The sequence below is a fragment of the Arachis hypogaea genome, chromosome 18 (genome assembly GCF_003086295.3).
Source record: "Arachis hypogaea cultivar Tifrunner chromosome 18, arahy.Tifrunner.gnm2.J5K5, whole genome shotgun sequence".
Classification (NCBI taxonomy): Eukaryota; Viridiplantae; Streptophyta; class Magnoliopsida; order Fabales; family Fabaceae; genus Arachis; species Arachis hypogaea.
This window is the reverse complement of record NC_092053.1, coordinates 115,911,623-116,055,801: the sequence shown is the minus strand read 5'-3', so window position 1 is coordinate 116,055,801 and position 144,179 is coordinate 115,911,623. Positions and strand designations below refer to the sequence as shown.

Sequence of the window (144,179 nt, the reverse complement as noted above, 5' to 3'; positions counted from 1 at the left end):
ATTGAAACAATTTTTATGGTATTGAAAAGAGGAACTAACACAAGAAAAAAAAGAGTAAAAAAAGGAACCAACACAAAAAAATACAAAAGTGAGAGAAAATATATATAAATGTATTTGTCTCACATTCTTAAAGAAAATTTATTTATGTGAGATAAAAAATATATTATTAAATATCAACATAATGATAAAAATATATTATATATAAATTTAATCTGTTGAGATTAAAAAAATCAAATATACTCAAATCAATAAACAAAAAAAAAATAAATAATAATAATCCAACTATCCAAAACAAAATTTTGTCTCTCAAATATAAATGATACTATTAGTATTTAATAGTTTTTTTATTGATATATATATATAATTTATTTATTTTAATTATTTTATGTAATTTAGTTTGTATTTAGTCTTATATATCTAATAATGAGTTCTGTAAAAAAAAATATTTTTCACAAATTATTATAGAATATCAATTGTACTATGCGATTAAATGGTGAAAATTTGTTGAATAATTACTCAATAAAAAGAAAAACATTATTTATACCTATATATAAAGAGAATTGGGATGGTTTTATTTGAAATTTTGTTGCTTTTTTCTCTCAATTTTTTGTCCCTCTCACACAATTATAGTAAAGAATTGAAGTTGATCTATCGGAACTATACTTGTTATCGATTCTTTAACGATTAAGCTATAATTTTTTTGTAATGAATAAAAAATAATAAATAAAGTGTGATTTGACAGATACAATATCTCAAAAAAGCCAATATTAAAAATAAATATATTAAACATTGCCAAAATATTAAAATAAGAAAAAATACTCTTAAGTTAATATATTTTTGATATGTTAATTAAATTATTAGAAACTTGATTAATATGTTTTAAATTTTAATATTATAATATTTTATATTATTTTCTTGTAAAATATTTTGTATATCAAAATTAAACACAAACTAAATATAAAAGAATACGTGTGAACATAGTTTATATTTAACAAAATAATATTCTAGTGGTATAGAAGGGCTTTTAGTAATTAACTTGGTGCAATGCACCTTTCTCTTGATACCATTTGCTTTAACCCTGAATTTCAATTTTTTTCTCCAGCTATCATGCCCAAATTTCGTGACTTTTATTATCCCAACCATGAAAATGGCATTGATGATGGTGGTGCTGTCAAGAGCTTTAACTTTACCATTTCACCTCTTTCTTCACCCAATTCTACTTGTGATAACACTCACAACTAGAAAATTGCTTAATACAGACAGATTTACAGACATATTTAGTTTTTATTACAGACAGATTTTTGGTTACCGACGAAAACACCAACGGATTTTGTCCCTCTGTAAAAGTCTCGTCGAAAATTATTTACCGACGAATTTTTTTCGGTCGGAAAATTACCGACGGATTTTTACCAGTTACCGACAGATTTTTCCTCGATAAATTCTCCCCTCCATTTCCCTGAAACGTCGAACTTTTCGACGGATTTTTCGTCGATAATTAGAGACATTTTTCGACAGATTTTCCATCTGTAATTAAAGACAGATTTTCCGTCGGTAATTAAAGACAGATTTTCCGATGGATTTTTTGTCGGTAATTAGAGACAGATTCTTCGACGGATTTTTTATCGGTAATTGGCAACAGATTTTCCGTCTGTAATTAGAACTTTGGAAAATCATCTCAAACTCTGAATACTGACAGAAAATCCGTCTGTAAATCCATTAGTATGGTAAAATAGAATTTTTTTTAGATTTTTCTATTGCAAAATAAACTTTTTTCATATAAAATAAATATAAATTTAATACAAATTTTTATCTAATTTGTATTCGAATATTTATAATATTTCAAAAGATAAAGAAATTTATCGTATTGTCAAACTAAAAGAAAAGTACTATAAACAAGCAAGTCAATATAATTCAAAACATAAACAAAGTGTATTGATCATCAACTATAATTCCTAGTATATTGTTCAACCATACTAAAACTATCAGCTATAGTTCATCATCAGAATATAGCTGATAGCTCATCAGGAAGTGCTGATAGTTCATCATCAGAATCTTCAACTTCAGCTAGGAGTTCCTGTTCTTCCAGCTTCTTTTCAAGAATTTTAGCTCTTTTAATTCCTCTTTGGCCTCTGCAAGCCTACCCTCACGCTTCAATGTAAGATCCTTTCTTTTCAAAGCAACAACCTCAGTCTTGTCAATTCTGCTGCCCTTTTCTTCACCAGTCTTCGGACGAACTTTTCCAATGATTGATGATAATTCACCCTCCAAACTCAAGCTTGCTGGCTTTCTATCTTCACAATGTAGATCCATATCAGACCAACCCAGCTCTCTAAGTTCAGACATAAGATCATCCTTTTCTTTACCCGGATGAGGAAGTGACTTTGTTTTACTGCCAACCTCTTTTGGACTACCTTTGTTATGCATGTCAGACAAGTTTCCAGAAGATAACATCTTCGTTATCTTCTTACGGTTCTTCCTTAAATGAATTTCCAAAGAATCAGCCTGCCCCTCAAGTTCCTTTCCTCTCGTAAAAGATCTCAAGGCCTCCTCAGATTTCCCATCTCCTTTCAGAATTTTGTACTTCCTTTTTTCCTCCAAAGCTTGCTGACGTAACTCATCAGGAGTGGTGGATCCAACATCAATGCCCAGAATATCAGGCTTATCATTTGAGACAAATTGTTGTATGTCGCTGTCATCAATGCCCAGTATATCAGGCTTATAACTTGAAGATGATGCAGTGCAAATTGATTTTTGACTGCTGGGAGCTTTTTCCTCTCTACCAGAACCAAGAATCTGGCTTAAAACTTCATCCTCATCTCTAGAAGTTGATTTCACGTTCCCTGGATGAATTGAAGTGAATATTTGAAAATATGGAGAGTACAACTCCAGTGTAAACTAGTACACATACAAAAGATTTTGTTTTTCAAAATAAAATTGTTGCATAGATCATACACGTGATGACAGAAAAGAAATTATGATCATATAAAGAAACACACACACACAAACATAAGCGAAATGCAACATACCGCAAGGGATTCTTGCAGGTAAAATTATTCACAACCAAGAAGAAGATTCAGTGACTCACTTTTCACTTCATAAAATCGCACATTATATCAACCCGAAACCCAAACTTATATTGCATGTACATTTCACGCACAGATTTTATTTAATTGTATTGAATGTATGTATTGAATTGAAATTGATAGGTATTAAAATCAGAAATTCATAGTAGCATTCATCAAGATTAATACTAGTAGTATAGTGGAGTACATTGTATTGCGTGCTACTCTTTTAAGTGATCATGTAGTTCAATCCGTAAGAGTAAAACTAAATGACAAATGAATTATTTTTTTTATTTGTGTAATTATAATTCTTTTATGAGTAATATTAAGTAATTATTTTTTTAAGATAATATCACTCAATTTTTTAAATTATTTTATTTATTTTAAATTTTAAATTCTAAATCATAAATATTTAATTTTAAATTCTAAAAACTTAAATATTAAAATTAACTAAAATTTAGTTCCTATAATTTTTTTCTCTTATTATAGGATATAATATAGAAATTGAGAAATATTAAATAAACAACCTATTTTTGTAATCAAGTCTAACAAAAAATCTTTATAAATGCATAGCTCCACTTATATAAATTTTTAGTATATAATCAATTTTCAGCACTCACACACCTAATGATTCAAACTCAGATACTGGTGGTTTCTATGCAGCTTTTCCCGCACAGTCTGCTCCTTTTGGAGTTACTTTCTTCTAAAAACCAGCTGCCGGGCTTCCGATGGCAGACTCATGATTGATTTTCTTGGTAATCTTTCATATTCTTTCTTCCTTAGATTATAGATTATAACATCTCATTTTGTTTCATTGGATTGATCTTACCACTAAACCAAAAGCTATATCTGTTAGTTAAGATGTAATTCTTGTTGCTTTAACTTATTTGGTCATTATTTATTTGGATCCTGCTAAAGCAGAATACTAGCCAATAGCCGACATTATCTCATCCTTATTGATTATTAGATTTGTATCTTTCTTTTTTCTTAAGCAGTTCTCACTATAAGACAAGATTTTTATAGCTGGAAATATTTGTATGTATAGTAATGGATAGATTCTCAATCTTTATCTTTACGCCCCACCAATAATTTCAAAATGACTTTCCTAAAGCTAACTCCAAATCAATGTGTAATAACTAATAAGCAGTATTTCTATAGGAACCACTCAATTATGATGAAGAAGAAATCTGGTTATTCATTGATACTAAATTACTAATATTAACAATTATATTTTACCTTTGATTTGGAAGCTCAAGCTCTTGGATTGCCATTTTTGAGTCCCTATCTGCAATCAATAGGATCAAACTTCAGACATGGGGCATAGTTCCACTTATAATTGTGCATAGTTCCACTTATAAAAATGTGCATAATCCATTTTCAGCACTCACACACCTAATGTTTAACTTTAATTGTGCATAGTTCCACTTATATAATTAATTGCCTCCTTTCCTCCAAGTCTAAGAAGAAAGAGAAAACTGCAAAGGAATAAACTGAAAAGGAAAAAGTGGAAATAATAATAATAATAATAATAATAATAATAATAATAATAATAATAATAATTAATCACCAGATAATTATAATTAATCCAAAAGGGAATGAAGGAATAGTGATTTATATATAGCTGATGATTAACACTCCATGTAGTCGTTCCTTTCATCGATTAACCAAAAAAGAAAACAGGAAAAATTTTAATGAAAACAGAGATACCAACAGTACTTATTTAAAGTTTTTCTGATCCAGACCTCTGAATTCAAAATATATAAACAACTCACTATAAATGATGCATAACTACCACCAGCGTAAATTAAAAAGAATAAACTATGACCATGGCAACACCCATAAGTTTCCACACCGGTAGTGAATAGAAAATTTTGATTAAAGATAAAATCTGACAAAAACTAAGTTTTATATATAAAGAATAGCTTTCCAATCTCTTAAGTCATAACATATCCAGGGAAAGTCCTATATACATATACACTAGATAATGTATTATTATTGTATTGGTAAGATGTTAGAGGATATTGGTACACAAAATTGGGTAAATACAGTCCTGGAGGAGGCAAAGACCATCACACAGTATATTTATAGACATGCATGGATTCTTAATATAATGAGAAAATTCACTGGTGGAAAAGAACTAATCAGACCAAAAATTACTAGATTTGTCACTAATTTCCTTTCCTTGAGGTCCTTAGTGATACAATAGGATAATTTGAAGCACATGTTCGCTCATTCAGATAGATTTTGGAAATATGAACATGAAGCTGTGAGCATGGTTGATGGGGACATGCCTGCTATGGATTCCATTTATGATTTTATTGACATGTTAAAACCATGATTGCAGCCCTTACCCAAAAGTGGACACGCACGATACCAACGGAAAATGTTGTGAATCAAATATGCTATTATTGAATAATTAGTTATATCCAAACATAATCCCCCAAAGAACATTATATTTTACGGGAGCAACTCCAAAAGAACTTGGAATGACCCATCTTGTTTCTGAGGCTTTTCATCAAACAGCTTATGTGCATCATTCCAAATGCTTTGATTAAATAAAAAATTCATCACAGCAACCAAAAAAATCACAAAAGCAAAGGCAAACGCTAGCTTAATCCCAAATCAGAAATGAAATCAAGCACCAATTAAACTAACACGACATGAAAATTACATTGTAATAATGGAATTCCATTGTATCAAAAACTGGAAGAAAATATAGTAGAACACAGATGATTCGGATGAAGAAAATTACTTTTGTGCAAGACGAGAGTGATGAAGTCCCAAAGGTGTTGACGATGGTAATTCAGATGAAGAATACGTGGATGAAGGCGCTGAGGAGAAAGGTTCCAGTGTGAATGGAGTGTGGAGCTCGTTTGCCTGTGAAGCTCGAGAGGAAAGGGGTAGAGTATTAGGTTTAACTCTATTTTGGACCCAAAATTTTAAATTATAAAAAGATTTTTTTGTCTATAATAATTTAATAAAATGCAGCGTTTTCGTCTATTTAATTATAGACGGATTTTTTGTTGATAACCATTTTTCACGGAAAGAAAATACTTTTTTCGGACAAAATTATTGACGAATTTTTTTTTTCGTATATAATTTATGCTAATTTATTTTTTTGGTTTCCGAAAAAATTTTTTTTCGCAAATTCTGTCTTTATTTTCATGGGATAAAATCTGTCGAAAATATCCGTCTTTAATAACTAATTTTCTAGTAGTGACCATCATTACAGTGATTCGTATCACCCGTTAGCAATCATTGGTAGTAATAAGAGTGAACCAATGAGTGGAATTAACCAACTTGACATGAATCAAAAGTTGAAAGAAAAGAGAACACGTGGATATAATAATGATGATGATGTGAATTCCAATTTCATTCATCATGCATCATCATCATCATCCAAAGGTAAAAGTATGAGTGATCATGCAGCAAAAGAGATGCTAAAAATTCATCAAGTTGAACATGCATGTCCAACGAAGGAGAGTCTAATTTGGACACAAAAAAATCTCAAAATGTATGATAATGATTTTCTCTTTAAAACAATTGATGAGTCTAGTGTTTATGAAAATTTTTTTGAGAAAGTAGTGTTGAAGCCATAAGGAGGAGTGAGAAGAGGAATAAGAATAATTAATCACAATGATAATAGTAACAAAGGACCAATTAGAAACAATATCAATCAGCAACACCATCACCACGATGATCCAGATAATAATAATCAAAAGAAAGTAATTGATGATGTTGTTGTTAACGATGGTGAGAATGGAAGAATCCAAAGCCTTCCTTACAAGAAAAATAGGCCGTACACATGTTCAAAGTGTATGGTAGTGTTTGAAACATCACAAAAATTTACGGCTCATATAAGTTCTCACTACAAGCTTAAGAGTAAGGTTGAGAGAATGAAGAGACAAATGGCCAAAATGATGCGTAGAAGCAAAAAAACAGCCATACTTGAACATCAGCAACAACATATCAAAAATTTTAGAGGAGGAGAAGGATCTGGTTTGTAGGTGAATGTGGAAGGTCAAGCCCTTCATAATAATAATTATGATGCTCCTCCTGATTTTGATGTTTGTTTTAGCATTGGCAAGATCAAGATGGAGCCTTTCCTATAGATGTTATTAGGTTATGTTCTTCAGTTCCTATTTGCTATTTGAATTCACAGGTTCATTAGTGTTTAGTTATGGGTTTTAATTGTCATGGTTATGGAGTTATTTATCTGTATTATTAATTATGTTATATTTTGTTGAATTGTGTAGTTTTAGTGATGTTATGTATGTATTTGGACATTGATCTTTTATATGAATTATTTTGTTGTGGGTGTGTGCTACTAAATTGTGGATTCGAGCTATGTTTATATGAATGATTAGAATAATAATAATGATAATGATTTTGTTCTTGGATAACTTTTTAATGGTAAAAATATTGATAGTAGTTTACAGGCTAATAAATGGTAATAAATATTTTAAGAAGACCGAGAATTTAATGAGATAACAATATTTATTATCATTTATTAGCCTGTAAACTACTATCAATATTTTTACCATTAAAGAGTTACAGAAGAACAAAATTAGTATCATCATTATCATTCTAATCATTCATATAAACATAGCTCGAATCCACGATAAAGTAGCACACACCCACAACAAAATAATTCATATAAAAGATCAATGTCCAAATACATGTATAATATCACTAAAACCACACAACTCAACAAAATAAAACATAATTAATAATACATATTTATAACTCCATAACCATGACAATTAGAACCCATAACTAAACACTAATGAACCTGTGAATTCAAATAGCAAACAGGAAATGAAGAACATAACATGATAATATCTATAGAAAAGGCTCCGTCTTGATCTTGTCAATGCGAAAACAAACATCAAAACCTAGAGGAGCATCATAATTATTATTATGATAGGCTTGATCTTCCATGTTCACCTGCAAAGCAGATCCTCCTCTTCCTCCAAAAATCTTGATATGTTATTACTGATGTTTAAGGACGGCCATTTTTTTGCTTCTACACATCATTTTGGCCATTTATCTCTTCATTCTCTCAGCCTTACTCTTATTCTTGTAGTGAGAACTTATACGAGTCGCAAACTTTTGTAGTGTTTCGAATACCGCCATACACTTTGAACACATGTACGGCCTATTTTTCTTGTAAGGAAGGCTCTGGATTCTTCCATACTCACCATCATTAACAACAACATCGTCAATTACCTTCTTTTGATTATTATTATCTAGATCATCGTGCTGATGGTGCTGCTGATTGATGTTGTTTCTAATCAGTTCATTGTTATTGTTATCATTGTGATTAACTATTCTTATTCCTCTTCCTATTCCTTCTTGTGGCTTCAACACTACTTTCTAAAAGAATTTTTCATAAACAGAAGACCTATCAATTGTTTTAAAGAGAAAATTATTATCATACCTTTTGAGATTTTGTTGTGTCCAAATCAGATTCTCCTTCGTTGGACATGCATGTTCAACTTGATGGGGTTTTAGCATCGCTTTTGTGCATGATCACTCATACTTGCACCTGTGGATGATGATGATGATGCATGATGAATGAAATTAGGATTCACATCATCATTATTATCATATCCACCTGTTCTCTTCTCTTTCAACTTTTGATTCAGGTCAAGTTGGTTAGTTTCACTCATTGATTCACTATTATTACTACCAATTATTGTTAATGGGTGATGCGAATTAGTGATGGTGGTGGTAGTGTCATCACAAGCAGAATTGAGTGAAGAAAGAGGTGAAAGGGTAACATTAAAGCTCTTGATAGCACAACCACATCACCAATGCCATTTTTATGGTTGGGGCTATAAAAATCACGAGATTTGGGCATGATAGCAGGAGTGAAAAAATGAAATTCAAGGTCATAGCAAATGGTATTAAGGGAAAGGTGCAAAACCATCACCAATGCCATTTTTATGTTTGGGGCTATAAAAATCACGAGATTTGGGCATGATAACAGGAGAAAAAAATTGAAATTCAAAGTCATAGCAAATGGTATCAAAGGAAAAGTACATTGCACCAAGTTAATTACTAAGAGCCCTTTTATACCACTAGAATATTATTTTATTAAATATAAACTATATTTACACATATTCTTTTATATTTATTTTGATTTTAATTTTGACACACAAAATATTTTACAAGAGAATAATAAAAAATATTAAAATATTAAAAATTTAAAATATATTAATCAAGTTTCTAATAATTTAATTAACATATCAAAAATATATTAACTTAAGAGTATTTTTTATTTTAATATTTTGACAATAGTTAATATATTATTTTTAATATTGGCTTTTTTTCAGGTCCTGTATTTGTCAAATCACATTTTATTTATTATTTTTATTTAATACAAAAAAATTTATAGCTTAATCGTTAAAGAATCGATAATGAGTATAGTTCTAATAGATCAACTTCAATTTTTACTATAATTGTGTGAGAGGGACAAAAAATTGAGGGAAAAAAAGCAACAAAATTTCAAATGAAACTATCCCAATTTTCTTTATATATAGGTATAAATAATATTTCTCTTTTTATTGAGTAATTATTCAACAAATTTTCACCATTTAATCGCATAGTACAATTGATACTCTATAATATTTTGTGAAAAATGTTTTTTTTATATAGAACTCATTATTAGATATACAAGACTAAATTCAAACTAAATTACATAAAATAATTAAAATAAATAAATGATATATATATATATATATATATAGTACTTGATGACAAGTCATCTTAGCCCATTTTAGCTAGTCTTTTTCTTTTGTTTTCATTAGAATTATGCACTTTCTTAAGCTACAAGCAAGCTAATTGAGTAGAATTTCATGTTTCCCTTGATTGAACCAACCATATGTGAATTCATGCCATTTCATGAGGTTTTAAGCTATAATTGTTGCATATTGGGGAAGATTGAATACCTCATGATTTTGAGCAAAACTTTGATTAGTTTGGTTGATCAATGATAGGTGAAGAAGGCTTGGAGAAAGGTTGAAGCAAAGAGGAATGGCTAGGAGTGAAGAGAGGACAATGGAATAAGTGAAAATTGAACCGGGTTGCATGAAGTTAGCCCCAAGGTTAGCCCCCTAACTTGGAGGCTAACGTTGGGCATGTGAATCACTCTTTGGAAGTAGCCAACGTTAGCTCCAACGTTAGCCCCCTAACTTGGAGGCTAACGTTGGGCATGTGAATCACTCTTTGGAAGTAGCCAACGTTAGCTCCAACGTTAGCCCCCTAACTTGGAGGCTAACGTTGGAACTTGAGAGTTTCTCCCTGGGCTACCAACGTTTGCGCCAACGTTAGCCCCCTAACTTGGAGGCTAACGTTGGCACTTAAATCACAATGGGGGAGTAGGCAACGTTTGCGCCAACGTTAGCCCCCTAACGTGGAGGCTAACGTTGGCGCCAATCACACCAAGCAAGGCCAACGTTAGGGTCAAAGTTAGACCCCTAACGTTGGCGCCAACGTCCATACCAGAAGGATGTGGTTTGCTGATATGAAAAGTTAGGGTCAAAGTTAGACCCCTAACTTTGACCCTAACGTTGAAGACCAACGTTGGCTAACTCCATTTCCGGTTCAATTGGTTCACTTCGGTTCTTCTTCAATCTTCAAAGAGCAATCAACCAAGGCCTCTTTCAACCCAATTCCACCAAGGACAAAGGCCCAACTCAAGGCTTGAAGATCATTTTGGAAAGTGTATAAATAGGATAGAATTCAATTTATTGGGAGAGCTTTTTCTTTTTGGAATTTTCATAATAGTTTTTAAGGAGCTTTCCTTTTGGAATTTTCATAATAGTTTTTGGGAAGCTTTTGTTACTGAGTGAACTTGAATTTCTTTTTTTCCTCTTACTTGCAATTTCATTTTACTTTTGTCTTGGATCTTGGATTGGAGAATTGAAGAAATTCTGTTTCAATCTCAATCTTAGATCTCTCTGTTTCTTTATTTTACTGTTAATTGAATTTCATTTCCGGTTCATTGTTCTTCATCTCTTTTCTTTGCAATTTACAATTTCCTTGCCATTGTTCTTATTGGATCTAGGAAGGCATTGAGATCTAGACTTGGTTTTCTAGTCTCTGGGTCCTGAGATCTGAAATTCTCATTTCAATTTCCTGCTTATTGCTTTTTCTGTTCATTTACTTTACTGCTTTGTTTCCGGTTCAATCCCAATTCCCTTTCCCTCTTCTGTTTGATGCAATTTAGTTTTTCTTTGTTTAAATTCTGCAAATCCACATCCCAATTCCCTTTCCATTTCAAGCAATTTATATTCCTTGCACTTTAAGATTCCGCAATTTACATTTCTTGCACTTTAAGTTTCTGCCATTTAATTTCTTGTTCTTTAAGTTTCAGCAATTTACTTTCCCGCTCTCTTTAATTTCATGCAATTTACATTCTGCAATTCACAAATCACCCAACCAAATCTTGATTCGCTTGACTAAATCAACCACTAAGCTAAAATTGCTCAATCCTTCAATCCCTGTGGGATCGACCTCACTCCCGTGAGTTTTTATTACTTGATACGACCCGGTACACTTGCCGGCTAGTTTTGGGTGTTTTGGGAGAGATTCGTTTCTCATCAAAATATCTCATCAAGTTTTTGGCGCCGTTGCCGGGGATTGATTAGATTGACAATGATTAAGTGAGGTGGTGATCTAGATCGAGCACTTTTTCTTTATCTTTCTTTAACCTTTGATTAACCCACTAACTGTTTGAATTTTTGCTTAAGCTAACTAAAACTTCATTCTAGCAGTAGATTGAAGTATCACTGGTTTGTGAGCTCTTATGTTCTGCTTGTATGTCAGGTACACAAAGAGCCATACCCAATTTTCATGAACAAGACGAAAGAACTCTCAGGAGGTTAAGAAGAGCCGAAAGAGGGAAAAGTATTGTTGGAGAAGAAGAATCTGAGGAAGAATACCACGAGATGGAAGGAGATACATCTAACCCAGGAGAAGGAGTTAATAATCCACCACAACAGAGGAGAGTATTGGCTTCCTATACTTTTGCAAATGCTAGACATTGTGGAAGCAGCATTCTCACCCCTAATGTCAATGCAAATAACTTTGAACTGAAGCCACAACTCATCACATTGGTCCAGAATAACTGCTCATTTGGAGGAGGACCATTGGAGGATCCAAATCAACATCTATCTACCTTCTTGAGGATCTGTGACACTGTCAAATCCAATGGTGTGAATCCTGAAACTTACAAGCTTCTGCTGTTCCCGTTCTCATTAAGGGATAAGGCTGCACAATGGCTTGAAACTTTTCCCCAAGCAAGTATCACTAGTTGGGATGACTTGGTGACTAAATTTCTAGCCAAATTCTATCCACCCCAGAGAGTCATCAGGCTGAAAACTGAGGTGCAGACATTCACACAATTAGATGCTGAATCCTTGTATGAAGCATGGGAGAGGTACAAAGCCTTAATCAGAAAGTGCCCTCCAGAGATGTTCAATGAATGGGATGTGCTGCAAAATTTCTATGAAGGCCTGACATTGAAATCTCAGGAGGCATTAGATCATTCTGCTGGAGGTTCACTACAACTAATGAAAACTGCTGAGGAAGCTCAGAATCTTGTGGACATGGTGGCCAACAATCAATATTTCTTTGCTCATCAAAGAAGCCGCCAACCATCACAAAGAAGAGGAGTAATGGAACTAGACGGAGTGGATTCAATCCTAGCTCAAAACAAGATGATGCAGCAGCAATTTCAACAACAATTTGAGCAAATGGCTAAGAGGATTGATAGTCTCCAAGTTGCAGCGGTCAACATTAGCCAGCCATCAACCACATGGGGACAGAGTGAAGAGACTCAAGAGGAGCAACAGCAAGAACAAGTCCAGTACATGCACAACCAAAATTCTGGGCCAAATGAAGTATATGGTGACACTTACAACCCTTCTTGGAAGAACCACCCAAACCTTAGGTGGGGAGACAATCACAACCAAAATCAACAACCATGGCAGAGAAACTCAAACCAAAACACTTTAAGAAACAACCAAAACCACAACCAGCAGCAAACTAACCAAAACCCCTACAGAAAACCTCAAAACAACTACTCCAACCCCAACCATTACCAATCTAATAACCAACCCACCAACCAAAATGCCTACCATCCACCATCCACATTTCACAACCCACCACAAGCATCACCTGAATCTCAAAGACTCACCAACTTGGAAACCTTGATAGACAAAATGTGGAAACACCAAGAAATGACAACCAAGAACCATGAAGCCTCCATGAAGAGCCTAAGAGGCAAATTGGGCAAATCTCCAAACAGATTTCTGTTGAGAAATCTTCAAGCTCACTGCCAAGTGACACAATCCCAAATCCTAAGGAAGAATGCAAGGCAATACAACTGAGGAGTGGAAGAGTCTTGGTGAAAAATGAAGAAGCAACCAAGAAGCCAAAGGAAAGTGACAAGAAACAAGCTGAAGAAGAGAAAGTCAATGACAAGAAGGAGGCAGCAAGCAAGCCAACTCAGAATCAAGTTCAAGAAAAAGAAGATCAGCCACAAAAATCAAGAAAGGGAAAGGAAGTAATTGAAGGGCCAACTAAGGACCAAATGCAGGGAAATAACTTCACTCCTCCCTTGCCATACCCTCAGAGGTTCAACAAAGAGATTAATGACAAGCATTTTCACAAATTCCTTGAGATTTTTAAGAAGCTGGAAATCAACATTCCCTTGGCCGAAGCACTTGAGCAAATGCCTCTGTATTCCAAGTTTCTGAAGGATCTTATCAACAAGAAAAGAAGTTGGCTTGAAAGGGAAACCATATTACTCACAGAGGAATGCAGTGCTGTGATCCAACGGGGTATTCCACCAAAACTTAAGGATCCGGGAAGCTTTGTAGTCTCATGCACTATTGGCAAGATAATTCTCAACAAGGCCCTCTGTGACCTGGGTGCCAGCATCAACTTAATGCCTCTCTCAATGATGAGAAAACTTGCCATAGAAGAACTTAAACCCACCAGGATGTCACTAGTCATGGCTGACAGATCAATCAAGACACCTAATGGAATTGTGGAGAATCTGTTAGTAAAGATTGGGGAGTTTATCTTCCCAGCAGATTTTGTAATTTTGGATACTGAAGAAGAAGGAAACGACTCAATCATTCTGGGAAGGCCATTTCTACACACAGCAAGGGCCATCATTGATGTTGAAAAAGGAGAAATGACCTTCAGGGTCCATAATGAACAAATGATTATAAATGTGTTCAAATCAATGCAAAACGCTCCTGAGCAAGAAGATTATGTGAGAGTGGAGATGATAGATAGTTTGGTGGAAGAAACTTTGGAAGAAAATTTTCAAGAGCAAGAAGGAAATCAAGAAACAACAGAGGAACAAGTGGCTGAGACCTTTGCTGAGCAATATGAAAGGCAAGATAAGAAAGAAGATGTACGAAGACAAGAATTGAAACCTTTACCCACCCATCTCAAATATGCATTCCTTGGCACATCGGAGAGCTTCCCAGTAATCATTAATTCATCCCTGTCAAAGAAGGAAGAAGGAGAACTTCTTGATGTACTCAAAGCTCACAAAGATGCTTTAGGATGGACCATTGATGATTTGAAGGGAATCAGCCCTGCAGTATGTATGCATAAGATCCTCTTGGAAGATAATTCCAAACCAGTGGTTCAACCACAAAGAAGGCTAAATCCTACAATGAAGGAAGTTGTCCAGAAGGAAGTAATGAAGTTGTGGAATGCAGGGATAATATTCCCAATATCTGACAGCCCATGGGTAAGCCCGGTTCAAGTTGTACCAAAGAAGGGAGGGATGACAGTCATCACTAATGAGAAGAATGAGTTGATCCCTACTAGAACAGTGACTGGGTGGAGAATGTGCATAGACTATAGAAGATTGAATGATGCCACCAGGAAGGATCATTTCCCTCTCCCATTCATTGATCAGATGCTGGAAAGGTTAGCCGGCCATGCCTATTACTGTTTCTTGGACGGATATTCTGGGTATAATCAAATCGTGGTAGACCCCAAGGACCAAGAGAAAACTGCCTTCACATGTCCATTTGGAGTTTTTGCGTATAGGCGGATGCCTTTTGGGCTATGCAACGCCCCTGCCACATTTCAAAGGTGTATGCTCTCCATTTTTTCTGATATGGTCGAAAAATTTTTAGAAGTCTTCATGGATGACTTCTCTGTTTTTGGTGATAATTTCAATGCTTGCCTAAACCATTTAACTCTTGTCTTGAAACGGTGCCAAGAAACTAATTTGGTTTTAAACTGGGAGAAGTGCCATTTTATGGTACCCGAAGGAATTGTTCTTGGCCATAAAGTCTCAAGAAAAGGGATAAAGGTTGATAAGGCAAAGGTTGAGATTATAGAAAAACTCCCTCCACCAATTAATGTGAAATCTGTTAGAAGTTTCTTGGGGCATGCTGGATTTTACAGAAGGTTTATCAAGGACTTTTCAAAAATAGCCAAACCTTTAAGTAATCTGTTAATACTTGATAACCCTTTTGTTTTTGATGAAAACTGTCAGCATGCATTTGAAACTTTAAAAAATAAACTCACAACAGCACCAATAATCACACCCCCAGATTGGGGATTACCTTTTGAACTCATGTGTGATGCAAGTGACATTGCAATTGGTGCTGTACTTGGGCAAAAGAAGGGGAATTTGCATCATGTCATATATTACGCAAGTAAAGTGTTGAATGAGGCCCAAAGAAATTACACTACAACAGAAAAAGAGTTGCTAGCTGTAGTCTATGCATTTGATAAGTTTAGATCATATCTGATAGGATCGAAGGTTGTAGTTTACACTGATCATGCTGCACTTAAATATTTGATGTCAAAACAGGATGCTAAACCAAGACTCATCAGGTGGATACTGCTCCTACAAGAATTTGACATTGAAATAAGAGATAGGAAGGGCACTGAAAATCAGGTCGCTGATCATCTGTCAAGACTACCACATGAAACAAATCAAAAAGCATCCCAGCCAATAAATGAAAGCTTCCCAGATGAGCACCTTCTGCAGATCCAGCAAGCACCTTGGTTTGCTGACATAGCAAATTACAAAGTGGGAAGGAAGATACCGCAAGAATTCTCTAAGCAACAAGTGAAGAAGTTGATTAAAGAAGCAAGGAAATTTTCATGGGATGAACCCTTCTTATTCAAGAGATGCTCTGATGGAGTGATCAGGAGGTGTATTCCTGAAAGTGAAGTGAGGGACATCTTGTGGCATTGTCATGGTTCAGCTTATGGTGGACACTTTGGCCCAGAAAAAACAGCCGCAAAAATACTACAGAGTGGCTTCTATTGGCCAACTATTTTCAAGGATGCCAGAGAATATGTACACCAATGTAATGAATGCCAGAAAGCAGGAGGATTAACAAGAAGGAATGAGATGCCTCAAAATTTTATCTTGGAATTAGAATTGTTCGATCTGTGGGGAATTGATTTCATGGGGCCTTTTCCTCCTTCCTATTCTTTTAGATACATCCTGGTAGCAGTGGAATATGTCTCAAAATGGGTAGAAGCTATAGCCACAACCACCTGTGATGCACAGATCGTCCTCCAATTCCTCAAAAAGCACATCTTCACTAGGTTTGGAGTGCCCAAAAGTCTTATTAGTGATGGTGGTAGTCACTTTTGCAACAAACAAATGGAGAAACTCCTTCACAAATATGGAGTAATTCACAAAGTAGCCACACCCTACCACCCTCAGACTAACGGCCAAGCTGAACTTGCAAATAGAGAATTAAAGAAGATCCTAGAGAAAACAGTGGGAATCACAAGAAAGGATTGGGCTAGAAAGCTAGAGGATGCACTGTGGGCATATAGGATAGCTTTTAAAACTCCTATTGGCAAGTCACCCTTTCAGCTATTGTATGGCAAATCCTGCCACCTCCCTGTAGAGCTTGAACACAGAGCTTTTTGGGCCACTAAACTCCTCAACCTTGATCCCCAAGCTGTAGGAGAAAAAAGGTTGTTACAACTAAATGAACTGGATGAATTCAGACTGGAAGCTTATGAAAATGCGAAGATATACAAGGAGAAAGCTAAGAAGTGGCATGACAAGAAGATCACAAAGAAGGAATTCAAGCCTAGACAACAAGTACTCCTGTATAATTCAAGGCTTAAAATCTTCCCTGGCAAACTGAAGTCTAAGTGGACTGGCCCATACTTGGTGACAAAGATTTTTCCCTACGGGAATATTGAACTACTAGACGAGGCAACAAAGAATCAATTCACTGTGAATGGTCACAGAGCAAAGTTGTACTTGGGAGGACAATGGGTTAAGGAAAAATAGGTTCAACACCTACAGCCCTCTTGAAAAGAATTGAAAGATGTCAAGCTAGTGACAATAAAAGAGCGCTTGTTGGGAGGCAACCCAACCGGAGGTACTTTTCTTTTCATAATTAGTTCAATAAAAAGGTTAAATGAGTGGTATGTATTGCAAGGAGCTAAGTTTGGTGTTTCACATCAAAACATATTAAGGGAGAATAAAGGATTCTAAGTTTGGTGTTCCACCAAAATCTTACTTAAAAGCACATTCTCACTTTCTATATAAAAAGTTACCAGCTCCAAGCAATCTGACAAATCATTTAAGCATTGTCTGTTTCTAGTTTTCAATTCTATTACCTTTAGCAAAGATTTAAGCTTTCAACATATGGTTATGGATAAGAAACATGGCAAGAGACTAAGTTTGGTGTTCACCCACCAAAGTAAGTTCAAACGCCTACAAGAAAGTCTTGCACACTAACAAATCACATAAGGGCTTGAGAAACAAGCAACTTCCATTAACACTGCAGAAAATCAATCACTCTTCTAGGAGGACTACTCACCATTAGCTGAGATGAAAGAAGAAGGAACCACCAAGAGGTTGTATTGTCATTTAACTCCATCAGTATTGAATTGCTCTAATTTGGAAGTATGAATATGCCCATTTTAACAGAAACTGTTAGTATAGTATGCATCAATTATGTTTTAGTAGGCTAGTTTATGTGTTGGCTTGTGTGTTCATTTTCACTTGACAAGAAGCATATGTTGTCCCCTGCATCTTTTAATTCAATAAAAGAACAATTTGAATGTGAAGAATAATAGTCTTTGTTAGTTAGAAGTGGAATAAAAGTAAGTGGTGGTGTGTGTGACTGTATAATAACTCACTTTAGTGAATAAAGAGCTAGGATATCTCCTTCTAAGTAGAGAGTGGCCTACTGTCTATGAATCTCAATTGAATTGAATTCCTTGGTTAGAAAGAAAAACAAAAAGAAAGAAAGAACAAAGAAAGCCAAAAAGTGGCAAAACAAAAGAAAAACAAAAAGAAATAAAGCTGGACACCAATAGCTTGAACTTTGAAATATATGCCTGTGATGTTTTTGTACTAGGATCTGCTTGGATTAGTAAGCTCTTAGGAGTGCCTCAACACTTGGTGACTTGGGTTAACTAACCCGGGATCATCAGCTGAAAATCCACTATCAAGAGCAACCTAACTACAAAGCATTTAGTAGCCCAAAGAGGTGCTGGGCATCAATGTTTTAAGAAGGAATGTGAGCCAAGTGTCTATGGTGAATAATGTGTCAAGTATAAAAAGAAAATGAACTTGCTACACATGACACTCAAATAAAGCTTTTGAATAAAGTAATAGCCAAGGATAAAGGAATAATGAGAGGTCATAGCAGTATGTCACTTGAAACTTGAAGGAGACTTTCTAGGCCTAGGAGTCAATAAGAAGTGAGCATTTGCATATCCACATAAAACCCCATGAACTATCAATAACACTTTGCTAGCATGAACTTCCTCTTCCATTTCATTCTTTCTTCTTAATAAATTCATTTCTTGCTTGGGGACAAGCAAGCTTTAAGTTTGGTGTTGTGATGACAAGTCATCTTAGCCCATTTTAGCTAGTCTTTTTCTTTTGTTTTCATTAGAATTATGCACTTTCTTAAGCTACAAGCAAGCTAATTGAGTAGAATTTCATGTTTCCCTTGATTGAACCAACCATATGTGAATTCATGCCATTTCATGAGGTTTTAAGCTATAATTGTTGCATATTGGGGAAGATTGAATACCTCATGATTTTGAGCAAAACTTTGATTAGTTTGGTTGATCAATGATAGGTGAAGAAGGCTTGGAGAAAGGTTGAAGCAAAGAGGAATGGCTAGGAGTGAAGAGAGGACAATGGAATAAGTGAAAATTGAACCGGGTTGCATGAAGTTAGCCCCAAGGTTAGCCCCCTAACTTGGAGGCTAACGTTGGGCATGTGAATCACTCTTTGGAAGTAGCCAACGTTAGCTCCAACGTTAGCCCCCTAACTTGGAGGCTAACGTTGGGCATGTGAATCACTCTTTGGAAGTAGCCAACGTTAGCTCCAACGTTAGCCCCCTAACTTGGAGGCTAACGTTGGAACTTGAGAGTTTCTCCCTGGGCTACCAACGTTTGCGCCAACGTTAGCCCCCTAACTTGGAGGCTAACGTTGGCACTTAAATCACAATGGGGGAGTAGGCAACGTTTGCGCCAACGTTAGCCCCCTAACGTGGAGGCTAACGTTGGCGCCAATCACACCAAGCAAGGCCAACGTTAGGGTCAAAGTTAGACCCCTAACGTTGGCGCCAACGTCCATACCAGAAGGATGTGGTTTGCTGATATGAAAAGTTAGGGTCAAAGTTAGACCCCTAACTTTGACCCTAACGTTGAAGACCAACGTTGGCTAACTCCATTTCCGGTTCAATTGGTTCACTTCGGTTCTTCTTCAATCTTCAAAGAGCAATCAACCAAGGCCTCTTTCAACCCAATTCCACCAAGGACAAAGGCCCAACTCAAGGCTTGAAGATCATTTTGGAAAGTGTATAAATAGGATAGAATTCAATTTATTGGGAGAGCTTTTTCTTTTTGGAATTTTCATAATAGTTTTTAAGGAGCTTTCCTTTTGGAATTTTCATAATAGTTTTTGGGAAGCTTTTGTTACTGAGTGAACTTGAATTTCTTTTTTTCCTCTTACTTGCAATTTCATTTTACTTTTGTCTTGGATCTTGGATTGGAGAATTGAAGAAATTCTGTTTCAATCTCAATCTTAGATCTCTCTGTTTCTTTATTTTACTGTTAATTGAATTTCATTTCCGGTTCATTGTTCTTCATCTCTTTTCTTTGCAATTTACAATTTCCTTGCCATTGTTCTTATTGGATCTAGGAAGGCATTGAGATCTAGACTTGGTTTTCTAGTCTCTGGGTCCTGAGATCTGAAATTCTCATTTCAATTTCCTGCTTATTGCTTTTTCTGTTCATTTACTTTACTGCTTTGTTTCCGGTTCAATCCCAATTCCCTTTCCCTCTTCTGTTTGATGCAATTTAGTTTTTCTTTGTTTAAATTCTGCAAATCCACATCCCAATTCCCTTTCCATTTCAAGCAATTTATATTCCTTGCACTTTAAGATTCCGCAATTTACATTTCTTGCACTTTAAGTTTCTGCCATTTAATTTCTTGTTCTTTAAGTTTCAGCAATTTACTTTCCCGCTCTCTTTAATTTCATGCAATTTACATTCTGCAATTCACAAATCACCCAACCAAATCTTGATTCGCTTGACTAAATCAACCACTAAGCTAAAATTGCTCAATCCTTCAATCCCTGTGGGATCGACCTCACTCCCGTGAGTTTTTATTACTTGATACGACCCGGTACACTTGCCGGCTAGTTTTGGGTGTTTTGGGAGAGATTCGTTTCTCATCAAAATATCTCATCAGTACTCCAGTAAACTTGCATGCTAAAGAGGGCACGACAAACTTCGCCTTGAAGCTAAGGCACCTTAGGAAGAAATGGAAAAGCCCAAAATGGCACCCCCGCCTTTCTCCGATTTGAGAAAGGGTATGGGGAACGAACGTTATAAAAAGAGGAAGGCAGGCTTAGTTCGACGTGGTCACCCAGCCGAAACATTCCATTTTCAGTAATCTCATCAAACTTTCGATAGTAGGGGCTCTAGACTTTTGCTTTGGGGAGTCCATTGCATCAAGAGTATAGAGATTGATTGGGCCTCGGGATAAGAATAACACTCTAATCTTTCCTACCGGGGATCCATGCTTGCGATCTCGGTTGTGAAATTTTCATTTTCTTTTGGCTGTGAGTGGGGATTCTCCTGCAGAAAGCCGGATGAGGGGAGCAACGACAGGCGAACGGGCATTTTCGGGGACTCTCTTATCATAGATCGGACTCTTCCTCAAATAAGAGCTAGCACTTGCTATAAGGGCTTCTGACTCGCCGTGTGAAGCTTAGCTTTAGCAGCCACGTGATGAAGCAATGAGTCTCTGAAGCGGAATAGCAACTTCTTACTTTTCACTGAATAGACTGCTACCAGCGTTAGGAGGGTCTTTCTCCATTCCTATAGGGACTAGCAAACTTGTCTTGACCCCTATCCTAAAAAGCAAAGCGCCGTGAACCTGAACTCATTCTTTTCGATCTTTTAGACAAGCTAGCCGTAGGCTATTAACCAGAACTTAAATCCATTTTACATATCCACTTGTACCATGCGGGGGGACCACTCAATCTTTTTGAAACTGGGTCCGCTGGCAATGGGATGTGTCTATTTATCTATCTCCCTGATTCAAGTAGTCACTTATTTAGGACATATGATAATATTATAGATATAGTGTATCAAAAAAATTAGTTTGTAAATATAGTTGCTTAGAGTATAATATTTTATTACAATAATATATCTTTTTATTTTTATTTCTTATATAGCAATAATATTATATATATTTATATATCTACTTTTTTTTGGCTTTTTCCTAAAGTATTGGCATATAATTAATGTAAATAATATATATACTGAGCAAGTATCTCCATTTAATTAATCATAAAAGTTAATAAAATATAATGGCATAATTTTCACTTAATTATAACAAGTATCTTTATTGAAATTAAATGCTCATTGTAGTGTTTGATTTTGTTTGTATTTATTTAATTAATAAAAATATTTAAGTAATTTTATTTTTTTTTATTTTTTTATTTATCTTAAACATAACGAAACATAATTCAATTTTATACACTTTACACTAAATACAATATAAAATTTTAATTTAATCTCTATTTCTTAATTTTTATCTTTTCTCCTTTCAAACACAATCTAAATAATGCATAAAAATATAGCCTTTTTTTTAGGCCGAAAAAATTTGATATGAAAATATTGTTGGAGATGTACTTTAAGATGGATTTGGATGGTCTAATGGGTCATTTGCTTCTCGATCACATGGTTCGAGATGATTTAGTAAATTTTTTAAAAATATTTTGCATTTATATCTTGCAGAATGCAAAAAAATATTTGAAAAATATTTTTAATAATGCATCTCGTTTGGTGCGAGGAAGTTTTTATTTTTTTAAATAAAAATTAAACCATTAACTGTGAGAAGTATTTTTAAAATAAAATAAATTAAAAAAACAAGAAGAATAAATTAAATGGAGTTAGCTATAGTAGTCAATGTCAATGGTAAAAATTTGAACTCCAACCCTGAAAAATAATGTCATCCAAAGAAAAAATTTTTGGAGGAAATTATTATTTTTTTTTTAAAAATGTTTAAATGATATTTTGATTATTTTCTCTTAGTCTCTTACAATATTAAAATAAATTATATAATTATCCTTTAATAATTATATATATATATATATGCAAATCAATTAGTGATAGTATTTTGTTGAAACAACTAACCATATTAATGCAATAAATAATTATATTTATTTTTAATATTTTATTCTTAATCACGCATGCACTTCGCGCGCCATTGGTGCTTTGCTCTCCTCTTATTCTTCATTGGACGGTTCGGATGGACTTCGCCGTTCTTTCCCAACTAAAATGGAAAAAGCTGTATCACATCGAGATGTCGATTCGACACCGAAGTATGCGCCAACCGAAACCAGGCGTTGAGCTCATCCTCGATGCAGTGAAAAGCTGACACCTTCCTCAGCCGCTTTTGATCGGCTGCAGAAAGCTTTCTCCTCACCTTAACCTTCACCCGAGCTGACTATGATGCTCTGTGAGGCCAGTTCCCTGCGGTGAAGTTTATTCCTTTCCATAAGGGAAAGGCAGGCTTATGTCACTCTCAAATGGAGCGATATATATATATATATATATATATATATATATATATATATATATATATATATATATATAAAATTATTGTCGAAAGACATTTATTAAATTATTTAACAAAGTCTTAAAATTTAAAATTTAACTATATATATATATATATAAAGTTGTAATTCACTAGTTATTCCAGGTGCTCGCCAAATCTGGAAAAAACCGGAGGTTATTTGTATTCCTCGGAAACCCCCGCCAACATCACCATTTAATATTTCTTGGCCCACTATTAGCCAAAACCACTTGGGCACTAGGTCCAATGTGAGTTGGATCACTTAGCCATGCTTCATAATTGGAAAAACGAGCACCATGGAAATACATGCCACTAAGCCAAAGAAAGATGATGGAGAGTTGGCCGAAATGGGCACTAAATACTTTTCGGAAAATCTCCTCTAAATCACTAGTATGGCTATCGAAATCATGAGCATCAGCATGTAGGTTCCAAATCCAAGTAGACCTTCGCAGTTGCTTCATCGATATTACCCACCAAATAAAAGGCTTGCTCGGGAAGACCATCTAATTCTCCAGAAAGAATCAATTTAAACCCTCTAATTGTTTCTGCTAGACCTACATATTTTCCTGGCGAACCGGTAAATACTTCTGCTACGAAAAAAGGCTGTGATAAGAAACGCTCAATTTTCCGTGCTCTTGCTACAGTTAAGCGATCCTCTTCGGATAATTCATCGATCAAGAGGAAGAAACCTATAATATTGTGGCTGCTCATGGTTATTTTGGACGATTGATCTTCCAATATGCTAGTTTCAATAATTCTCGTTCTTTACATTTCTTCCTAGCTGCTTGGCCTGTAGTAGGTATCTGGTTTACCGCGTTAGGTATTAGCACTATGGCTTTCAATTTAAATGGTTTCAATTTCAACCAATCTGTAGTTGATAGTCAAGGTCGTGTATAACAATGGGACAGTTAGATAGAAATAAAAATAGAGATAAAAAAATTATGGTTTAATTACTCTGTTGGTCTCTATAGTTTCACGAAATTTTTAATTAGGTCCCTGTACTTTTTTCCTTTTTAATTGAGTTTTTGCACCAAAATTTTTTTAGTTAGGTCCATACATTTTTTCCTTTTATTTGGGTCCTTGAACCAATTTTTTTTTAGTTGGGTCCCTATAAAATTAAGCCAATTAATGTCAAGAGGGATCTAATTGAAAAAAAATTGGTGCAAGGACCCAATTAAAAAGAAAAAAAGTATAAAGACCTAATTGAAAATTTTGCGAAACTATAGGGACCAACAGAGTAATTAAACCAAAAATTATAAAACTAAGATAAAGGTATTAATATACCACAATTTATTTTTTATATTGAGCCTTTTTTGGTGTTATATAGGTGAGTGGGGTTAATAGAAATTGAACGTAAGAGTGATGATGGATGCATCTTGTAACACCCTAATATTCAAATTCTTATGCTTGAGTCATAAGTTAATGATAATAAGGTGGTACGACTCTCAAGGTGGATTTTTTAATACATAGTTTATAAGTATAATTGAAAGGAGTATTAATTGAGAAGCCTGAAAAGGAGTAAAAATAAAATCACGAAGTCGTATCACTCCCGTATCGACAACAAGAAGATAAAGCGTGAAGTCGGAAGCGATATACAGACAAGGCATTAAGGAGAATAAGAGAAGGACATTATATAGATATATAACATAAGTAAATAGCTACTAGTCGCGACTCGTGAAGTTTAGGCCGGCTAGGGTACAGTATGAAAGTAGTTGACAACAGGATCTCCTAATTTCTCCCAAAAAAAACATAAGAGCCTCTATAGGCAAGTTCAAAATAGTTCAATACATAATATAGGCATTTCAAAATAAAGGTGGAGATATTCTAAGCAAAATATAAAGTAGAGAATATAAAGATCTTCGCCATCTCTCAGATGAATCACAGCTCACTTTTGAGCACCTGGACCTGTATCTGAAAAACAAGAGATATATACGGAATGAGAACCCCCGACCCATGGGTTCCCAGTATGGTAAAAGTGCCAAATAAATACAATGCATTATAATAAAAACTCACTAAGCATCCTAAACTTCCTTTCACCCAATATTCATCTTATGTTCTCGCTAATCCATGAATAGGCAACGGTCATAAGGGAATGCTAAATCTGATTCATGTTCCTTATGCTTCCCAACTTTTTAACTCTCCGATAATTCACAATCAGAATTATAAATGAAACCATCCCTAGCTATTCTGTCTCAGCAATTCTATATCATTACCTCATATCCTCACTCGGAGCAAGTGAAATCACTTCACTACGTCTACCCAGGGAGCTCAAATTATCTTGTTTAATAATCATAATCATTATTCAATCACATCATCAAATCATCTCATCAAGAACAGCCCTCAGCGTCAACCGACACCAGCATGATGGACCTCTTAGTTGTACAAACACAAGCAATACAGGCAAGTAATACACAATAAGGTGCAAGTAGAACAAGTAGTACATAATCAAGTAACATAGCATATATGATGCAACAATCCAAAACAAATAGGCAAACCCAAACAATTCAAACATATGCAAATAATGTATGCATGTCCTATGGCTGATGATATCATCTGTCGGTCATCAAGCCAACCCAACATGTTCAGTAGCTAACCTGGGCACAGTCTCTCTGTTGCGCCTTATTACCATTAGAGGGAATACGTGACCTGTCACCATTAGAGGGATTATGTGCCCTGTCACCATTAGAGGGTATATGTGCCCTGTCACCATTAGAGGGTATCCGTGCCCTGTCACCATTAGAGGGATTATGTGCCCTGTCACCATTAGAGGGTATTGACGTGGCGGAAATTTGCCAATTAAGAATTTATAGTGAAAATAGCGTTGCGAGTACAGTTCTTAACCGACAAAAATTTCGTTTATCAATTTAGAAAGATTTGTCACAAATTGAGAATAAAAAATACTGGGAGTAGGAATCCCAGGTCGTCTCCCAACGAGTTGACAAAAGAATGCTATTTTATTGATCAGAAGTTTTCCGAGAAATTTTAAGAGTTGAAGAACAGAAAAGTAATTAATTGTAAATTAAAGTAATGAAAATCAATGAGAGAATTTATATAATCAAAAATAAAGGCCTTGACTGGGAGAGGATTAATCGGAAGTTCTATCCTTGTTGGATGTTCCCAAGTGTAATAGTAAGAGGTTGTTGTTCTATTTAGTTATCCTTTACTGAATAAAGGGAAGTCAAGTAACTAACTAACCAACTCTATCCTCAAGTCCTAATCCTCCCCTAAGGAAGGGTTAGAGTTAGAGACTAGAGAGTCAGCCAACAACTTTCAATTAAAATTAACACTTGAGTATTCCCAACTCAAGGTTCTCCTCTTAATCAACTCCCAAGTCAAGTTGGGAATCTACTCCATTGACATGAATACTACATTCACAGGCATATAAGGGGAATAAAGAGAAGGCATGATAAATTGAATAACAACTGAAAATTGATTAAAGGTAAAAATAGTTCTTTGCATTAATAAATCCCAAAATCATAAACATATGTATCTGAACAGGGTAAATGGGCAATTAAAGAGTAAAGGAATAAGAAAACAAACTAGAATGAAGAAAAACTTCAACGGAGGTAGTAACTCTTCTCAATATCCAAATCAAAAGTATAAAACTAGAAATTTATGAATGTGAAGAACTCTAGAGGAAGTAGTGATTTCTCTCTAAGATTCCAATCTAAAACTAAAACTATGCGAATGAGAATGTGTGTTGAGTCTCTGCTTGTTCCCTGGCTCTAGTTTGTGTTTCTGGGCCGAAAACTGGGTCCAAACTCGGCCCAAAATCGCCCCCAGTGTTTTCTGCGATTTCTGCAGGTAGCGCATGTCACGCGTACGCGTCGCTGGTCATCCTCGCATGTCACGCGTACGCGTCAGGCACGCGCACGCGTCGCCGTGCGAACTCCAATTCACGCGCACGTGTCAGGTACGCGCACGCGTCACTCCTCGCTGGTTATCTTCTTTAATTTTTGTGCTCTTTCCATTTATGCAAGCTTCCTCTCCATCCTCCAAGCCATTCCTGCCCTATACAGCCTGAAAACACTTAACGCACGGATCACGGCATCGAATGGTATAAAGGGAAATTAAAACACACAATTTAAGGGCTTAGGAAGCAAGTTTTCAATTGTTGAAAAAAACTAGGAAGGAATTCTAAAACTATGCAAATTGTATGGATAAGTGTGCAAAGACTTGATAAAAACTACTCGATTGAGCATAAGATAAACCATAAAATAGTAGTTTATCAGGTACCCTGTCACTCTTACAACCAGAGAGAAAACATAAGCATACTCACATTCAATATTTTCCATCATTATTTATTTACCACATTCATTCATTAATCATATATGCATCTCCAGCATACTCGCCACATGTTAAAGCTTCCTCAATCAATCATCATTGTTATCAAATCTCAAACATTAACCTAGAGCAAGCAAAACGAACCACAACCCTTGCTACTACCCAGGTATCACAAATACACATTCATTCATAATCACTTTTCATTATTACCAATTCTCAAACAATGACCCGGAGCAAGCGGGACGAACCACGACCCTTGCTACTACCCAGGTATCACAGACATACATTCATTCAAAACTCCCTAATTAAACTCATTTATCATAATTCTCCTTCCCCATCTCATACCCGGAGCAAGTGGACAACGCCACTGCCTACTACCCGGGGTCACACGTCACATTCATTTTCAAACCATCATTTCTACACTTCCTCAATCACAGTTCATTACTCCAAGTCTTTCTTCATCAACAAGTTATCACATTTCCTAACTTCTTCTCATTACTAGGCATACTATAAGAATTAAGGACTTAAAGGATGAAAATAAAGGCTTAAAAGTCTGAAATCTGGCTTTAAAAACTCAAAAATCAATTTTTGCTGAACACGGGGTCACGCGTGCGCGTTGCCCACGCGTGCGCGTCAGTGTGAATATCCGATTGTGATGCGTGCATGTCATCCATGCGTACTCTTGGAAAGTAGAGAGGCATGGTGACGCGTGCGCGTCAGTCCACGCGTACGCGTGGATGCGTTTTTTGCTTCTCGCACAAAACCAGCACGGTACCATCACAACTCTCTAGAATTTATACTATGCACCTGCATCAATACAGCAATGCCTACGCGCCGGCCAGGCGCACGCATGAGAGAGTAAAAATCGTGAGTTACGTGTGCGCGTCGACCATGTGCGCACGTCAGAGTACGTTTTACTAAAAATTTTACTAAGTTTAAAAAGCCGCAGGATTTGATTTCCAAATCCGAAACTTTCGACGGGCATAACTTTTTCGTTTCAAATTATTTTCCATCCGTTCTTCGAACGGCATAAACATCTCGGATCCAATTTTATTTCTAAATAAGTTTGATACAAATCGGGGATATGGAGACCAAGTTATGTCCCATCAAAGTAGACTAAAATAACAACTTTCATAAAAACCTACAAAAACTAAATTTTCAACACAAGCCAATTTCTAACTTTTCAAAACCAGCCAAAATTTATCAAAATCAACCTCAAGCCTCCTCAACTCATATTTTCAACATTTTCATTAAATTCACAATCCACCAATCCACCATCTTGACCAATCTCCACCAAATAACTCAATTCCAAACAAAATACCATATCATATATTTCATTCCACATCTCAAATTCCAACAATACCAATTCCATCAACCCCCAATACATATAAATCCATATCATCATATACAACTCACATGCATTATCAACACAAACATCAATTCCTCCCTCAAAACCAATAACCACATAATCCATACAGTCCATGGTAACCAAATAACAACAATCACAATCCCATTCAACCTCATATGACATCACACAATACACACATTACTTACCTTCCTTACTTCTTTCTGGCCTCCGGCCCAAGATTCACGGCCTCCGGCCCAAATTCACAATTTAAATGCATATTCCATAAACTAATATTCATGATCCAATTTATCATATTCTCAACACACCAAACATACAAATTCACACAATTCTCAACCCAATCATTAATTTACATTATATATCAACTATACATATTAGTACCAACCATTTACACAATCCAAACTTAATCTTAGGGGCATCTAGCCTAGGAATTCTCATCACACCACACGGTACTTAAATAAAATTTAAACCGTACCTCTTGTAGCCAAAATAATTGAGCTTCTTCTTGGAAGTCTCCAGCAACCCTTAACTCCAAGCCTCACCAAAGCCCCACAAGTAATATTAATCTTCCAATTGTGCACCAAAATTACCCAATACTCTAACATAATCAATTTTCACACTTATAATCAACCTAGGGTTCATGAAATTGATAAATCACAAGGGTTAGAGGGTTCCTTACCTTAACCCATGAAAATGATTGATGGAACTCACCAATGGCTCATACTAGAGCACTCCTAAATAACCAAAATCATAAAATTACTTAATACTGATAACCAAACTCAAATTTAAGGAGAAAAATGATAACTTGGCAGAGGGAAGTGGAGTACTCACCAAAAAATTAGATAGAATTGTAGAGGATGAGAAGAGCGACGCGTGGCCGCAAATAACTCGTCAATCGGAGTTCCGGAGATAAAGTTATGGTGATTTGAAGTTTGGAAAGCGAATTTTTCTTTCTCTCTTCTCTCTATCCGCCCCCTCTCTCATTCTCTAGGGTAAATGAGCTGAAATGCTCATAATTAATATTTATATATGTTGGATCTTGGGCCCACTTGAGCCCGGTTCACTTGTTTTAGTCAGTTGTCCCAATTTTGGGCCAAAACCTCTAAGATTAGAGTTTTAAATTGTATTTTAAATATTTCTAGCTTAGCAAATTATGATTTCTCATTTCCTAACCTTATTCACTTATAATTAATTTATTCAACTGCAGTACTAGATAGATCTTAACCGGTATTGCCGGTCAAATTTCCAGTGTGCATTTTTATGCAGAAAATTATGTTTTTCGACTCAGAAAAATCCATTGAGTACTCAAAAAAATTATGTTTTTAAATTATCGAATTTCGATTGCTAAATTTTCTAACCATGTTCGCTCTTATTTAATTTATTATTTAATTAATTACGGTTTGACCGGATTTTACACATCTCGCAGGTAGCGAGAACTGGCACTGCCATTTCGCATGTTGCAAGAAGATGTCACTTCCGTCTCAGGGTGGAGAGAAGTTGGGGGTGCGACATGTACACACGGCACTTTGAACATGTGTACAAGTACAACCTATTTTTCTTGTAAAGAAGGCTCTGGATTCTTCCATCCTCACCATCGTTAACAACAACATCGTCAATTACCTTCTTTTGATTATTATTATCTGGATCATCCTGGTGATGATGCTGCTGATTGATGTTGTTTCTAATTGGTTTGTTGTTATTGTTATCATTGTGAATAATTATTCTTATTCCTCTTCCTACTCCTCCTTGTGGCTTCAACTCTACTTTTTCAAAGAATTTTTCATAAACAGAAGACCCATCAATTATTTTAAAGAGAAAATTATTATCCTACTTTTTAAGATTTTGTTGTGTCCAAATCAGACTCTCCTTCATTGGACATGCATGTTCAACTTGATGAGTTTTTAGCATCTCTTTTTCTACATGATCACTCATACTTGCACCTCTCGATGATGATGATGATGCATGATGAATGAAATTGAGATTCACATCATTATTATTATTATTATTATTATTATTATTATTATTATTATTATTATTATTATTATTATTATTATTATTATCATATCCACCTGTTCTCTTCTCTTTCAACTTTTGATTCAGGTCAAGTTGGTTAATCCCACTCATTGGTTCACTATTGTTACTATCAATGATTAATGGGTGATGCGGATGAGTGATGGTAGTGCTAGTGTCATCACAAGCATAATTAGGTGAAGAAAGAGTTGAAAGGATAACGTTAAAGTTCTTGATAGCACCACCATCACCAATGCCATTTTCATGGTTTGGGCTATAAAAGTCACGAGATTTGGGCATGATAGTCGGAGAAAAAAATTGAAATTCAAGGTCATAGTAAATGGTATCAAGGGAAAGGTGCATTGCACCAAGTTAATTACTAAGAGTCCGATCCTTTCATACCACTAGAATATTATTTTATTAAATATAAACTATGTTCACACATATTCTTTTATATTTATTTAGAGTTTAATTTTGATACACATGAAATATTTTACAAGAGAATAATAAAAAATATTAAAATATTAAAAATTTAAAACATATTAATCAGGTTTCTAATAATTTAATTAACATATCAAAAGTATATTAACTTAAGAGTATTTTTTTATTTCAATATTTTGGCAATGTTTAATATATTTATTTTTAATATTGGCTTTTTTCAGGTACTGTATCTGTCAAAGTACATTTTATTTATTATTTTTTATTCAATACAAAAAAATTTATAGTTTAATCGTTAAAGAATTGATAACGAGTATAATTCCAATAGATCAACTTCAATTCTTTACTATAATTATGTGAGAGGGACAAAATTTTGAGAGAAAAAAAAAGCAACAAAATTTCAAATGAAACCATCCCAAATCTTTTTATATATAGGTATAAATAATGTTTCTCTTTTTATTGAGTAATTATTCAATAAATTTTCACCATTTAATGGCATAGTACAATTGATACTCTATAATATTTTGTGAAAAATATTTTTTTTTACAAAACTCATTATTAGATATATAAGACTAAATTCAAACTAAATTACATAAAATAATTAAAATAAATCAATGATATATATATAAAAGTTATCTCAATCAATAAAAAAATTACTAAATACTAATAGTATCAATTATATTTGAGAGACAAAACTTTGTTTTGGATAGTTGGATTGTTATTATTTATTTATTTTTTTGATTTGAGAATATTTGATTTTTTTAATCTCAACAGATTAAATTTATATACAATATGTTTTTATCATTATGTTGATATTTAATAATATAATTTTTTATCTCACATAAATAATTTTTTTAAGTATGTGAGACAAATACATTTATATATATCTTCTCTCATTTTTGTATCTCTTTGTGTTGGTTTTTCTTTCTACTCCTTTTCTCCTTGTGTTAGTTCCTCTTTTCAATACCATAAAAATTGTCTTAATTCCTTAATTAATTTGCTTCCTATGTTAGTTTCCCTTCAATATGTTCGTACCATTAATCGAATTCACTATTTTTTTTCAATGTTTTTTTACCTCTGAACAACACTATAAAATTATAATATGCCAAATGAATTCTTTGCTGACACCGTATTTCTAAAATTATTGAAATTTATTATTTTTAAAAAAACTTATTGCAGTGCAATATAAACAACTAAATCAGTAATTATTTTTTTCTAATATAACCTCTTTTATATCTAAATTTAAATAAAAAAACCCTCATGAATGAAGTAATGTGGGAATAGAGCACACCACAAGAGAGGGGGATAGAAAAGACAAGTAGCTCCAGCAATGCGGCAGTAATAGCAAACGACAATGCAACAATAACAACGACCGTATTTAGGCGAGAAGAGAAGCACGATAAGGCAAGAATATATGCAAAATTTGGTGGGGCAGCAACGTGATGACATAAGAGAAAGATGCTATGGTGTCCTACAGTGATGGACGATGAAAGGAATGCCAGGAACGAAAGAAGCAATCAGTGACATCGAAGAGAGGAGTGACATAGAGGAAGTTGAACCACGATGAGCTAAGGGCGGCGAGTAGCGAGCAGTTTCTACGTAGCTAAGTAGGTCAAGTCTGAACAAAGGGTAGGAGTGGGGTGATTGGGCTCAGGGTCTTGGTGAGAGTGACTGAAAGGCATCGTTTTAAAAACTAATTATATATAACATTTTTTATTCCTCCAATATTGAATTTGAATGGAAATAATTAAAAGAAATAAATGTTGAATAACATTTTCACTGCAATTTATTACCATTATCTCATTAAATTCTCGGTCTTCTTAAAACGTTTATTACCATTTATTAGCCTATAAACTACCATCAATATTTTTGCCATTAAAGAGTTACAGAAGAACAAAATCAGTATTGCCATTATCATTCTAATCATTCATATAAACATATCTCGAATCCACCATTCAATAGCACACACCCACAACAAAATAATTCATATAAAAGACCAATGTCCAAATACATACATAATATCACTAAAACCACACAATTCAAAAAAATATTACATAATTAATAATACATATATATATAACTCCATAACCATGACAATTAGAACCATAACTAAACACTAATGAACCTGTGAATTCAAATAGCAAACAAGAAATGAAGAACATAACATAATAACATCTATAAAAAAGGTTTTGATCCGTCTTGATCTTGACAATGCTAAAACGAACATCAAAACCAGGAAGAGCATCATAATTATTATTATGATGGGCTTGATCTTCCACGTTCACCTGCAAACCAGATCCTCCTCCTCCTCCAAAATTCTTGATATATTGTTGCTGATGTTCAAGGACGGCCATTTTTTTGCTTCTACGCATCATTTTGGCCATTTGTCTCTTATTTCTCTGAGCCTTACTCTTTGGCTTGTAGTGAGAACTTATATGAGCTACAAACTTTTGTGATATTTCAAACACCAACATACATTTTGAACATGAGTACGGCCTATTTTTCTTGTAAGGAAGGTTCTGGATTCTTCCATCCTCACCATCGTTAATAGCATCGTCAATTGCCTTCTTTTGATTATTATTATCTAGATCATCGTGCTGATGGTGCTGCTGATTGATGTTGTTTCTAATTGGTTTATTGTTACTGTTATCATTGTGATTAACTATTCTTATTCCTCTTCCTACTCCTCCTTGTGGCTTCAACAATACTTTCTCAAAGAATTTTTCATAAACAGAAGACCCATCAATTGTTTTAAAGAGAAAATTGTTATCGTACCTTTTGAGATTTTGTTGTGTCCAAATCAGACTCTCCTTTGTTGGACATGTATGTTCAACTTGATGAGTTTTTAACATCTCTTTTGCTGCATGATCACTCATACTTGCACCTCTGGATGATGATGATAATGCATGATGAATGAAATTGGCATTCACATAATCATTATTATCATATCCACCTGTTTTCTTCTCTTTCAACTTTTGATTCAAGTCAAGTTGGTTAATCTCACTCATTAGTTCACTATTATTAGTACCAATGATTGTTAATGGGTGATGCGGATCAGTGATGGTGATGGTAGTGTCATCACAAGCATAATTGGGTGAAGAAAGAGGTGAAAGGATAATGTTAAAGCTCTTGATAGCACCACCATCACCAATGCTATTTTCATGGTTGGGGATATAAAAGTTACGAGATTTGGGCATTATAGCTAGAGAAAAAAATTGAAATTTACGGTCAAAGCAAATGGTATCAAGGAAAAAGTGCATTGCACCAAATTAATTACTAAGAGCCCTTTTATACCACTAGAATACTATTTTATTAAATATAAACTATGTTCACGCATATTTTTTTTATATTTATTTTGAGTTTAATTTTGATACACATAAAATGTTTTACACAAAAAGTCAATCATATTGGTTTTTTTAATGATTAGTCATACAATCAATGTGAAAGGTAGTTCTTTTGTTCACTTGATGTTACCTAAGTGATGCACTTATAAAACTGTTTTACCCTAACTGTAACACCCTACCACACAAAACTTTACACTTAAGTTGTAAACCCCGGTTAATTAGTAAATAATTAATCAATAAAATAATTATTATTTAAAGAAATTAAGAAATTAATATTTGATAAGTTAGAAGAGTAGAAATATCAAAAATATAAATTTTAACACTAATTTTAAAATTTTTGACTTAAAAACGGACTAACGGACCGAATCGGTTGGATCGGTCCTAAACCGGACCCAAGGTCCATATATAAAAACCAAAACCCAGCCACTTAACCTCATTCCTCATGCTCCAAGCTAAATGAGAGAGTGAGGAAGGGAAATCCCAAACCCTTGTCCAACATTTCAAATCCACGTAACTTTCAATTCGGAGCTCCGATTGACGAGCCGTCAGCGGCCACGCATTTCTCTTAGAATTATCTACAAAATCTACTGAACAATTTGGTAAGAAAATATCAATTTTACACCCAATTCTTCCTTTCCCAATTTTGAAAACTTTGAGTAAATGTGTTGAGATTTTGTTAAATTTTAGTGTTTAGGATCAAATTAGCTTTATAAACTTGCTGAGTCTTATTCCAAACGTCCGTTGGTAAGGTGAGGATCCTCTAAACCTTATAAAATTATTGGTATAGCAAACTTTATGTTGATTTAGTAATATTTATATGGTATTAGATTAAATTATGTGTTGTTGAGGCAAATCGATGGAATTGGAGGCTTGAGAATGAACATTGGAAGCTTAAGTTTGATTCTTTGTGGCTGGATTTTCTATTTGGTGTATATTTGGAGCTTTGGACATTTGTGGAACAGTATATTTTGTGGCGTTCCGAGCTTAAGGAGGAATCATCCAATGTATGATTTTGGTTTTTCGTAGATAATATATAATGTTGCGTGAAAACTTAGGCTAGATGACTGTAGGCTAACTTGAATTAGATGGAATTGTTAAGGTTTATTACTATTTGTGAATTGTTGAGTTTATTATAAAAATGTGGTAATTAATATTGTTGATGAGGGATGATAAATGATTATTAATAATTATGATGATTGATGATGACAATGAGTAGTAATTGATGATATTTTGATATATATAATTAATTGTATTGTTTGATGTTTGAGCATTGGGATAAAAAGTGATAAAATTGAGTATTAGTGGTAGAGATGGGAAGGATATAGAATTGTTTTAAATGCAATTGGTGTGATTTTTGGAGTGTGGAACATTGGTTTGAGTTAAGATTTTGCTAAAACTAGAGGTTTTGTCTTTTTGGTAAAAAGTGATTTTTAACCAACTTCTGCGGTTCATAACTTGAGCCTTGGATTTTGGATTTCAGTAGATTTTATTTCAAAATGAGGATAATTTCAAGAGCTTTAAAATGGTTTATAGTTTATGAAAATAAGAGTTCTGAAGAGGAAGTTATGAACATCGAAAGTTAGGTGTATAAAACTGATTTTTAATGACTAAACAGCTTTTGAGGAAAAGGGACTGTCGCGTACATGACCTACACGCGCGACGCGAGCTATGCTCACTGTTTTGTAATCTCACATATGCGGGGCAAGGCCTGCGTACGTGGAACCCAATTTTGAAAGCTCGCGTATGATGCGGTATTTCAAAACCATAAACTAACCAGTAAGTGCACCGGGTTGTACCAAGTAATACCTCAGGTAAGTGAGGGTCAATCCCACGAGGATTGATGAATTGAGCAACTATGGTCTAATGATTTCTTAGTCAGGCAAGCAGAAAGTGATATTTTGAGGGTTCAAAAAGCATTAAATGGTAATTCGGAGAGTGAGAAACGCAAATAATGAGAATGGTGTGAAATTTATAAGAGAAAGCAGTTAAGGTATCGGAGATGTTTACTTTTCCGGATTAAGTTTTTTTACGAACTATTTCAATCATGCAAAATTCATTTCATGGCAAACTGTCAGTGACTAAACCCTAATGTCTTAGTGATTTAGTATCCTCTAACCTAGTTAACCACCAATATCTTGGTCACTTAATTTCGATTAAAATGTTAAGTTCAATTCTAGTTTATGGCCACAAAAACCCTAATTACCCAAAGCTAAGAGGATTATATGTCACGTATCCCGATTAGTTCTAGTAATTAACGATTTAGGAGAAATTTACTTTCAAGTTGTTGTTCAGGTGAGATATCTCTTCCAAGAATCACAAGAACGCATATAGAATAAGGGTTATTCTTCCGATCTACCCAGATTCATAAAATGAAGAATAAAAGTAATCCTTGAAAATGAATCAATACATTAATTAAAATAGAACAGTAATAGTCTTAATCTATAGAAATAAACAGAGCTCCTAACCTTAACCAAGGAGGTTTAGTGGCTCATGCTTTAGAGAGAAAACTAGGGTTCAAAAAATGTGAAAGTGCAGAAGTGAGAAGATTCCCCCAAAGGGTGAATCTTTTTCCTTTTATATCTAACTTAATTTGCTTTGAAGCTAAAATAAAATAATAAATTTTAAAGTTAAAATATTTTGTTTGTAAATAAAAATAACTAAAATAAGATAAAAGATAACAATTAAAAGCTAAGTCCAACTAAAGATGCTCCATGAGTGAAAGTGGATCCGCATTGCCTGGCACTAAATGATAGCTGTAGCATTTAGCGCCCTGGAGGGATGAAACTCCTCTTGCGTTGCTGAGTTATAGCTTGGTGCATGAAATTGTGTATGTCAATGTCAATATTACTATTTCTCACAAATTCGCACAACTAACCAGCAAGTGCACTGGGTCGTCCAAGTAATGCCTTACGTGAGTAAGGGTCGAATCCAACGGATATTGTTGGCTTGAAGCAATCTATGGTTATTTTGTAATTCTTAGTCAGGATATCAATTATATTTATCAGTTCGAATTGCGAAAAAACAAAAGAGCATGAAATAAATACTTGTTTTGCAGTAATGGAGAACATGTTGGAGTTTTGGAGATGCTTTGTCTTCTGAATCTCTGCTTTCCCCTATCTTCTTCTTCACGCACGCAAGGTCCTCCTATGGCAAGCTGTATGTTGGTGGATCACCGTTGTCAATGGTTACCATCCGTCCTCTCGGTGAAAATGGTCCAAGTGCGCTGTCACTGCCCGGCTAATCATCTGTCGGTTCTCACTCATGCTGGAATAGGATCCGTTGGTCCTTTTGCGTCTGTCACTACGCCCAACCTTTGTGAGTTTAAAGCTCGTCATAGTCATTCAATCCCTGAATCCTACTCGGAATACCACAGACAAGGTTTAGACTTTCCGGATTCTCAAGAATGCTGCCAATGGATTCTAGCTTATACCATGAAGATTCTGATTAAGGAATCCAAGAGATATTCATTCAATCGAAGGTAGAACGGGAGTGGTTGTCAGGCACGCGTTCATAGATTGAGAATGGTGATGAGTGTCACGGATCATCACATTCATCATATTGAAGTGCGAATGAACATCTTGGATAGAAACAAGCGTGTTTGAATGGAAAACAGAAATACTTGCATTAATTCATTGAGACACAGCAGAGCTCCTCACCCCCAACAATGGAATTTAGAGACTCATGCCATCAAAGAGTACAAAGTTCAGATCTAAAATGTCATGAGGTGCGAAATAGACCTCTAAAAGTTGTTTAAATACTAAACTAGTAATCTAGGTTTACAGAAAATGAATAAACTATGATAGATGGTGCAGAAATCCACTTTTGGGGCCCACTTGGTGTGTGCTGGGGCTGAGACTTAAGCTTCTCACGTGCCTAGGCTATTTCTGGAGTTAAACTCCAGGTTGTAACCTATTTCTGGCGTTCAACTCCCATTTGTAACCTGTTTCTGGCGTTTGACGCCAGACTGCAACATGGAACTAGCGTTGAACGCCAGTTTACGTCATCTATCCTTGAGCAAAGTATGGACTATTATATATTGCTGTAAAGCCCTGGATGTCTACTTTCCAACGCAATTAAGAGCGCGCCAATTGGACTTCTGTAGCTCCAGAAAATCCATTCCGAGTGCAGGGAGGTTAGAATCCAACAGCATCAGCAGTTCTTTTTCAGCCTGAATCAGATTTTTGCTCAGCTCCCTCAATTTCAGCCAGAAAATATCTGAAATTACAGAAAAACACACAAACTCATAGTAAATTCCAGAATTGTGATTTTTATTTAAAAACTAATATAAATATAATAAAAACTAACTAAATTATACTGAAAACATACTAAAAACAATGCCAAAAAGAGTATAAATTATCCGCTCATCACAACACCAAACTTAAATTGTTGCTTGTCCCCAAGCAACTGAAAATCAAATAGGATAAAAATAAGAGAATATACTATAAATTCCAAAATATCAATGAAACTTAGCTCCAATCAGATAAGCGGGACTTGTAGCTTTTTGCCTCTTGAATAGTTTTGGCATCTCACTTTATTCATTGAAGTTCAGAATGATTGGCATCTATAGGAACTTAGAATTCAGATAGTGTTATTGATTCTCCTAGTTCAGTATGTTGATTCTTGAACACAGCTACTATATGAGTCTTGGCCGTGGCCCTAAGCACTTTGTTTTCCAGTATTACCACCAGATACATAAATGCCACAGACACATAACTGGGTGAACCTTTTCAGATTGTGACTCAGCTTTGCTAAAGTCCCCAATTAGAGGTGTCCAGGGTTCTTAAGCACACTCTTATTTTTGCTTTGGACCTTGACTTTAACCGCTCAGTCTCAAGTTTTCACTTGACACCTTCACGCCACAAGCACATGGTTAGGGACAGCTTGGTTTAGCCGCTTAGGCCAGGATTTTATTCCTTTAGGCCCTCCTATCCACTGATGCTCAAAGCCTTGGATCCTTTTTATTTACCCTTGCCTTTTGGTTTTAAGGGCTATTGGCTTTTTGCTTTTGCCTTTTGGTTTAAAGAGCTTTTGGCTTTTTCTGCTTGCTTTTTCTTTTTCTATTTATTTTTTTCGCCATTTTTTTCTTTTCTCTCTTTTTTTTTTCTGCAAGCTTTTGTATTCACTACTTTTTCTTGCTTCAAGAATCAATTTTTATGATTTTTCAGATTATCAAATAACATTTCTCCTGTTCATCATTCTTTCAAGAGCCAACATATTTAACATTCATAAACAATCAAATTCAAAAGACATATGCACTGTTCATGAATTCATTCAGAAAACAAAAAGCATTGTCACCACATCAAAATAATTAAACTAGTTTCAAGGATGAATTTGAAACCATGTACTTCTTGTTCTTTTGTAATTAAAATATTTTTTTATTTAAGAAAGGTGATGGATTCATAGGATATTCATAACTTTAAGGCATAGACTCTAATCTTTATTTATTATTTAATAATATAAATTAGGCATAAAAGCAGACACTTAATAATAAAAGACAGGAAATTAAGGACTTAAAAATAAATGACTCTAACTTTAATACTCATATACTCTTAAAATAGATAAAAGGTTATCTCAGAGTTAGGACTCAACAACCTTTATTTTGGGAGGTAGATGCTTCTTTAGTCTGTGGGGTGCTTGGCCCTTCAAGAGACAGCTTCTGGCACTTCAGTTCCTTTATGTCACGCCCTTGCTCTTCTTGTTCTTTAAGCAGTTTGCATAGCATGCTGTTTTGATTTTGCTGTTCTTCCTTCAGTTGATTCACAGCTTCTTGCAACTTGGTGACAGATGCTTCTAGGCGCTCCCAGTATTCAATTTGAGGGATTTCCGGGAGGAGCTCCTCTGCTTTTCTCTTGATGGGGTCGTCCTGCACTTGTAGTCTTTCCATAGACTTTTTGGTGATTGGTTGCTCAACTGAGATATACTTATCTACTCCCATTTTTATTCCAACATCTTTACATAGCAGAGAGACTAAGCTTGGATAAGCCAATTTAGCATCTTTGGAGTTCTTGTTTGCAATTTTGTAAAGCTCACAAGCAATCAGCTGATGAACTTCCACTTCTTTTTCTAGCATAATGCAATGAATCATCACTGCTCTTCTGATGGTGACCTCAGAGCGGTTGCTAGTGGGCAGTATAGAGCGCCCAATGAAGTCCAGCCAGCCTCTGGCAACTGGTTTGAGATCTCCTCTCTTGAGTTGGTTCGGGGCACCCTTTGTGTTGGTTGTCCACTTGGATCCAGGGAGGCATATGTCCTCTAGGATTTTGTCCAATCCCAGGTTTGATCTCATCATTCTCCTATTAAAAGAGTCTGGGTCATCTTGCAGTTGAGGCAGCTTGAAGATCTCCCTTATTTTGTCAGGGTGGGTGTGAACAATCTTCCCTCTGACCAGAGTTCTATAGTCATAGAATGCGGTTCCAGCTATTCTCTGCTTGTCCGTCTGCCATAGATTAGCATAGAATTCCTGAACCATGTTTCTTCCCACCTTTGTTTCAGGATTAGCTAGGACTTCCCAGCTCCTGTTTCGAATTTGCTCTTGGATCTTCGGATATTCATCTTCTTTCAGATCGAATTTAACTTTCGGGATCACTGACCTTAGACTCATTATTTTGTAAAAATGGTCTGAATGTTCTTTGGTTATGAACTTCCCTTGATTCCAAAGTGGTTTTGGAATATTCTCCTTCTTGCCTCTTGAGTCGGTTTGTTTTCCCTTGGGAGCCATGATCTTAGTGGGTATTGGCTTAGTGATCATGGATAAACACACCAAACTTAGAGGTTTGCTTGTCCTCAAGCAAAAGAAAAGAAAGGAGAGGGAAAGAGGGAGAGCCAAGCGCAACTTGTGGAGGAGAGGGGGAGGCCGAATTAGGATTTAAAGGGAAAAGAGAGGGTGGGTTCAAAAGTTTTGAAGGAGATATGATAGAAGATATGATTTGTAAAAGATAAGTATGATAGGAAAAAGATATGATTTAAAATTGAAAAGATATGAAAGATATTTGAAAAAGATAAATCTGAATTTTGAAAAAGATGATGTGAGGATTTGAAAAAGATATTGATGGTTTGAAAAGATTTTAGAGTGAAAAGAGATAGATTTGTTTTGAAAAGGATTTGAAAATAATTTGAAGAGGATTAAGAAAAAGGGCTTATGAATTAAGATACATTTGATATTTTTTTGAAAAAAGGATTTGAAAAATTAGGATTTGTAACATGTTTGTGCAAGAAATCATGAATTGAAACATAAAAAATGGAAAAAATTTGAATTGAAAACGAAATTGCCTACTCCCCACAATCCTGGCGTTAAACGCCCAACTGTTGCATGTTTTGGGCGTTTAACGCCCAATTGTTGCTTGGTTTGGGTGTTTAACGCCCAGCTGTTGCTTCTAGCTGGCGTTAAACGCTAGAAACCCCTTTGTCACTGGGTGTTTTTCTGAACGCCCAGGATGCTGTAAATCTGGCGTTAAACGCCCAGAAGTTGCTTCTTTCTGGCGTTTAACGTTCAGATAGCTATCTTTACTGGCGTTAAACGCCCAGTAGATGCTTCTTTTGGGCGTTTAACGCCCAGTTGTGTTTCGTACTGGCGTTTTCTTGCCAGTAAGCTCCTTTTTCCTGTTTTGTGCTCTGAATTCTTCTGTAACCCTGTGGACTTATGCAATTGATTCTTTACCTTGTTAATATTAAGCTCATATAAATAAAATGAGGAATAAAATAAAATAAAATAACAGAAAAAGTTTTGCTAATGGCTGGGTTGCCTCCCAGCAAGCGCTTCTTTATTGTCTTTAGCTGGACCTTGCTGAGCTTTTAATCTAGCCTCAGCCTTGAGCACTCTTGCTCAACATTGCCTTCAAGATAGTGCTTGATTCTCTGTCCATTAACAATGAACTTCTTATCAGAATCAATGTCTTGAAGCTCCACATAACCATATGGTGATACACTTGTAATCACATATGGTCCCCTCCACCGGGATTTTAGTTTCCTGGGGAACAGCCTGAGCCTAGAGTTAAACAACAGAACCTTTTGTCCTGGTTCAAAGACTCTAGATGACAGTTTTCTGTCATGCCACCTTTTTTATTTCTCTTTATAAAGCTTGGCATTTTCGAAAGCAGTGAGTCTGAATTTCTCTAGCTCATTCAGCTAGAGCAATCTTTTTTCTCCGGCTAATTTGGCATCAAAGTTTAGGAATCTGGTTGCCCAGTAGGCCTTATGTTCTAGTTCCACGGGCAGATGACAGGCCTTACCATACACAAGTTGGTATGGAGAGGTCCCTATAGGGGTCTTGAATGCTGTTCTGTAAGCCCACAGAGCATCATCCAAGCTTCTTGCCCAATCCTTTCTACAGGTACTTACAGTCCGGTCCAGGATTCTTTTTAGTTCTCTGTTAGAAACTTCAGCTCGTCCATTTGTCTGTGGATGATATGGAGTCGCCACCTTATGGCGAATCCCATACTGGACCATGGCAGAGTAAAGCTGTTTGTTGCAGAAGTGAGTGGCCCCATCACTGATTAGTACTCTAGGGACACCAAACCTGCTGAAGATATGTTTCTGGAGGAACTTCAGCACTGTTTTAGTATCATTGGTGGGTGTGGCAACGGCCTCTACCTATTTTGATACATAGTCGACTGCCACCAGAATATAAGTGTTTGAGTATGATGGTGGGAAAGGTCCCATGAAGTCAATTCCCCATACATCAAACAACTCAATCTCCAAGATTCCCTGTTGGGGCATGGCGTAACCATGAGGCAAATTACCAGCTCTTTGGTAACTGTCACAGTTACGTATAAACTCCCGGGAATCCCTATAGAGCGTAGGCTAGTAGAAGCCACATTGCAGGACCTTGGTGGCTGTTCGCTCACCTCCGAAATGGCCTCCATATTGTGATCCATGGCAATGCCATAAGATCCTCTGTGCTTCTTCTCTAGGCACACACCTACGGATTATTTCGTCTGCACATCTCTTAAAGAGATAGGGTTCATCCCACAAGTAGTACTTTGCATCAGTAATTAATTTTTTCTTTTGTTGTCTGCTGTACTCCTTGGGTATGAACCTTGCAGCTTTATAGTTCACAATATCTGCAAACCATGGTGTTTCCTGAATGGCAAACAAATGCTCATCCGGAAAGGTCTCAGAGATCTCAATAGAGGGAGGAAACTCCCCTTCTACTGGTTCTATCCGGGACAGATGATCAGCCACTTCGTTCTCTGTCCCTTTTCTGTCTCTTATTTCTATATCAAACTCTTGCAGAAGCAACACCTATCTTATGAGCCTGGGCTTTGAATCCTGCTTTGTGAGTAGATACTTAAGAGCAGCATGGTAAGTGTACACAATCACTTTTGATCCTACTAAGTATGATCTAAACTTGTCAATGGCATAAACCACTGCAAGCAATTCTTTTTCTGTGGTTGTGTAATTTTTCTGGGCATCATTTAGAACACGGCTAGCATAATAAATGATATGCAGAAGCTTGTCATGCCTCTACCCCAGTACTGCACCAATGGCGTGGTCACTGGCATCACACATTAATTCAAATGGTAAAGTCCAGTCTGGTGCAGAAATAACTGGTGCTGTGACTAGCTTAGCTTTCAGAGTCTCAAACGCTTGCAGACACTCTGTGTCAAACACAAATGGCGTGTCAGCAGCTAGCAGATTGCTCAGTGGTTTTGCAATTTTTGAAAAATCCTTTATAAACCTTTTGTAGAATCCTGCATGCCCCCAGAAAGCTTCTGATTGCCTTAACATTAGCAGGTGGTGGTAATTTTTCAATTACTTCCACTTTAGCTTGATCCACCTCTATCCCCTTGTTTGAAATTTTATGCCCAAGGACAATTCCTTCAGTCACCATAAAGTGACATTTTTCCCAGTTTAAAACTAGGTTGGTCTCTTGGCATCTTTTCAGAACAAGTGCTAAATAATCAAGATAGGAGCTGAATGAGTCTCCAAATACTGAAAAGTCATCTATGAAGACTTCCAGAAATTTCTCTACCATATCAGAGAAGATAGAGAGCATGCACCTCTAAAAGGTTGCAGGTGCATTACACAGACCAAAAGGCATTCTTCTGTAAGCAAATACTCCAGAAAGACATGTGAATGCTGTTTTCTCTTGGTCCTGAGGATCTACTACAATTTGGTTGTAACCTGAATAGCCATCCAAAAAGCAGTAATATTCATGACCTGCTAGTCTCTCTAGCATCTGGTCTATGAATGGTAAAGGAAAATGATCCTTTCTGGTGGCTGTGTTGAGCCTTCTGTAGTCAATACACATGCGCCACCCTGTAACTGTTCTTGTAGGAACCAGTTCATTTTTTTCATTATGAACCACTGTCATGCCTCCCTTCTTGGGAACAACTTGAACAGGGCTCACCCAGGGGCTATCAGAAATAGGATAAATAATCCCAGCCTCTAGTAATTTGGTGACCTCTTTCTGCACCACTTCCTTCATGGCTGGATTTAGCCGCCTCTGTGGTTAAACCACTGGCTTAGCATCATCCTCCAATAGGATTTTGTGCATGCATCTAGCTGGGCTTATGCCCTTAAGGTCACGGATGGACCACCCAATAGCTGTCTTGTGTGTCCTTTGCACTTGAATTAGTGCTTCCTCTTCCAGTGGATTTAAAGCAGAGCTTATGATCACTGGAAAAGTGTCACCTTCTCCCAGAAATGCATATTTCAGGGATGGTGGTAATGGCTTGAGCTCGGGTTTAGGAGGTTTCTCCTCTTCCTGAGGAAGTTTCAGAGGCTCTTTCAATTCCTCTGAACCCTCCAAATTAGGCTGAACATCTTTAAAGATGTCTTCCAGCTCTGATTCGAGACTCTCAGCCATGTTGACCTCCTCTACCAAAGAGTCAATGAGATCAACTTTCATGCAGTCTTTTGGTGTGTCTGGATGCTGCATGGCCTTGACAGCATTCAACTTAAACTCATCCTCATTGACTCTCAGGGTTACTTCTCCCTTTTGGACATCAATGAGAGTTCGTCCAGTTGCTAGGAAAGGTCTTCCTAGAATGAGAGTAGCACTCTTGTGCTCCTCCATTTCCAGCACTACAAAGTCAGTGGGAAAGGTGAATGGCTCAACCCTGACAATCATGTCCTCAATCACGCCTGATGGGTATTTAATGGAGCCATCAGCAAGTTGGAGACATATCCGGGTTGGTTTAACTTCTTCAGTTAAACCAAGCTTTCTGATAGTGGATGCAGGTATTAAGTTGATGCTTGCCCCAAGATCACATAAAGCTGTCTTGGTGCAATTACCCTCTAATATGCATGGTATCAAAAAGCTCCCAGGATCTTTAAGCTTTTCTGGAAAGCTTTTCAGAATGACTGCACTGCATTCTTCAGTGAGGAGAACTATTTCAGTTTCTCTCCAATCCTTCTTATGACTTAAGATCTCCTTCATGAACTTGGCATAAGAAGGTATTTGCTCAAGTGCCTCTGCAAATGGAATCTTTATTTCAAGAGTCCTGAGATAATCTGCAAAGCGAGCAAATTGCTTATCCTACTCCTCTTGGCGGAGTTTATGAGGATAAGGTATCTTGGCTTTATATTCCTCAACCTTAGTTGCTGCAGGTTTATTTCCTACAGAGGTGGTTGGAAAAGCCTTTTTAGAGGGGTTGTTATCAGCACTTGTGTGTGTCTGATCCCTCACTGGCATTTGAATGCCAGGGTTAGAAGCTGGAGTGGTGTTGGACGCCAACTCCTTACTTGTTCCTGGCATTTGAACGCCAGAACTGAGCTTCCATTGGGCGTTTGACGCCAAATCCTTGCCTGTTTCTGGCGTTTGAACGCCATAGTTATTCCTCTCTGGGCTCTTACTGTCCTTAGAGGGATTTTGGATAGCAGTTTGTTCTTTTCTTGGCTTCCTGCTGCCTTGAAGTGAGGTATTTAATGTTTTCCCACTTCTTAATTGAACTGCTTGGCACTCTTCTGTTATTTGTTTTGATAACTGTTGTTCTGTTTGCTTCAACTGTATCTCCATATTTATATTAGCCATTCTTGTGTCTTGTAGTATCTCCTTGAATTCGGCCAGCTGTTTTGTTAGAAAGTTTAATTGCTGATTGAATTCAGTAATTTGTTCTGCAGGACTGAGTTCAGCAGTTACTGCTTTAGCCTCTTCTTTCATGGAAGATTCACTATTTAGGTACAGATGCTGATTTCTGGCAACTGTATCAATAAGCTCTTGAGCCTCTTCAATTGTCTTTCTCATGTGTATAGATCCACCAGCTGAGTGATCTAGAGAAATTTGAGCTTTCTCTGTAAGCCCATAATAGAAGATGTCTAACTACACCCATTCTGAAAACATTTCAGAGGGGCATTTTCTTAGCATCTCTCTGTATCTCTCCCAGTCATCATAAAGAGATTCATTATCTCCTTATTTAAAGCCTTGGATGTCCAGCCTTAGCTGTGTCATTCGTTTTGGAGGGAAGTATTGATTCAGGAATTTTTCTGACAGCTGTTTCCATGTCCTTATGCTAGCCTTAGGTTGGTTATTTAACCACCTCTTAGCTTGGTCTTTTACAGCAAATGGAAACAGTAATAATCTGTAGACATCCTGATCTACTTTCTTATCATGTACTGTGTCAGCAATCTGTAAAAACTGTGCCAGAAACTCTGTAGGTTCTTCCTGAGGAAGACCGAAATACTGGCAACTTTACTGCACCATGATAATGAGCTGAGGATTCAACTCAAAGCTACTGACTCCAATGGAGGGTATACAGATACTACTCCCATATGAAGCAGTAGTGGGGTTGGCATATGATCCCAGAGTCTTTTTGGACTGTTCAATTCCACTTAGATCCATGATGGAGAAAAGGGAATTGATATGAATAGCAAATAGAATATATTTTTAATTTTTAATTTTTTTTTATTTTTTTAAAAAGAGAGCGAAAGAAAAAATGAAATAAAATAACTAGAAATTAAATATAGATTTCGAAAATTAAGAATAAAAATTTTAAAACTAAAATAATTACTTAATTAAGAAGATTTGAAAAACTTTGGATATGATTTTTGAAAAAGATTTTAAATTTTGAAATAGAAATCTGAATTTTAAAAGCAATTTTTGAAAATTTACCTTAAAATAGAGAGAAAAGATATTTTTTTTTATTTTTAAATTTTATGATGAAAGAGAAAAACACACAAAAGACACACAACTTAAAATTTTTAGATCTAATGTTCCTTATTTTCGAAAATTTTGGAGGAAAACACCAAGGAACACGAAACTTAAAAATTTTAAGATCAAAACACAAGGAAGACTCAAGAACACTTTGAAGACTCACAAGAACAACAAGAACATGAAGATAGAACACCAAACTTAAAATTTTTAGAAAACCAAAATAAAATTTTTGAAAACTAAAAAAAAATCAACAAGAAAACACCAAACTTAAAGTTTGGCACAAGATTTATTCAAAGAAAAATTATTTTTGAAAAAGTTTTTAAAAAAGAAGATAGTCAATTACCAAGAACATAAGCATCACGCTCTAGCCAATTGAGCTATAAATTTAAAGTGTTTTAACAAGGTATTTAATAAATAAATTTTTTTTAGATACTAATAATTCAAAAATGCACAAGAAAAATAAGAAAAATCACAAAACAAGAAAAACTAAAGATCAAACAAGGAAAATAAACAAGAACAACTTGAAGATTAAGAAAGAACAATGAACACAATTTCGAAAATTTAAAAAAAAATAAAAACATGCAATTGACACCAAACTTAAAACATGAAACTAAACTCAAACAGAAAAACTCAATTATCAGTTTATAAAATTTTCGAAAAATTTAAAAAGAGAAAATAAGGATTTAAAAAAAATAAATTTCAACCAAAAACAATAATAAAAGACTCTAAATTAAAAAGAAAAAATTTTCCTAATCTAAGCAACAAAATAAACCGTCAGTTGTCCAAACTCGAACAATCCCCGGCAACAGCGCCAAAAACTTGGTGCACGAAATTGTGTATGTCAATGTCAATATTACTATTTCTCACAAATTCGCACAACTAACCAGCAAGTGCACTGGGTCGTCCAAGTAATGCCTTATGTGAGTAAGGGTCAAATCCCACGGAGATTGTTGGCTTGAAGCAATCTATGGTTATTTTGTAATTCTTAGTCAGGATATCAATTATATTTATCAGTTTGAATTGTGAAAAAATAAAAGAGCATGAAATAAATACTTGTTTTGCAGTAATGGAGAACATGTTGGAGTTTTGGAGATGCTTTGTCTTCTGAATCTCTGCTTTCCCCTGTCTTCTTCTTCACGCACGCAAGGTCCTCCTATGGTAAGCTGTATGTTGGTGGATCACCGTTGTCAATGGCTACCATCCGTTCTCTCAGTGAAAATGGTCCAGGTGCGCTGTCACCGCCCGGCTAATCATCTGTCGGTTCTCACTCATGCTGGAATAGGTTCCGTTGGTCCTTTTGCGTTTGTCACTACGCCCAACCTTTGTGAGTTTAAAGCTCGTCACAGTCATTCAATCCCTGAATCCTACTCGGAATACCACAGACAAGGTTTAGACTTTCCGGATTCTCAAGAATGCTGCCAATGGATTCTAGCTTATACCACGAAGATTCTGATTAAGGAATCCAAGAGATATTCATTCAATCGAAGGTAGAACGGGAGTGGTTGTCAGGCACGCGTTCATAGATTGAGAATGGTGATGAGTGTCACGGATCATCACATTCATCATATTGAAGTGCGAATGAACATCTTGGATAGAAACAAGCGTGTTTGAATGGAAAACAGAAATACTTGCATTAATTCATTGAGACACAGCAGAGCTCCTTACCCCCAACAATGGAGTTTAGAGACTCATGCCGTCAAACAGTACAAAGTTCAGATCTAAAATGTCATGAGGTGCGAAATAGACCTCTAAAAGTTGTTTAAATACTAAACTAGTAATCTAGGTTTACAGAAAATGAATAAACTATGATAGATGGTGCAGAAATCCACTTTTGGGGCCCACTTGGTGTGTTCTGGGGCTGAGACTTAAGCTTCTCACGTGCCTAGGCTGTTTCTGGAGTTAAACGCCAGGTTGTAATATGTTTCTGGCGTTCAACTCCCATTTGTAACCTGTTTCTGGCGTTTGACGCCAGACTGCAACATGGAACTGGCGTTGAACGCCATTTTACGTCATCTATCCTTGAGCAAAGTATGAACTATTATATATTGCTGGAAAGCCCTGGATGTCTACTTTCCAACGCAATTGAGAGCGCGCCAATTGGACTTCTGTAGCTCCAGAAAATCCATTCCGAGTGCAGGGAGGTCAGAATCCAACAGCATCAGCAGTCCTTTTTCAGCCTGAATCAGATTTTTACTCAGCTCCCTCAATTTCAACCAGAAAATACCTGAAATTACAGAAAAATACACAAACTCATAGTAAAGTCCAGAATTGTGATTTTTATTTAAAAACTAATAGAAATATAATAAAAACTAACTAAATTATACTGAAAACATACTAAAAACAATGCCAAAAAGTGTATAAATTATCCGCTCATCACAGCTCCAATTCTTCTCTTTCTTACACAAAATTCTGCCAAACTGATCCGAATTTTACCTGAAATAATTAAAACACCAAAACAACTCAAGGTAGTATCTAAGGAGGATTTTAACACTAAAATATACTTAAACTCAAAAAATTCTAACTTAAAATAAACAGAAAATAAGGGAAAGATACTCACGCATTAGCGTACGCGAGAGTATGAATGCGACGCGAGTACTCTTCCCTGTTTTTCAATCTCGCATACGCAAACATAGTCCCGCATACGCGAGCCCCCTTGTTTTAGCCAAAAATGAGAATTTTGAATTTTATCCAATAATCCTCTAGCTTTCTAAACCTCTTTTACACTTGTTTAAGGTCTGTTAGTAAGTCTTTAATCCTTAGAATGGGGATGAGTCTGTTAAATAAGTTAAGGAGATACTTGGGAGGGTTTTGCGAAATGTTATCTGATTTAATGAGGCGTTGGTAATGTTGAATAAGAAGTAAATAATGAAGATAATGATAATAGTAATAAAATGTAGCTGAGTTGAGAGATGTTTGATGATGAGGTTGGCTATGAGAAAGAAGACTAAGGAGAACTGAGTTAATTATGAACTTTGAGTGGGATATGATGAGATTGATTAAGATATATGAAACTGGGTAAGATGCAGTGGCATTGTTGACGGAGGAAAATTGTCGGTAAAGATTTTCACAAAAATATCGAGTTGCAAGTATAGTTCTAAACCGACAATTGTAAGACGCGAAACTTTTGAAAAATTATTATGAACTAATTTTAAATTATATATATTCGTTTATAGTTTTAAGTTCATAAATCATTTTATAGAATATAATTAAAGATAGTTTTGATTAATTGGATTTGAAATAAATTAATATTTTTATCAATCAAAGATCCAAACAAGGGACATTTATTATTTTTCACTTAGGGATAGTGATGTACTAAAATTAAGAACAAAAGAGAATTAAAATAGGCTCAAAGTTGGCTAACAATGGACGATAAAAGGGTAGACTTTTTGGGTAAGTGAGCTCAATGAAGTGATGGCCTCAATCATATAAATATATTCATACATCAAACAATGGACATAAAGAATCAAACAAATCAAAGATTACAATCATAGAAAGAGAATAATCACACAAGAAGGAAAAAATAGTGGTTATATGATGTAACCACACAATTAGGCTCAAAAACTCACAAGATTATATGTTATTAGCTCAAAAACATGTTCCATAATATATAATTCAAGCAAGTTCAATGAAAATTTTTTTTACTCAAATCAATTGGGGTGCCCTATAGATAAATTCTTTGAAAATTTTCATTATTTTGACTGAGCTTATTATATATATAAAAAGAAATGCAATAAACCAAGAAAAATGCAACTAAAAATTCTAAAATACATGGTGATAGAAGAATAAGAAAAAAATGAAATGTGAAAATGTTGGGATTAGAAATTTGTCACCCAGGATGATCGATTGGTCGGACGACCTCCCCACACTTAAAATTTTGCACCGTCCTTAGTGCATTCAAAGATGAGCAAGGGGGTACGGCGACTACACGAGTTGCCACCTTCAGCAGGTGGATCAACCGGCTACTACGTGTTCTTTCTTCCGCTTTCCTTTTCCCTTATGGCGAATCATCCATGAAAAATAGAAAATAACACCGTAAGATGAGAAAATGCAAAAGTAAGGAAGCGTAAATTGTTGGAATGAGGTAAGAACCACTAAAATGAAGTGAGTGAATTAGTGTATGACATTGATGAAAACAAGTGTATGAATTCTAAGATTGCGCGTGGTTTAGAACTCACACACTAGCATGAAAAGCTATGTCACAATTACATAAGAAATTTGCACTTCACTCATTCTAGTGTGCTTGAGATACTCTAAAGAAAACTTGTAAGTTAAAGCAAACAACAAGCAATAAAGAAGCATGAACGCACTCAAGCAAATAAACAAGCAATTGTGAAATGGATAATGTGTGAAAATTGGTTGCCGTGCAAGAGAATTCAATACAACAAAGAAAATATAGAGCTTACATATCAATCAATAACACACTTGAAGTTTGTTTGCATCACCTAATTGACATGAAGTGGGATACATGGTTGCTATGCAACTTAGGACAAGAGAGATAGAAGTGAAAATCTATCACATAGCAAGCATAATCCATATAGCTTAAGAATTTCGAAAAGATGTCCTTAGGTGAGCTTACGATCCAATTTCACAAATGAAGCATTATGCCAAAATGACTAGTTTTAAGTATGTGTTGAGCACATAGTTAAACAATTAATGGTCAACATATCATTAAGGCATAAGCATAACATATGGATGCATATGATCAAGCAACACAATGCATTAAGATAAATGCACAACATCCAACATCAAAAAATTTTCTAGTCAAAGTAAAGAATTTAAATCACATGGTAGCCAAATCATGCAATTCAAAATACTTAGAAAGCTTTGAAGGCAATGTCATAAGTACTTGGTATGCATAAAATTAAGCATGAACAATATAATACCAAGGAACAAGATATAACCTCAACAAAGAAATCCAACAATGAATATTAATAACAATGATGCTAAAATAGCATCCTATCAATAATCAGCAGCAATAAACATCAACAAAATTAATAATCCACACCTTGCACCAAAATAGAAAATTAAACAAGAAATTAAACTACTACTAACTAACTAACAAACTAACTGACTAACTAAGGGTAGATGGTGAATGGCGGTGGTGGATGTTGGTTGAAAGAGGGGAAGAAGAGAAGAGAAGAGAAAAGAAGAAAAGAAATGAAGAGAAGAGAAGAAAAGAAATATGTGAGACAGGGGTGCCCACGCGTACGCGTGGGTGACGCGTAAGCCGGGAGAATAGAGAGTGATGCGTATGCGTGGGGCACGCGTACGCGTGGGATGAAATTATGCTAGATGCACAGTGTCCACACCCTACGCACACAACTCTCTGTTTGGAGTCATGCAGCAGCAGCACTCACGCACCATTTTTGCATGGTGGTTTTTTCTGGAGTCACGCGTACGCGTCAGGCACGTGCACGTGTGAGAGGTTGGAATCTTAGTGTTATGCATATGCGTGGGTCATCTGTACACGTGGTTGGGTGCTCTGTTTTTCAAATTTTTTTAAGTTCTAGCACCAAACCAAGCATTCCAAACACCCAAACAATCATCTAAACACCACCAGACCTTATTCAAGACACTAGACTGCCAAATAAACTTAACCAACTAAATTAAACATGAAATTGAACTAATTTTACCAATATTTACAAAAGAGAAAAAAATGAAAAGAGTTTACTATGGTGGGGTGTCTCCCATCTAACACTTTTATTTATTGTCCTTAAGTTGGACAATTGAAAAGCTCCTTCTCATGGTGGCTTGTGCTTGTATTCATCCTTAAACTTCCACCAGTGCTTGGATTTCCAAAATGCACCAAGATTCCAATTCCATTGCACCAAGTTTTGATGGAGTTCTTCATAAGCTAAGGGATCCCAAAATTGATCTTCTTGTATGCTGGGATCAACTTTGCTCTTACACCCATCTTAAAGGTTATCATCAAAGCTCCAATCGGGTGGTAAACATTTCGAATTCTCATTCACACACCAAAGCATCTTTCTAGACCCATTCAATGTAGCATAACTCCAACCTTTGTAATTCAACTTTGAGCTTTCAACCACAATGAACCTAAGATTATATTTCCAACCACTATACAACTCTCTCTTACTCTTCACTCCACAAAGAGCTCTAAGTTAACCATCTGTTTCAAGTAGGCCATATTCAAGTGGGATAATAAAGCTTAAGGATATGAGTTTTACCCACTCAAATGATAAGATGGATGGTTGCTTAGTGAGAGAGGCTCCAACCGGCTTTGGCAAGGTGCTTGCAAGTTCCACTCCCTTGTGCTCTTCTTTGACTACCTCCACCTCTTGGCAAGCATCTTCAATTTCAATTCCTTGTTCACCAACTACTTGTACACATTCCTCAATGCTCAAGTCATGTGTTGGAGGTCGTACACGGTCTTCCTTGTCATCAATTTCACAACAAAATGAGGGAGGTTCATCAATTTCAAAAGGCACATTGGTTGGTATGGAATCATCTTCAATGGTGGAGCTTGCTTCTTGATCAACCTCTTCCAATCTTTCTTCATTCATGCTATGCCTTGGAGGTTTCGCATTATCCTCCTCAACATCAATTTTAAGCTCAATAGAAGAAGGTTCAACAACTTCCACAAAATCATCAACAACATTACTTGGTGTGAAAGTGTTCTCAAGCTTGGAATCCACCTATTGTTCCACTTCACCTAGGTCTTCAACTACTTCTTTTTCTTCAACAATCTCCATCCCCTCCACTTGTTGCAAAACACACTCCATCTTCTTGTTCTCAAGTTGAGATTCTAAGATCTCCTTCATGCTCTGCTCTTCGGTTGATTCTCCACATTCATCCGTGGAAATGCTTTGTTTGTGGCATGAATTAGCCATGATATCTTCATGTCTCTTTTGGGCTTCCTCTTGCTCCTTTTGAACTAAGATTGCTCCAAGACGATCCATCACTTTCTTGAGACGATCCCTTGGCTCTTGTTCCACTTGGCTAACATAAGTAGGATTATATTGCTCTTGAATTGATGGATATGGATATTCTTCCATGAAGGGTTGTGGTGGAAGGAAAAATGTATCATGTGGTTGAAAGTTCTCATACATAGGAGGTGGTTCATCATGGTAATGGTATGTAGGTGGTGTATATTGAGGTGGTTCTTGGGAGTATTAATGTTGGAATTGTGGTGGTTTTATGTATGGTTCATATGGTGGTTGGTATGGTGGATATAGGTTAGGATCATATGGAGGTATTTGGTGGTATAAGGCTTGTGAGTATGGTAGTTGAGGGCTATATTAAGGAGGGGGTTCATAGGCATATGGTAGTTGTGGTTGATAACCACAAGGAGGTCCACCACACACATTAGATTGGTATGCATCATGGTATGGCTCTTGCTCATAATACATTGGAGGAGGTTGTTGACATGAAGATTGATCATAGGCATAATGCTCCTCCCACCTTTGATTGTTCCATCCTTGATGCATGTTCCCGTTGTAATTCCCATCTCCTACAACATAGTTAGAACCAAACTCATAGTCAAAAGGGTGAGAATTATAGTGACAAGAGAAAATAAAAACAAAAACTAATAAGAAATGAGGAAATAAAGTCCTAAAACTAGCAAAGAAACAAAAGGTAAATATATTCACAATATTCACATATGGACAATAACCAATAACAAGCACACATTGCAATTCCTCGGCAACGGCGCCAAAAACTTGAAAGAAGGAAATCATCAGTCTATAATTTCTTCTCAATAAAAGAAATCGCTTCGTTGCAAGTATAGTTCCAAACCGACAAATAACCTTCAATCAAAGTTTAATTTTTTGTTGTCATAAGTTCAACCCAATAAAATAACCGAGAGTATTGCTCCCAGGTCGTTCTCTCTAGAAATTACAATCGAGTGCTTAATTATTGGTTATGAGTTTCACGGGGTGGGTTGATAAAACAAGAAATTAAAAAAATAAGAATTTAAATGACAAGAAAAATAAAGTGACAAGCAAGTAAATCAAACAACTATATATAACAATTAATAAAAAGAGGCACTCATGGCAAGGATTGAGAATCGAGGTTTTTTATCCTAGTCATTAATCATAATAGAATAATTATCAAGAGTTAAGCCTATTTCGTTATCTCCAACATCGGGAGAAAGTCAAACAAGTCTAGTTAATCCTAATCCATAAGTAGTATTAATGGAAACAAGATCAACTAATCACTCTAGATCACCAATCTAAATTGGGTATTAATAACTCAAGATCACCTAATTTCTCTTTCCAAGCCAAGAATGCACAAAATCTACTCTAAACCTAAGCCGAGCATTTTATCAAACACTTGGAGTGAATAAAAATAAAAGCATATCAAAATTGCAAGAAATATAAAATCTAAACTACCCAATGCAAGAAATCAATAACAATAACTCAAACAAGCATCAATAAACATGAAAACATAAAATTGCATTAAATAAAATTAAAAGTGACAAGAGTGTTCATAAACTAAAAAGTGGCATAAAAGAGAAATTAACAAGAAAAACTAAGAGAATAAAGATGTAGGAACAAGAAATTACAAAGAAAATTAAATTAAAGCAAGAAATAAAACCTAAATCTAAGATGCAATTAAACTAAAAACTCTAATTCTAGAGAGAAGAGAGAGCTTCTCTCTCTAGAAAACTACCCTAAAACATGTTGCTAAGCTACACAAATTACTCCCCCTTGTTTCCTCTTGAATTCTGCATCAAATAGCTTCACAAATGAGTTGGATTGGGCTTCTACAACCCCAGAAATCGCCCCTAGCGTGTTTTATTAATGAGGTCATGTGCTGCTTGTCATGCGTACGCGTGGGCCATGTATATGCGTCGACATGAATTCTGCGAATCCTCATTCTTTCATGAATTCTCCATTTTGCATGCTTTTCTTCCATTTCTTTCAAGTCATTGCCTTCAAAACCTTAAATCACTCAAACAAACATATCAAGGCCTCGACTGGGAGAAAAGTAAATTAAATTTAGCAATTTTAAGGCCTAAAAAGCATGTTTTCACTCTTAAGCACAATTTAGGAGAAATTCACAAAACTATGCTATTTCATTGAATAAATGTGAGATAAGTTGATAAAATCCACTAAATTCAACACAAGATAAACCACAAAATTGGGGTTTATCAGTGCGTACGCATGCTTCATACATACGCACGGAACCTGTCCTAGTTCCTTCAGTTGTGTGAATGATGCATACGTGGAATAGTACATACGCACAAAAATGCCATGATGCATATGCAGCATAGGTGCGTATGCACAGAACCCACTTTTGCTAACCTTGCTGCAAAATCTACAAAATTCAATTTTAACCACCAAACTTCAAAGGATCATAACTTTTAGTACAAACTTTTTTTTACTCCCTTCTTCAAAGAAAATAAATACACATCTCCAATTTTATTTCAACACAAATTCCATAAATATTCAAGTTCTGCGCATCAAGTTATGGTCTGTCGAACTTGACCAAAATTTACGAAAAACATATTTTTCTGCAATACCCAAAACAACTATTCACAAAACTCTTTTCTTTTGCAATGAATACTCAATTCTCACCTTAACCATCATACAACTTTCATTCACTTAAAATCACACAATTTGACACTTCCAAAATCTCAATATCACTCACCCTTAATCTTATTCCTCATGAAAATTTTCCAAACAAACAACAATATCCACCACAAATTTTCCAATTCCCATATATATCAAGCATTAGAAAATCACTAAATCAAGGCCTCCGGCCACTTTCATTCAATAATCAATAACTATCCAATAACACATATTCATACTAAATCATCATCATCAACAACACTAATCCAACAATATCTTAGAGTCAACTTGCCTAGAGTTTCACATAGCATTACATAGTGATTATCCGAAATTGATTCCCGTATCTTAGTTGACGGCGGTTCCGATTTCTTGCATCCTTCTCTCCGGCCAATCCAAGCCTCAATCAATTCCTCATTAATCCAAGCTTCAACCAACTATATTCAATCTAATTACATTCAAATTTCACATTGTTCATACTAGGGTTTAATAGAAATTAGTGAAAAACAGAAGGAAAGAGTTTTCTTACCTTATTCCACATGAACATGGACTAAACCCTACTAAAAATTGAGCTTGAACTTCCACTAAAGCATCAAAATCATAATTTCATCACCTCACTATCCAAAAATACAAAATTTGCAAGAAACAGAGAAATGAGATAGGATTCTCGTAATTACTCACCTCAAAAGTGGTATAGAAATGTAAAGCGAGATAAGAGCGATTAGTCACAAACTGGTCGTCGGTTGGAGCTCCGGCTTGTGAGAAAAATGGATTTGAAGTTCAAGGTGAATAGTTTTTTAGTTTGGTCTCTCTCTCTCTCTCTCTCTCTCTCTCTCTCTCTGGGGTAAGATGTGTGAAATTAGGGGAGGGAGTCACACTAGTGACCCCTTAAGTGACGGTATTTTTGTCCTTTCGTTCATTGGCCCTACCTAAGCCCAAATTTTTAAAGATATCTATTTCGGTTCGTATTTTAAATATTTTCTGGTCATTTTTATATTTCTATTTTTCTCATATGCAGTACTGAATAGACCTAAGCATGTACAGTTAATTACGACGCCGGTATGCATTTTTTCATAATTAATTATATTCTTGTGCTCTGAAAAATTTTCAATGTTCAAATTTTATTTGTAAATTTTTAAATTATAAAATTTAAATTTTTAACCCATACTAGATGGTTTCAAACCCTCTTAACTCAATTTTTAACTATATAATTGGCCAATAAATTTCTCGAATCTTACACTAACAGTGCATCGAAAATTGAATTATTTATTTTGCACACTTTTTATTATATGAAAAACAAGTTTTTTATTTTTTTCTAATTTTTTATCAATACATTATTTTTTATATTTTTTTGAATATTTTTTAAGTTTAATTACTCTATTAATTTTTATAATTTAATTATTTTTAATTTGATTTTTATTATTTAAAAACTTTTAATAATATATTTTTTTATCTCACATTAATAAATTTTCTTCAAGTATGTGAGACAAACACATTTATATATATCATCTCTCACCTCTATTATCTCTTTATGTTTGTTCTTCTTTTTAGGTCATCTTTCCTTGTGTTAGTTCCTCTTTCTAACACTATGAAAGTTTCTTTAATTCCTTAATTTGCTTCTTATATTCGTTGCCCCCAATTTGTCCATAACATTAATCGAATCCACCTGCTCTTCTTTTTTATTCTTTCTTTTTTTTTTTTTTTTTGAAAGATTTTTTTTAATCTTTGAACAACACCACAAAATTATAACATGCCAGATGAGTTCTTTGCTCACACCAAAATTAAAAAGAGGAATGAATAATGATAGAACTATAGCTTAAGCTTCAATTATAAGGACCCACTTTGAATTATAATGATAAATAAGGAATAGCAAACGCAATTTTTAATTAGGCATTAATAAAAAAAATTTGCACTGCATCGTTTATGGATTTTTGTATTGTTGTTAAGAGAACTAACAAAAATGAGGGAACTAAGCCAATTTTATGGTGTTAAAAAAACTACCACAACCAGATACGGACGTTGTAACACCTACCGCTACACAGAACTTTACGTTTAAGTCGTAAATCAAAGGCGGCGAGGCATTATATTACCTAAAACAAATATACATACATAATATTCGAAAGATAATAGTATAACTAGGAGTCTGTGAAAAAAAGATAAACAAAACGATAACCGTCATCACACTCGAAATGTCAAGATAGAAAACGTCGTATACATAAGCAAAAGATATATATATATATATATATATATTCCGAAGGATGAACCGGACAGTTCCAATAAGATTTCATTCTTGAACAAAAATCCGATAGACTTATTTGAGGGAGGGTCCCATTGGCGTGCATCCAGTAGGAATTGAACCTACGAATTCGCTCCAAATTCTACTTGAGCATCCAAATCGGGGTCGATGCCAGCAAAAACATCTCGGAACAATTTGGTTAATATATCCAAATTTGTTCCTTCTTGGCTAAAAGAGATTCCTATTACTCCAACCAACAAAGTAAATAATACTAATATAAACATAGAAAAAAGCATAGTATTGGTGGGTCCAAGAGTTTTATAAAACTCTCTTGATGGAAAAAAATGTGAATGAAAGATCCCGCTTATATATATATATATATATATATATATAAAATCTAGGATAAGATACATAAGTACTAGTCTTGACCTGTGAAGAAAAGGTCAGCTAGAATATTACAAAACCAAAAGTGTACTGAAATACATCTTTTTTCTCCAAAATAAAACCTCTAAGAGAAAATACATAAGACAAAATAAACTCCAAAAGTAAAGTCTTCTTCGCTTTGCCGAAAGGAAACTTGCACACTCAGCTAGGGCTGTACATAGTTTGGTTAATCGAAAAACTAAACCTGTTTTTTGGTTAACCAAAAATTTAATCTTGGTTAATTAACCAAATTGGTTTTATATGATAAAACTAGTTATTAAGCGGTTATAAAATTTAAAAATCGGTTTTTAACCGGTTATAAAAATAAAAATTGGTTTTGAAAAAATTACTGGTTTTTGAAAAAAAAAATTGGTTTTTGGAAAAATAAAACTGATTTTCTGACAAAAAACCAGTTTTTTAAAAACTCATTTTTTTTAAATTGAATTTTTAATCTAAAAAATTAAAATTAAAGTTAAATTTTTTTAAAATTTGGTTTTGATTTTAGTTAATCGGTTAAAACCGGTTTTTTTAACTTGGTTTTAGTTAACCAATTTTAAAAAATATGGATATGATTTTAAAATTTTGTTAAATTGGTTAACCAAAATGTAGTTATGATTTTTTTAATCGGTTAACCACATTTTGGTTTTTAAATGTACACCCCTACATTCAGCGAGGTGCGTACGTCCTGTATCTGTAAAACAGAAATTTTCAGAACGGGTGAGAACCTGAAGGTTCCCAGTAGGGTAATAGTTCCAAATAGAGACTACATAAAGATACATGAAACCACTAGACAATTCTAGTCTCCAAACTCACAAAGTTCAAACCTAGGATTCTCTCTAAATCCCAACAAGGTCAACATACTAAATCTCAGCTACATCAGTGATCTCCAATCTCAGTTTTTTCCACTACATCTCAGCATATTTATTTCCAACATCACAGTTGATCAGTGTTTAGTATATAATTCAGTAGTAGCAAGAACAAGTAATGCAATTCAAACACAATCAAAGAGCAAATACAACAATTAATACATTTAGCAGTTAAACATAATCATTCACATAGGCAAGCCAAGTACAACAAGCACACCTAAATAATAGCAAATAGATGCATATGATGCATGTCTATTATATTGGCCATGAGATCACGTGTCGATTAAACTGCCAGACCCGACACATCCGGTAGCTAACCCAGACATAATCTCTCTGTCGCACATCCCCAAGAGGAATAACAAGAAGAGAATCCTCAACCTTCTAGAAGGGAATCCTCAACCTTCTACCATCTCATTGGAGGCAGCGCTATCTGGGATATAATGCCCGCCACACTTCACAATCAGAGAGAGACTGTGATACAACGATAGGGAATCATCAACCTAACTCGTGCATACCATAGCCAGAAATTGAATCGAAGGGAATCCTCAACCTTCTATCCAATTCTCCGATGTAACAAGAGAAGAAATCCTTAACCCCGCTTGTCCACCACAACACAAGAGGGAATCCTCAACCTCAACTTGTCTATCCATGAGCGGGATCAAACCACCATCCTCACCATAGGCGGAATGAACCACCATCCCCACAACATCAATCATAATCACAATCATATATAATCATTTTTCAATCAAATCTCATTATGTTCACATTTATCACGAGGATAATTATCCTCAAACCGTGAGCGGGATAAAATAACCATCCTCATCATAGTTGGAAATTGAACCGAAGGGAATACTTAACCTTCTGTCCAATCCTCCGATGTAACAAGAGAGGAAATCCTCAACCCAACTTGTACATTGCAACACAAGAGAGGGAATCCTCAATCTCAACTTGCCTACTCGTAAGCGGGACAAGGCCATTGTCCTCACCATGGGTTAATCATTATTGACCAAACCCATTATCATCATCAAATCCATCATTAATCATAGTTTTCATTCTAAGCCTCATATGAATCCTCACTTTTGATCTAAGCATCTAATCAATTCAATTCAATTCAATCCCAGTCATAATCTTAACCAGCCTCGTAAATCATAACTTATCATAACCTAATTCACATACGGATATATGTATAACTGGAGAGAATCCTCAAACTCTCTAATTTATGAGTGGGATTAAACCACCATCCTCACATCACACCACAACCACAAACAAGTAGGATAAAACCACCAACCTTGCCCGGAACCACGAACAAGCGGGATAAGACCACCGACCTTGATCGGAACAAGTATCACATCAATACGCAAGCAGGACAAAACCCACAACCTTGCCACGCAAGCGGGATAGTGCCACCATCCTTGCCAATTCAACAATCATAATCGATCTCAAGCACGCAAGCGGGATAAAACCACTGTCCTTGCCAAATTGGTCATTTAGACCACAATCAGTTATAGTCATTGACTTAAATTTGTTTCATTAGTTATTATAGCCTTTAACCCCAATTCTTTATCAATTAATCAATTTCATTTTCTCATAAGCGGGATATCACCACCATCCTCATCGTGGGCAGAATAAACCTCCATCCCCACAGCATTTCGTCTGGTTAACCAAGTGTTTAAGAAATATTTTGAGATTTTGATCATCAATTCCTTGGAGCAGTGAAAAAATATGGAAAGATCAAAATCAAAAGTTCCAAGGCTCTGAGAACCAATGATTATGATCCAATTATATGTCTATGGTGTTCTTGTTCTAAGGATAGACTTGGATCAGTAAATCTAAGGGGTGCTTTATCACCCGATAACTTAGGCCAACTGGACCAGGATTATTGATTGAAAGCCTGTTTAAAGAGCTGCCTTACAACAAAACGATTAGAAGTCCAAAGAGGCTCTGAGCATCGATGTCTGGATCAAAACCATAGTTATGTGCTTGTGGGATGAATGTGCCAAGGAAAAACCACTAAAATTGGCCTTGCAACAAAACCCTTAAAGTAAAAAAACCGCAAGATCTTTCTCTAAATTCAAATAAAAAGTAATTGCCTCCAAGTCATACAAATCCAAAATAAATCTCATAATACAATTTGAATTTCAGTTTTTGAAAACTCCTAATCCTGAGTATGCAAGATTCATGAAGGATAAGAGAAGTCAAATGCAACCACAAATAATTATCACAACCCTCACTTTTTGTTTTCAAATCTTAAAAGCTTTTCAAATCTTTTTGCTTGAGGACAACCAAAGCTTTAAGTTTGCTGTTGTGATGACATGTCATTTTAAGCGGTTTTTAAATTCTTTTTCTTATTTATTTTCTTAGGTTTTATTAAATTTCTTATGTTTTCTAATAGAATTTAATAATTAATCAAATATTAGGAGTTTGGATAGTGTTTGTAGGTTTACAAGAGTTTTCTGGCTCAAAAACAAGCAAGAATCGAAGAAAAACTCAAAAGAAACACAAAAGTGTGGCCCAAAGGAAACAAAAGTGTGGCCCAAGGAACTAAAGCCACGACTGCTAGCGGACCCATCCAGGCTTCAGCAGCATGCCGGACAGACGACTCCTGTGCCTGGCAGAAGATCCTCCACGCCGGGTGGCCTTGATGCATGCTCGGCGGCCTCCATGGAAGCCTACTCCCACGCCCGGCATATGAAGCTCACACTTGGCATATATGTCCCTTTGCAAGTGTGATTTTGGGCTTTTTGCTCAATCTTTCACTAACACAAGCCCGAATTAACCATAATTACAACTTTCAACTTCCAAGATTTAATAAATTAAGGTCCAAACTTAATTATCCACATTATTAAAAGTCTTAATCACATTCAGAAGATTGAATATGCTTGAAGATTAGTTATTGATTCTCTCTAGAAGCATAAAAGATTTGCTCATTTAGATTTGATTTGAATTATTTATTTTTTAATTTGAATTAGAGTCAGTAAGCAGTTATCTTGTTTCCTTCTCCGGAAGATAAGTGATTATCTTATCCTTTCTATCTGAAGGATAATATTAGTTTAGTTTTAAATTTGAATTCTAGAATTTAGGCTATAAATAAGTGACGTAGCTCATAGAGAAGATCATCAAGTCCTCGGACTACTTCTCTTCTTGTTTTTCTTACTTCTTCATGGGTAACTAATTCTCTGCCAAAGGATTAGGAGCTCTGTTTATATTTTCTTTGGATAATTAATTTACATTTTTTTTTTATTTTGAAGTTTTGCATTGATCTATTTCATGATTAAGTTATTTGTTCTTCCTTCGGATTAGTGGATCGAAAGGTAAGCTAATTCTTCTTGGATTCTTTTATTATAATTGAAAATTTTGATATTTGAATCAAAGCTTGAAAACTCTTTCACATGACTATTTAAATTCGGCTAGGAATAGTGGTTCAATTAGTGTGCAACACATACATGATTTTCAATCACTCTAATTTTAAATAAGTGACATATAATCCGGATTAGAACAACTTTTGAAAATTATGTTATCTTTTAAGATTTAACTGGACAGGACTAACTTGAATACGTGACATATAATTCGACCTAATGACTATTTTTAAATCTTATTTGAATTTAAAATTAGTTTTGTGCTTAATCTCTTGATTATTAATTAATTGATGCCTAATTAATGCTTGAGAAACTGAGGAGCCAAGGAATTGAAAATCAGTTACTAAAGGTTTTGTCGTGAAAGATCTTTGCAAATTTCAAGATAAATAAACAAGATTGATTTTCCTAAGAGCATAAGCATATCTAAAGCCCTTGACTCTCATCATTACTGTCTTCTCTCAATTCCTAATTCAAGTTCACTATCCATGGCATCCAAGCATTCAACATTCAAGATTCTCAAAACTCCCAGCAAGATACTCTCTTGCCCTCTCTCTGATCAACAATCAGATTTTATTAATCTAATTAGGTATTTAATTTGTCCTTTGATTGCTTAATTCTTTAATCCTCGTGGGAATGATATTTACTCATCGTGGTATTACTTGTGCGATCCGGTGTACTTGTCGGTATCTGTGAGCTTTGATTTTTGTTCATCAGTGTTTTGAAGGGATTGGTGAGGCTGCAAGCACTTGTGAGGGAACATAATATGAGGAAGCAAGTGCAGATGACAATGTGGTGCATGCAAGCATTGCTTCGAGTTCAGGCAAGAGTAAAGATTCACATAATCCAGTTAAGTCATGAGAAGAAGCAACATGAAGCAATAGTGAAGAGAGAGAGCTCTTGCTTACACCTTCAACTACAAGACTGGGAGACCTCAATTGGATTGGAATTGGTTGGAGCGTTGGTTGTGCTAAAATCGAGATTAGACCAACTGGAGATGGCACACCAGACTCAGTTGAATGATATGGGATAATGCAGGCTGATATGGGATAGTGATATGGAATATAAAATTAGACCTCAATTGATTTTATTTATCCTGATGCATTTTATAACTACTTTGGATATAAGAGAATTATATGTCTAATTTGGTTTGAATTCTACTAATGTAATACTAGTTTTCATTGATTAATTTTTTTTAAATGATATTCACAGATTTTTGTCAATGTTTTTTATTGTTTTTGGAGTGCATTAGAGTATATGTAAAGCACATACCGGAACTTTTTTTTTTAATTTGATAAGGATATTGCCACGCTTTAGTGGCAATAGGTCCATGTATCTTCGACTATGGGGCACGCTTTAAAAGCGTAGTCGTATCTTCAGCTAGGGGCACTTAAAGCGTAGCCATATCTTTGGCTATGGACATGCTTCAAAAGCGTGGCTATAGAGTCACACGTACGGCCATGCTCGCAATCAATAAAAGCGTGACAAACATAAAACGTGGCGATATATCGACAAAAGCGTACCAATAGCTCAAAAAATATGGCGAAAATTTATCACTACGCTTTTTCCAACTTTTTGCCACGCTTTAATAGCGTAGCAAAATTATGGTTTTCTTGTAGTGAAACGAATCGCTTGCCCTTTCAATTGCAGTGTGAATGAAGCACGTATAGTATATTGTCGAATGGTAAAAGGTTAAACCAAGATGATGATAGTATGTTTCCTTAAGATATCGAAAGATGTACCACGTTATTGCTGAAGACATATAAACTACATGGAGCATATTGTGATACGAATGCAAAGTGAAGTCTCGTTATTTTCTGTATTTACTCAATTATTTTTAATTTTAAATGTCAACATCTTAGATTTGGATTTTAATGGACTTTTACAAATTAAAAACTTTATTAACTCATTCATACAAATTAAAATCTCATTTTTATTCTCATTATCAACAAGATTGTATAATTTTAATGTTAGAATTAACTGTAATAAAATTAATTTCTTTTGTCCATATAATTATTTATTTTATAATTTTAATTCTAAAATTTTTAAAGTATTTTATAATATTTGTCTATATAATTATTTATTTATTGTCATATTAATAATAAATTTAAATTATATTTAAATTTATTTTAATATAAATAATATTATATAATTTTTATGTTAAATTTTTTATCTCTCAAAAAATTTCTTCAACTTCTGCCACTGGATTGAAGCTGATTTAAGCAGAAAGTTATCAGAAGTTATGTTTGTCTATATATCCATGGATAGATCTTATAAAAAATAATCTTAAATAATATTATTTATCTCTTTGAGATAAGGACTTTATACATAGAAGTATACAATTAAATGAATTTCAGTGGGTTAGGCTATACAAAATTTGTAAAAAGTAGAATTTTTGTGAAAGAGTAAAAGATGCTTTTGGCGAATAAAATAGTGTGTGTGTGTTTTACTGTTTTTTATGTCTATCTCATTTGAAGGTGCAAAATATTAATATTTATTTAATGAAAATAATGTGTTTATTAAAGAAAAAAACTCCACGTGGTCCGGTTTATATAAGTTGTGGTTGTTAATTTTACTCTATAGTTATATATGATCTATAGGTCCAAAACACCGAAATGACAAAAAAAAAAAAAACGCTACATTGTCTTTTACATTATTATTATTATTATTATTATTATTATTATTATTATTGTGTGCTTTAAAGACATATATTAAATATATTATAAAAAAAATAATTTAATGCTATTTATTATTTTTATATATTAAAAATATAAAAAATATTATTATAATAAATCATATTAAAATATTTTTTATAATATATTTAACATATGCCTTCAGAACACACAATAACAAAATCCTTATTATTATTATTATTATTATTATTATTATTAGGAATAAGTATTGTTTGGTTCCTCACGTTGAGGGTCGAAATCGAACCCGTCCCCGATGTATATTTTGATTTAAAATCATTCTTAAAGTCGCATTTGAATTTAAAATTGTCCTTTATAACATTTTCGAACGTAAATGCCCTTGCGTCGTTATGAGGCAGTTATGATCATGGAAAATAATAATAAATATATATATGTATATATAGGAAATTAAAATGAATGGGAAAGTTTAATAATTATACATTGAATTGAAAGGAGGAAAGGGTAAAGTAGCGTGGAAGCCATTGTTGCATAGTTCACCGTGAGGACCTGCTGGAGGGAGACCGCCATGGCTGCACGAAGCTCAAGCTCGTCTCGAATCCCATCTTCGTCACAAGGTAGGCTGCTACTTTGTTCCCATGGTGAGAAGCCGGTGTTGCGAATCTCGGGGACCAAGGAGAACCCAGGTCGCAGATTTTGGGGTTGTGTCTACTTTGAGGTTTGTTTATTTACTTTTCCTCTGAATTGGGTCTTCTGGGTGATGGAAGGGATGGTGATCTCTGTGGGTATGTGCAGGTGCAAGAAGGCTGCAATTTTTTTCGTTGGGCAGATCCAGATACAGAGGTGGAGTATTCAGAAATTGCTAGGTTAAGGAAGAAGCTTTCGATGATGAAATCAAGAACTAAAGTGGCAGAGTGGAAGCTGAAGTTCGTTGCAGTGTTAGGGTTTTTTGGGTGGGTTGGGTTTGTATGTTTGCTGTTGCAGAGTTGGTCTAAAGCAACGCAACAGTGTCTCATTCCATTGAACCTGGTATGAAACATGTGTAGGTGTATTATGCTGTTGTTTTTGTTGGTGAATTGGGCTGGGGTTTATGTATTAGGGGGGTTCTTGATTGTGGTATGTTGAATGTATTTCAAGATGTATATATGACTGTCTTGTAAGCATGGTTGGATATTGAAATGAGAGTGAAAGTTTTTCTTGGCAAAACATGATTTCCATGACTGAACAATAAGATAACAGTGTCATTAAAATGGTAACAACCTAAATACATAATAAGCATAGTGTTTGACATTACCAGAACCTTAAGAGAAACTTAACTCAAAATAACCTAACCATCAAAAGGATTGGCCGGCAACAAGCCAATATTTCACTACAACCAACAGTAGCACAGCAACAAAATATAAGCTAATATTTCAGTACAACCAACAAGTCCACACTGGATTAACCAGAAGCTTAAGACAAACTTAAAACAAAATAAACCAACATGCTAAGTGTTGTCATTTCCCTAAAGCAATCCCCATTTTCTTAGAGGCAACTTTGCCATTAACTTCAGTTTCCTGGGAGAAACATGAGGTCCTCCAGTAAAGCTAACAGAGTAGTGCCTAGTGGGTTGGCTTGAAGCTATGGCAAAGGATGGCTGAGATGCTGGAAGAGTAGTGGTGGTTAATTGTGATGATGAAGTTGGTGGATCAGGTTGGGCTGAAGGTGTGGGCTTCATGGTCCCCTTGGGCCTGCTTCTAGGCCTTTTTGGCGGTGCTACAGTGTTGGACTGGGCTGAGCTTGTTGGCTGTGTTGCTAAAGCAACTTTTCTCTTGACAGTGAGCTTGGGAGTGGGCTGTGTAGATGCACTTTTCTTTCCTCCCTTAGCAGCTGGAGGGATAGAGTTGTTGCTTCCCCTAGATTGCTTGCTCTTGCTTTGTTTCTTGGAATTTTGGGCCTATGAAACATTTGCAGTCAATACAGAAGAACATAAGGCTGAGTTAAAAACTCTCAGACAAGCAATGTAAAAAAATTTAATCAATATACCTCATTCTCAATAGGTTTAGGGCATCTGCTTTTATTATGTCCAACAACACCACATATAGAGCACCTTTGTTTCTCCCCCTTCCTGGACATGTGAGTGCGGCTGCTCTGTTCTTCATCTCCAGCAGCTGGCTTCCTTTTTTTGACTGGCCTGTGACTATGCCTTCTGTATGGGGGAGGCATTACATCAGGATGTGGTGTAATCTCCCATAGGTCAGGGCCGTTCAATGGGTGAATTACTGCCTCGTAGCACCTCAAGTATGCTTCTCTCTTGTAGCAGTTAGCCACATAAGGTTCCAACTCAAGCCCTTTGAACTTGATGCAACTAATTGCATGGATACAAGGTATTCCACTCAACTGCCACCTTCTACAAGAGCACTCAGAGGATCCTAAGTCAACAGTAAACTTATCTAACCCATTCATAACCTCATATTTCTGAGCAGCATACCAATATGGACGCCATTCTCCAGCAGATCTAGACCTCCTCTCCAACTTGATTCTAATCCTAGGTAAGATTGTCCCTGCATACTTCTGAGCCAAATCCCTATTCTCTGCCCACCTAGTCATCAGTTTAACCCGGATCTCCTCTAACATTGTAAGTATAGGTTTCTCTCTAGCATCAACTATGGCAGCATTAAAGCTCTTAGACATATTGTTAACCAGTGTATCTACTTTAGAATTATAGGTAAACCTAGATCTAGACCAATACCTAGGGGGGATAGCATTTAGGTACCTATAGGCTTCCTGATTCACAGCTTTCAGTTCGGCCATGTTCTTCTCCCAGTCCCTCCAGTGAGTCGCCTTAGCACACCTCCACATTAGTTGCTTCAATTGTAACCCTGGAAACCGTTTCCTGAAATTGCTGTATAGGTGCCTCACACAGAATCGATTCTCCACACCTGGTATAACATCATCGTATGCTGGCAACAAACCCTGTAAGCAGAAAATGGAGGACCAAACAGTGATTGATACTTGAGATATAGTAATTCATTGTGTCGATGTACATAAGTAAACTTCGGTTACACTTGCTTACTTTCTGCTGGTCAGACATGAAAGTAGTTCTTCCCATCTTCTCAACACCAATGTCAGTTGCAAGATGACTAAGGAACCAAGTCCATGAGTCCTTGGTCTCGGCCTCTACAACCGCATATGCAATGGGCAGCATTTGGTCGTTTGGATCCCAACCAATGGCAGTAAGAAGTTGTCCCCCCCTGTGGTGTCTTCAAAAAACAGCCGTCTAGACCAATAAAGCTCCTACAATGATTGAAGCTCTGCTTGCATGCTTCCAAGCAGATATAGATCCTTTGAAAGATACAGTAGCTGGTCTGTGATGAGGCTACCTCATTATCAAGTTCAGGGAACCTTTGCACTTGTAGGCGAACGGATGTCCCTGGATTTGCCCGCATCAGCTCATGTGCATAATCATATATCCTCTTATACTGCTCTCGGAAGGTTCCCTGGATTTCATCAAGTGCAATCTGCTTGGTCCTCGTTGCCATTGACTTGGTGACAGTCAAGTTCCACTTTTTTTGAGCCTTTGACACTAACTCCCTAATCTTCACCTTCGGATTTGATTCCACTTTCTTCTTGAATGCCTTGCCTAGCCATCTAGAGTGCAAAATCCCCACCCTGTGTGCTTATGTACATGTGTGAGTCAAGTTCATGCTGCGAAGCTGCCAAGTATCCTCTTCTTTCATCTTCGCAGCATACAGCCAAAACGGACATTCGCCAGTGCAAACTGCCCTAACCCTTTGCAGATCACACTTCCTAAATGTGATTGCCCGAGCAGTCTGCACAGCATATGCAGTCACAGTGTCCTTGAACTCTTCCCTGGTAGCATACACTGTGCCCACTTCCCACTTGTATTGCCTCATGTCTTTTTTATGCTTGTGAACTGGATAACTCTGTCCCTGGTGGTCTGAATCTGACACAGCACCTCCAACCTCGTGGTCATTCTCTATTTCATCACTCCCTGCTCCATCTTCATCCTCAAAGTTTTCAATTGCAACCCTCTTATTTTTCACTGCCCTACTTTTTTCATTCAACACATTAACATCTTGAAATCCACTAACAGCAGGATCAAGCTCATCTTCACTGCTGGTAAAGTGTAAATCATCTTCAGTCTCTTCCTCTTCCTCAGATGGTTCATACTCTGAATCAACGCTATCACTATCACTATAGTTACCCATATCAGCTTCCAGATTAACATCATCACCACCTGCTGTATTCTCGGCCCCAGAGATATCAGCAGCTGCTTCAGATTCTTTTAAACCAGCATCTTCTCCTCCATACACAACCAGCTGTTGTCCCACATCATCCATCCTATGATCCCCCCCAACATCAATGTATCCAGAAGCAGGAAACACCTCCTCTTCCTGAACCTTGTGCACTACATACAACTCAACATAATCTCTTACCTCAGCTATTTTGCACATAGCAATAGAATCTGCATCAGATTTAAACAACTTCAAATTTTTCTCCAAGTCTTCATGTGTAGGATCCTTGAACCACAAGGAAGGGATATTCTCCTCCACATATCCAAACTGCTTTAACTCTGCATAAGCTTCAAATACGGACCACCGATCACCATCAATTTCTTCTATCACTGTTGTTTCTCCCCCCCCCCCCCCACATACTCTAACGGCCCATTCTGATAGGTAAACCACCCCCATGGTAGACTTTCATTTTAAAGTACACCATTGGCTTCTCCAACAACCTATACACAGTGCCATATCACACAAATAGAAGAAAAAATTAAAACCTAAACCACACAGTGATGTTTATCCCTAATCTCAGTAAACGGGAAACAAACTCAACATACCTGATAGAATGTGCACGACCCTGCCTTCCAGTAAACCAGACTCGGCTGCGATCTTCACTCCAAGAACACCTTCTAGCGTTTCTGATTCTTCCCTAGGGCACGGTGGAACAACATTGGTGAAGTGAAACGTTATGATTAATGTTGGGTTTACGTTGAGGGTTAGGAAGCATATGAAGGGGTGAGGTGTTTCGCGCGAAACACAAAAACTTCAGAAAGGGTATCATCATCATTTATAAAAAGTTTACTTCGTCAAGGACGATTTTAAATTCAAATGCGACTTTAAGGATGATTTTAAATCAAAATATACATCGGGGACGGGTTCGATTCCGACCCTCAACGTGAGGGACCAAAACAATACTTATCCCTTATTATTATTATTATTATTATTGAAACATATGTAACACTACAATAAAAATTAGAGACCACTAGCAAACACGACCCATTACGGCCGAAACCAGCCCAATAAACATTATCATTATCATAACATTAAGGTTAACCAATAAAACTCTACAACCAAATCATGTATCTAATAAAGTCCAACCAAATAATTTATATATATGTGTTGCTAATGTGTGATAGACTTTAATGTAAACAGCATCTTTCCTGATGTTTTCCTACATTTCTCTATTACTTCTTCTTCTCCTCTTCTTCCTCATTTTTTTCTTTTGTTATCGTTATCGTTACCACCACATCACTACCGCCTCCATCTCCTCATCCTTCTCCTCTTTTTTTCTCATTTGAATTTCTTCGATCTCTTCCTTCCTTTTCCTCCTCCTCACTAAAAGAAAATAAACTTTTTGTCGTGCTTTTAAAGCATGCTGAAAAGTGCGAAAAAGCGTGCCGATAGCTTTTCGCCACGCTTTTTGAGCTACAGGCACATTTTTAAAAGGGTCACATCTACAAGCGTACCGGTTGCTCTATCGCCACACTTTTCTCAATCTATTGGCACGCTTTATCTATTGCCACACTTTAATGAAAGATATGGTTACACTTTTGAAGCATTCCAATAGTCGAAAATACATAGACCTATTGCCATGCTTTTAAAGCGTGTCTATATCCTTATCAAATTAAAAAAAAAAAAAAAAAAAAAACAAAAACAAAAACAAAAACTGGTATGTGCTTTTACATGTACTTTAATGCACTCTAAAAACAATAAAAAACATTAACAAAAATATGTGAATATCATTTAAAAAAAAGAATCAATAAAAACTAGTATTATATTAGTAGAAATCAAAACGAGTTAGCCATATCAATCTCTTATAACCAAAGTAGTTATAAAATGCATTGGGATAAAAAATATCAATCTCTCCCTCTTCATTGTAGCTTCATGTTGCTTCTTCTCATGACTTAACTGGATTTCTGCGAGCCCTTACTCTTGCTTGAACTCGAACCATAGCCAAGGCATGTAACATGCTTCCATTTTTTGCCCTCACAAGTTTACAGACATTAGAGACACTGCATTGAACCAACATACAATGTTAACATTTGAAGACACTTATTTGAAAATAAAACTATGTAGATTATACAGAAATTAAGAAAATTTTGGACTTAAGACAATATCATTTTAGTAAAGTTTATGTGAAGACTTGTATTTTATCACACTAAAGTGAAACATGGAGGCCCGGATGAACAAAAGAAAACAGAATACACACTAATCATGGAACAACAACTAAGATCCACACAATATGCATGAACCTCAACCAAATGTGAAACTAGGAAATGTAAGTCTCAAGTAATCTTCCCAAGCCACTTGATAAACACAAAATATAGAAAAAATAAAAAAATAAAAAATAGAGAAAAGCATAGGTACCACCAAATTAAAAGCGGAGGAAGGGAGAGATAACCAAACAAATTGGAACTTCAATAACAAAGGTAAGGAACACATACGCAAATAGGGTCAAAGAGACATTCCAAAGTTGCTGAGTGAAATTTCTCAAGCAAATGTAAACACTGTAAAATATTTTAATTAAAAGCACAATGATCAATGGAATAACCTAAAAAAAAATGTCACTCGATATTATTATAGGATTAGTCTCCTTAATAATGAAAAGGAAAGAATGGAAACTGAAAGAACGACAATGTCAAAAAGAAAATAGATAATACTCACGTAATTGGTATCCATGAAGTGTAGGGGTGCATCTTGTTATAATATTAATTGACCTTGTCCAGCTTGTAAATGTATTCATAGTTTCATACCACAAGTACCTAGCCTAGAAAAGAATGGTGAGAGTGAGATATTCTTTTTTACTATTTTTGATCTAGAACTGAGATAATTGAAGTGAAATATGAAGAGATGTAGACATGTATAACTCACAAATAATGAAATTGAAACAATGATTCAATGAAAAGAGATGTAGACATGTATAACTAACAAATATTTTGTATTATAAATATGAAATAATTAAAAATAAATGTAAAAAATTCTTTCATGCATATAAATATAAATATTAGTTTTAGTATTAGTTTTATAATAATATCCAAAAAAAAGCAATTTAATACCCAATATGAAAGTTCAATGAAACTATAGAGAATTTTAAAGTAATTAAACCTCGAATAAACTACTTGCTTCCCATAAAAAAAAGGCAACAACTAACCTACCTGAAGCGATGAACCTTTAATTGAAGCTGTTTGAGAAATAGCAACAGCATTTGGATCATCATTTTGAGTACCCTAAGCTATTTTTGATAAAGTTGTAACCTACATGTTAAATTGGAAGATGATAGAGATTATTGTATTCACCAACATGCACATAAATAACTTAAATGATGTTTATGCCATACAAAATCATTGTCAGATTTACCGTTCTTTCAAGCAAGTTTGGTGCATCAAGATCACAGTTATAATTCACAAAAATGTCAACAAGCATCTGTGGATCCTTACATACTTTTTCTAGCATCCTACAAACTAACACCAAATCAAACTAATCATACAAAAAAAAGGATGGCAAAACAACATATCATTTAAGGTCTTTAAACCATATTACAAGAAATTTTAATTAACAGGAAGAACATCATACCAAAAAACACTAAGTTTTTGGTTGATGAAAAACTCTAAATTGTCTAGTGGTCTAAGCACTATCAGCAAAAAGAAGATGCCTATTTCACCTTGAAAACAAGAAGAGTGGTGCAGAAACAGATTAGACACATTAAATCGACAGCGGTCTCTGCTAAGAAGCTTCTATGAGATTTGCAAAAAGATATGACACATACTTTGAGACTTTCTCTGAATCACAACAGCATCAAGAGTATTCCAGTTCCATACTGCCAACAAAGAAGAACAAAATAACAAGATTTACAAGTAGATCCTTAAGGATATGCTAAAAAAGATAACTTAGTTCAACCAACCTGAAATATGACAGGGGATTGTGAAACTAAAGCTTGCAATAATGCATATGAAAGATTGACTCGCCTATAACGTGTCCATTTGATGAGACTCTTCAATGAGCCATGAACATAATCAAAATTAGTCACCACACTAACAAACAAGAAAAGTCTGAATAATGACATCAAAAATAAAAAATAATCTAGACTAATTAATTTTAACATATCAATTTCAGGTCATTTACAACCACAAATATAAGACACAAAGCAGTACTTAAATCAACTTCTAAAATTTGTAAACAATGGCTCACCAGCAATAAAGCAATACTACCACAGCAGAAGATTAGTACTGCAGCAGCATATTAGCAGCACCATAGTAGAGGAAAAATACAAGAGGCGGCAACAGCAACAGCGGCAGATAAAGAACTATCAAAAGCCTAAAATAAACTGACTCTGAGGCAATAATTTAGCGCATACTAATAACATCAACAAGTTTATACTTAAACTATAATAGCAGAGTAATGAGATAGTTTTTCTAATGAACAATAATCAACATATTTCCCTTATCATACAAGTATTTGTTTAGGACCTTATTTTTTTGAACAAGAAAAATATTCCATAGAATAAAATGCTAAAAACAAGTAATTTATTTTTATTTTTCAAAGCAAGTAAACTAAATCATTCAAGCACGTACTTCATGTTCCATCAAAAAACCAACTTGAACAAAAATAAAATCAGAGTCAGAATTAGAATAAGAAAATCAAGTGAACAAAATGGATGAAAGATAGTAGTCGAAAGTGTACTAAAAAATCTGGAATCTAAATCATGTAACTCATTGTATAGCCATGAAAATGGGTCAAAGAAAGATATTAATGAATGCTGAGCAATTGAATTCTTAAAAAGGAAACAAACCTTAATGAAGCAAGTGCGTTGGATCCAGGGTTCGATTTTTGTTTGTTTGATGAACTCTGCAAAATAAAAAAATCAACAAATAATCCTAACAAAAATCAGCAAGTAATAAATAATCAGATTAGGAGCAGAATTATGACAACAAATTGCGACAAATAAACAGAATTAAAGAAGTAAAAAACCCTAAGACTTGAAAATTTTTAAAACAGGATTTAAAAATTAGAATCATAACAACAAATTCTGACAAATAAAAAGAATTTAAAAACAGAATTAAGAAAAAATCAAAAACCCAAAGAGACTGGAAGATGTAGCGACAAAGGCGAAGAAACTGGACGGTGGCGGAAAGGCTGGACGTTGCAAGATTGGATAGCTGACAAACACCAAGGCACTGAGAACGGAAAAGCACCACGTCCTGAGAACGGCTGGAGGCTGACGAACTGCAACGGAGCACACGCGACTGCTAGACAGTGTGAGGCTTCGACGAACGGAGGAAGAGAGGACTGTGACGGGGAGAGGAGAATGGAGCCTGAGATTGTGTGAGTGAAAGAGGAGTTTGTGACTATGTGGTGTGAGTGCGTGAGAGAGAGAGGAGTGTATGACAATTTAGGGTTTATGAAAAAAATAGGGTAGAAAATGGGTACGCTTTTAAAAATTCACCAAAACAAAAAAAAGTCACGCTTTAAAAGTGTGCCGATTGATACTTTTTGGCCCACGCTTTTGAAGTCTAGAAATAAAAAATATAGCAATGAGATTTTAAAAACATCACCGTAACATAACTCTATTGGCACGCTTTAAAAGCGTACCTGTTGCTCTCTATGGCCATGCTTTTGAAGCGTGGCAAAAAAGCGTGCCTAAATCTCTAATCAATCGCCACCCTCACAAAAGTGTGGCCTTTAACCCTTTTTGGCACGCTTTTAAAGCGTGGCAAGAAAAACATGGCCAAATCTCTAATCAATCACCACTTTCATAAAAGCGTGGCCATTGACCCTTTTGCCCACGCTTTTGAAGCGTAGCAAGAAATAAGTGTGGCGACAGGCCTTTTTTCTTGTAGTGCCTCCTCCATTATCATCATTATTATTATTATCATCATCGATATCGTTATCGTTATTGTCATCATCGTTGTAACACCCTACTACATAGAGCTTTATGCCTATGACGTAAATTAGAGGTGGTGAGGCGCTACGACCTCTAAAAAAATATACGTATATAATATAATCGAAGGAAATTGTAACTAGGATCCTTGAAAGAGAAGTTAATAAAAAACGAAACAGAACTCGCATCACTCATGAAAGATAAGCAAGATCAAAAGGAAGTTAAAAACATATATATGGATCAGAATTCCAAAATACAAATAACGAGCTTCGAAACTCGACCTGTGAAGCTAAAGCCGGCCAGAGTATATATATATATATAACCTAGAATACATCCCAAAACACCAAGTAAATATTCCTGTTTCTTCGAATCAACCTCTAAGAGGGACAAAACACAATATATACAAGGTGGAAAATCTATACATATATAAACATAAACAAAATACAACATAAGTCCCGAGAGTCCTTCGCTTCCAAAGAGTCTCCAGAATGCTCAGTGCGGTACCTCGCATCCTGCATCTAAAAACAATAATATACGTATGGAATGAGAACTTGAGGTTTTCAGTATGGTAAAGGTGCCTGCATAGATAATGTATAAGGTCCTGCGAAAGCCAGAGGCATTCCTAGAACTTCAACACTCAGATTTAAACTTAAGGTCCAACTAAACCAGAAATTAGGTAAAACTATCTAAGGTATTCACGTTCTAATCTAACTCTAACCTAACATTTTACTTTCTGTCTCCTCCAACCCTCCAAGTCACCGGTGGAACTACCCTCAGCGTCACCTCCGCAAGCATGAGGGATCTCTCAGCTGCAAACACACACAAAACAAATAAGGAATGCACAGATATAGATAGCAGCTATAACAATTAGATCAAATAGCAGTTAACCACAGATAAGTAACTAGGAAAACCAAAATAAATGCATACCCAAATGATGAACGGATTTTTTATGGTAAAGAATTTCACAAATGAATTCTCGTTGCAAGTATAGTTTCTAAACCAACAAATAATCCTTTCATACAAACATTTGGTTGTCACAAGTAACAAACCCCTATAAAAGTAACCGAAGTATTCAAACCTCGGGTTGTTCTCCCTAGGAATTGCAATAAAGTGTTCTTGTTATTGGTTAGAGGTATGTTTTGGGGTTTTTAGAATAAGAAACAAGAATTGTAAATGGCAATGAAAATTAAATGGTAAAAAGAGGTCTTGGCAAGGTTTGGTGGTCAAGGATCTCTATCCTTATCACTAACCACAACATGATAATTGCAAGGATCAATCCCATTAAATCATCCTCTAACAAGCAAAGGAAAGTCAAATGAGCTATACCAATCAAAGTCCATAAGTCCTAGCCACTCACTAATTGAATTAATGCAAACTAGAGTCAATGGCTACCAATTATCAATCACTTGGACATTAGTGACTCAAGAATTCCTAAGTTACCTTCCCAAGCCAAGAACACAAAAATCTACTCTAGCATCCTTCTAAGCATTTAATCAAGCACTTGGAAGGCATAAAAGGAAAGCATAATGAAATTGTAAGAAAAGTAAATCCACACTACTCAATTGTAAGGAATTAAACAACAACAAATCAATTCAACAATAAAGGAACATGAATCATAAATTACATTAAAAGAGAAATAGAAGAAACAAAAGTGCATCAATATAAAAGTAAAGAATTACAAAGATTAAAGTACAAAACTAGAGAGAGGAGAGGTAGAGGAACAAGAATTGATAAAGAAAAAGTAAATCAAAGCATGAAATTAACCTAGATCTAAGAAATCCTAATCTATCTCTAACCCAATTCTAGAGAGAAGAGAGATCTTCTCTCTCTAGAAACTAACTTTTCCTCCAAAACTAAAACTAAACTAATTCCTAGTGATGTAATGTGTGATCCCCTTTGACTTCCGCATGTAAATAGGCTCAGAAAGTGAGTTGGATTTGGGCCTGGGAAGCCCAAAATTCGCCCCCAGCGTTTTGCCTTTAAGTGAGTCACGTGCGAGCATCGACGCGTACGCGTGGGTCACGCGTACGCGTCGCTTGACAACTTGCTATCCACGCGTACGCGTCATGTACGCGTACGCGTCGCCATGCGAATCCATAATCTACGCGTGCGCGTCTGCTGCGCGTGCGCATCGATCTCAGCATCCCAAATCCTTGTTTCTTCATGAGTTCTCCACTTGCATGCTTTTCCTGTTCACCCTTTTGATCCATTCCTAGCCTTTTCATCCTGAAATCACTCAACAAACACATCAAGGTATCTAGTGGAATCAAAGGTGAATTAAAATTAACCAATTAAGGGCCTAAAAAGTATGTTTTCACATTTAAGCACAAATTAGGAGAAATACATTAAACCATGCCATTTCATGGAATAAATGTGGGAAAAGGGTGATAAAACCCCTTAAATTAAGCACAAGATAAACCCTAAAAATGGGGTTTATCACCAAACAAGTCATACAAATGCACATGATGCATACTTATCCTACTGGCCATGAGCTCACGTGTCGGTTATATTGCCAGAACCCAACATATCCGGTAGCTATTCCGGATATTATCTCTCTGACATGCATCCACACTCTTGCGATATAGTGCCTGTCACACTTATGGGATATAGTACCCACCGCATTTTCTGGGATAAAGTATTCTCACACTCTTGGGATATAGTGCCCGCCACACTCTTGGGATGTAATACCCATCACACTCATGGGATATAGTGTCCGACACACTTTCCAAGATAAATTGCTCCCACACTCAGAGGGCTTCTCGCGATTCACTTTCCACCATGCCGATAGAGGACCAGAGGAGACGGAATCACAAAAAGGAGGCATTATAGTGAGACTTTAGGTGATGCCTTTCAAAATTGCAACTCTAGCCACCGAAAAAATCGATTCCATCATTATGCAACTCATGCAGCAACTGTGATGACAATGCAAAGGAAACATTGATTTGGTGCCAAGGTGTTATCCTTTGAGAGTTTAGGGAAGATCAAGAGTTTCAGAAGTAATTTGTACTTTTGTTAGATTAATAATACGAATAAATTAAGAAAATTAAATATTATTTTGTTACAATTTCTTTAGTCTATTAAATTGATCCAACTTAATTAGATTTTTTAACAGATCAACATTTTTTGAACTGAAGTGATTTATAAAATGAAAAAATAATATTTAATTATCGTTAAATTAAGATAGTAAAATTCACCTATAATGAAAATATAAATTTAATAACAATTGATATTTTGCTTTGTCACTTTCCTATTTTTTTTCTTTCAGTAATGTTAGGGAAACAAAAAAAAAAAAACAGTCAGAACTTGTCTTATTTAGTAATTATTAATTGTCGCTACAATTAATGTATGCTAAATAAGATAAGTTATGGTTATTTTTGGCTGATTTTCTTTGGTTACCAAACATTTTTATTTTTCTTTTAACCAATTTTTTTTAACAATAATGAAGTACAATCTAGTTAGACCGTTTGCTTAGTCATTGAATGATCAATAAAAATGTATTTAGATTTTCTAAAATAAAAAATTAATAAAATAAAAATTAATTATTATTAATTTTATAACTTGTATAAAATATATTTTTAATATTTTAATTTAGAAAAAATGACAAATAGATTTTTGAACTTTTATTCAAAGACATTTTAGTTTCTCAAAATTTGAAAATATAAAAGTATCTCTGACCATTCAAAATGCTTGATATATGGGTCTTTTCGTTCAATTTGGTTGGCAAAACGTAACGGAGTGAGATTAGGTGGCGCTTATATGACATGGAGTGATAGTAAGTGTCATTATGGTGTTTTTTGGCGAATAGAAGAGTTGGTATGTTTGTGAAATTGCATAAAAGGAATAAAAAAAGGGTATAAAATACTTTGTGAATTCGAATGTAAATAGTGATAAGAAGATTGTTAAGGCTTGGAGATGCTTTGTCCTTCTGGATTAACTCTGGTCTTATTGTCTTCTTCAATTGTGAATGATTTCTTCTATGGCAGGTTGTATGTGATTGACGCTGGTTGGAGCAGCCGCCAATACTCCTCCAGATCTGAACCCCAGGGTTAGTGCGGATCCATTCTGATTAAGGGTGAAGCTCCTGCAGTCCATTATCCTTGGTGATCCTACTCAAAACGCCACAAACAAGGTCGGATCTTCTGAATCAGAGAATGTTGTGCCTTTGGGTTCAAGACTCTACCACAGAGACCCTAATTTTCCCATACTTCGGCTGAACTGGTGTCTCGAGAAGTCCCCAACGAAGTCGTGGATTAGCTGTCTAAGAGATGTATAATTAAGCTGGTGGTTCATCATTGTCCGATGAAAGACTCACTCTGAACCCATGTAGAATGTGATAACCTTATGCCAGTTCAACACATTCATACTGATGACGAACGAAGATACATCTTAGAACAGAGAATCAAACACGAATTGAGAAAGAACAGTAGTACTTTTATTAATCCATAAAACTTAGCAGGACTCCTCCTCTCAACCTAGGAGGTTTAGAAACTCATACTGATAGAGAACATAATGTGAAAGACGAAATATGGCTAAAAGTCCTCTATGATTATGTAAAATATCCCTTAAATACTAAACTAATGACTAAGGATTACATTAAGAAGGGTAAAACAGTCTTTTTAGTGCTAAAATCCACTTCTGGGGCCCACTTGGTGAGTGTTTGGACTGAGCTTTGATGAGATCCACATGCTATGAGGTCTCTAGGGTGTTGAACACTGGCTAGGAGATCCTCTTTGGGCGTTTGGATGCTGGTCTCCTCCTTTGGGCACTGGACGCTTGGAATGGGGCAGGAGGCTGGTGTTGGACGCCAGTTTTGGGCCTTCTATTCTGAAGCAAAGTATAAATTATTATACATTGCTGGAAAGCTCTGGAAGTCAGCTTTCCATAGCCATTGAGAACGGTCCATTTGGACTTCTGTAGCTCCAGAAAAGCGCATTCGAGTGCAAGGAGGTCAGATTTAGACAGCATCTGCAGTGCTTTCTCTGTCTCTGAATCAGACTTTTGCTCCAACTCCTCAATTTCAGCCAGAAAATACCTAAAATTGTATAAAAACACAAAAAATCAAAGTAGAATCCAAAAATGTGAATTTAACACTAAAACCTATGAAAACTTAATAAAAATTAAACAAAACATGCTAAAAACTATATGAAAATGATAGCAAAAAGCGTATAAAATATCCGCTCATCATATCGCTATTGGTGTTCTGTGAAGCAGCTCTAGTGAAGCTTTGTTGTTATAGCTACGTCCATCGTGGAGAGTAGTAAGTACATTGTTATTAAAACTTATTGTACTCCTGCTTTTTATTTGTTATGTATGTCCTAGGATAAGGTTTATAGGGACTATAAGTGAGGATAGTGGCTAATTACTATTAGTTATGTGGGGCTAGTGAGGTTTAGAGTAATATTTAGGACTTATCCAATTGAAAAATTTGGATCATTGTTAACTATGTATGATTTTTGTGTTGTTTTCAGTGTCGAAAAATGTTACAAATGAATGATGTATTTGGTGTTCTTGTTTTCCATCATGGGAAATACTTTCTAAGGACAAATTTTTGGTGCTATGACCTACTGTATGTTATGTTATTTTATTAAGATTGTAATCTTTTTAACTTATTATATCTTATGTTTGGATGTTTAATAAACCAAAACATTTAATGAAATTCACATAGTTAGACCATCAGCAAAATATTATATAGCCATTTAAACACACTATATAACAACAACAAAATATTATCATTCATTAATGGATAAACATAACTAAATTCTGTGAACTCAAACTATAGTTCATCACAATAAGTCAACAACAATGCATAGCTTCTTTAATTGACTATTTTTCAAGACTTAATTACAACAACAGCAACACAAGTTACTAGCAAACACACAAGAATAATCAACAAATTAGTTTTTTTTTTCTTCCTTTGTAAATAAACAAGCTTCCTTTCTAACTTAATCAATCTTTACATAACCATCTTACCTTAAAGAAGGGGCACCCAAAAAACAACCGATTGGAGTTAGTTGGCGTCCTGAACTTGTACAATTTATCATACACTCCACATTTGCATATTGGAGCAATGTCATCCTTCTCGTCTCCATCTTCCATGCAATGAATATTAGACTGCAATCGGACTCGTTGCGTGCTCGAAGAACCTCCTTCACTGGCAATAGAACACAATTTTAAACAAAAAAAAAATCCTCTAACTATAGGGCTGCAATGGCGTCTGGCCCCAATTTGAAGAGTTAGGGCAGCTCCCAGAATGACATTGTTTTGGGAGCATAAGGACCTAGTTGTCCTCTAACCTTATGGAAAGATGACGCATCGACAACATAACGAATACATCACTCTATAATAAACACATGGGTGCCACATCAGACATATTCGTTTGATGTTAGAAAGCTGATTAAATGGAAGAATCCATATATCAAGCGTTTTGAGTGGTCAATGATATTTTCATATTTTCAAATCGTGAAAGACTAAAATATCTTCGAATAAAAAGTTCAAGAACCTATTTATTTTTTTCTCTTTCACTATGTTTGGATTAAGGGAAAATAAGAGAAAAGAAAAGTGGTGGAAAGAAAATGAGTGGAAATTTTTATTTTCTTTTGTTTGGATACCAAAGAAAATGGGAAGAAAAGAAAATTTTGGTGTGGGTCCCACAAAATTTTTTTCTCTCCATTAGAAGCAAGAAAACAAGAAGGATAATGTTACTTTTGGTATATTTACAATACTACCCCTAATTCTATTATTATTAATAATTATTAATATAAATTTAGTTTTAATAGTTTTAATATATTATTATAATAAAGATTTATATTTAAACATTATATATGTATTAGATAAATAATTTATAAAATTATAATATTTTATAATATTCATAAAATACAATAAAACATAAATAAATAAAAATATTTATACTTTATTTTATTATAAGGGTATTAATGTAACTTTATATCATTATGATTTTCTTTCTTCTCACTTTTTTTCTCATCCAAACAAAAGAAAATATTTTTTCTATTTTCTTTCCATTTATTTTCTCTTCATCCAAACAACACACAAATAATTCTACTTTTCCTTCTATTTTCTTTCCTCTCATTTTCTTTCCTCTTATTTTCTTTCTTTCTATTTTCTTTCCTATATCCAAACAAAGCCTTTAAGAGTAATTTTCCAACACTTATTACTTTATAGTATGTTGATCCAATCAAAATTAATCCATATTTAGTTATTTACACGATGTTTTCATTTTTCTATCAAAATCTATCCAATGGTCTTGGATGAAAGTACATCGGAAGACAAATTGGATAACTTCATTGGAGTATCCGCTTTAACACAGAGGCCGAGAGGGAAGGTCGAAGGGAGTGGCGTGGAAGTGTTGGCGGTATTGTTATTGTTGCACGTAGGTAAGAGTCGTGGATAGCAGAGGAGAAGTGAGACCGTGAGAAAGGGAGGTTGAGAAGGAGGAGAGGCGAGCTCGAGAAAGAGGAAGAGTCGCCGGGAGAAACCGCCGCCGCCACTGTTGCTTGTTGTTTCAAAGCCACCATTTTGCCTCCGTCTCTGCCATTGTTGCTACCACGCCTGCCGTCCCTGTCTGCTGGAACTGCTGCCGCTGAAGTTGCCGGAACCACTGCCGATTCTGCTTCTGAACCTGCTCCAATGCCGTCACCTCTGCCTTCTCTCTTCCACCACCCCTATTTCACCGGATTCGGGCTGCATCGCTGGTTCTGTTCTGTCTTATTGGAGCTGCTGGCGTGAGTTGTAGTGGTAGCCGATGTCCATGTCACTGCTGAAACTGCCTGAGTTGTTGCTGCTTCTGCTAACTGCCTTTATCCCTAAAATTCTGTGACTATCAAATTAAGCTCTGAGGTAAGGTTTTTTGGTTAATTGTGATTAACTGATTATTGAGTGGATGATGCTGTTGATAATAGCTTTTTATGGTTTAACTGAGCTTAAAATGATGACACGTGGATGATCCACATGTTAATATTGGTTAGAGTGGGTAATCGATGTCTAGTGTTTTGAAAACCGGACCGAACTGGTCGGTTCGATCGGATTAACCGAAAACCGATCATCTGACCGGTCCGATTGACATCTAAAACCGTTTTGTAAAAACCGGTTAAAAACGGTCGAACCGACGTAACCGTTGAACCGATTGAACCGGCCGGGTTTTGAAAATGTTTGCGTGCTCTAATCTACACAAAACGGCGCTGTTTTGATAAAAAAAAAAAAAAACCTCAGTCCACCTTCAATCTTTCACAAACGCCCAAAGCCTCAAATTGACCAACCTAACCCCTATCAGAACAAAATCAACAAGCTTTTCAGCCCCCATCAGCTCCCGCCACTATCGGCGGTGACAACCAGTGATTGCCATCCTAGCTTCTCGAAGGTATTCTCTCCTCCCCGCGTCGTCAAGCCCGAGGGTGCCGTCAAGCCCGGTCCTATCCTCGTCGTCGTCGCCAGAAGGTCGTCAATCCCGGACCTGTCCTCGTCGTCGTCGAGCCCGAGGGTGCCGTCGTTGCCGCCGAACGTTTCTGTCGCTCGACGTCGCGAACATCTACTCAGCCCTGTTCTCCTCGCCGTCGTTCCAGTGTCTCCAGAAGCTTCCTTCCTCCAATAACAAGTTCACCTACAACTGCGACAACCACACCTTCAGCTTCCTCTTCAATAATGGCTTCAGTCGGTTCCTCTCTTTTTCTCTCTAGATCTGTTTTCCTCTGATTCAATTTTGTGTACATACGTATGCATTTTTGCTCAGATGATTGTTAGGGTGGAATTCTCATTGTGTTTGAGTGATTTGAAATGCTGCATTGTCGTTTTTCAGCTTACTGTGTTGTTGCGGATAAATCTGCTGGAAGGCAGGTTCCTATTGCGTTTCTGGAGCGAGTGAAGGATGATTTTTCCAAATATGGTGCCTCTGATAAGGCCGGTACTAATGCTGCCGCCAACAGCCTTAACAAGGAGTTTGGGTAATTTTGCTGTAATTGCTGTAATGGCTGAGGTTTTATTTTGCTGTAACTGCTGTATGTATATTTGTAATTTGTAATTTGGTTCTGTTTTGTCCCTTTGTTTTATGCTCGTTGAAGGTATGCTATGTTATAAGTTGTAACTGCAACTGAAACATGAAGTTGGGTTTTAGACTTTTCTTCTTTGAGGTTGTACCAATTTTTTAGAACTGTTTAGAAGGTTTGAATGTTAAAATAGAAGTTGGTCAATCATTGGTAAATCTCTTTCCTTTTAGGATTTTCAGGGGGCAGGGGATGGTTTGCTTTGCACATCTTGGAAAAATATTGCTGCTGAGATTGGTTCATAGCTATTTCTAATTAGTAATTTGGCATTAATTGAGTGAGTTTTGTCTAATTAAGCAATTGTTGACATTATTATTGATTGTTGGTGATTGTTGATGGAATGTGGATATAGTATTTTATGCCATGATTTGTTTTAGTTATAAATTTTGATGTTTGAATTTGAATGTAGAATTTTAATGATGAGATGAGATATAGTTTAGTTAGTGGGTGGGTTATGAAATTTTAAATTTTATTATTATATGAATGATTGAATTTAAATTTTAAAAGATTTATATTGTATTTTTAATAATTTTATTTTATATTTAATGAAACTGGTTCGACCATGGTTGGACCACGGTTGGACCTTGAACTATTGAACCAGCTACTCGACCGGTTTAATGACCGGTTCGGTTCTCGCAACCTTATATTGTAACTTCTAAGCTTAGGAATAAGCTTTTTTAAGCTTTGCAAGTGGTCAACTAGGATTTATATAGGTTAATTAGAGCAGAAATGTGGGTTTGTGTGGCTAGAGAACTAATTGGATTAGGTGGCTTTTGGATTAATTACTAGAGTTAGAAAATGTAACTAGATGCTTTTTAACGAGTACCATTAGAGTTGTTGTCATGTAAGTAATTAGAGTTAAAAATAAAGAAGATAATTTAATAGTTTTAGTTTATAATAATGTAAATTTGTAAACAATTCAAGTAATCACTAAGAATTATCCGTAGGTTAACATTAAATGATGGTTAATTAGAAATTATGAATCAAGAATTCTAATTTTTAGTTTCTTAGAGTAATTAAGTTAACTTGGTTGAAACTAAAAAGTAATTAAAATTAGAATTTTGATAAATGTAGTTTTCGTAAAGTCTAGGGAAAAGTTGTAATAAAGAGAAATATGAATTTAAGGCTTTGAGTTTCATATTAAGTAATGAAGGATATGTGAATTGTATGGTGAAATTATGAATCTTGTATGTCGTGGAAAGACATTTAAAAGCTTGTGGAATTAAAAGTTTAAGACTATCTGTGCCTAAGAATCCTTGAAGTAGGAATTAGCCAAATATGCTTTCTACGCTAGACATAAGAATTGGCTAAAAAAGCTGCAAGATATAAATGATGCTTACATAGATACTTTGATGGAAATCATAAAAGTGCACTGCACTTGCTTATGATTATGATTTAAAGGTTGGTACTTATAGATACAGATAGGGGCATATAATATTGCTGATGCTCAAAAGTTATTATGAGAATCTGTGTGCATCATCTATAGTTCAGCATCTTGTGCCTTAACTGCACGAAGCCAAACATCAACTCACATCGTGGAATCCAATTGATTTGTCACATCATGCATGCTTCATTCCCATATAGATATGACATGCATCATTTTGGCCATTGACTATCAGTGCTTTGTTGCAGAACACATCAAAATTGACATGCATGAGCATGAAGGGTAATGGTCATGATTTGCTAGGGGAAAATGGTGGGAAAACGCATGAATGTGGTGCCAAAATGTGGATCAATGGGATTGCTAAATGCATTGGAATGTTAATTTAGTAGAAGTTGTGCTCGTCCTCTCATTCCCACAAGCACAACCTGACTCACAGAAATCACACTCACTCTCTCCAATGGAGATTCATCTCGTGGACTCCACTAGCCTTAGATGGGCCTCTTCCATCTCCTCCACAGCCCCCATCATGCATTCAACAGAATTCCTTAAACACAGCCACATCAACACCGCTCCAAACCCACCATTCCCACTTCGTGTTGAATTCATGAAGCGAGGCTTGAAACCATTGTCTTCTGGGATCCAAAAGGATTCCAACAAGGACCTATCGCGGATTCTACGAACGGAAGCTGCCATCAAAGGGGTGGAAAACAAAGGGAACTCATGGAAGCACAGGCAGCTATGGCCCAAGGCTGTTCTTGAAGCCTTGGATGAGGCCATCAAAGGGTGTCGATGGCAGGCTGCACTCAAGGTAGGTTCTAGTTTGATGCTTTTTGCTGTGTTATGTATAAAGTTATTTCCAAATTAGGGTGAAAATAAAAATGGTCCATAAACTTTTTACTTTTTTTGTCAAAATCATCCCTAACGTTTACAAACTGTTTCAAAAATCATACTTCTGTAAAACGTGACAGAAACTTTTAAGAGGAAAGAAAGTTTCCTACAATATCCTTTCTAAGTTCTAACTCTCCTTTCATCCACCTCATCCTCATAAAATGGAAGGATGATATTGAAACTGTTTGTAAATGTTAGGGACAAGTTAAACAAAAAATTATGTAGGGGCCATTTTTATGTTCAATGTTGCATGGTAGAGGCAAGGCAATCAAACAAGAGTTTTCAATTGAACTTGGAGCTTTCATGAATATAGACGAACTTGATTCATAAAGGCTAACATGTCAATTGGGTATCTAGTATACTCTTAAAATCAATAACACTGGGTAGAGGATATTTGTAATGTACAAATTGCAAATGAGCAAGTGGAGCATCTCACCGTTCATGAGATTGTTATTAAGAGGGTGAAAATTTGAAAAAAGTAATTGTTGAAATATGAGAAGTGATATTAATATTATATAATGGTTATTAGTTTAGATGGTGCGTTACTGGAGAGTAGTTGATAGGTGTTTTACATTTATTACTCTCGCAGCCCAAAGCCACCTTCCAACAATCCAACCACCTTCAGAACTTCTCCAGTGCTGCCGCCACCGTTCACCGTCATCCAATCTGACCAACGATCATATCATGAGCTTCTCCTTGTCTATAGATGTCCAACCCTGTCAACAGTGTCGTGCCTGATAATCCACACGCTGCTTCTCTTTCATGAACAAGTCACTTCCAAGTTCCATCACTTCCACCAGCACGTGAGGGCGTATCTGCTACTGTATTCTGCTGCTTTTTGCACCACCTTGCTTCCCTAGTTGTTCTCTTTCTAGAAGTGGTCGTTTTTTTCACATCTGACAATTTTTCATCTTTTGCAACTTTTTGCATTTCCCTTTTTGGTCTGGCTCTACTGCCCTGTTCATCCGTGTCTGTCTCCGTACTCCACTGCTGATCACATCTTTCATATTTTGCGCTTTTCTGCATTTCTGTCTATGCCCTTGGCCTTGTGGTCTTCTCAGATGTCTACGTTTTTCTGCTTGTATTTGGCTGATTGTTCAATGCCACTGTCACATTGAGGGGGAGTAAGTCACCTACCTTCCAAGCATCGGCCTCTAGTTTTCCTCATGTATAAAGTGGTGTTTATAGTATTGTGTTAGATTCCAGCTTCCAATTTAAACCAATGGCAATATAGTTTTCACTTATTAAGCTTTAGCTTGAGGTGGGAGTTTTAAACATAAAAGAGATTATCCTTTGATATCTCATAATATCGTCTATCAGTTATTTATGTTCCAAGCTTGATGCATGTTATCTACATGCTCAAGCTTGAGGGTGAGTGCTGAAATATGAGAAGTGATCCTATTGTTAGATAGTGGTTAGTAGTTTAAATGGTGTAGTTAGTAGTTTAAATGGTGTATTAGTGGAGAGTAGTTGATATGTGCTTTACATTTATTACTCTCCTCTCTGTATATATTGGTCTTTTCTATTGTAACAAACGACAATCTAAACACAATATATTATCTTTCTCTCTTTAGTTTAGTTACTCTAATATTTCTGCTGAGTAACCATGAATTTTAACAACAAACAATGGTGAAAAATCAAAAGAAAAAAATGTTTGTGATAAATGGTGAGGATGTACACATGATGATGAATGTTCTTGGTTGGTTTTATGATATCTCCAATGTTTTGTAAGTTTAGTGTCTTGTTGTGTACTTAGGCAAGTTATGGGGAGATCTCCTTAACCATATAAGGGTATGTGTGGGTGTTTTCTAGATGATGTAAGGGCATGACTACTCTCAATGGAATAGAAGGGAAAGGCAAGTAGTGAAGGAGAATAGAACATGTCATTCTCTTGTTTGGATGATCAATAAGTTTGATGGGAAAAATGAAGAGAATTTAGCTAGTTCCTATTTGTCCACCAATTTGGAGGGAGCTTTGAAATTGGAGACTGAGATGCAAGGGAGACAAAATGTGCCACTTTCTTGTCATTCCCCTCTCTTCTCTTAAATTGGTAGGTTTTAAGATTTTCTGACAAACAAGTTTATGGGATAGGATAAGATGATTGGCATCTACTTTATAGATAGCTCTAATTTTGTTAAGAGGATTTTCCATCTCAGACATGATGAGAGATTCAAAAGCAATGCTTTATGGATAGCTCTGCTTTTGTTTTGTTTGTCATTTGTTGGAGTTCTAATCGTTGTCCTCCATTTATTTTTACCTTTCATCTTAATGAATTTCTTTTATCAAGAAATAAAATAAAATAAAATTGTGAGGGATCCGTGGGTGTACTCCATTTTAGCATGTTTTTGTGTTAATTATTTTATAGGGCTCATGATTCTGGTAGCTTAACTTAGGGGGAATTTCATTAATCTCTCTTGAATTATGTGTTGTTACACACAACACACCATGATTTATAAAATTATACATTATCCTTGAGATTTAGGTGATATGTCACTAACTCTACTGTCAGCATGACATTGATCTCCTCTGTAAGGAAGTTAATGTAGCCATGACAATCAAAGGATGAAATGTGTAATGTTACTTAATTACAAAGAAAGTCAATGCAACACAATCTCTTTTGCTCAAGTTTTTAATACTTTTCTTCTTGTTATTATTATTATCATCTAAAGGTTTAATTAATATGGAAGTCCTTATAATTTTACTCAATTTGTGAGTAGGTTCCTATACTTCAAAAGTTTGTAATTAGGTCCTGATACAACAACAACAACAACAATAACAAAGCCTTGTCCCACTAGGTGGGGTCGGCTATATGGATCAAATGTTTATAAAAAAAATTGTAATTAAATCCTTGTTACAAAAATATTAAAAGAATTGGAATATTCTTAGGTATATTCTTATAGGGACATATTGGGTTTAGGGTTTAGGGCTTAGCTTTAGCCTTTTCTGAAATTTGATGGACATCTTTTTTGCAGATTTTTGCACTTCTTCGTAGGCAACATTGGTATGAACCTAGATGCCAAACATATGCAAAAATATTGATGATGCTTGGCAAGTGCAGGAAACCTGAAGAGGCTGGTCAGATCTTTGAGATAATGTTGTCGGAAGGGCTTAGACCTACTGTTGATGTCTACACCGCTCTGGTAGGTGCTTACGGTCTAAGTGGTTCCTTTCATCAGGCATTTCGTACTGTTGAAGATATGAAATCAGTTGTTGACTGTGAACCGGATATATATACATATTCTATTCTTATCAGCAGCTGCACAAAATTTCAACGTTTTGATTTAATTGGTCATGTTCTTTCGGAGATGTCTTATGTAGGCATTGAATGTAACAATGTGACATATAATACCATAATTGATGGGTATGGTAAGGCTGGCATGTTTGAACACATGGAAAACTCACTGGCGGATATGGTTGAAAGTGGCAATTGCCAACCAGATGTTTTCACACTGAACTCTATTATAGGAGCGTACGGAGAAGGTAGGAAAATTGACAAGATGGAGAAATGGTATGATGAATTTCAGCTAATGGGCGTTAAAGCAGACTTAAAGACATTCAATATGATGATAAAGTCCTATGGGAAAGCAGGCATGTATGAGAAGATGCAGTCTGTTATGGATTTTATGAAACGGAGATTTTTCTCTCCTACAATTGTAACATATAATACGGTTATTGATGTGTTTGGAAAAGCTGGAGAAATCGAGAAGATGGATAAACACTTCAATAGGATGAAGCATCTAGGTGTGAAGCCTAACACTGTAACTTATTGCTCTCTTGTCAATGCATATAGCAAAGCTGGGCTTATTGACAAAGTTGACTCAATCATGAGGCATGTAGAAAATTCTGATGTAGTATTGGATACTCCCTTCTTTAATAGTGTTATTAGTGCTTATGGCCAAGCTGGCGACTTGGAAAAGATGGGTGAATTTTTCCGGGCAATGAAGGAAAGAAATTGTGAACCTGATAGCATCACTTTTGCTTGCTTAATGCAGGCTTACAATGCTCACGGCATGACTGAGGCCGCCAAAAAGTTGGAAAACTTGATGGTTACTGACAAACATAGCTTCGGTATGTTTTACTAGTTTATTTATGTAATTTTGATGTTTGGTCCTATTCCTTTTGCAAGGTTGGGTGACAATTTTAGGATTGAGTAGAATATTGATTTTTGAATGAAGGTTTTACTTTTGTTGACCTTGTTCCCATTGAATGAATTGTGTCTAACACTCCCAATATAGATATTTTTCAGGGTTAATAGTCAAATTAGTCCTTGAAAGATAAGACATTCTTCAAATTCATCCCTGAAAATTTTTTTCAATCAAATTGGTCATTCAAAGATTGCGAATTAATCATATTTGTCTTCCCGTCACTCCATTAACAATTTTCTTCCAAGATTGATGTTATAAAACGTTAATTGATAACATATATAATACCTGATATGTCTAATTGGATATAGACCAAATGTTTATGAAAATTTATTAATTTAGTCATTTTCCCTAATTACAAGAATCCTATTCCTAATATGACCTAGCGATTAAATTGATAGATTTTCTTAAACATATTTAGTCAACGTCTAATTGAACATGTTATGTGTCATGTATGCTATCAGTTAACATTTCACATCATCAATTGTTGACGAAAATTGTGAGTGGAGTAACTGAAGGACGGATATGATTAATTCGTAATCTTTGAAGGACCAATTTGATTGAAAAAATCTTTTAGGGACGAATTTGAAGAATGTCTTATCTTTCAGGGATTAATTTGACTATTAACCCATATTTTTCATGCTGATCGAACTTTATTGTTGCACTTCAGTTGGTGATGTTTTATTCTCCATATGCCCTTTTTTTTAAAGGGAGAAACTGATTTACCTGTCACTTTGAAAGCTATTTACTAATTTTCATGTTCAAGATTATATAACATCCTATTTTTAGGTAGCAATTATATCAGAAATTGAATAATAAAATTGACTATAAAATTGTTGATTCATTTGATTACTTCTGTAGATAATACTCTGTTATTATGGCATTCGCATGCAGTATTTAATGATGGTCATTCAAATTTTGATTTTCATGTAGGTCTTAAACATGTAATTGAAATTGTACTGCATGCCCCTTGAAGCATTCTTATTGAAATTTTCGGGTCTGCTTCTGCTACATATTCTTTTCATGTCAGTGCTTATTTACCTTCTGAGGTGTATCAGGATTTCCCTCTTAATTTTCAGTTTGACACTTGGCTGATTTTTTTAAACCATTACAATCACCCAGCTTATCCTTAAATTCTAATTTTATAAATTTTTTTGGGTAGAGTTACAGCTAAAAAGGAAAGGAAAAAGAGCAAAAAACAAGAAACACGGAACAGGGTCAGCACGCCATGGTGGAGGCTTCCCTGTTCAAGATCTCACATAGCTCCAACGGCAGATCCAGCCACTCCTCAGCCCCAGCAAGGTTGTAAGCACCCATCTTGGCTAAAGCGTCTGCCACAGAATTCGATTCTCTTGGGATAATGCTGAACTGAACTTCCCAACTCAGCTGAAGCAAATCTCTAATTTGCACGAGCAGATCAGCATCCTCTGCCAAAGACGCTTCATGAAGGTGGGACGTCACCACGAGAAACGCATCCAAGCAGTCAGTCTCACACACTAGCTGACGGCAGCCACACTCCCTTGCAAGAGAAAGACCCCTCCAAATTGCAAAGAATTCGGTCCTCTGAACAGACCCAGCTGGGTTGCAGCCGGCAGCTTCCTTCACCCACCTGCCGGTGGCATCACGAAGAGCACAATCAAAACCAATGCCAGTCTTATCCGAAGGCACACTTCTGTCACAATTAATTTATGTATTTTATTTCTAATTCATGCCATTTATAGACCCAGAAACCTATAAATGTTAGTTTGAAAACTAATCTCAAACCAACCAGGGGGGAAAAAACATTTTCAAGGCTTACAGGCTTAGATTTTTGGATTGTGGTGAAACGCATGGTAGGTGGGAATGGGTGACCTGAATTATAAAAAGAAAAATAATTGAGGGAAAAATGGGCATAGTGTAAGAAAAATGTCAGGTGTACGTTCTCCAGCCATGTCCCAACCAAGCGACCCTAAAACCATTTTTAGATGCCTACATCGCACACTCCCACACTGTCATTGTTTTTTTAGCGATTAACCCCTTCATTATCGTGGTTCATGTCTCTCTCAGATTACTGATTCACCAAAATTTTGTCATTCTCGTCTCTTTCAATCATTGCCCGCTATCTCTTTCACAGTCGCCATTTTCGTCTGGCAATGATTGCATTCATTCTCGTCCTAATTTCCTTATTGCTGTATTCACATCTCAATTCATGTTCGTTTTGCTTTATTTCAATTGGATTCTCGGTTGAATCAAGCTGTTTGGTTCTATTCAATTGATGAAACGAATCTAAGATCAAATAATTCAAATGAACATCAAATTGTTCAAACTTCTTATATGGCTGGGAAATGTGAAGTGTATTATCCTTTTTGTTCTTATTCTTATCTGATTTAATTTGTCAACAACTATTGTTTATTTATGCTTTGGTAAATTCTATAATATTGTGCAAGGGTTATGTTCTAGAAGAGATGCTGTATGTTCCAGAAGAGATGCTGGGACTTATAAAAAAATTACTTTGATGAAAATTATTTGAAGTGTAACAATTACTTAGACTTACACGTGTCATTTTAAGCAAAGTAACAGCGTTTATATATTTCTATAAAAACTTAGTTTTATCGTTATACCCAATAAATTACAGTAACTAGATTTATATCCCGCTTAATACAAGCTAATGGTATAAAATTTTTGTACACAGTTTTTTAGATAATTAAAATCATAATGGAATTTTGGATTTTATATATTATATAATAATAAATTTTATAGTATAATCAATAATAATGATAATAATAATAATATAATAAAAATTAATTTTGACAGTTTACTATATATATTAAATATTTACTTAAGGAGAATTTTTTGATAAAATATAAAGAAGAGAATAAATTTTTATCCTATTTGATTTTGATAAATAAGTTAGATTTGAACAAAAAGATTAACAAATAAATACAAAAGTAATATATAAGTTAAAAAAAGTTTGACTTATAAAAATTATACTTCACTAAAAATTAGGGGTGAGCATGGGTAGCGGGTATTCAATTATCTATCCGAACTCAAATCGAACCAATTAAATTGGTTTTGGAACCAACGGGTAATCGGGTCCTACCCGAACCAAACCAGTGACTCTTTCTAGTAAATGGTTCGGGTAACGATTTTGGAGGTGCGGAACCCGAACCAACCCGTGGACTCGATTATATATTAATTAAATAAAAAAATAAAAAATTTAATATATATATATATATATATATATATATATATGCCTTTTAATGATTTTGAGAAGTGCAGTCACTCCCATTGTATTTAATATGTTTATATTTTAATATATTTGGTGTTTAACATATTTGGATTATTTCTATTGATTTGACATGTTTATTGTACTTGAAAATTTTTAAGATAATTTTTTATTTTATAAATTTCTGTTTTATTGAGTACCCAATTATCCGAACCGAACCAATCCGTTCTTAATCGGTTTGGTTTGGTTCGGGTCCATATACAAAAAAACGTAAATTCAAACCAAACCGAACCAATTATAATTCAATTAGTTCGGTTTTAGTTTCACCATAAACCCGAACCAACCTAACCCGTACACTCCTCTACTAAAAACATTTTTTATGCTTGAATAATATTTTACAATCATATATATAAGCTAAAGAAAATAAAATTATAAAGTATTAAAATAAATTCAAATACTTCTAGCAGACTTCGTCCAGTCAAGCACTCGTGGTGTGGCTCCAGCTTACAGAGTAAATCCAGCGGAAGCTCCTTCTTTCCTAATTCTCTTTGTTGTTTCACATGTTCTCACTCTTTTACAAACTAACCTCTGGAGTGCCTGAAGTACGAGAAGTCCCTTCCAACGACAGTTATACTATAATTGAATATCAATTGACTTTATAACTTATAATTTCATGTTTAAAATTTGAAAATCTATAAAAGTATAATATATAGGTTATTTTATGTATAACATAAAGGCAAAGTCTTCGGTATAGACACCAAGATAGTATCTATATGTGTAGATAATGGGTGGCAGGCTGTGGCGATGACATGTGGTATATGGAGGGGACAAGGTGATCAGGCCTTAACAGGAGTTGCAGGAAAAGCTGATGGGAGCACGTGAGGGAAGGTCTTTGGTTAGATGGGGTAATTAGGTGTTAAAACTAGTAATCAGTTTTTGCTGATTAGGGGCCCAAGCCTTGTGGCCCGTTTTTTGTTGTTGGACCAAAATATTTTGATGGTTTTTTTTAATCTGTTAACAAAAAAGAAGGACCCAGGTAAACCCCAAACCTCCCTCGTGACCCAACCCCCTCCCCTTGTTCCCTGAAACAATCATTGATACACGTATAGGAGAAAGCAGATTCAAAGAAACCCTCACGGTCTTGACCTCCGCCTAGCCCTGCATTTATGTCTCTTAAATGGAGTACTAAACAAAATAGTATTAAAAAATTCAAAAGAAAAGGGTATAACAAGGAATAAATAAATTAATCATAACCTGACATTATTATTTAATAACCTTTTTTAACGAGTTATCCATAAGGAAGTGAAGATATTAAACATTTCATATTCTTATTACAAATTTTAAGAGACATAAAATTGAAATAAATTTATATAAGACAAGGGCTAGGCGGAGGTCAAGACCGTGAGGGTTTCTTTGAATCTGCTTTCTCCTATACGTGTATCAATGATTGTTTCAGGGAACAAGGGGAGGGGGTTGGGTCACGAGGGAGGTTTGGGGTTTACCTGGGTCCTTCTTTTTTGTTAACAGATTAAAAAAAACCATCAAAATATTTTGGTCCAACAACAAAAAACGGGCCACAAGGCTTGGGCCCCTAATCAGCAAAAACTGATTACTAGTTTTAACACCTAATTACCCCATCTAACCAAAGACCTTCCCTCACGTGCTCCCATCAGCTTTTCCTGCAACTCCTGTTAAGGCCTGATCACCTTGTCCCCTCCATATACCACATGTCATCGCCACAGCCTGCCACCCATTATCTACACATATAGATACTATCTTGGTGTCTATACCGAAGACTTTGCCTAACATAAAATATGTATAATAGAATAATATTTCAATAAATATAGTTAATGACAAAGAAATAATATGATAGAGTTTTTCTAGAAAATAACTTAATAATAATATTATTATTGATTAAAATCATTACTAATAATATTAATTAGATGATAACGTTAATGGAGGTTATTGAACGAAGAGAGCAAATAGAAATAAATAAGTTTAAAAATTTATAAAAATTACAACTAAAAAAAAACTTGTGATAATAAGAGTTAACTACCAATTAGCAATTAGGTATTTAAAAGATTTAGACATTGAAAAAAAAAAATACTAAAAAATATTATCGAAAAAAAATTCTTGCATTACATTAAAATTTGACAATTAGGCGTATAACTTTGCCAGAGCTCATACTTTGTCAGAACCCATTTTCGTTGAGTATAATGTGGTAGTGGCCATAGAAATTGGATAATTTGACTACCTTTAAAGATACATTACTGATATGATATTTTGAATTAATTTAATTAGAGTTTATTTTCAATGTCCAGATCATTAATTTAGATAGTCCAATTTCGATGATTATTTTAGTATTATGCTCATCTAAAATGAGATTCATAAGTTGTGGGCACACTTGAAAAATTTTAAAATTATTTAGGAATATTTTTTTTTATCAATAACATCTTTTAAGAATTATTTTGTCAGTGCTTAAATTTTTCGAAACTCGAATTAGTATTTAACTCGAGATAATAAATTAATAGATGAAATGATAATCTATAATTGTAAACAAATATGTGGATCAATTTTTATATAGATAAGATAGATAAACAAATATGATGGATGGATCAATCATTAAGCTCTTTGTTCACATTTTGTAAAAATTAAAGATCAATATTGTTATAATATAACAAGTCATATTTATGGAGGTTTTAAATATTTATATCATCATAAATTTTTATTCATATAAGAGGAACATGATTTAGCCAAAAAGTAATAGCTTAAATGGCATAGTTTTTCCATACTCAATTAAGAAGTTGTAGATTCGAGTCTCCATATCTTTCAGTAAAAAAAAAAAGAGGGACATGATCTACACTATACGAACTTTTAATCCAAGAGAGGATTTTATAAAAAATTATTCCGAGATAATATATATATTCAAAACTAGCTGGAAAGGCAAGCCTCAATTTTCACTCACGACATTCAACAAACACGTTGTGGGCACTCTTTTATCACGCATGGTTTGAAGTTCTGAACAACAACAATAAAGATGACAAACCTCTCTAGCATTCAATATCATAAGTCATAACCCAAAAAGTAAAAAAGAAACAAAACAATAAGCCAATCATGTTTTATCATCAGGAAAATCAGCTTCAGTTTGGGGAGGCAACGTATCCATTATGATTTGAGGGGGATCATGATGTTTTTGTTGTTCGGCATTCATGAGCGCGTCCATGTCCCTTATTGTTGTCCTCAACGCATTGCCAACTAATACTGCCAAAGAAAAAATGGTCATAATGTATTAGATTCTTCGAAATTGAGGGCACCGAATAAAAGAAGAAAGAAAGAGAGGCGAATTACCAGCAGCAGTTCCAAAGGTCCAGAGCCATAAGATCTTCAAGCCAGGGCTCTTCTCTTTGGGCATGATGAATTCCAGCTACCAATTTAGTGTGGACAAGAAGAACCGAGGGAAGAGATCAAATTAAACGATGTGTTCCCTTCGGTGGTGGAGGTGGCTGTGAGTTAGCTATTGCGGCGTTTACAGTCGGCCAAGGATTCCGCCTCTTTAAAAAAGAGAGGGTCACATATAGGACAGTAAAAATGGCTTAAACCCGTCGGACCATCTAAAATAGTTAAAATAATTAGATCTCATTCATCTCTTATTTTAAAACACTTTTTTTTTTCATAAAAATTTCAAAAATTTATCTCCTATCGCATTTTAGATCACAAAACAAAAAATATAAACAAACCATATATTTCTATTGTTGGGCCAAAACAAATAACAAATAAAGTTTATCAAGCTTTTAAACCTATAATGAGCAAGGATATATTTAGTTTTGATTTTAAGATTAATTTATATTTTAAAAACAATTTTTATGGTGTTTAAAGTTAAATGGTAGAATGTAAAAGAGATAAAGTTTAAAAGATAATACATAATAATATATATTGGTTTAATTGAGATTTGTTTACATCCAATCATAACTAATAATTGAGATATTTTTAAATTTTTTTAAGTTAAATATTGACTCAGATTTTATGAATATAAGAACCTTAAATATTCTTTTTTCAAATATTTTTAAGCTGAGCATTGATTTAAATCACTAAATAATCTAAGAACTTTAGATATTATTATTTCAACTATTCTCAAACTAGGCTGGATCACTTCTAAGTCAAGGTATAATAAATACAGAAGTTTTGAGGCTGGATCATTCAGCGATCCTTATCACTAAATTTTATTTTTTCTCGCATTCTTTTCTTGATAATCCCTTTATAGTGCACAAGAACAAAAAAATTATCTTCACTAACAATTGTGAGTGTCACTTTGATGAAAGTTTAATGTTCTGAATGTATTTATATAGGTTAGTAACCCATAGCTAAATCGAATCTATTCTTAATATATAAAAGTAGGTACATAGGTTTACCCACATTGCTTCTAAGTTATTTCTCTTTTTCTACTAACGCCATGTCAGCACCAACGCTTACTTGGCAAAATTTTAGAATCCACCACTCAAATCTTGCCAAATCAACTTTTATTTTCACATAAAAAAAATACAAAAAATAACTAAAAAACACAATAAAAACCAACAAATTAACTTTTTTCAAATCAATCTTTATTTCTAAAACAACAAAAACACAAATTAACATTTACCCCAACAAAAAGCTCTCAAAACCAAAGAGCTTAATTATTACCTTTTTCAAACCCTCACCCTCTTACCACCTCTCTGTACTAAGATCCTATTTCCTCCATCCTTTTTCGGTCTCATCCTATTTTTTCCATCCTCTTCCGGTCCCATGAGCTATTGTTTTTTCCACAATTTACATTTACGTGTTCCTCTTTTTCAAATTGTTATTCCACATGTGCAGTATTACTTCCACAATTTACTTGGAATGGATTATCATTCTTTGACCATGTCTTATTCTTTTTGTTGTAGAAGGATTTGCAGTGGTAATGACAAACCGAAAGAGTTAATACCCAAAATTGCTAGATGAAAATTAAAACAAAAAACTCTTATCTATTATTATTCAATTGAAACATCAAGTACTAATTAAATGCAATAAACATATATTAAAAGTGTCATAATAATAATAATAATTATAAAAAATTTCAGTTACAAATATTCAAATTCTACAACTTATACTCTTACTACTCTTCATTTCTTAATCTCTTATATTAATTGTCAAAAATTTCTTAAATTTAATATAACATTTTTATATGTTTTTCATTCTCATTTATTTATTTTTTTCATTATTTACAAAAAAAACCCGACAAAGTGTAGCCATTAATGCAAATCGAAAAATGAAAAAAAAAAAGTAATTTTGTATAACTCTAATATAAATAACTTATGTCTTTTTTAAAAATAAATAAATTTAAAATCTATTTATAATATGTTCTCTAAAATTTTTTAATATAACATTTATTAAAATATACTATATAATATAAATAATCTACCTCTCCGCGCATTGTGCGGGTCTCACTCTAGTTAATAGAATTCAATTTATAATATTGATTTAGGGTCTTGGTGAGAGTGACTAAGAGGCACCATTTTAAAACTAATTATATATCACATTTTTCGTTCCTCCAATATTTAATTTGAATAGAAATAATTAAAAAAATGAAACGTTGAATAACATTTTCTCTCCTATTTGTTACTATTATTTCATTAAATTCTCGATCTTCTTAAAAGATTTATTACCAATTATTAGCCTATAAACTACTACCAATATTTTTTCCATTAAAGAGTTACAGAAGAACTATTTCAATATCATCATTATCATTCTAATCATTCATATAAACATAGCACGAATTCACGATTCAGTAGCACACACCCACAACAAAATAATTCATATAAAAGACTAATGTCCAAATACACACATAACATCACTAAAACCACACAATTCAACAAAATATAAAAAAAATTAATAATACATATATATAACTCCATAACCATGACAATTAGAACCCATAACTAAACACTAATGAACCTGTGAATTCAAATAGCAAACAGGAACTGAAGAACATAACATAATAACATCAATGGGAAAGGCTCCATCTTGATCTTGCCAACGCTAAAACGAGCATCAAAACCAGGAGGAGCATCATAATTATTATTATGATGGACTTGATCTTCCACGTTCACCTGCAAAGCAGATCCTCCTCCTCTTCCTCCTCCAAAATTCTTGATATGTTGTTGCTGATGTTCAAGGACGGTTCTTTTTTTGATTTTACGCATCATTTTGGCCATTTGTCTCTTCATTCTCTCAGCCTTACTCTCAAGCTTGTAGTGAGAACTTAAATGAGCTGCAAACTTTTGTGATGTTCGAACACTGCCATACACTTTGAATATGTGTACGGCCTATTTTTCTTGTAAGGAAGGCTCTGGATTCTTCTATCCTCACCGTCGTTAACAATAACATCATCAATTACCTTCTTTTGATTATTATTATCTGGATCAACGTGATGACGGTGCTGCTGATTGATGTTATTTCTGATTGGTTCGTTGTTACTGTTATCATTGTGATTAACTATTCTTATTCCTCTTCCTACTCCTCCTTGTGGCTTTAACACTACTTTCTCAAAGAAATTTTTATAACCAGAAGACCCATCAATTGTTTTAAAGAGAAAATCATGATCATACCTTTTGAGATTTTGTTGCGTCCAAATCAGATTGTCCTTCGTTGGACTTGCATGTTCAACTTGATGAGTTTTCAACATATCTTTTGCTGCATGATCACTCATACTTGCACCTTTGGATGACGACGATGATGCACGATGAATGAAACTGGGATTCACATCATCATTATTACCATATCCATTTGTTTTCTTCTCTTTCAACTTTTGATGCAGGTCAAGTTAGTTAATCTCACTCATTGGTTCACTATTATTACTACCATTGATTGTTAATAGGTAATGCGGATCACTGATAGTGGTGGTAGTGTTATCACAAGAAAAATTGGGTGAAGAAAGAGGTGAAAGGGTAACGTTAAAGCTCTTAATAGCACCACCATCACCAATTCAATTTTCATGGCTGGGGCTATAAGAGTCACGAGATTTGGGCATGATTGCTGGAGAAAAAAAACTGAAATTTAGGGTGAAAGCAAATGGTATCAAGGGAAATGTGCATTGCACCAAGTTAAATACTGAAAGCCCTTTTATAACACTAGGATATTATTTTATTAAATATAAACTATGTTCACACAGATTCTTTTATAGTTATTTTGAGTTTAATTTTGATACGCGTAAAATGTTTTACCCAGAAAGTCACTCATATTGATTTTTTTAATAATTATTCATATGATCATTGTGAAAGGTTGTTCTGTTGTCGACGTGAAGTTACGTAAGTAGATTCACTTGTAAAACAGTTTTAGCCTAACAATAACACTCTACTATACAGAACTTTATTTGTATTTCTAAAAACAATTTCTATGGTGTTTAAACTTGAATGGCAGAATATAAAAGAGATAAAGCTTAAAAGATAGTACATTACAATATATATTGGTTAAATTGAGATTTGTTTTCATCCGGTCATCAATAATAATTGAGATATTCTTAAATTTTTTAGAGCTAAATATTGATTCAGATTTTATGAATATAAGAACCTTAAATATTCTTTCTTCAAATATTTTTTAAGCTGAGCATTGACTTAAATCACTAAATAATGTAAGAACCTCAGATATTATTATCTCAACTATTTGCAAGCTAGGCTAGATCACTTCTAGGTCAAGGTATAATGAATATAGAGGTTTCGAGTATAATATATGCATACAAGGCATAGTGAATACACTTAGCGGATCCTTATCACTAAATTTTATTTTTTTCTCGTGTTCTTTTCTTAATCATCCTTTTTTAGAGCACAAGAACTAAAAAACTTTCTTCACTAGCAATTGTGAGTGTCACTTTGATGAAGGTTTAATGTTCTGCATGTATTTATATAGGTTAGTAACCCATGGCTAAATCGAATTAATAGAATTCAATTTATAATATTGACTTAGGGTCATGGTGAGAATGACTAAGAGGCATAGTTGTCAGAACCGAACCGGTAATCGAACCAGTGAGGTTATTGGGTCATTGAATTACTGGTTCAACCGGTGGATCACTGGTCGAACTGGTTAACCTGGTATAATTAAATAATTATATAAAATTTAATTATTTTTTTATTATAAGTACTTTTATTTTGTTTTTATAAAAATAATTATCATTTTCAAATTTTAATACTTTATTAATTAGTTTATTTATTGTATTATTATAGTATTATAGGTGAAACTCACATACAGTTGTTTTCGTGTGAAGTTGATATTTAAAAACCGTTAGATGATTTGACAAGTTTGACTAAATATCATCTAACAATTTTCAACTATTAACCTCATATGAAAAGAACTGCATGTGAGTCTTTACCTATTATTATATACTACAAGTATTTATTGAAAAAATAAATTGTGATTAATAAATTTTTTTGTTATCTTTTTAATTTGTATATATTTAATAAAATTTATATTTAAATAAAATATAATTGATTTTAAAATGAGTGACGTTAAAATTAAAATAAATTGAATATAAGTAAAATAAAATATTATTATATATATTATAATTTTTATGTATATATATATATATATATATATATATATATATATATATATATATATATATATATATATATATATATATATATATATATATATATATATATATATATATATATATAAGCATTCTAGCTCAGTGGTATGATCATCCTTCTTGTATCCTTGGGGGTAAGGGTTCAAATCCCATGTGAAGGATTTTGAATTTTTTTTCAAAAATCACAAGCTTGACAGTTGACGGCACTGGAGCATATGGAGCACGATAGACTTGCAGAAAGCTGGAGCGTCGTAGATTCGCCTTCAACTGAGCGGTTCAGTCTGATCTAGTTCTCTCCGGGTTTGATCGGTTTGTGGCGGTTCTCTACCTTAAGCGGTTTTAATCTTAGACCGGACCGGTGTTGGATTCGGTTTGTCGATTTCTTGTCAAACCGGCTGGTCCGGTCCGATTTTAATAACTATGCTAAGAGGCACCGTTTTAAAAACTAATTATATATCACATTTTTCGTTCATCCAATATTGAATTTGAATGGAAATAATTAAGAAAAAAAGTAAATATTGAATAACATTCTCACTCCTATCTATTAATATTATCTCATTAAATTCTTGATCTTTTTAAAAGTTTTATTTCCATTTATTAGCCTATAAACTACTATTAATATTTTTGCCATTAAAAAGTTACAGAAGAACAATTTCAATATCATCATTATCATTCTAATCATTATTATAAACATAGCTCGAATCCACGATTCAGTAGCACACACCCACAACAAAATAATTCATATAAAATACCAATGTCCAAATATACACATAACATCACTAAAACCCAACAATTCAACAAAATATAACATAATTAATAATACATATATATAACTCCATAACCATGACAATTAGAACCCATAACTAAACACTAATGAACTTGTGAATTCAAATAGCAAACAGGAACAGAAGAACATAACATAATAACATCTCTGGTAAAGGCTCAATCTTGATCTTGCCAACGGATGAACGAACATCAAAACCAGGAGGTGATGGTGTTTCTAATTGGTTCTTTGTTACTAATTTTTCTTGTAAGGAAGGCTCTGGATTCTTTCATCCTCACCATCGTTAACAATAACATCGTTAATTACCTTCTGTTGATTATTATTATCTGGATCATCGTGGTGATGGTGCTGTTGATTGATGTTTCTAATTGGTTCGTTGTTACTGTTATCATTGTGATTAACTATTCTTATTCCTCTTCCTACTCTTCCTTGTGGCTTCAACACTACTTTCTCAAAGAATTTGTCATAACCAGAAGACCCATCATTTGTTTTAAAGAGAAAATTATGATAATACCTTTTGAGATTTTGTTGCGTCCAAAATAGACTCTCATTCATTGGACATGCATGTTCAACTTGATGAGTTTTCAACATCTCTTTTGCTGCATGATCACTCATACTTGCACCTCTGGATGATGACGATGATGCACGATGAATGAAACTGGGATTCACATAATCATTATTACCATATCCATTTGTTTTCTTCTCTTTCAACTTTTGATTCAGGTTAAGTTGGTTAATCTCACTCATTGGTTCACTATTATTACTACCATTAATTGTTAATGAGTAATGCTGATCACTGATGGTGGTGGTAGTATCATCAGAAGCAGAATTGTGTGAAGAAAGAGGTCAAAGGGTAACGTTAAAGCTCTTAATAGCACCACCATCACCAATGCAATTTTCATGGTTGAGGCTATAAGACTCACGAGATTTGGGCATGATAGCTGGAGAAAAAAATTGAAATTCAGGGTGAAAGCAAATGGTATTTATTAGGGAAAGGTGCATTGCACCAAGTTAAGTACTGAAAGCCCTTTTATAACACTAGAATATTATTTTCTTAAATATAAACAATGTTCACACAGATTCTTTTATATTTATTTTGAGTTTAATTTTTGATACACATAAAATGTTTTACACAAACACTACAAGAAAAAGCAATATTTGTAACAAAAAAAATTGTTACAAAAAAGAAGAATTTTGAAATAAAAGGAATTTGTAACAAAAAAAGGCCGATGCAGTATGTCCCGTTTCAAAAAGTTTTTATAACAAAAAATGGAACTGTTACAATTCAAAGTAATATTTTGTAACAAATTTCTCTGATACAAAATATCAAAAGTCATTATAAAAGAGATAACAAATTTTGATATTCAAAATATTTTTGGTGACAATATATTTTTTCCTATCATAAAATTTTGTTACAAAAGATAACTTGATTTTGTAACATTTTTTTTCTTTAGTTACAAAAGCAAAATATTTATTTTGTAACAGTTTTTTTTAATACAAATTGCATGCATAATTATGAAATTAATTTTTTAATTAACTGATATATTAACTACTTTACTAAGCAAGTCAACATTTATATACTATGTAAAAACATACATAATTCAAACATGCTTCATTTAACTAAAATTGTTTTAAAACAAAATAACATTAGTGAGTACATTGATTAGTTCTACAAGTTATATTTCTTGCACAAGTTTAACCAAAAGTTACAAGTCTAACATAGATTAGTATATCTATGAATCAAAATATTTTGAGCCCTTAAAGTAGCATGTTGTCACTATTTTACCACTCCTGTAAATAAGAAAAAAAACAACACAAAAAATTTGAAACAAGATATAACACCAATTATAATTTTTTTTCATTAACTTTTATCCAAAATGTTTAGAAAAATTTTGGCAGAATCTCCCCTAAAACTTGGATATTTCCACCGTCTACGGTTTTGTCAAAAACAACCAATTCACTACTTATTTCTCAGCCAATACACAACCAAATTTATCAAACCAAATAATAGGACATTTGTCATTTCTCAACTATGACACAAGTAAAATGTGATAAATAAATTCATATACAAATTAAACTATACTAATAATATATGAATAATCTAGGAATATGTATTAAAACCATAAGCAATTTTAGGAGTACCTTTAATTGTCTAGTTTCTTTCATTGTCAAAGCGCGCTATGAAAGAGTTCACAATGGCTTGTTGAGCTTCCAATTGAGCTTTCACTCGAGCTAATTCCTCCTCTTGCCGTGTTTGTTGCTCTTCAAGTTTTTCTTTGAGCACATCTATTTCCTTTGTTAGCTCCTCACGGTCTTGCATTGCCTCTTCCAATTAATTTTGACAGATTATTAATTACAACAAATTTTAATTACCAGATCATGATTAAAGAGCAAACAAAGGAGTTCAATGAAAAACCAAGTTAATCATGCTGCAATTCTGTTATTTGGACCGACTAAAAATGTGATGAAGTATGTGTAAACTTACATGGAATCTGGCTGTCCCGAAGTAGAACAAGTCCTTTGTAATTATACAACCTAATCCAAATCCTTAACAAATTTGAAGCCATTAAAATATAATAGATGGTTACTAAGTAATGAAATGATAGATCCCAACTAAGAGCAAAGAAAAGTATGTATACCCTCCGACATCCTCAGCCTTAATGAACTTGGGTAATCCATCTGACAAACCTCTCGCAAAGTCAGGTTGGGTTTGCACACGAACTTTGACAGCTTCCATGGGGCACAGTGCAATATCAGCAATGACTTCAGCAGAGGCTGATCCTGCTAGAAATATGAAGGTTTTATACTTGGCTGCATTCTCTGGGCTTACAAGATCTGAGTAGTATTTCTTGAAGAATTCATAGAATCTAAACTTGCATGCTCCCTGAGCACTGTACCCAACCAGTGTTGGGACCCAACACCTGAAGAACCCTCTCATTCCTTGCTCCTTCATTAGAACTCCGAATCCTGATGATATGTTTTTGTACTTTACTCGGTCAATCTGAAATACATGTTAACTACTCGTAAAAATACATTGAATAATTCTCTAAGAAAAGAAAGCAAAAATCAGAATAAAAAACAAAAATTACTAAAAAAATATAAAAAGAAATAGAAACAAAAATAATAGAACACAGAAAAAAAAAAGAATCAAAATCACTACAAAAGAAAGCAAAAACTAGAATCAAAATAATAGAATACAGAAACAAAAATTAGAATCAAATTTCAACTCTCCAAATAAGCTAAAATAAGATTATCAAATATATTACACACTAATATTTTCAACCACAACATTAGCAGAATCAACTAACAATATAGGGTTCAATATTTCAGCTAAGATTATCAACTAACGACATAGTTAACAATACTCAAATAAACTGCACTTACCTTCAGCAGACGAACGAAGCACGGCTGAACCAGGCTACAAGAGACAGAGCACGATGCAAACTTCAGTAGAGAAGCAGAGCTGACGGTGACCACAAACAACAACGACGACCACCACCACGAAGACCCCTGCGACGATGACCACAGGGCGATGGCGCACACGACGGAACGAAGACCAATGAAGACCACGACGCCATCGCACACGACACGACGGCGGAGGAGACGGTGATTGCAGAGGACATGACGACGAGGCAGACGTTTCCCGGGGGCAACGTCGGTGCTTCTTCTTCCCGCAGCAGCTCCATTTTGCTTCACAGAGTAGACGACGCATAGATGAGAGTTGAGAGTGAGACTCAGAGTGAGGGGTGGGGGCTTAGGGTTTTTTTACAGCTTTACTCTTTTACTTTTTACACTTTTGCTTTTAGTATCTTAGTTTTTTTTCGTTGTATATTTAATTATTGTTATTTATATTTATAATTTAATAAAATTTTTTAATTTTCACAAATTAATTTTTAGTTAACTTTAAAAATCTGATTATTAATTAAAATTATATATTAATTTTCTAAAAGAATATAAAATAATATTTACAATTTTTAAAAATCAATGAATATGTAAAAAATAATATGTAAAATATATTTTAAAAAAATTATATAAACAATTTTTTTTTAATTTTTGAAACAAAATAAAATTATTTTAAAAAATTATATAAACAATTTTTTTACTCTTAAAGTATTGTTAAAATTTTGAAAAAATAAATTGTTATAAAATATACTTTTATTTTGTGACAAAAAAATAACTTGTTACAAACAATGTTGAATTTTGTGACAAATTAATTTTTTGTTACAAAATAATTAGAATTTTTGAAACAAAAAGATATTTTGTTACAAAATAATTGGAGCTTTTGAAACAAAAAATATTTTGTTACAAAATATTTCGAATTTTTGCAACTACTTTACTTTTTGTTATAAAATATTATAATATTTTGTAGCAAAACACCAGCTCGTTACAAAAACTAACATAATTTGTAACAAAAAAATAGATTGTTACAAAATATTATTCTTTTGTAAAAATCACCAATTATTATTACAAAAAAACAATTTTTTCCAACAATTTTAAATTTGATACAAAATTTTTGTTACAAATGTTCCATTTTCTTGTAGTGAGAAAGTCACTCATATTGGTTTTTTTAATGATTATTGTAAAACCCGGTTAATTAATGGCTAATTAACCCATAAATTAAAATATATTCTAGAAAGTGAGAAATGAGGTTTTTATGGTTTAATATGATAGAGAAAATTAAAACGAGAATTTTGACACCAATTTTAAAGAAATCGGCCCAAGATTGGGTCGAACGGGCCAAACTGGACCAACCGGACCCAAGTTGGGCCCAAGCCCAGCCAAGCCTCATTAATATTGAGAGCTCAGCTCTCTCTCTCTCTCTTCCAAAAACAAATACACACGCTGAACACAAAGGGAAAAGGGGGAAGGATTAAAACCCTTGTTCCAAAATCACTTCCAACTTTCATTGATCAAAACTTTTGATCCGGAGGTCCGATCGATGTACCGTTTGTAGCCACACGACCGTGGCGTCGAGCTCTACAAGACCCATACAAGTATTCTTAAGGTAAGCCACATTTTCTTCCACGAATCCTCAGCCCTCATTTTTGAAATTTTAGTGGGTAAAGTGTTGAGATTTTTTAGTTTAGATATTGTAGGCTCAAATTAACTTGAAGGGAAGGCTTGTTCTTGCTTCCTTGAACTTTGGGTAAGGTAAGAGATCTCAAACCCTAGTAAAAATGTTGAATTTAAGGTATTGGGTATTGAGTTATTGTGTTTTGGTATGATATTGTGGCTTAGGCATTATATAAATGTGTATTAGAGCTTAATTGGTGGTTTTGGAGAGCTTGGAAAAGAGCTTTGTGCTTGGAAATATGATTTTGGGAGCTTTGGGATGTTGAGAGTTGAGGGAAGAGTGAAAATTGAAGTGCTCCGAATGGAACAGGAATCGGTCAAGGTATGATTTCGGTTTCCTATATCTAAAATGTAACGTGGTTGTGAAAACGTAGGCTAGTGATAGGGTTTTGGAATGTTGATGTAGTTGTTGGATAAATTGGATTGAGTTAGATATGTATGAATGATGGTGGAAATGTTTGTGAGTGGTTGTAATGGTTGGTAAAGCATGTAATGTTGTATGTGATATGGATTAATATGTTTGATTGATGATAGGGTGGAGGCCCTTGCCTGAATATATATATATATATATATATATATATATATATATATATATATATATATATATATATATATGGTGATTGATGAATTGAATATTTGTTTGGAGATTGAAATATGAAATGTTGATTATGATGTGAGATTTGTTAAATTGAGATTTGGTTAAATATGATGGAATCGGTGGGTTGATGATTGAATGAGGGTTTGGAAGTGATTGATGCTGGAAGGGTGAGTTTTGACTGGTTTTACATGAGAATTGGAAGTGCATGTTTTAAAATTTGGGAGTTTATGAGTTTTGGTAAAAATAGAATTTTGATGAACTTCAATGGATCATATCTTGAGCTATTATTTTCGGAATTTGATGATTTTCATATCAATTAAAAGATAATTTCATAAGCTTTAAAATGGTTTAAATTTGGTTGAAATCTGAACTTTGTGGAAGAAGATATGATCGTTGGAAGTTTGGGCCAAAAATCTGAATTCTGCAGATTCTACAGAATTTGTGATTTCTGGTTTGTGTGCGCACGCACACCCCGTGGGTTTTTGGACCTGTGCGCACGCACAAGTGCACAGACTTGTGCGTACGCACACACGGGGGAAAGGCTACTGATGGGAGCGTTAGCACGCCCTGTGCGCGCACACAATCAAGAAGGTTTTGCGAGCTGTGCGTACGCACAATTTGGGAATGACATGCTGTTGATGGCACTAGCACACCTTGTGCGCACACTCAACATTGAAAGTTTTACTTTTTGTGCGTATGCATAGCCCTGTGCGTACGCACACTTCTAAAAATATTTCTGGGCGTGCGCACGCACACCCCTGTGCGTACGCACGCGACCCTGTTCTTTTCTAAAGCTTTTGTTTTCAAGTCTTTCACATTCCCAACAAGCTTGCGACCTTCCGAGATGCTGTTTCATACTTATAAACCCCCGTTTTCATCTTTTAAATCTTAATTAATGTAAAATGCCTAGTGATTGAGAGGAAGCTAGGGAAGGGGGTAACTTGTGGATGAAGAGAGGGGAATATTATGATGAGTTATGATTAATAATGATGATATGAGTTGTGGAGGAGGGTGGTGGAGTGCTGAGTATGATATGAGCCGAGAGGGCTGAATGTATTATGAGCCGAATGGCTGTGTGTGATGATGGTTATGGCTGGTCATGAATTATGATTTGTAAGCCGGATGGTTGAGATGAATGTTAATGTATGACTGTAATTGAATGCATATATGTTGAATTATTGATTATTGTGATTATTGCACTCTACCTATCTGAGATACGAGTTTTCCTGGGTGAAAGCAGTGGCTAGCCACCACATGCTCCAGGTAGAGACTCGATACTCTGCTGACCCTATGTCGTAAGTGTGGCCGAACACTGTGAAAGTTCTGGATGAGCTTGCCCCCGTGAATATACACCATTGAGGGTGTTGGATATGAATTATGATTTATGTTGAGAATAACTCGAGTTGGGGATGCACGACAGAGGGCTAGTTCAATGATTAGCTACCAGGACTTGTCGGGTTGGCTTTATAACCGACAGATGAGACTCATCAGCCACTAGGACAGGCATGCATCATTATATGTGATTTGCTTGGAATGCTTAATTGGTTGCATAATTACTTGCTAAGTGCCTAATTGTCTTACTTGCTTCCTACTTGTGCATTCCTTTGCTTGATATAATTGTGCTTGCATATTGAATCACTGTTGGCGGTTGGGAGGTTTGAAGGATTTGGAAAAGGGATATTTAGTTAGATTGAAGATCCTTAAGTTAGTTGCCTACTTTTACATTTCTTATGGTTTAGTTATAATTATACGCTTTGATTATATCTGGAAGTTCTAGGATTGCCTTCGGCTTTCCCAAGACATTACATGTTAGATATTTGGGCACTGTTACCATGTTGAGAACCTCTGGTTCTCACCCATGCGAATTTTGTGGTTTTCAGATGCAGGACGTGAGGCTCCTCGCTGAGGCATGCTGGAGACTTCTATTTTGGCAAAGATCCTTAGCTCTCGAGACTTTATTTTGATTTTATGTATTTTGCTTAGACACTTATATTCTCCACTGTTTATATATACATACTGTATTAACTCCTCTTAGTGGTTATTTTGGAGAAACAGGTTCTGTATATTGTCTTTTGGGTTACATTTTGGGTAGTTCCCTTATATATGTATATATACTTATATGCTCGGATCGGTTACCTTCGCAAACCGAGTCTCGAGCCTTGATATTTGTATTGTTGGCACTCTTTTGTATGTCTTCTCGCATTAGCTATCTCATATCTGTTTTGTTTACGTTATCGATCGGAGTGTTGCACTTTTCGGTTACCAGTTTTGATTTACTCCCTTTTTCTTCAAAGGCTCCTAGTTACAAACCCTTTTATACTACTATACGTACTAAATTTTATTTTTAGAAGTCGTAATACCTCGCCACCTCTATTTTATGACTTAAGTATAAGACTCTGTGTGGTAGAGTGTTACAATTATTCATATGATCATTGTGAAAGGTAGTTCTTTTGTCGACGTGAAGTTACGTAAGTAGATTCACTTGTAAAACTGTTTTAGCCTAACTATAACACTCTACTATACAGAGCTTTATTTGTATTTCTAAAAACAATTTCTATGGTGTTTAAACTTGAATGGTAGAATGTAAAAGAGATAAAGTTTAAAAGATAATACATAATAATATATATTGGTTAAATTGAGATTTGTTTACATCCAGTCATCAATAATAATTGAGATATTCTTAAATTTTTTAAAGCTAAATATTGACTCAGATTTTATTAATATAAGAACCTTAAATATTCTTTCTTCAAATATTTTTAAGCTGAGCATTGACTTAAATCCCTAAATAATCTAAGAACCTCTGATATTATTATCTCAACTATTCTCAAGCTAAGCTAGATCACTTCTAGGTCAAGGTATAATGAATACAGAGGTTTGGAGTATAAGATATGCATACAAGGTATAGTGAATACACTCAGTGGATCCTTATCACTAAATTTTATTTTTTCTCGCATTTTTTCTTAATCATCCCTTTTTAGTGCACAAGAGCTAAAAAACTATCTTCACTAGTAATTGTGAGTGTCACTTTGATGAAGGTTTAATATTCTGTGTAACACTCTACCACACAGAGCTTTACGCTTAAGCCGTAAAATAGAGGTGGTGTGGTATTACGACCTCTAAAATAAAATATATACATATAATAGCAGAAAGAATATAATAAACTAGGAGCCTTGAAAAACATGTGAAACAAAATTGTGAAAATAAAAGCGCAACGCTCAGGAAACGGGATTACTTGCGTGCTAAGAAACCTAAAGATCATAGGTATAAATAAACAGAAAGTTAGATTATAGAGTCAAGGATACAGAATAATTGGCTCCTAACTCAGCTTACGAAGCCAAGGTAGGCTGGAGAATATTTACATACATATATACATCTCCCATCAACCCAAAATACAAAGGTAAAAACATTAACTCTGCTTAAACCTCTAAAAGGAACAAAGTAAACAAGTTATTTGGAGTGAAAGCTAAGTACATATATACATAAACTAACAATAAAAGATCTTAGGAACCACTCCGCTTCAGAAGTCCAAACGCCTAGCGAGGTGCCTCTCAACCTAGATCTGAAAAGGGTTAAGTACTGAAATCGTCCCTAAGGTCTGGGGTCAAAATCAAAATCGTCCTCGACCTTTTTTCGTTATTAAAATCATCCTCAACGTTCAAAAACGCTTTAAAATCATCTTTTTTACCAATTTTATTTTTTTATTACCAAACTACCCTTCATTAAAAAAATTATAAAATAAAATAAATATAAAATAAATAAAAAAGAAAGGGATAGACACAGAGAAGGGGGTGGGGAGAGAAAGAAAAGGGGGGGGGAGGGAAGGAGATCGCCGCACCGCACCACCACCACCTTCTTCTTCTTCTTCTTCTTCTTCTTTGCCGCCACCACCGGTCTTCATTACCGCCGCTACTCTTCGCTGCCGCCGCCGCTCTTCGCTACCACCGCCGCTCTGCTCCTCGGGGAAAGGGGGAAGGGAACGCGAAGGGAGAAGAGGGGGGGAGGGGGTTTCGGGAAGAAGAGGGGGAAAGGGAAGGGTCCTCGCCGCCGCCACCGGTCTTCACGGACACTGCCACTCTTCGCTGCCGCCGCCACCGCTGCTCCTCGCCGATTTCTGGTTTCTTGTGGTTTATGGTTTCTTGTGGTTTATGGTTTCTGGTTTTTTGTAGTTTCTTGTGGTTTCTTCTTCTTGTGGTTTCTTCTGGTTTCTGGTTTCTTGTTTATGTTGTACTTCTTTTTTTAATTTTTAAATTTATGTTGTTGCTAATTTTGGATCTAAAATTATAGTCGATGATTGCTGAATTGTTTAATTTAAAATTTTTTTGATTTGATTTTGATTGTTGCTGTTGGTGTTGCTGGATTGTTGGTGGTTATGGTGTAGCGATGGTGATGGTGATGATAATGCAGAGGGTTGATGATAATACAGAGGATGATTGCTGAATTGTTTAATTTAAAATTTTTGTTGATTTGATTTTGATTGTTGCTGTTGGTGTTGCTGAATTGTTGGTGGTTATGGTGTAGCGATGGTGATGGTGATGGTGATGATAATGCAGAGGGTTGATGATAATACAGAGGGTAGTGGTGAAGGGGGAGAGACTTTTTAATTTTTAAGGGCAAAATTGTCCAAAAAATTTTATTTATGGACAAAAGGACGATTTTATAACGTTTTATAACGTTGGGGATGATTTTAATAACAAAAAAAGGTCGGGGACGATTTTGATTTTCAACCCAGACCTTAGGGACGATTTCAGTACTTAACCCATCTGAAAAAGAACAACATAGTATGGGGTGAGAACCGGAGGTTCTCAGCATGGTAAAGGTGCCACGCACATAATATATAAGGTCGTGGGAATGTCAGAGGCAATCCTAGAACACCGACACTCAGGTTATAAAGCTTAAAAGTATTAAACAGAAACCATAAAAAGGGGTAGGTATCTAGGGAAAATCTAAACTCAGCTTAACTTAATCTTAACCTTAACCTGACCACCTTTCCTCCGTTCCTCCGTCTACAGTAAGTTTGCACAGACAGACAAATAGATAATTGCAAGCACAGGTAGGAGACAAGTAGTGCAAGTAACAAATATAGCAATTAACAAAAGATATACAGTTAGGCACTCCCAAATAATGCATAGCAAACAAACAAACATAATGCACATGAAGTATGCCTATCCTATGGCTGATGAGGCTCATCTGTCAGTTATCAAGCCAACCCGATAAGTCTGAAACCCTTGGACTGTCCCTCATCGCGTATTCCCATGAGTCTATGCATAGCTTTTTCTCATTTCATTCATAATTCATACATTCATACATTCATATATAACTTACTCAATGGGGGATATCCATTCCCGGGAATTTATACATGCCCGGTCACCCTTATGACGTAGAGTCAACAGAGTATCGAGTCTCAACCTGGAACACGTGGTGGCAAGCCACAGTTCTGTACTCAGGGAAACTCGTATCTCAGATAACATTAAATTCATAAGCTATATAAGTATTCATAATCATTCATATTCATTCCATACTCAATCATCATAGCCATGTCATCATCAACTCCTCATGCATTCACATCATTCTCATATGATTCATCATATTTACCCTTTACTTCACCTCCAAGTTACCTCAATTTCCTAACTCCATCTCATTACCAAGCTTCCTAATCAAGTTTAGAACTAACAATATGAAAATAGAGGTTTAGGAGGTCAAATTGGCTTTGAAAACACAAAATAATGATTTGCTGAAAACAGGGGTGTGCGTACACATACACATGTGTGCGTACGCACAGGTCTCTTTTTAGGCCAAGACGCGTACACATTCCCTATATACGCGTACGCATGGGAGTCTCGCGTACGCAAGCATCCCATGTCACGCTACGCGTGGACATGCATCCTGGCCCATTACGTGTACACATGTACTTTTTCGCGTACGTATGGGGAGGAGGCAGTGGGGACAGTCCGCGAATAGGGTATATGTGTGCGCAAAATTTCCATGCCACTCGTATGCGTGGGCCACGCGTACGCGTGGGCGTACGTTTTTCAAAAAATTTACATAAGTTTAAAAAAAGCGGCAGAATTCCAACTTTTTGACCCCAACTTCTGATGCGCATAACTTTTCCGTTTTAAATCATTTTTCTTCTGTTCTTTAAACAGCGTAAACTTCACGGACCCAATTTTCATATAAAATAAGTTTGAAATCATTTGGAGATCCGGAAGCCAAGTTATGGGCCGTCGAGTTTCGGCCAAAAAAATAAATTTCTCAAAATGTCAAAAACCTCTATTTTCAATAAAACTCAACTTACCACCTTTATATCCATCGATACAACATATCTACATCAATACCACAACAATCTTCTCATCCTTACCATTCCTCAATTCACCCATATCGTGCATCAACATCTCAAATAATAAACAAGATGAACATATCCCCATTCATTACATATATACAACACGTATCAATATCAACTCATCATTAAACTCCTATCCAACTAGTAGTAAGCTCACAATATATTAATTAACACTTATCCAACAAGCACCAAATCTACATCACAATTCTCATCAAAGTCACTAAGCATTAAATATACTCATACATTCCAACCAATCCTATAGTCACCTAGCCTAAGTTTTCACAGAAGATTATATATTAAATACGCCAAACCTAAACCATACCTTGGCCGATTTCCACGTTTTGTCCAAGGCAACCCACAAGGTAAGAAGCAAGTCCTCTCACCACAATTCTAGCTCTAACACCAACCCAGGCTTCCACCAATCACTAATGTCCACAATTCAAGCTCCGATTACATATACACAAACCTAATTCACATGTACATAATACATATACACCCAAATCCAATATCTAACATACTGAATCAAGAAATTGACTAGAGTTGATGATCCTCACCTTTTTTAAGTGTCACACAAGCAAGAGTGAATGTTTTTCTCAAGTTAATTTGAGCCTAAACATTAAGACATTGAATTTCAATAACCAAAGCCCCAAATTTTAAAAAATTCAAGAGAATGAGAGGCTGGGATGAGAGGTAAGACTTACCTATGAAATTATTCTGGTAGAATCGTAAAGCTCAACGTGGTGGACGCGTGGCTACAAACGATGCGGTGATCAGAGCTCGGATTGGGAAGATATGGTAGTTAGAAGTGGAGGTTAGGGTTTGATTTCTTTTCTTTTCTCCCCCTTGGCTGTTTCAGGTTGTGCTGAATGGGGAAGAAGAAGAGTGTTCTCTTCTTTTGATGAATGGGCTGGCTTGTTGGGCTTGGGCCCATTTTTGGGCCCGGTTTAATCAATTTGGCCCGTTCGGCCCAATCTTGGGCCAAATTCTTTGAAATTAGTGTCAAAATTTTCATTTTAATGAGCTCTATCCTAATTTAATATAATATTCATATTTTTAATCCCCTTTATTAAAATTTAATTTATTGACTAATTGTTTACTAATTTAGCGGGGTTTACATCCTACCCACCTAATTAAGAATTTTGCCCTCAAAATTCAGATTCAGTTATCTGAAAGAGGTGTGGGTAGTACTTTCACGTATCTGATTCGAGTTTCCAAGTGTTTTTCCCCAATTCTAGCTCTACTCCTAGCATCCTCTACTAACATAACTTCTCCTCTACATAGCTGCTTGGCAATGGTATCTTATTATTTATTCTAACCGAGGTTACTTGAAGCGTTAGATCCTTCCTTAGTTGGACTGATTCAAGTTCTAATATGTGATTGACATCAGAAGTGTACTCCTAAAACTGAGACGTGAAATACATCATACCAGTTCTATAGGGATAGAGTTACTCGATATGCCACTAGCTTAATTCTCTTTAAAATCCAAAATAGTCCGTCCGTGCCATTAATTCAAGTCCTAAAACACTTTGGTTTCAATCCCTTAGTCTTGACTCACTCATTAATTCCAGCTTGTTAAAGTAACCTTCTCGAATACAGGACTTCCTTCTTCAGGTTTGTATAACTCTTTTGTCGGTTTTTGTAGCAAGAATCTTAACTCGAATTTGCATAGTCTTTCTCCGTTGTCTCGGCTATCAAATTCAGGAACTAAAACATTCGATGTTTCAGTTTCCGATTAATATAGTGGGGTTTAACTTTCTGTGAAGTCTCACCTTCTCTCTGATGTATAGTCTCGCTGATATCCCCAATAAGTAGTTTGCTTCGATGGATGAAATGGGCTTGGTCACTTGATTCACGATTACCTAACAGCATCACCTTTTGTCTTAGACCTCGGCAATCTATTACGAAATTGATGGCTACTCTTCCTCGCTTTTAGCGTAGAATCTTCAATGGTCACATCATTCCGAATGGCTTCTGGTGGTCACTCTCTTCTTCCTCATGCGTCAAGCACGCCCTCACAGGTATCGTCACTTTGTTCTTCATTTCTGACCGCTCAAAATATCTTCTTGGATTCGTGGTACGTTTTAGTAATTCCAGGGTAAATTCAAAAATCCTTTCTTGTGAGCTTCGGACAATAGTTTCTCATCTCAACTTCCGATTTCGACACAAAATTCTCTTTTGGTATCTTCTTGATTCAATAAGCTTCCAATATCCTTAGTAGTCCCTTGTCATGATTATTGCGCTCTCTAAGTTCTCGACCTTATGATCTCTTGTAATTTTTTAATTGATTCAATTTGACACCTGCATTCACTTTCTCAACTTAAGACCTTGACTTACTTAACAGTGCTTTTTCTTTGGTCATCTAAGCAGTACTCAGAGATTTCCTGCTCAGGTGTTTGCCCCTACTTCATGATGTTGTGTTCGTGCATATCCTAAACCCCTTTGATAATGCATCGCAATAATTCAAAGTAGTTAATTAAGTTCGGGTATCATGACTACTGGCACAAAGGTATTCTTCTCTCAGGATTTGAAAGCTCTCTTCACATTCAGGCATCTATACAAATAGTGTATTCTAGCGTGTTAACTTACCAATAGGCATTACGGTTGGCAAGAATTCATAACTCTAAAATTCCTCTTAATCGAACACTTACATGCTTCATCTTCCACGTTCAAAAGTCTTGCTCTAAGGGATCAACGTCTCGATGGTTACAGCTAAGATTCATACGCGACACTAATATGGGCTCGAATTGATTCTCAGAAAGACTTTAAACTCGAAAGATGAATGAACAATACAAACGGTGTTCGCGAGAAATCAAAAAGAAAATCTTGTATACGGTCAACAGAGTTGTACCAAAATAATAAAATGCACAAAAAGGGGAATCTAAGTGCATCTTAGGAAAAGAGTTCAAATCAAGGACCTTTGGTAGAAAGAATAGAGCGTATAGAGTCAAAGAAGTCTCAGCTGATTTTGAAGAATACGGTTTGCGAATAAGAACAACTCTACTTACAGCGAACTCCCAAGAATAAAGGATTATGTAGTTGTATTAGAACAAGTTCAGGCTTATTTCAAAAGAGACAAGCATTGTGCGGGTAAGGAATAGGATTTGAAGAACGATGAATCTGACTTTTCAAGAAGGAATTTAAGATAGAGTTTTCAAGGTAAGCTGTAAAGAAGGATTAGATTAAGTCCTGAAGATTAGTTGGCGCACCCTCACTCTCGCGTGGAGCTTCCTGTTGCTGTCTTTCCTCTTTACCTAACATATCCAATACCTCCCACAGGGAAACATTAGGCCGAATAGCTTTCTTTTCTACTACTTCCTTCAACTGCCTCCTAATTCCTGTTGATTATCACGGTGTCTTCTATCATGGTGCAATCGAAGTTAATCTAGCTTCTGGCACTAAATCTATCGCAACTCACTCTCTCTGAGACGGTAATTCTGGTATGCTTTCAAAAATTGTCTCGGAAGTTCTCGCGTATAGGGATTTGGTCTCACCTTCACTCGCCCCTTAAACATTCAGCAATTAAAAGTTGAGTCCGTCCCATTTCTCATCCTTGCGGCTCACTGTCACTGGGTTTTGAACAATAACTTTGCGTAGCTCTCAATAGTTTTGGTTCTTTAGATATAATCCAATCCGCTTCTGCTACATCACTTTGATTCTTATCCTTCAAGAGCCTAGCCACTCCTCTAAGTTAACTAAATATCACTCTGTTTCAACAACTAATAGTCTTTGACTAATCATTGACTTGGACTTCACGATTATCAAAACTTGTCATGCGTCACGAATGAATATTACATAGTAATGGTATGCAAGGAAGTTAGAAATTCAACTGCTAGTTTGCAATTACCTCGAGTCTGAAAATCAGATTCGGTTGCATCTTGGCCTTCTTTATGTGGACAATAAGACATATGCCCTGGTCTCCTGCACTTGTAACATACGTCTAGTCCGGCCCTGCATGGTCTGTTTGGATGATACTTTGTGCATCTCGAGCACTTCAAATCTTCCGGTCGAGTACTTGCCTATTCTTCTGAATCCTGTCCCTGATGGTTGTCGTTTCTTCGATCATTGTTCCGTGATGACAAGTCATCTTATGCTAGTTTTACAAGCATTTTTCACTTGTTTCATTAGGTTTTATGCACTTTCTTGCACAATAAATAAGTGATTGGAGTGGATTTTCATGATTTTTTTAATTAATCAAACATCATTTATTTTACACAAAATCATAAGGTTTATGCTAGAATTAATTAATTTTATGAATGATGCGAAGACCTTGTAATTTTGGTGAGACTTTGATTGGTTGTTTGGTTGCTTGAAGGTGAAGAAATGAAGAAATGAAGAAAGGAAGAATCAGGGAAGCGTTGCGTTTAGAATAGGAACGCCACGCTCAAAGAACAAACAGCTAGCGTTCACTTTGGAAGTGAGCTCCAGGTTTACTTTCTTAACTTTTTCGGGGAAATCAAGCTTGGAAGCAAAGGTCTCGTGCCATCCGTACACTAAGTAGCACTCAAAATTTGAACGTAGAGCTCACTAAGGCAGCGCTCCAAGAGAAGGAATTGAAAGCATCGAAGAGCATGGTTGGCGTTCATAAAATGAGCGTGGCGCTCACTAAGTCACCTTTTTCATGACTTTCAAGCCTTGGGGAGGAAGCTCGTGCCAAACGCTCAAAGAAGCAAAAAGTAGCGCTCAAAATTGGAGCGTAGCGTTCACTAAAGGAGCATCAAGGAAGGCACGCACCAAGGGCAGCCCTCAAATAGTGAGCGAAGCACTTATTAAGGCATAAGAGAGGAAAATTGCGCATCAAAGAAGCCACGCATGTATAGTATAGCGCTCAATAAGTGAACTTAGCGTTCACTAAGGGAGCGCTAGAGAAGGACATGTGCACGTGAGGGGAGCACCAATGAAGTGAACGTAGCGTTCACAAAGTGAACTGAGCGCTCTACTGGGAGCTTAACCAAGCCACCCCTGACCCACTCATTCAAGGCCAAACCAAAAAGCCCACTTCAATTGCTTAATGACTAAAAATAGAAAGTGTATAAATAGGAGCAATTTTGATTGGAGAAGAGGCTAGACTACTTCACATTTTTTTCTTTTACTTTCTTTTTCTCTTGTAATTTTCTTTGGAGAATTTGGGGAATTGGGGATTAGATCTAAGTTTTCTTTCTGTTTGTTCTTTCTTCTGCAACTTCTATTTCCTGTTTTGGGTTTTGAACTCAGATTGAAGAACTCCACTGAAATTCTTCATCTGAGAATCATCTTTTACTTTTCTTTTTTATAGTTCTAAGAATTGGAAATTGGATCTAAATTTTCTTTTCTGTTTTCATTTAAATTCTTCTGTGATTTCTTTTTTCCTGTTTTGACAAGAGAACAATTGAGCTTTAGATTTTCTTTCTGATTTTGTTACTTTGCTGGAATTGTCAATTTCTTCTTAGGATTTCATAATTGATCTAAGTTTTCTTGCTGTCTTGTTTCTTCAAGAAATTTTTCATTTCTGTTTTGCTACTGAGATCCTGATCTGAATCTCTTCATCTCATAGTTCTCTGATTTACTTCAATTTACATTTTCCAGCTAAGTTTTGATTCCCAACACCCCAATCCCTTTACTATTCATGCAATTTAAGTTTTTCAGCAGTTTAGATTCAGCAATTTACATTACTTGCACTTTAAGTTTCAGTCATTTACTTTTCTTGCAATTTAAGTTTCATCTCTTTTAATTTCTTGCACTTTGAGTTTCTGCAATTTACCTCTTCTGTACTTTACTTTTCTGCCAGTTTACTTTCTGCACTTTAACTTTCTGCAATTCACTTTCTGTTAATCAAAGTTTCACTCGAATCATCAACTATTCGCTTAACTAAATCCATCACCTAACAAAAGTTGCTCAATCCATCAATCCCTGTGGGATCGACCTCACTCTTGTGAGTTATTACTACTTGGTGCGACCCGGTACACTTGCCGGTGAGTTTGTGTGGAATCGCTTTTCCCTCATCATTCCGGCACTGAGAATGTGAAGTGACATAACGACCCTTTTTGAAACTTTGGCTCCTAGGTGTAATTGGCGAGCGGTGGAAGTTAGGCCAATTAAGAGATTATAATATAATAGAACAGCGTTGCGAGTGTGGCTCTTAACCAGCTAAAATCCGCCTCACCAATTTAGAAGAGTGTCACAAAAAATTTAGAATAGAAAAATACTAAGAGTATGAGTCCCAGGTCGTCTCCCAACGCGTTGCGAGAAAGGATGCTATTTTATTAATTAGGAATTTCCAAGTGAGTTTGAGTTTGGATAACGAGTAATTAAATAATTGTAAATTAAAGCAATAAAAACTAAGAATGAATATTAATATTCTAGATAAAAAGCCTTGACTGGGGGAATGATTAATTGGAAGTTCTATCCTTATTGGGGTCTCTTAAGTGTAGTATTAAAAAGGTTGTTGTTTTCACTTAGTTAACCTTTACTAAATAAAGGAAAGTCAAGTGATTGAGCTAACTCTTATTCGCAAATCTTAGTCCTCTCCCTTGGGAAGGTCTAGCGTTAGTAAATACAGAACTAGCCAACAATGTCCAGTTTAACCATCACTTAAGCCTTCCAACTCAAGTGTCTCCATTTAATCAACTCCCATGCCAAGTATGGAGTCTACTCCATTGACATGAATATAACACTCATAAAAATATAAGAAGAAGACATGATAAATTAAATTAAATTAATTAAAAGTAAAAGTAATCCTTTGCATTAACAATTCATGAAAATAATCCAATTACTACTTTAAACAAGAATTAAGAATATGGAATAAATAAAAGAGTAAGTAAAGAAACAAACTAGAATAATATCTTCAACGGAGGTAGTGACTCTTCAATATCCAAAAGCAAAAGCAATAAACTGGGAATGTAAAGAGAACCTAGAGGAAGAGTAATCCTCTCTAGATTCAGATCTAAAAACCTAAAACTATCCTAATAAGATTGTGTATGTATCTCTGTTTGTGTAAAAAGGCGTGTTGAGTCTCTGCATGTTTCATGGCTTTATTCTGTGTTTCTGGGCCGAAAAATGGGTCAAAACGTGGCCTGAAATTGCCCCCAGCGTTTTCTGTCAATTCTGCAGATCGCGCAGGTCATGCGTACGCGTCGTCCATGCGTGCGCGTCATTCAGCGATTTTCCTTGTCACGCGTACGCGTCGTCCACGCGTTTGCGTCATTTGTGCAGACTCCAATCCACGTGTACGCGTCAGGCACGCGCACGCGTCGCTGCAATTTTCTCCATTCCGCGCGCTCGCATGAGCCATGCGCGCGCGTCGGTGTTCGCTGGTCATCTCCTTAGTTTCTTGTGTTCCTTCCATTTTTGCAAGCTTCCTCTCCATTATCTAAGTCATTCCTGCCCTATAAAGCCTGAAACACTTAACACACAGATTACGGCATCGAATAGTATAAAGGAGAATTAAAAATACATAAATTAAAGTTCTTTAGGAAGCAAGTTTTTAACCATAGAATAAAACTAGGAAGGAAAATGTAAAATCATGCAATTAGTATGAATAAGTGGGTGATGACTTGATGAAACCACTCAATTAAACACAAGATAAACCATAAAATAGTGGTTTATCAGTAATCTTTCCTTTTTTCTTTGTGAAGGGTTCCCTGCGATTACTCCTTGCTACCTCAGTCCTCCTTGAGCTTTCTCCCGTTGCTTGACCCGTGTTAACTTGCTCCGGATAACCCACTGGTACCCCGTACAAGGAACATTATTTCCACCTTCATATTTATTACCACCATCATCATCAATCCTAGCTTGTGGTTCCATTCTATCCATCACATGGCTGGTCGCAGCAGCAACAACACTAATGGCAGCTACAACATTCGTCATTGTGGTCCTAAAATCAGTCAAACTACCTACCGATATGGTTACCTCATTACTTTTCCATCCCCGACCTCGATTACGCCCACGACCGTGCTCACGAGGTGCCATTTGGTTCCTGTTCACACCAAACAAGTGATATCAAGGTGATCAGTCTCAATATCGCAAGTCTAGTATTTCGAAGTCCCAAATGCGTGCTCATGAGCATTCATGCCACATATATCAGTCAGATATCCTAATTAGTATGTATAGACACCCAGAGTATGCCCAGAAGCATAGTCAGTTCGTCCCTCAGGCTCTACAGGAATGAACTGCTCTGATACCATAATGTAACACCCTACCACACAAAGCTTTACGCTTAAGCCGTAAAACAGAGGTGGTGTGATATTATGACTTCTAAAATAAAATATATACATATAATAGTAGAAAGAATATAATAAACTAGAAGCCTTGAAAAACAGGTGAAACAGAATCGCGAAAATAAAAGCACAACGCTCAGGAAACGGGATTACTTGCGTGCTAAGAAACCTAAAGATCATAGGTATAAATAAACAGAAAGTGAGATTAGAGAGTCAAGGATACAGAATAACTAGCTCCTAACTCAACCTGCGAAGCCAAGGCTGGCCGGAGAATATTTACATACATATATACATCTCCCATCAACCCAAAATACAAAGGTAAAAACCTTAACTCTCCTTAAACCTCTAAAAGGAACAAAGTAAACAAGTTATTCGGAGAGAAAGTATACCGGGTCATCCAAGTAATACCTTAGGTGAGTGAGGGTCGATCCCACGAGGATTGTTGGTATGAGCAAGCAATGGTTACCTTGCAGATCTTTGTCAGGTGGATAGAAATATAGTTGTCACAAGAAAATGCATAAAACAGATAAATAAATAAAACGTTACTTGATAGGTGTGAATTCAATGGTATGAGAACGGTTGAGGCTTTGGAGATGCTTCTTCCTTCTGGATCAACTTTTCTCACCATCTACTCCAACCTCTGATTGATTCATTCCATGGTAGGCTATATATGATTAACGCCGGGTCAGCGGTCATTAATCTCCTCTGCCTCAGATCAAACGCCGGGTCAGCGGTCATCCAATCTGAACGGGGGTGAAGCTACAACAGTCCATTCCCTTGGTGATCCTACTCAAAACGCCATAGACAAGGTCATATCTTCTGGATCAGAGAACGCTGCTCCTTTGGTTCAAGCCTATAATACCACAAAGGCCCTAATCACCCCGCACCTCGGCTGCACTGATGTCTCCATGTACCCAACGAAGCCGTGGATTAGCCGTCTAAGAGATGTATAATCAAGCTTGTGGTTCAATACTATCCCATCAAGGACTCGCAAGAACCCATGTGAATAGGGATGACGGTCAAGTTACACTCCCAATCCATTAGGAAAAAGAACGAAGATACATCTTAGAAGAGAATCAAGCATAGATTAAAATAGAATAGTGATATTATTAATCCATAAGAATCAGCAGAGCTCAAAACTTTAACCTAGGGGGTTTGTGACTCATACTGTACAATATGATATTTGAATGTAAAAGTGGGGGAAGGAAGAAGATCATAAACAAGGGTGATCTCCTCCTATATATACTAATCTGATAGCTAAGAATTACAAAAATAAGATAAACTAGTCTTGTAGTGCGAAAATCCACTTTCCGGGTCCACTTGGTGAGTGTTTGGGCTAAGCTTGAGTAAAACCATGAGTTGGTGCTCCCTTTTGGGCGTCCATCGCCAGATTTGGACTCTTGAATGGGCGTTGGACGCCAGCTACCCCCTTTTGGGCGTTGGACACCAGGAATGGGGCTGGTGGAAACGCTAGTTTTGGGCCTTCATTTCCAAAGCAAAGTATGAACTATTATATATTTATGGAAAGCCGTGGATGTTAGATTTCCATAGCCGTTGTGAGCATGCCATTTGGACTTCTGTAGCTCCAGAAATGCTCCTTCGAGTGCATGGAGGTCAGATCCTGGCAGCATCTGGAGTCCTTTCTCTGTCTCTAAATCAGACTTTGCCAAAACTTCTCAATTTCAGCCAGAATTTACCTGAAATTATCATAAAACACAAAAACTCAAAGTAGAATCCAAAAATATGAATTTTGCACTAAAACCTATGAAAATATAATAAAACTTAAACAAAACATAATGAAAACTATATGAAAATGATGCCAAAAAGCATATAAAATATCCGCTCATTAGAACACCAAACTTAAATTGTTGCTTGTCCCCAAGCAACCAAAAAAAAGTAGGATTAAAAAGAAGAGAAGGATACAATAAATCTCAGACTTTTCAATAAAGCTCAATTTCAATTAGATGAGCGGGACTAGTGGCTATTCACTTCTGAGTAGTTTTGGCATCTCACTTTCCTTTGAGGCTCAGAATAATGGGCATCTTTAGGAACTCAAAATCCAGATGATATTATTGAATCTCCTAGTTTTGTTCTTTTTTATTCTTGAACACAGCTTCTTTTGAGTCTTGGCCGTGACCCTAAGCGCTTTGTTTTCTAGTATTACCACCGGATACATAAATGCCACAGACACTTAACTGGGTGAACCCTTTAAGATTGTGATTCAGCTTTGCTAGAATCCCCAGTCAGTGGTGTCCATAGTTCTTAAGCACACTCTTTTTCTTTGGATAACGACTTTAACTGCTCAGTCTCAAGCTTTTCACTTGACACCTTCACACCACAAGCATATAGTTAGGGAAGCAACTAATTTGAACTGTTTAGGCCAAGATTTTGTTTCTTTTAGGCCCTCCTAACCATTGATGCTCAAAGTCTTGGATCCTTGCTCTTGCCTTTTGGTTTAAAGAGCTATTGGCTTTTTCTCTTCTTCTTTTTTTCGCTTCTTTCTTTATTTTCTCTTTTTTTTTCTTTGCTGCTTTTTCTTGCTTCAAGAATCAATTTTTGGATTTTTCAGATTACCAATAATACTTCACTTTTATCATCATTCTTTCAAGAGCCAACATTCTTGATTCCAACATCAAATATGCGCTGTTTATTCATGCATTCAGAAAGTAAAAGCAATGCCACCACATCAACATAATTAAACTATCCTTATGATATAAATCGAAATTTAAGTATCTCCCTATTCTTTTTCAATTAAAATTTTTTTTCAAGCAAGGTGAGAGATATATAGAATATTTCATAGCTTTAAGACATAAATAAAGATGATCATGCACTAGAAACAGACAATAAAACAAAATACATGAAAAACAGATAAATGACATAGGCACAGGGAAGTATGGAACAAATCCACCTTAGTGACAGCGGCTACTGCTCCCTCTAGAGAATCCATTGGAGTGCTTGATTTCTTCTATGTCACGCCCTTGTCTTTGTTGCTCTTCCCTCATAGTTCTTTGATCTTCTCTTATTTCATGGAGGATGGTGGAGTGCTCTTGATGTTCCATCCTTAGTTGATCCATGTTGGAGTTCAATTCTCCTAGAGAAGTGTGTAATTGGTCCCAATAGCCTTGGGGAGGAAAACACATCCCTTGAGGAATCTCAGGGATTTCTTGTTGAGGCAGCTCCACACGCTCTTATTGAGGTGCATGCATAGACTCTCTTATTTGCTCCATCCTTCTTTTAGTGATGGGCTTATCCTCTTCAATGGGGATGTCTCATTCTATGACAATTCCAGCTGAATTGTATAAGTGACATATAAGGTGGGTAAAAGACAACTTTGCTAAGGTGGAAGGCTTTTCAGCTTTCTTGTACAATTCTTAAGGTATTACCTCATGTACCTCCACCTCACTTCCAATCATGATACAATGAATCATGATGGCTCTGTCAATGGTTACTTCTGACCGATTGCTAGTAGAGATGATAGACATTGGATAATTCCAACCATCTTCTAGCTACAGGCTTGAGGTCAAGCCTTCTTAGTTAGATAGGCTTGCCTTGAGTATCCCTCTTCCACTGAGCTCCTTACACACAAATGTCTGAATAGACTTGGTCCAATCTCTGATCAAAATTGACTCTTCTAGTGTAAGCATGTGGGTCTCCTTGCATTATTGGCAAATGGAGTGCCAACCTTACACTCTCTGGGCTAAAATCCAAGGGTCGCCCTCGGACCATGGTGCTCCAATTTTTGGGATGTTGGTTCACACTAGTGTCATGGTTTTTAGTGACCCATGCATTAGCATAGAACTCTTGCACCATCAACATTCTAATTTTCGAGATAGGATTGGTTAGAACTTCTCAACCTCTCCTCCGAATTTCTCGTCGGAACTTCGGGTACTCATTCTTTTTTAGCCTAAAGGGGACTTCAGGAATCACCCTTTTCTTTTCCACTACTTCATAGAAGTGGTCTTGATGAGCTTTGGTGATGAATCTCTCCATCTCCCAAGATTCGGAGGTGGAAGCAACAGCTTTTCCTTTCCTCTTTATAGAGGATTCTCCGACTTTGGGTGCCATAAGTGTGAATGCAAAGCAAAAAGCAAGGCTTTCCAACACCAAACTTAAAAGTTTTACTCGTCCTCGAGCAAAATATGAAAGAAAAGAGTAGAAGAAGAAAATAGAGGAGATGGAAGGAGAGTGTGATTCCACCAAGAGGGGGGCTTTAATGTATGGATTGTGTGTTGAAAGGGTTGGAAGAAGGGGTACTTATAAGGGTAGGATGGGGTAGGGTTCGAATGAATGGGTGGGAATTGGGTGAAAAATTTTAAATTTGAAGTCGGTGGGGGTTTGGTGGGAGTTATGATGGTTTTGGAAAGAGATATTAGATGTGATTGGTTTAGGGTTTATGGGAAAAAGTGTGTAGGGAAGAGTGAAAGTAAGAGAGAGAAGAAGGTGGGGTAGGTGGAGATTCTGTGGGACCCACTGGTCTTGGGAGGCTAGGGAATTCAAATTCCCTATCCCCTTGTGGGTGTTGAACACCCAGCTTCTTCTCCCTGGCTGGCGTTCAACGCCAACTTCCTGCTCCATATAGGGCGTTGAACGCCCTTGAGGGTCTCCCTTCCTGGCATTCAACGCCAGGTCTTTGCTCCTTGGCTGGTGTTTGAACGCCAGCTTCTTGCTCCATTTAGGGCATTGAATGCCCTTGAGGCTCTCCCTTCCTGGTGTTCAACATCGGGTCTTTGCTCTCTGGATAGCGTTTGAACGCCAGCTTCTTGTTCCATTGTGGGCATTGAACGCCCCCTTTACCTCCTTGTCTGGCGTTAAACACCAGCAAGGGGTCTACTCTAGGGTGTTCTGTTTCCATCTCTGAACGTCTCTGTCTCTGTTCTAACTACTGCACATAATCACAAACATTAAAAAGCAAGGGAAAACTAAAGGAATTAAACTAAAATGAACTCAAATGAAAATAAACAAAAGAAAAACAAAAGTACTCTACTCATGGTTGGGTTGCCAACCAACAAGCACTTCTTTACCGTCATTAGCTTGACGGATAGCTCCTTTCAAAGAGGAAGGTAGTCATAGAGGATTAAATTCTTACTCCTTACTGGGAGTATCCTTCTGTGCTCTCATGGATTAGCTTAATACGCTCAAGAGAAAGGATCTTGTTCACTGCATGAGGCAAGGTTGGGCTTGTAGCAATATGAGGGTGTCCCTTTATGCCATTTTCATTTTCCATGGTGAGAAGCCTTTGTCCCTTTGTAAGGTGATCCTTGTTGCTTGTGCCTCTTGGATTCCCAACTTTTTCATCACAGATGAAGGTATCAGATTCAAACTTAAGCCAAGATCATACAGGGCTTTGTCAAGAATGATCTTTCCAGTAGTGCATAGAATTTGAAATCTCCCTGGATCTGGCATCTTCCTTAGTAGTTCATTCTGGACTAAGGCACTGCACTCTTTGGTCAGTACCACCGTCTCATCTCCTGTTAGGTCCTTCTTTTAAAAAAGAATGCCTTTTAGATAGGTCGTATAGGGGGTCTTCTTTTCCAATACCTCTACAAAAGAGATATTGACTTGCAGCTTCTTGAGTGCTGCTAGGAAATGAGCCAGTTGCTCATCTTTTGGTTCTTTTTGCATGCCTAGGAAAGGTAGCTCTTGAGGCTCTTTTACCTCTACAAGGGCGTGCTCTATGGTAATCACAGGCTCCTCTTGCACGCCCAAAGAAGATTCAACTTGAGGTTCCGTCTCCTATGTAGGGGCGTGCTCAATGGCATTCTCAGGATTCTCCTGGTCTTTGATTGCCTTTAGTCCCTCAGTAGCAGGCTCTTGAGGTTCGGCCTCCTTGGTGAAGACTATTGTTCCATCGTCTTTTAAGGTATCCTTCCCAGAGAGCATCAGGCTTTCTGTGAAGGCTCTATAGGGATGCACCTCCTCAAACAACTCAGTAAGAGGAATATTAACCTGCTCAGGTGTCCATTGGTCGTGGGTGTGAGTGTCTCCTTGAGGGTAGTTACCTCTCATATCACTAGGAGCATTATAAATCTTAGCAGGGGGTGCGACTATAGTCTCCATGTCTAGAACTTTTGTCCTAAATAAGGTCTCCTCACAGGAGTATAAGTGCTGGTTATTGGCAGCTATCTCAATGAGCTCATCTGCCTCTTCGTGTGTCTCTATAAAGTACAAAAAATTGCCTGCAAAGTGATCTACTGTCTTCCTAGCTATCTCAGAGATGGCTTCATAGAAGATGATCGTCTTGCCCCATCCTGAGAATATATGGGGAGGGCAATTCCTGAACATCATCTTGTACCTCTCCAAAGCATTATGGAGGGACGCGCTCTCCTTCTGCCTGAAGGTCTGAACATCTGTCACTAGCTTAGTTAATCTCTGTGAGGGAGAGAACCTATTCAGGAATTCGTTAACAACCTTATCCCAGGTGTTCACACTTCCTCTAAGTTCAATATGCCACCATTCATTTGCTTGATCACTTAGAGAAAATGGTAAGAGTTTTACTTTGGGGACTTCAGGGTCCATTCCATTGGCCTCTACCAGTGTCACAGAACTGCAAGAAGTCAGAGATGAACTTACTGGGATCTTTCTGTGGGTGTCCATGAAACTAGCACTTTTTTCGTAATAGTAAGACCTGGTCTATGTTAACCTTAAAGTCAATAGGAGTGTCAAATGTATAGGAGTCCCGGTTCGTGTATTCCCCCTTGGATCCATAGTGACTTCGGTGTTCCTACATACATAAACAAGAGACAAAGAAAAATGAGAGTCTCTATATCACAGTATAAGGAGCTCCCAGTGAGATATCCAAAAGAAATAGAAGAGAATAAAGAAGGAGAATTCAAAAATTAAAGAGGAAAAAGGAATTTAAAAATTTAATTTTTTTAAATTCGAAAATAATAAATAAAAATGGAAAAATGAATTAGAAAATTCGAAAATAAAAAAATTAGAAAAAAAGGGATTTAAAAAATTTTTGAAATTCAAAAAGAAAGACAAACAATTAAGTAACAAGATTTTAAAAAGAAAGATAACAGATTTGATTTTGAAAATTTTAAAATTCAAAAAGAGAAAGTCAAACAAAATGATTTGAAATTTGAATTTGAAAAGAAAGAAAAGATTTGAAATTTAAAATTTAAAAGAAAGAGTCAAACTAAATAAGATAATATTTAAAAATTTAAAATTTAAAAGATCTGAAATTTAAATTTGAAATTTAAAAATTTAAGATTTAAAGATTTGAAATTTAAAATTTGAAAGATTTGAAATTTAAATTTGAGATCTTGAAAATTAAAATTTAAAGATTTAAAATTCAAATTTAAAATTTTAAAGATAAAGAATCTAGAAAGATAAGATTTGAAAAGATTTGATTTTGAAAATTTTTGAATTTGAATTTTGAAAAATATTTGATTTTGAAATTTGAAATTGATTTAAGATAAGATAAGGATTTTGAAATTTGAATTTAAAATAAGATAAGATAAGATCTTTTTGAAAATCAAAGAAAGATAAAAAGATAAGATAAAGATTTGAAAAGATTTTGAAAAAGATAAGATATGATAAGGATATGAAAAAGATTTGAAAAGATAGGATTTAAAATTTAAAAATTAAACTTTACTTAACAAGGAAACACCAAACTTAAAAATTTTTGAAATCAAAGGTTATGATTTTCGAAATATTTGAAGGAAAAACACAAAAAGGACACCAAAAACAAAAAGAACACTCAAGAACAATTTTTCGAAAATTTAAGAAAAGAAACACACAAAAAGACACCAAACTTAAAATTTCAAAAGCCAAGACACTAATTTTTCAAAATTTGCAAGAAAAACGCCAAAAGGCATCATACTTAATGAAATTAAAATCAAATAAAAGAAAGTAACAAGAACAGTTCGAATACCAAGAAGAAAACAAGAACAATTTTCTAAAAACTCAAGAAAAGACAGACCAACAGTACCAAAGGGACCAAAGATAAAAAGAGACACCAAACTTAAGAACTGACACAAGACTCAAACAAAAAACAAAGAAAAGATGGATTTTGAAAATTTTTTTGAAAAAGACAACAAAAGACACAAACAAAAGTAAAAAGTACCTAATCTAAGCAAACAAGATAATCTAATAGTTTGTCAAACTCGAACAATCCCCGACAACGGCGCAAAAAACGTGGTGCACGAAACTGACTCCGCACGTTTTGCACAGATAGACCGGCAAGTATACCGAGTCGTCCAAGTAATACCTCAGTGAGTGAGGGTCGATCCCACGAGGATTGTTGGTTTGAGCAAGCAATGATTACCTTGCAAATCTTAGTCAGGCGGATAGAAAATGTAGTTATCACGAGAAAAAGCATAAAACGGATAAATAAATAAAACGTTACTAGATAGGTGTGAATTCAATGGTATGATAACGGTTGAGGCTTCGGAGATTCTTCTTCCTTATGGATCAAGTTTTCTCACCATCTACTCCAACTTCTGATTGATTCATTCCATGGCAGGCTGTATATGATTAACGCTGGGTCAGCGGTCATTAATCTCCTCTGCTTCAGATCAAATGTCGAGTCAGTGATCATCCAATCTGAACGGGGGTGAAGCTCTAGCAGTCCATTCCCTTGGTGATCCTACTCAAAATGCCACAGCCAAGGTTAGATCTTCCGCATCAGAGAACGTTGTTCCTATGGTTCTAGCCTATACCACAAAGGCCCTAATCGCCCCGCACTTCGGCTGCACTGATGTCTCCAAGAACCCAACGAAGCCGTGGATTAGCCGTCTAAGAGATGTATAGTCAAGCTTGTGGTTCAATACTATCCCATCAAGGACTCGCAAGAACCCATGTGAATATGGATGACGGTCAAGTTACACTCCCAATACATTAGGAAAAAGAACGAAGATACATCTTAGAATAGAATCAAGCATATATTGAAATAGAATAGTGATATTATTAATCCATAAGAATCAGCAGAGTTCCTAACCTTAACCTAGGAGGTTAGTGACTCATACTGTACAATATGATATTTGAATGTAAAAGTGGGGGAAGGAAGAAGATCCTAAACAAGGGTGATCTCCTCCTATATATACTAATCTGATAGCTAAGAATTACAGAAATAAGATAAACTAGTCTTGTAGTGCAAAAATTCACTTTATGGGCCCACTTGGTGAGTGTTTGGGCTGAGCTTGAGGGAAGCCATGAGTTGGTGCTCTCTTTTGGGCGTCCAACGCCAGCTTTGGACTCCTGAATGATGCCAAAAAGCTATGAAAATATAATAAAACTTAAACAAAACATAATGAAAGCTATATGAAAATGATGTCAAAAAGCGTATAAAATATCCGCTCATCACCTAGCGAGGTGCCTCTCGACCTGCATATGAAAAACAACAACACAGTATGGGGCAACATGGTAAAGGTACCACGCACATAATATATAAGGTCTTGGGAATGCCAGAGGCAATCCTAGAACACCGACACTTAGGTTATAAAGCTTAAAACTATTAAACAAAAACCATAAAAAGGGGTAGGTATCTAGGGAAAATCTAAACTCATCTTAACTTAATATTAACCTTAACCTGACCACCTTTCCTCCATTCCTCTGTCTCCAGTGAGTTTGCAGAGACAGACAAACAGACAATTGCAAGCACAGGTAGGAGACAACTAGTGCAAGTAACAAATATAGCAATTAACAAAAAATATATAGTTAGGCACTCCCAAATAATGCATAGCAAACAAACAAACATAATGCACATGATGTATGCCTGTCCTATGGCCGATGAGGCTCATATGTCGGTTATCAAGCCAATCTGACAAGTCTGAAACCCTTGGACTGTCCCTCGTCCCGCATCCCTATGAGTTTATGCATAGATTTTTCTCATTTCATTCATAATTCATACATTCATACATTCATATATAACTTACTCAATGGGGGATATCCATTCCCGAGAATTTATACGTTCCCGGTCACCCTTATGACGTAGGGTCAACAGAGTATCGAGTCTCAACCTGGAACACGTGGTGGCAAGCCACGGTTCAGTACCCAGAAAAACTCGTATCTCAGATAACATTAAATTCATAAGCCATATAAGTATTCATAATCATTCATATTCATTCCATAATCATTCATCATAGCCATGTCATCATCAACTCCTCATACATTCACATCATTCTCATATGATTCATCATATTTACCCTTTACTTCACCCCCCCAAGTTACCTCAATTTCCTAACTCCATCTCATTACCAAGCTTCCTAATCAAGTTTAGAACTAACAATATGCAAATAGAGTTTTAGGAGGTCAAGTTGGCTTTGAAAATACAAAATAATGATTTGCTCAAAATAGGGGTGTGCGTACGCAAACACATGTGTGCGTACACACAGGTCTCTTTTTAGGCCAAGACTCATACGCATTCCCTATATATGCGTACGCATGGGTGCATAATAGAAGCACACAAATGCGCAAGGGAGTCTCGCGTACGCAAGCACCCCATGTCACGCGTACGTGTGGCCCACGCGTACGCGTGGAAATGCATCCTGACCCATTACACGTATGCATGTACTTTTTAGCGTACGCATGGGGAGGAGGCAGTGGCGACAGTCTGCGAATAGGGTGTATACGTGCGCAAAATTTTCATGCCACGCGTACGCGTGGGTATACATTTTTCCAAAAATTTACATAAGTTTAAAAAAAAGTTGCAGAATTCCAACTTTTTGACCCCAACTTCTGACGCGCATAACTTTTCTGTTTTAAATCATTTTTCTTCCGTTCTTCGAACGTCGTAAATTTCACGGATCCAATTTTCATATAAAATAATTTTGAAATCATTTAGAGGTCCGAAAGCTAAATTTCTCAAAACCTCAAAAACCTCCATTTTCAATAAAACTCAACTTACCACCTTTATATCCATCGACACAACATATCTACATCAATACCACAACAATCTCCTCATCTTTACCATTCCTCAATTCACCCATATCATGCATCAACATCTCAAATAATCAACAAGATAAATATATCCCCATTCATTACATATATACAACACGTATCAATATCAACTCATCATTAAACTCCTATCCAACCAGCAGTAAGCTCACAATATATCAATTAACACTTATCCAACAAGCACCAAATCCACATCACAATTCTCATCAAAGTCACTAAGCATTAAATATACTCATACGTTCCAACCTATCCTATGGTCACCTAGTCTAAGTTTTCACAGAATATTATCTATTAAATACGCAAAACCCAAATCATACCTTGGCCAATTTTCACGTTTTATCCAAGGCAACCTACAAGGCAAGAAGCAAGTCATCTCACCACAATTCCAGCTCTAACACCAACCCAAGCTTCCACCAATCACTAATGTCCAGTATTCAAGCTCCAATTACATATACACAAACCAAATTCATATATACATAACACATATACACCCAAATTCAATATCTAACATATTGAATTACGAAATTAACTAGGGTTGGCGATCGGAGCTCGGATTAGCAAGATATGGTAGTTAGCAGTGGAGGTTAGGGTTTGATTTCATTTCTTCTCTGCCCCTTGGCTGTTTCAGCGTTGTGCTGAATGGGGAAGAAGAAGAGTGTTCTCTTCTTTTGATGAATGGGCTGGCTTCTTGGGCTTGGGCCCATTTTTGGGCCCGGTTTAACCAGTTCGGCCCATTCGGCCCAATCTTGGGCCAATTTTTTTGAAATTAGTGTCAAAATTATCGTTTTAATGAGCTCTATCCTAATTTAGTATAATATTCTTGTTTTAATTTATTGACAAATTATTTACTAATTTAGAGGGATTTACATTTTGCACGTTTTTACATAGGTTAGTAACTCATGGCTAAATCGAATGAATAGAATTCAATTAATAATATTAACTTAGGGTCTTGGTGAGAATGACTAAGAGGCATAGTTGTCAGAACCGAACCGATAATCGAACTGGTGAGGTTACTGGATCACTGAATGACTGGTTCAACCGGTGGGTCACTGGTCGAACCGGTTAACCCGGTATAATTAAATAATTTTACAAAATTTAATTATTTTTTTTATTATAAGTACTTTTTTTATTTTTATAAAAATAATTAGTAAGAAGCATTCTAGCTAGAGCACGGTAGACTTGCAGAAAGCTGGAGCGTCGTAGATTTGACTTCAACCGAGCGGTTCGGTCCTGTCCAGTTCTCTCCGGATTTGATCGGTTTGCGGAGGTTCTCTACCTTATGCGGTTTTAATCTTAGACTGGACCGGTGTTGGGTCCGGTTTACCAATTTTCTGGTAAAATCGGTCGGTCCGGTCCGATTTTAATAACTATGCTAGGAGGCACCGTTTTAAAAGCTAATTATATATCACATTTTTCGTTCCTCCAATATTGAATTTGAATGGAAATAATTAAAAAAAGTAAACGTTGAATAACATTCTCACTCCTATCTGTTACTATTATCTCATTAAATTCTCGATCTTCTTAAAAGATTTATTACCATTTATTAGCCTGTAAACTACTATCAATATTTTTGCCATTAAAGAGTTACAGAAGAAGAAGTTCAATATCATCATTATCATTCTAATAATTCATATAAACATAGCTCGAATCAACGATTCAGTAGCACACACCCAAAACAAAATAATTCATACAAAAGACCAATGTCTAAATACACACATAACATCACTAAAACCCAACAATTCAACAAAATATAACATAATTAATAATACATATATATAACTCCATAACCATGACAATTAGAACCCATAACTAAACACTAATGAACTTGTGAATTCAAATAGCAAACAGGAACTGAAGAACTTAACATAATAACATCTATGGAAAAGGTTCAATCTTGATCTTGCCAACGGATAAACGAACATCAAAACCAGGAGGAGCGTCATAATTATTATTATGATGGGCTTGATCTTCCATGTTCACCTGCAAAGCAGATCCTCCTCCTCCTCCTCCTCTAAAATTCTTGATATGTTGTTGCTGATGTTCAAGGACGGTCCTTTTTTGCTTCTACGCATCATTTTGGCCATTTGTCTCTTCATTCTCTCAGCCCTACTCTCATGCTTGTAGTGAGAACTTATATGAGCTGCAAAATTTTGTGATGTTTCGAACACCGCCATACACTTTGAACATGTGTATGGCCTATTTTTCTTGTAAGGAAGGCTCTAGATTCTTCCATCCTCACCATCATTAACTATAACATCATCAATTACCTTCTTTTGATTATTATTATCTGGATCATCTAGATGATGGTGCTGCGGATTGATGTTGTTTCTAATTGGTTCGTTGTTACTGTTATCATTGTGAGTAACTATTCTTATTCCTCTTCCTACTCCTCCTTGTGGCTTCAACACTACTTTCTCAAAGAATTTTTCATAACCAGAAGACCCATTAATTGTTTTAAAGGGAAAATCATGATCATACCTTTTGAGATTTTGTCGCGTCCAACTTAGACTCTCCTTCGTTGGAAATTCATGTTCAACTTGATGAGTTTTCAACATCTCTTTTGCTGCATGATCACTCATACTTGCACCTCTGGATGATGACGATGATGCACGATGAATGAAACTGGGATTCACATAATCATTATTACCATATCCATTTGTTTTCTTCTCTTTCAACTTTTGATTCAGGTCAAGTTGGTTAATCTCACTCATTGGTTTACTATTATTATTACCATTGATTGTTAATGGGTAATGCGGATCACTGATGGTGGTGGTAGTGTCATCACAAGCAGAATTGGGTGAAGAAAGAGGTGAAAAGGTAACGTTAAAGCTCTTAATAGCACCACCATCACCAATGCCATTTTCATGGTTGGGGCTATAGGAGTTACGAGATTTGGGCAAGATAGCTGGAGAAAAAAAATTGAAATTCAGGGTGAAAGCAAATGGTATCTAGGGAGAGGTGCATTACACCAAGTTAAGTACTGAAAGCCCTTTTATAACACTAGAATAGTATTTTATTAAATATAAACTATGTTCACACAGATTCTTTTATATTTATTTTGAGTTTAATTTTGATATGAGTAAAATGTTTTACACAGAAAATCACTCATATTGGTTTTTTTAATGATTATTCTTATGATCATTGTGAAAGATAGTTCTTTTGTCGACGTGAAGTTACGTAAGTAGATTCACTTGTAAAACTGTTTTAGCCTAACTAAAATACTCTACTATAAAGAGCTTTATTTGTATTTCTATAAACAGTTTCTATGGTGATTAAACTTGAACGGTAGAATGTAAAAGAGATAAAGTTTAAAAGATAATACATAACAATATATATTGGTTTAATTGAGATTTATTTACATCCAGTCATAAAAAATAATTGAGATATTCTTAAATTTTTTAAAGCTAAATATTGACTCAGATTTTATGAATATAAGAACCTTAAATATTCTTTCTTCAAATATTTTTAAGCTGAGCATTGACTTAAATCCCTAAATAATCTAAGAACCTCAGATATTATTATCTCAACTATTCTCAAGCTAGGCTAGATCATTTCTAGGTCAAGGTATAATGAATACAGAGGTTTTGAGTATAAGATATGCATACAAGGTATAGTGAATACACTCAGCGGATCCTTATCACTAAATTTTATCTTTTCTCGCGTTCTTTACTTAATCATCTCTTTTTAGTGCACAAGAACTAAAAAACTATCTTCACTAGCAATTGTGAGTGTCACTTTGATAAAGGTTTAATGTTTTGCACGTATTTATATAGGTTAGTAACCATGGGTAAATCGAATTAATAGAGTTCAATTTATAATATTGACGTAGGGTCTTGGTGATAATGACTAAGAGGCATAGTTGTCAAAACTGAATCGGTAATCGAACAGGTGAGGTTACTGGGTCACTGAATCACTAGTTCAACCGATGGGTCACTGGTCGAACCGATTAACCCGGTATAACTAAATAATTATATAAAAATTAATTATTTTTTATCATAAGTACTTTAATTTGTTTTTATAAAAATAATTATCATTTTTAAATTTTAATACTTTATTATAGGTGAAAACTCACATACAGTTGTTTTCGTGTGAAGTTGATATTTAAGAACCATTAGATGATTTGACAAGTTTGACTAAATATCACCTAACAATTTTCAACTATTAACTTCATATGAAAACAACTGCATGTGAGTCTTTACCTATTATTATATACTACAAGTATTTATTGAAAAAATAAATTGTGATTAATAAATTTTTTGTTTATCTTTTTAATTTGTATATATTTTATAAAATTTATAGTTAAATAAAATATAATTGACTTTAAAATGAGTGACGTTAAAATTAAAATAAATTGAATATAAGTAAAATAAAAGATTCTAGCTCAGTGATATGATCATCCTTCTTGTATCCTTGGGGGCAAGGGTTCAAATCCCATGTGAAGTATTTTGGAAAATTTTCCAAAAAACACAAGCTTGACAGTTGGCAGCGCTGAAGCATATGGAGCAAAGTAGACTTGCAGAAAGCTGGAGCATTGTAGATTCGCCTTCAATCGAGCAGTTCGGTCCGGTCCAGTTCTCTTCGGGTTTGATAAGTTTGCAGTGGTTCTCTACCTTAAGCGGTTTTAATCTTAGACCGGACTAGTGTTGGGTCCGATTTACCAATTTTCTGGTCAAACCGGCCGGGCCGATCCGATTTTAATAACTATGCTAAGAGGCACCGTTTTAAAAGCTAATTATATATCACATTTTTTGTTCCTCCAATATCGAATTTGAATGGAAATAATTAAAAAAGTAAACGTTGAAAAACATTCTCACTCCTATTTGTTACTATTATCACATTAAATTCTCGATCTTCTTAAAAGATTTATTACCATTTATTAGCATGTAAACTACTATCAATATTTTTGCCATTAAAGAGTTACGGAAGAATAATTTCAATATCATCATTATCATTCTAATCATTCATATAAACATAGCTCAAATCCACGATTCAGTAGCACACACCCACAACAAAATAATTCATATAAAAGACCAATGTCCAAATACACACATAACATCACTAAAAACCAACAATTCAACAAAATATGACATAATTAATAATACATATATATAACTCTATAACCATGACAATTAGAACCCATAACTAAACACTAATGAACTTGTGAATTCAAATAGCAAACAGGAGCTAAAGAACATAACATAACAACATCTATGGAAAAGGTTCCATCTTGATCTTGCCAACAGATAAACGAACATCAAAACCAGGAGGAGCATCATAATTATTATTATGATGGGCTTGATCTTCCACGTTCACCTGCAAAGCAGATCCTCCTCCTCCTCCTCTAAAATTCTTGATATGTTGTTGCTGATGTTCAAGGACGGTCCTTTTTTTGCTTCTACGCATCATTTTGGCCATTTGTCTCTTCATTCTCTCAGCCCTACTCTCATGCTTGTAGTGAGAACTTATATGAGCTGCAAAATTTTGTGATGTTTCGAACACCGCCATACACTTTGAACATGTGTATGGCCTATTTTTCTTGTAAGGAAGGCTCTGGATTCTTCCATCCTCACCATCATTAACTAAAACATCATCAATTACCTTCTTTTGATTATTATTATCTGGATCATCTATATGATGGTGCTGCGGATTGATGTTGTTTCTAATTGGTTCGTTGTTACTGTTATCATTGTGAGTAACTATTCTTATTCCTCTTCCTACTCCTCCTTGTGGCTTCAACACCACTTTCTCAAAGAATTTTTCATAACCAGAAGACCCATAAAATGTTTTAAAGGGAAAATCATCATCATACCTTTGAAGATTTTGTTGCATCCAAATCAGACTCTCCTTCGTTGGACATGCATGTTCAACTGGATAAGTTTTCAACATCTCTTTTGCTGCATGATCACTCAGATCTGCACCTCTGGATGATGACGATGATGCACGATGAATGAAACTAGGATTCACATCATCATTATTACCATATGCATTTGTTTTCTTTCCTTTCAACTTTTGATTCAGGTCAAGTTGGTTAATCTCACTCATTGGTTCACTATTATTACTACCATTAATTGTTAATGGGTAATGCGGATCACTGATGGTGGTGGTAGTGTCATCACAAGCAGAATTGGGTGAAGAAAGAGGTGAAAGGGTAACGTTAAAGCTCTTAATAGCACCACCATCACCAATGCTATTTTCATGGTTGGGGGTATAAGAGTTACGAGATTTGGGCATGATAGCTGGAGAAAAAAATTGAAATTCAGGGTGAAAGCAAATGGTATCTTGGGAAAGGTGCATTGTACCAAGTTTAATACTGAAAGCCCTTTTATAACACTATAATATTATTTTATTAAATATAAACTATGTTCACACAGATTCTTATCAATTGATTTTGAGTTTAATTTTGATACGGGTAAAATGTTTCACACAGAAAGTCTCTCATATTGGTTTTTTTTAACGATTATTCATATGATCATTGTGAAAGGTAGTTCTTTTTTTGATGTGAAGTTACGCAAGTAGATTCACTTGTAAAACTGTTTTAGCCTAACTATAACACTCTACTATACAGAGCTTAATTTGTATTTCTAAAAACAATTTCAATGGTGTTTAAACTTGAATGGTAGAATGTAAAAGCGATAAAGTTTAAAAGATAATACATAACAATATATATTGGTTTAGTTGATATTTGGTTTTTGAAAAAGATTTTGAAAAAGATAAGATTTTTTTTAATTGAAAATTTAATTTGACTCATAAGAAACACTTGAATTTTAAAATTTTTTAAAAAAGTCAATCCAAATTTTCAAAATTTATGAGAGAAAAAAAAGGAAAGATATATTTTTTTTATTTTTGAATTTTTAATGATGAAAGAGAAAAACATGAAAAAGACTTAATGCATGAAAGTTATGGATCAAAACAATGAATGCATGCAAGAATGCTATGAATGTTAAGATGAACACCAAGAACACTATGAAGATCATGATGAACATCAAGAACATATTTTTGAAAAATTTTTAATGCAAAGAAAACATGCAAGACACCAAACTTAAAAATTTTTCATGTATAGACACTATGAATGCAAGAATGCATATGAAAAACAAGAAAAAACACAAAACAAGAAAACATCAAGATCAAACAAGAAGATTTACCAAGAACAACTTGAAGATCATGAAGAACACTATGAATGCATGATTTTTTTCGAAAAATGCAAAATGAAGATGCAATTGACACCAAACTTACAATTTGACTCAAGACTCAAACAAGAAACACAAAATATTCTTGATTTTTATGATTTTATGATTTTTTTTGGATTTTTGTATATTATTTTCGAAAAAAAAAACATATAGGAAAAAGAAAATAAGGATTTCAAAATTTTTAATATGAATTCCAGGAATCTTGTACTCTTAGCCTAAAGCTCCAATCTGAGGGTTAGGCATGGCTTACTAGCCAGCCAAGCTTTAGAAGATATTTATACTTTCCATGTATAGAGCAACTAAGTATGTGAAGATCAACAAGCTCTTGTGATGATAAGTTGAAACCCCAGTCCAAAAGATTAGACATGGCTTACAGTCAGCCAGGATTCAACAAATCATCATGAAACACTAGAATTCATTCTTAAAAATTCTGAAGAAAAATATATTTTTGAAAACATTTATTTTAAAATTTTTATATATATATATTTTTTTTCGAAAACAGATGAGAAATTTTTGAAAGATTTTTGAAAAAAAAATTTTTTTTGAAAGTAAAACAAAAAGAAAATTACCTAATCTGAGCAACAAGATGAACCGTCAGTTGTCCAAACTCGAACAATCACTGGCAACGGCGCCAAAAACTTGGTATGCGAAATTGTTACTCTGAGGTTGTAAAATTTGTTGTTCGTTCTCTCCCTGGCAATGGCGCCAACAACTGGTGCACAATACCATGGTCCAAGCATAACTTCACAACTTCGCACAACTAACCAGCAAGTGCACTGGGTCGTCCAAGTAATAAAACCTTACGTGAGTAAGGGTCGATCCCACGGAAATTGTTGGTATGAAGCAAGCTATGGTCACCTTGTAAATCTCAGTCAGGA

The 144,179-nt window shown here is 35.4% G+C and overlaps 3 protein-coding genes and 2 long non-coding RNA genes across 30 annotated transcripts; 1 reads left to right on the top strand and 4 right to left on the bottom strand.

Moving 5' to 3' along the window:
• Positions 1 to 1,803: 1,803 nt before the first annotated feature.
• Positions 1,804 to 8,550, bottom strand: LOC112770319 (uncharacterized). The gene is made up of 4 exons (XM_025814695.2): positions 8,503 to 8,550; positions 8,193 to 8,438; positions 4,299 to 4,347; positions 1,804 to 2,840 (listed from the first exon to the last, which is right to left on the bottom strand). Exons 1-4 carry the CDS (start codon positions 8,548 to 8,550, stop codon positions 2,065 to 2,067), a joined length of 1,119 nt encoding a protein of 372 aa, XP_025670480.1. The 3' UTR covers positions 1,804 to 2,064.
• Positions 8,551 to 68,300: 59,750 nt separating this feature from the next.
• On the bottom strand, positions 68,301 to 70,317 carry LOC140181433 (uncharacterized). Its single transcript, XM_072224999.1, has 4 exons — positions 70,181 to 70,317; positions 69,852 to 70,029; positions 68,822 to 69,751; positions 68,301 to 68,732 (listed from the first exon to the last, which is right to left on the bottom strand). Exons 1-4 carry the CDS (start codon positions 70,315 to 70,317, stop codon positions 68,301 to 68,303), a joined length of 1,677 nt encoding a protein of 558 aa, XP_072081100.1.
• Positions 70,318 to 72,801: 2,484 nt separating this feature from the next.
• On the bottom strand, positions 72,802 to 76,527 carry LOC112772063 (uncharacterized). 11 transcript variants are annotated; one of them, XR_003187343.3, is made up of 9 exons: positions 76,158 to 76,473; positions 75,872 to 75,927; positions 75,271 to 75,412; positions 74,984 to 75,073; positions 74,744 to 74,899; positions 74,440 to 74,543; positions 74,238 to 74,336; positions 73,747 to 73,849; positions 72,802 to 73,094 (listed from the first exon to the last, which is right to left on the bottom strand). It is a non-coding gene; the product is annotated as an uncharacterized lncRNA (long non-coding RNA). The 11 variants fall into 11 exon arrangements; XR_011875824.1 differs by having other exon boundaries at positions 74,440 to 74,536; XR_003187340.3 differs by having other exon boundaries at positions 75,271 to 75,396.
• Positions 76,528 to 84,165: 7,638 nt separating this feature from the next.
• On the top strand, positions 84,166 to 94,779 carry LOC112770944 (uncharacterized). Of its 16 annotated transcripts, none has more exons than XR_011875815.1 (7): positions 84,166 to 84,814; positions 85,248 to 85,624; positions 85,770 to 85,914; positions 87,646 to 88,205; positions 91,258 to 92,353; positions 93,361 to 93,452; positions 93,590 to 94,779. XR_011875815.1 is itself a non-coding variant. In XM_072223931.1 (7 exons), the coding sequence occupies exons 5-7, from the start codon at positions 87,762 to 87,764 to the stop codon at positions 93,688 to 93,690; spliced, it is 1,641 nt and encodes a 546-aa protein (XP_072080032.1). In that variant the 5' UTR covers positions 84,166 to 84,814; positions 85,248 to 85,624; positions 85,770 to 85,914; positions 86,196 to 86,290; positions 87,646 to 87,761; the 3' UTR covers positions 93,691 to 94,779. The 16 variants fall into 16 exon arrangements, 11 of the variants coding, with proteins under 11 accessions (XP_072080032.1, XP_072080031.1, XP_072080030.1 ...); XR_011875816.1 differs by having other exon boundaries at positions 93,361 to 93,476; XM_072223931.1 differs by lacking the exon at positions 93,361 to 93,452 and adding an exon at positions 86,196 to 86,290.
• A 3,725-nt stretch (positions 94,780 to 98,504) lies between these two features.
• LOC112773009 (uncharacterized) lies at positions 98,505 to 99,298 on the bottom strand. The gene is made up of 2 exons (XR_003187756.3): positions 98,981 to 99,298; positions 98,505 to 98,893 (listed from the first exon to the last, which is right to left on the bottom strand). It is a non-coding gene; the product is annotated as an uncharacterized lncRNA (long non-coding RNA).
• Between the last annotated feature and the right edge of the window lie 44,881 nt (positions 99,299 to 144,179).

Coding starts and splice junctions, on each gene's coding strand:
- LOC112770319 (XM_025814695.2), bottom strand. CDS start 8,550: ATGTCCAACGAAGGAGAATCTGATTTGGACACAACAAAATCTCAAAAG. Junction 8,439..8,502: donor ACACAACAAAATCTCAAAAG/GTATGATAATAA, acceptor AAATTCTTTTAG/AAAGTAGTGTTGAAGCCACA. Junction 2,841..4,298: donor CTTGAGCTTCCAAATCAAAG/GTAAAATATAAT, acceptor CAATTCATCCAG/GGAACGTGAAATCAACTTCT.
- LOC140181433 (XM_072224999.1), bottom strand. CDS start 70,317: ATGGCAACGAGGACCAAGCAGATTGCACTTGATGAAATCCAGGGAACC. Junction 70,030..70,180: donor GTTCGCCTACAAGTGCAAAG/GTTCCCTGAACT, acceptor AAGACACCACAG/GGGGGGACAACTTCTTACTG. Junction 68,733..68,821: donor CTAAACCTATTGAGAATGAG/GTATATTGATTA, acceptor AATGTTTCATAG/GCCCAAAATTCCAAGAAACA.
- LOC112770944 (XM_025815451.3), top strand. CDS start 87,762: ATGCATTGGAATGTTAATTTAGTAGAAGTTGTGCTCGTCCTCTCATTC. Junction 88,206..91,257: donor GATGGCAGGCTGCACTCAAG/GTAGGTTCTAGT, acceptor TCTTTTTTGCAG/ATTTTTGCACTTCTTCGTAG. Junction 92,354..93,589: donor TACTGACAAACATAGCTTCG/GTATGTTTTACT, acceptor TTTTTTGGGTAG/AGTTACAGCTAAAAAGGAAA.